The sequence below is a fragment of the Ictidomys tridecemlineatus genome, chromosome 9 (genome assembly GCF_052094955.1).
Source record: "Ictidomys tridecemlineatus isolate mIctTri1 chromosome 9, mIctTri1.hap1, whole genome shotgun sequence".
In the NCBI taxonomy this organism is placed as follows: Eukaryota; Metazoa; Chordata; class Mammalia; order Rodentia; family Sciuridae; genus Ictidomys; species Ictidomys tridecemlineatus.
The window spans coordinates 99,931,337-100,070,648 of NC_135485.1; the positions used below are offsets into that span (position 1 = coordinate 99,931,337).

The window sequence follows — 139,312 nt, forward strand, 5'->3', positions numbered from 1 at the left end:
TTTCTCTAACAGTCCAATTGATTTATCTTGAACATGTAATTCTGTTATCTCTAGTTCAAGTGGATAGTTTTTATTTTTCATTTTGTGAAGCAATTAATTACGGACACGTTTTATACACAAAGTGTATTATATCTGTGCTTTCTCACTACTAGTAAACGTGGCATGTTTTATAAATAGTCTCTCCTAACACCTTTCTCACACATCAGTCCTCCTCTGAACCCAATCTATGTTGTCACTGTGTTACTTATTCCTTCCCTCTTTGAAGCAACATGTGTTAAGAAATAATAGGTGAGGAACATGATGGCAGGTATTGAAGAAAGGTTAGAGACTTACCAATTTCTTGTAACTCCACCTCAGGCTTAAGCTCTCTTTTCATTTTCAAAGTGCCTAAAGAAGTGGTGTTTTTTTTTGTATTTGTTTGAAATTGTCCTACCACTTCACCCAGTGGCCCCTCAAACCCTGCCCACAGGAAATACTGGTATAGACTGTGATACCCTTATTGAAACAAGCTACAAAAACTCCTTCACATGACCAGAGTGTAAATTAGGTCACATTTCTTCTGTTTTACAACTCGACTTAGAACCCAATCATGCCCACCTCTCTGTATGACTCTCTGAGCTGGGGAGTCTCTCTCAGTCCCCAATTCAAATGCAACTATCCTTTCAGGTACCAACTGCCTATCTGTGCTGCACTAGAAGTAGTTCAGGTATGTGTCCTGAGAATGCCCAGAGCACTTTCTATCCCCAAGCTCTCAATCCTAGGAGTCACGCAATTTCTCTTTTTTAGACTTTCTAGATAATAGTTTTCTGCCTGATACCTTTCCCTCTAAAAAAGCTAGCCTCCATGATTTCAGAGAAGATTTGCTTTTACAGCGCACACTTCTCAAATACTTCCAAGTATCATTTTAAGATGCTATAATTTAGGTTATGGTGGAAAAGTCCAAGAGGAAACCACCAGAACTGCCTCTAAGAAAATAGCAAATTGGCAGCAATACTGCATTCCTGGAGGAATTGTATAGATAAATGCCATTATACAGAATTTTAAAGATGAAAGGTAGTGAGTTCCTCTCTTATGTGACCTATGTAGAACACAGATGGATCTTACAGAATTACAAATTATAAGATTAATCAGGTAGTAACTCCAATTGTAGCTGCTGTGCCAGATGTGGTTTCAATGCTTGAGAAAACTAATGAATATGTGCCCTGTGATCCGGTATATGGCTACTGATCTGCAAAGACATTTTTCTTGACACCTACTAGTAAGCATCACCAGAAGCAGTTTGCTTTCACAAATGCAATGTCCTATCTCAGGGATATACAAATTCTCCAGCCTTGTATGATAATTCAGTTCACTGGGATCTTGATTACCTTCATTTTCCACAGGACATCACACTGGTCCATTACTTTTCATGACATTATGCTGATTGGACTTGATGGGCAAGAAGTAGCAACTACTCCAGACTAAGAGGTAAGACATTTACACATCAAAGGATGGGAAATAAATCTGACTAAAATTCATGGAACTTGAACCTTGGTGAAATTTCTAGTAGTTCCAGTGTTATGGGACATATTGAAATAGCCCTTTCTAAAGTGAAGGACAAGCTATTGCATCTAGCAATTCCTACCAGCAAAAAAGAGACAGAATGCCTGTGGGCCCCTTTGCATTTTGGAAGCAAATTTTTGGCAGCAGAGATCACATGTGAGACCCTAATAAGGCACCATTCCACCAGCTACTGGTAGCAGATTGACTACCCTAATTTACATTAGACCACTTCCATCATCAAAGGACAATGTGTTGCTTTTATTAGAATTGACAATCTAAATATGGGTTTGCCTTCCGTACTTACAATGTTTCTGCCAAAACTACCATTCACTAACTTACAGAATGTCTTATCCACCATCATGATATTCTACAGAACATTGCTTCTGATCAAGGAACTCACTTCCCAGCAGAAGAAGTTGGGCAATAAGCCTAAGCTCATAAAATTCATCGATCTTTTTATGCTCCACCACTATCCTAAAGCAGCTTGTATGACAGTATGGTGGGACATTTTTTCAAAGCTTAAGTTACAGTGCCAGCTAGGTGGCAATAATTGTCAGGCCTGCGGCAAGATCCTCCAAAACATATTCTGAATTAATATTAAACAGATGGCACTGTTTATTCCATAGCCAGAACTCACAGGTCCAAGAACCAAGAGATGGCAAGGGAAGTGGCACCATTATCACTCCTGGTAGCCCACCAGAAACATGTTTGCTTTCAGCTCTATTTTCATATGCTCTGCTGGCCTAGAGCTCCTAGTCCCAAAGGGAAAAATTCTTCCATCAGGAGACACAAAAATGATTCCACTGGTTTTCAAGTTAAGAGTACCACCTGGCAACCTGCACTCCTCATACCTTTCAATCAACAGGCAAAGAATGAAGATGCTATCTTGGCTGGGATGGATTGATGCTGAAGGTTAAGGAAAAAAACTGGACTCCTCCATAGTGGAAGTAATGAAGAATATGTCTGGAATACAGGATATCTCTTAGGGTATCTTTTAGTATTGCCATGCCCTGTGATTGAGATCAATGGAAAAACCATAACAACTCATGACTACTAATGATATAAACACTTCAAGAAAGAAAGTTTGGGTCATGGTAGTGGGGATACAATCCTGACTGGTTGAGGAAAAGGGGAGAATGGGTAGTGGTAAAAAAAAATAGTTACATATACCAGATACAACCATATGACCAGTTGCAGAAATAAAAACTCTTAACTGAGGACTGGAGTTGTAGCTCAGTGGTAGAGAGCTTGCTTTGCATGTGTTGAGGCACTGGGTTTGATCCTCAGCACCACATAAATATAAATAAACAAAACAACGGTATTAGGTCCACCTACAACTAAAAGAAATATTTTTTTAAAACTCTTCACTGTCACGAATATCGTTATGAATGTGTGTGAGAGGGGGCGTGTGGGTATGGGTGTTAGCCAGGTCTTTATTGCCATGACCAAAATATCTGACAAGAACAATTTAGAGGAGTGTCACCCACGACCTGCATGGGCAATGGAATTTGGGGTTCCTCTGTATGAAGCGGGCTGGCTGTGAAATAAAGCTAAGAATAGAAAGTGGTGGAAAAAGAAAAACACATGAAATAGAAAGTAATTTTAGAAAGTAAGGGCTGGCGTCTCTTCAACCTTAGGGGTAGACTTCCACACTGGAAAAAAGAGCAAGAGAGCCCTCATTTGCTTTATTATATATAGGGGAAAGTTCAAAGGTGTTCCATAGAATGTTCTTCTGTCCAATAAGGTAGGAGGTGGGCTGTCCAGGCCCAATGGGTCACGCCCAATTCCAGAGCTATGGCAGCCTTCCTAGCTGAGTGAAGACTGAAGTCACATGCATTGTGTAATCCTCTCAATGGATTGTGGGAGGGGTGACAAAATAATGTTCAATGCCTTGGCTCAAGGCCAAGTGAAGAGGCTAAATAGCTCAGGAGTGATTTCCCACAGAGGAGGAAAAGTTTATTTTGGGCTCTTAGGTTCAGAAGTCTCAATCCATCATTGGCCAACTCCCTTGTTCTGTGCCTGAGGTGAGACAGAACATCCTGGTGAAAGGATGCGGCAGAGGAAAGCTGTTTAGCATTGAAAGGAAAGTGAGAAAGCAAGAGACGGGCGAGCAAGAAATGAAAGACACAGACCAGGTAGAGATCCACACGAAAGTTTATTTATCTAAGTTGACAAATAAAGGCCATCTCTCTATAGAGAGGAGAGAGGCACTGAAATGTGCAGGTGTTAAGCTTTTATGGGATAGGGGTTTGGAGTTGTAGCTGTGGCATTGTGGGATAGCCTGGGGGTGCTTGGGTCAGAGCTAGGCGGGTGGGAATAGCATGGGATTGGCTTAGGTTGATGGCACCATGGGGCTTTCCAGAGTCGAGAGGTCACGTCCTTCTGGGATTGGCTTAGGGTTATGGTACCATGGAGTAGGTAGTTAATGGAGATGGGTGGAGTTCAGGTAAGAGGAAGTACATGAAAGTGAAACTTATAAGATGGCAGTTAACATTTAAGATGGCTGCTCAGATGTTAAATCAATACCCTATACTCATGGCAGCCAGGAAAGGGCAAGGGACTAAATAAATCTTTCTAGTACATGCTCCCAGTAACCTACTTCTTCCAACTAGGTCCCACTTCACAATAGTCCATTCAGTTGTCACAGAAAAACTAGCAGGTTCCCACAAGGGGCAATGAGAGATTAGAAACATAAAGACTCACTTATGCAGATTTTTGAAGATAACAGCTGGGATTGGGTAGAGTGCTGGATGGAGAAGCATGTCTAAAGAATTACACCAGCAATATTGTTGAACCATGACCCAAAGAAAAATACCACCAACTCCAACTTAAACCAAATTAAAGCAAGCTTATATTGTGTACAAAATATGACAACAAGAAAGTCATTCCCAAAGACCATCCAATAGATTTCCCCCACATATCATTTGTCTAAATAAAAGTTTCTCAATCCCAGCACTATGAGCATTTTGGACTTAATACATTTTATCGTCTAGAGCCATTCTGTACACTGGATAATATCTGTAATGAGCAAGCAAGAAATATTAAAAATAGTTATATTAAAATATTAAAGTTATATTAATACTTTAATAAGGTATTCAATAAGATATTAAAATAAATTAATACTACAATTACTCTTAACAGTGTTTTCATAGCAATATTGAAGCAGGTAGAGAGAACATAAAGTTTATAAATGTAGAATGTTATTATATTTGCAAATTTCTTGACTAACATATACCATAAGCCAGATATAATATTGAAAATTTAAAATATTTCATAGAAACCAGAATCTGTATTTGGGCAAACTACTTGGTATATTGCAAATTAAATAGAATTCAGATTGGATACAATATAAATTTCTAAACCAAATAGTTTTTCCATGTAGATAACTGTAACAAGTCATTTTCTATCAGTAATAGAAAAACAAAAATCAAAGACATTCTTATTGTATATAAGATCTTACCTCTGTGAACGATGAACAAAGGTAAACAAGTTTTTTGTCTAGAATGACATTATAACATACCTAAGTATAAAAATAAATATTAAATTTTTAATATTATTTCTGGACTTATGCTTTTATGATTTTATTATTTCTGGTATTATGTTTATAAAACATTTAGTGAATCAATAATAGTAATAATGTGCTAATCTATCATGCTTGCAGCCATAAATAAATTAGATGAGAGATTATGTAGAGTCTCTAAATCTGTCTGATCAGCTATCTTGAAAGTCAATAGTAATATTTATTACAGGTAGCTGAAGAGTTTACAAAAGAAGAATAAGGGGATCCTGAAACCGAGAATGAAAAAACTACAAGTAGCATAATCTCTGTACTAAATTTAAAGTTTAGAGAAATAAAAACAAACCACATGAAAGAAAATGATAGGAATAGATTAACTCTCAACAAAAGGCAAAACTGATAAAATTCCAGAAAAACCAAGTATCTCCATCTAACCAAGCTGCGAACTAGCTGGGTTCACAAAATTTGATTACTTCAATAACTTAGGAAAACGGTGAAGAAAGCACACAAGCACACAAAAACACCTTTTCAAAATCTGGGACGGCTCTGCAACCTTAGGGGTTCGTTTGAAAGAGAGAGAGCATGTCTCAAATCCTAGTTTTATTGGGGGAGACTGTTCAAAAGAACATCCCATCCATATAAGGCAGAGGGGTAATGTTACAATGGGCAGCCCACTCCTATTGGGTAATTCCCACTCCCAAAGCTTTTGTTCCTCTGCTGAGCAGAGATGGGGATCCACCTGCTTCCTGGTCAGGGAAGCCAGTCTCCAAATTTCCATAACTCAAAGCTAGGGGGCGCTCAGCTCCTATGTGGCAGCTCCCAATGCCCAAGTGTTCCTTCTAACTATATAATATGTTCAAGTATTCTTCAATATAAAAGTAAAATTTTCATTGAAAAACTATTTCATGCTTACCTTTTATATATTATGTCATAATGATTACAGTTAAGACCATGTTTCTAGATTCATCTAGAATATGTTCTTTAAGAATCAATTCAAAATTGATGAAGTAGAAACAGAAAACTAGTATTACCATTATATAATTAAAATGCTAGCCCTTGAACAAAAATTTTATTATAAGATAACTTAATAAAAAGAAAGAGCTTAAACTAAGATAAGAAATGATAAGGGTCAAATAATAATATAAATAAACTTTTAGACTTAAAAACTACTTCACACAAGCATAAGTAAATTATTTTAAAATGAGTGAAATGGAAATTTTCTAGTAATTACAACTTAACACAAAAAAAGAAGAAATGTGAGACTCTAAAGAGACCAATTTTTATCAAAGAAATAGAAAAATTAAATAAAAGAACTACTCAATAAAGAACACCAAACCAAAATATCTCTGGGGAGATTTTTTTATTAAATATTTTTGATCATACAACTTCCATTCTATTCAAGTTGTTTCAGAACATACACAAAGGGGGAAAAATAAATATGAATTCAATTTAAAGACGTAGGGGAAATGTTGATACCTAAATTTACAAAGTTTATACTACAAATTAATTTCGTTTATGATTATCAATGTAAACATTCTAATTAATCTACTAGAAAATAGTATCCAGTTGCACATGAAAAGGAAAACACAGGATGACCAATTAAGTTTTATCCCAGGAATGTAAAAATACATCCTTCAATATTACAAAGTCTATTAATAGCTTGAGGGAGAGGGAAAAAAATCATATGATTTTCTCCAGAGGTGCAGAAAAAGCATTCAGAAGTTCTGCATTTAAAAAAAAAAAGAGAAAAAGAGTTCATAAAAAAAGACTCAATGGATGCTTCCTTAATATGATCTTATCCTAAATGGGGGAACATTAAATGAATTGTTGTACATTAAACGTAAGGTCATTTGCCTGTTATTACTATTATTATTTAATGTTTCAAAGAAATTAGATGCATTGGATTAGATATGCATTCCAAAAAAACATCCACCAGCTATAATGAGGAGAACTAATTGCAGGCAGACATAGAATTTTAAAGGCCAAAAGGGGACTTAGAAAACTTGGAATAATCCAGGTATAAAAAGGCAAGTGAGTAAACTATGGTAGCCATATTGGCCTTGAAAATCAAGGTTGGGTCCTCATTCCCCTGGTGTTAAAAGGAGCCAGGGACTCAAAAGGAGTGGAGGTGTCTTGCATTTTTATTGACCCCCATCTCCTTTTTTCTCTGCTGACCTGCCCAAAAGGCAGGAAAGGGTGGCCCCAGGGGTTAAGGGCTTATGTTGGAAAGTGAAATCCTTCCCTTCCCCTGGAGTTATTAGCAACCAGTTGATGGGGAAGTGCCATCTACCCATTTCCCTTTCTTTGATAATCAGCTACCTGTCCTTTGCCCCATCTCAATAATTATATAGAAATGGAGGGTCACAAGTTTTAAATTTTTATGGGATATAACTCAATAAAACTTAATTGTATGAGAAGAGTTATGGAAAATAATAATCCTATAAAATAGCCTCCAAAGGAAAGCATAGAGATGATGCAGCTTGGGAGGAGGGAGGAAAAACTAGCCAAGCATTAACCTTCCAGTAAACCCTTTCCTTATAACAATGGGCCCTGAAGGAAGGAGGTGAATATTGAAACTCTGAGAGACAATCAATTACAGAAAAAAGAAATACCTACCCCTCAAAATCTGGATTCCTATCTCTGCAAAGTAATGATGAGCTTCAACCCTTTACAGCTGCCCTCCTGAGTTAAAAGTTTTAACCTACATAACTAGCCCCTGACTATCGAATGGCCCATCCACAAGTCCCAATGATGAAACCACCCTAATTATACCCTATAAACCAAAATCCCCTCTGTAACTGATGGACATTTTCACATCCAGAAAATGAATCCCCATGCCGCCGGAGTCCGAAAAGAACAATAAACAACTTCCCTGAATCTATTGAGGTCTGTACCTGTCCTTTTGAGCTTACAGTATGTAAAATAAAAGAGACAATCCAAGATTTCTGACTGCAACTATTGGCATATCATAGGGTTAGTTAATAAGATAGAAAAGACAAGAGGATGTTTGTATGAGAAAACGGCTTTAATTTTTGAAAACATGAGTTAGAAGAAATAGTGAAAATCAGAGACAAACTCTACATTACATAGTTGGATTCATGGGTTCCAGACAAATTCTAAAACAAAAAGTCTGGATTTTTTTTTCACCTTTCTGTTTAGCCCTCATGACAATGTCATGAGATCAGTATTATCGTCCTAAATTAATCGACCAAAAAACTATAAGCCAGGGCTGGGGATATATCTCGGTTGGTAGAGTGCTTGCTCCACATGCATAAGGCCCTGGATTCAATTCTCAGCACCAAAAAAAAAAAAAAAATTATAAACCAATCAGTAAATTATGAACAAAGTGAAAATTAAGGCTTGTAAAGCTATCTCAGGTTCTCAGGGAGAAGTTTGACCAACTTCACAGATGTAAACTCCTTCACAGATGGAAACAACCGGAGAAAGAAAATATAATTAAAAAAATCATCATAGATTCAAGGGCTGATATGTCAATAGCAATATCACCCAAACAGTCCCATGTATACAAAACCTGTTTTCCAAGTACTTTTGCATGTATCATTTCATTTAATATTAACAAAAACTTCAGGAATTTTCATTTTCCACCTCACAGCATTAAAGAAGTTTAATTGCATAGTAATAAATTACTGCTTTAGTCAGCTTTCTTATTGCTGTGATCAAAAGACCTGAGCAGAACCATTTTAGAGGAGGAAAAAATTATTTGGGGTTTACAGTTCCAGAAGTCTCAGTACATAGATGGCTGACTCCCTACCTCAAGGCTCAAGGCGAGGCAGAACATTCATGGCAGAATGGTGTGGCAGAAGAAAGCAACTGGGGGTATGGCTTCAGGAAGCAGACAAAAAGCTCTGCTCAACAAAGACAAAACACATACCCCAAAAGGGTACTCCCAGGGACCCATATCCCCCAGTTACACCTTACCTTCCTACAGTTACCATCCAGTTAGTCCTCTCTGAGGATTCATGCGCTGATTAGGTTGAGATTTTCATTTCGCCTCTAAACTTTTTTGCATTGTCTTACACAGGAGCTTTTGGGGGACACCTCACATCAAATCATAAGTCATACAGCTGATCAATTTTAGAACTGCAATGCCAGCATTTTGCTTTTCAATACTGGGAATTGAATTCAGGAGTATTTTACCATTGAGCTACATCCCCAGCCCTTTTTATTTATTTGTTTTTGTTATTTTTTTTTTAATTTTGAGACAGGGTCTTACTGGATTTCTCAGGCTGGACTTGAACTTGAGATATTCCTGCCTTAGCCTCCTAAGTAGCCCAGATTACAGGTATGTGATACTTTGCTCAGTTTCCAGCACTGATTTTTGAAATCCATTTTGGTGTTCATTTCAATCTAAAATATGTTCCCACTCCACAACAGTATTTGGGGTAAGCATTGTTAAAATATTTTAAAATCAACTCAAATTTTGACACAAGGAACTGAATGATTCCTATTAGTTCTATCACAGAGATACTACAGAACAATAATTATTTTCAAGACTCTGATAAAGAAGACATAGTTCTGAAGTGGATTGGGCAAAATATACAATCCATACTGAGTGCTAACTTGTTTCTGCTGATTTCACTGTAGTAAACATAGTCAACATAGTCACAATGTAGTAGAATTTAACTTGAACAACCTTGAAACCTTACTTTGGAAATTTAAAGGGTTTGGGGGCACAGGTGGTGCTTCTCCTTCTGCCTCTATTGAAGATCATGATTTCTGGAAATGAAAACTCAGTAGCGGCTGCATAGATTCATTAAAAAAAATGTGATTTACTGATTCATAAGCACTACTATGCCAGTCTAGTGGAGAGCAGTTATAGAGAGAAAAAAAGGGAAATAATGATGCCATTACAGAGTCCCACATACTAGACAGGAATGACACTTCCCTAATCCAGGGGACAAATTCAGCACAAAGGCAAGAGGTAGACGTGATGGAGAGTATCAATTATCAAAGTTCTAACAGAAGTCAAATCCTGCTTTTCAAAATATCAACTCTGCTTCATATAAATTATAGTCTCTGTTCCTTTTGTATTTTTATTGGTTGGTTGGATATTTTGTCACATTTTCCCTTTCCACTAATACCTTCATGAACAAAATTGAAGAAATATGTTTAACTAGTATTTTAACATGCTATTGTGGGCTAGTCTACAAGGTAGGCATGATAAATTTTTAGACAGAAAATGACTTCATTTTGAAATAAATTGGTCAAACTACAGATTTAAGGTGTATTGAGAAGGAAAAGGAAATAAATATATTATGATTTTAAAATTTTAAACACAAACTTCACAGAAGTGACATTAAAATAGCTCTAGAAAGCCTTATGCCCAGAATTTGTTGAAATTATGGAAAAATCAACAAATAATTGGGAGATTTTATCTAACTTCAGGGAAGCAATAAATAAGGAGTATCCACTTATTTCCCTGCTAGAGATAGATAATGGAATGTTAATGGATTGCAAGGGAAAAGCAGAATGATTCATTAAGCAATTTTATTTTCATTTTCACCAAAAAGTACAATCTTTATGAATGTTACCCCTAAAGCGTGCCTGAAATGCTCGATAACAACTTCAAATTCCAAACAATTCTGGAAGACATATATTGCACTTGTATGACGGGTTGCTCCGGTCACTTTTAATTTATACATTCCCTCTCCCTTTTTTTTCCCCTTGCAATTTTTTCAACAAACAAAATGGCTATTTCTATGCAGTTTTCCCACACATTCTGGATTTTGCTGATTATATGCCTGTGGTGTTAGTATATTATTCTTTCCCCTCTAGGTCTGTAAATGGGTAGTTAGATATAGAGGCTTCACTAGATCCATATTTTTGCAATACTTTTTTTGTTTTATACACCTACTCACTTATGCTGGTTGGTTTTGTGTATTTCTATTTGGAAATATATAATGTCTGATTATGTCTTTCTCAGGGAATTTAGATGTTGTTGGTCTAATCCTTCCATTGAAATGTTTTTAGCAGCTAGCTATATTCTTGTATTAGGAATTTAAATTGATAATTATTAATTCTATGATTCCTTATTTATTAGCTAGAATAATCAAATAATGAAAAGTATCTCCTTATCATCTATATAACTACCCTAAGGGACTTCTCAAATACTTAATACTTTCTCTTTATTTACCAAGATTCAGACTAAAGTGAACTGGTTCTGTAACATTCTCCAAAGATAATCAATGAGTTTTTTTAAGATTAAGTATCATTATGATGACATAAAGAAGTTTAACATACTTGGTCCAGTTTAGTTCTTTTTCTTTTTTGAAAAATGTTTCTTAATATATTAATATATATATATATATATATATATATATATATACACACACACACATATATTGTAGTTGGACATAATATCTTTATTTTATTTATTTGCTTTTATGTGGTGCTGAAGATCAAACCCAGCTCCTCTCATGTGCCAGGCAAGTGCTCTACTTCTGAGCCACAGCCCCTCAGTTATTTTTCTTTGTCTGGTGGAGGCTCTTTAATTTCGAATTTGTGTCCAGAACCCATAGTAGTATAAGAGAAGTCCTCTTCATGCTCTGAATATAGACTTTGCTGCTCTGCCACTGCAGCTTAATTTTAAAACTGACTTTGTTGTTGTTGTTCCTTTCTCTTTTCCCTCTCACTCTCTTTAATCATGGAAAAAGCAAAATTAACCCTCTTTCCATCCTAGGGCCAGATATCTGTCCTTGAGCGCATGCACCACAGGAATGAAGGACCCAGGCTTCAGGACTGGCCACAAGACTTAAGAAATGGCTCTCTCAAGACTACAAGTGAATATGACGACCCCTGACAGGGCACAGCTGGAATATAGCTTTTGAATCATCTCTTTTTGAAAGCCTTCTGTTCCCCCTAATAGAATCATAGCCTCTGAGACAGGACTCCCCTGTGTTTCTCCTTTACTAGCAAAGAAATAAAACTTCTTTTTTCCTTTTTCTCAAAATCTTGTCTTCATTATTGGATGGGCATCTGGGATAAGGATAGAGATTTCTATAGCAGTAGCACCTGGTATCTTTCTCTCTCTCTCTCTCTCTCTCTCTCTCTCTCTCTCTCTCTCTCTCTCTCTCTCTCTCTCTCTTCCTAGTATGAAAAGATCTTGCAAGTTCTTTTATGCATTTTGTGCCCCAGACCTGGAAACACTTATTTATGCAAAGAAGCTGTAATTTCTTTTCATGGGAAAAAAAATTAGAGGCCATAGGTTGAGCATTATCTCAGGGCTTTTTCAGCAGAAAGAGCTAGGAATATTATGAGTTATTAATATTTCCAACCCAAATTTAGAATGAGTTGTTTTCACTTAATTTTTTGTTGTTGTTTTATACATCTACTTACTTATGTTAGAAATATTGGTTCCTAACAGCATTAACGTAATTACTTACTTGCTTTTGTTTCTGAACAACAATATCAATGTTATTACTAAAAACACCAATTCCTTTTAAAAGATTAATATTTCTTAGCAATTCTTTTCTCCTTAGGCAATATTCAGTAGGATTGTATAACCAAATCATTATTAAAGTAAATTGAAATACTATTCTCTATGTGGCTAACCCAACTTAATTAGTTTCATTTTGTTTGCAATTTTTAGTAACTGTTTTTAAATTGAGGGGATTAATGTATTATGGAATAGGTAAAAACATTTACTTGGTTTCAAGATCAATCTACAAAAAAAAAAAAAGAAAGAAAAGAAAAATACACGTCAAGAAGTCCAGCTTTTCCATTTCTTCCCCTCAACTCTGAAACCCTATCACTCTCTACATAGTTTTCAAATGAGGACAACAGTGCCCCCTTGGGACTATTTGGCAATACCTGGAAGTTACCACATGTGCTACTAGCAAGTGAAGGTAAAGGCCAGGGATGCTGCTCACTATACTACAATGCACAAGACAAATCTACAACAAAAAAGTATCCAATCCAAATATCAATTGTGCAACTGCTGAAAAAGTTTTGCTCTATAAACAACCCTTTTCCATTTGGTTTTAGGTCAACCTTTCATTTTTCTAATGCAAATTTTAAAAATTACTTCCTTAGATAAAAAGTAAGCATAATATACATAATTTTCTCCTTGACTTTTTTACTTAATAATCTAATCTGGAGCACATTTAAAAGCACTCTAAAGATATATTGATTAATTCTCTTCACTGCAGCACAGTACCTCATTCTGTAAATGTATATTTACAGAATGTATATTTAAAGAAATGTTTATTCAACTATTTCTTATATTGACTTTGGGGAGTCTTTTCCTACAGAAAATAGTTCTACAATAAAAAGCTTTGTGTATACATCCTTTAGTACTTTTACAATGAGTATATAAGTCCCTCTATAGAGCTCAGAACTTTCTGCATTCCCACCCATCAACAGGGTGTATTGTCAATCTGTTTAATTGCTGCCACTCTGATGGTAGGGAAAATGGATGTATGCATAATTTTAATTTGTATTTCTCTTATCTGTGAGATCAAACAACTTTTTGTTTTATTAGGAGCAGTTAGCATTTCATTGTTATTTTGACCAGTTAACTTCTGGCTACTTTACTGTAAATGTAATAACTGGCATTTTTCTACTGTGTTTTTTAGATCTCTGTGTAAGGGTCCGGCGAAGCGTTGGAGGAAGAGACCACACAAGAGACTGGCTTCATGCAATTGGCAAAGGGGATTTATTGATTCAGCATGCTGAGGTTCCAGGCTCACTCAGGAAGATAAAGCAGCCCAGAGCCCAGAGCAGAGGTTGAGCAGAGCTTAAGTACACTTTTTGGAGAGGGTGGGGGGCTTTGCATACATCAGAACAAATCATCATGAGGCGTGGGAAAATTGAACAACAACTCTGAGACATGATTAGTACATTCATTGGCAGGAACAGTCTGGGCAGGGGTGATTGGTCACTCCTAAGCGGGGTACACATTCGAACTGATTGGTTTTGGGGCCTGGATGCCTACGTGCCGAGCTACTCAGAGCCCTTAGCTATTAAACAACCAGGGAATCAGTGGAAATATTTACTGGGCAGTTCCAGTATTGTCCTAACAGCTACAGGGATTACAGGTTCTGGGGGTAGCAGAGGAATTTTAACAATACCTAGTCTTTTACTTTTTAACTCAGGCCCTGCAGCTTGGAAACTTTACAATGCTCGGTCTTTTACACTTTAACTCAAGCTTTGCAGTTTAGAATCAGCTTAGAAATTTTACCTTTACATTTGTACCTTAGAGATATTAATCTTTTGTGCTACAGTTTCAATACTTTTCCCAGTTTATATTTTTATTTTAATTTTTGAATGGTTTTTATTAAAAATTATCTTGTGAAAATTTATCATTTTTTTATTTCTTCTAGATCTTTAAATCTTTGCCAGGAAATGACTCTGACAAATTGAGAATTATGACATCATCTTTTAACCTTGAAATCTCTGTTCCACTTGGAATAATATCTATGAGGACTGGCACCCCAATTGTTTCTCTTTTTTAAGGGTTTTCCTAGCTATTCTTGCTTGGTGTTCTTCCAAATTAAAATATTAACCATCTGCAATAGCTCAAGGAAAAAAATGAGCATGTTATTTGGATAACTTTAAACCTATAATTAACTTAGGGAAGGTTATCATCTTTATGGTATTCAGTCTTGCTAGCTAAGAATATGGTACAACTTTCGATTTGTTCAAGTGTAATTTTGTGTACCTTGAGGTGACTCAGTTTTTGTGGCATAGGTTTTGAACATTTCCTATCAAGTTAATCCCTACTGTTCTATTTCAATTCATTTTTTTCTAAAATAAATTGAATTTTATGTCTTTTAATAGGTATTGTGTGTAAATGTGAATTCTAATGATTTGGCCTTGATTATATAATTTATCATCTTACTAAATTTCTGATGAATTTGAGATTGACTGGTAATTCACTTATAATGACTGAAAAAAATTCAGAGAAACACCACTTTATTCGGTTTGGGAGTTTCTGTTCGGGGCTTAGGTTGATGTGGCCTAAAGAAACACACAGATTATCATGAATCAGAAGAACGAAACAATTGTCATTAAGAAGGAATTAAATCCCAACCGGAAAAGGAGATAGCAAAATATCACCTGAGGGAGGCAATTTTCTGCTGTGATGGAAACTCTGTCTTGATAGATTTAAGTCAATGACATGTATTCCTTAAGATTCATGAAGTTATGCACTTAACATTTTGAATGTCATTGCATATAAATTTTACCTCAATAACCAGTAAAGAAAAAAAGAGTGCTAGGCAATTTTCTTTCTTGTATTTTATTCTGAATAAATAAGCATGCCATATTATTTATTTTAAGTAAATTTCCACTGAAATCCATCAAATCAACAGATATATATATATATATATAGGCAGTTAAAATTTTGCACCCTCTCCTCAAGCCTAATCTTCAGAGGCCCCCATTTAACTCCGGTGCCAAAATTCCTGTTTATATGATAGCATTCTCTCTCTCCCCGTGTCCCCCTTCTCTCTCAGACAAAAATCTACACAGTACAGAGATTCTTAGAGGAACAACATCCAATGATCATAGCTAATATCAAGTTCTTTTTTTTTTCTCCAACACAATAAATGGGAACAGAGTTTACAAAGAATTTCTTAAAATTCTTTCTTCTCCATTAATTTCCAATACAAATGAAGGAGCTTTTAGTCAACTTCTGGGAAAGATTTTCAAAAAATCTCTTTCTCCTAATCCTGAATTACATTACCTTTCTCTTTTACCAAATTTCTTTTCCCACTTCTGTAATCCCTGTTGGAGTATTAGAGAAAAGAAAACCTGTGAGAGAGTTAGAAGCCACCAAAGGGTACAGAGAAAGCTAAGAGCAACATTATTTTTAGTGGCAGGCCTGAGGGATAATAAATACCCTACAAAGAGTCTAAGACTATTTTTACATATCCCAATAGTGGCCATGTTGAGAAACACTGATTTACATCATTATTATGTTCATAGCTTACTTTGAATACTGGATTTTTTCTGTACATTCAAAGAAATGCAACTGTAGCCACATGTTACCACAGAATTCCCTTGGATGACCTTCAGCACTATTTTGCTATTTGAGTAGAAGTGTTTACTGCCTTGACTTCTGTCCAATAAATTCACCAGGCCAAATTCTTACCTCTTCCAGTAAATTTAAATATTTCCTTGGTACCAACTTGGTGATATATGCCACTGTTTCAACCAACTTTAAATAGCTGTGACCAAAAGGCCCAACAAAAACAACATAGAGGAAGAAAGGTTTATTTTGGCTCACAATTTTATATTTTCAGTCCACAGCTGGCCAACTCCATAGCTCTGGGCTCAAGATAAGGCAGAACATCATGGCGGAAGCATTGTAGAGGAAAATAGCTCACAACATGGCAACCAAGAAGCAGAGAGAGAGAGTACTCTGCTCAAAATATAAACAAAATTTAAACCCCAATGGTACACTCTCAGTCACCCCTTACCTGCATACAGTTACCACTCAGTTAATCCATATCAGTGGGTTAATCCACTGAATAGGTTATAACTCTCATAATCAAATCACTTCACTAATGAATGTTCTTGCATTCTCTCTCACACATGAGCTTTGGGCAACACCTCATATCTAAACCATAACCACCAATTCTCATATGTTCCTTGCAGCAAGTTGTACCCAACTCTTCATCATATTTTTTTTCCAGCTTTACTGAAGTATAATTGACTTCACAACATAATATCATGGCTCTGAGTTCAGTCTGCCAGACATTGCTAAAATACTTTCCCTTATCTTTTGTAGCCAAAACTCAATGAGCCAAATCTGATTCCAGGTTAGTGAGAATTTATAACATGAATGCCCCAGGAAACCAACTAAGAATCAATGACATACAGATGATCTAATTTTGGTTTGCAAACCTATAAGTAATCCTCTCAGCTCTTTCTTTTTACATATGAAGCCTTTCTTTTAAATATTTTTACCAAAATATACTTAAAAGTTCTTCATCAGGATAATTTAACTGGAGTCTTTAAATCACTACCTCTTTTGTTACTTGTATCACTTTCCAAATTCATTTGGAAACATTTTGATGTTCTCCCATCAGTAGTGATTCCTATCATTGTTTAGCTCTGCTTTCTATTTCCTCATTAATTTACTGTAACCATAACTAAAATGGTTTGTCTTAAGGTGTTAATCAAACACTTTTGCAGTAACAAATGGTTCAACAACTGTTTTCATATGATGAATCTATTTGCTTTTATCCTAAAATATTTTGCTTATTCTCATTACATGCAAAGGGAAGATATAAGAAAATACAAACAAAACCAATTGACAAAATTGTTTTTCAATGAACTTTCTAATTTAACCTGTGATCCATGAAATTAGTGGTGAGCTTGTAATGCTCAAATTCTGGACCCCCAAAAGACCACCAGAGACCAAGATCAATGTAAACAGCAAAGAGGTGTTTATTGCGAGCTAGCTTGGTCCTCCGCACGCGCGCACACACAGCAACTGGTGACGCTGAGAGGCCCCAGCCCAGGGTTTGCAGCAGTTTTATACATTCTTTGGAGAAGACAGGGACCTCACATACATCATAGCATCTCTTAGCAAATCATCACACACCGTGGGAAAATCAAATAACAACTCTAAAACATGATTAGCACATTCACTGGCGGGAACAAGTTGGGGAGGGGTGATTGGTTACTACAAAAGGGGTATTCATTTGAACTGATTGGTTTAAGCCAAGAGGGGTGTACGTGCTGAACTACATGGTTTCCCAACACATTATCAACCACCTTAAACTACTGGGAGGGTCATCTGGCATCCCAGGTATTTCCCTGTCTCATGCTGATTGGTGGCTGCTAGGGTGTTGCTATGGGTCCCCACCTAGCCTGACTGAGTCAGGGACACCTGGTGCAGCAGATCTCTCCTGTTATTTGTAGATAAACAACTTAGCAGAGTGGGAATGTGCCTAGGAGTGCTCTGTGGGTCTTTCCAAGGACAAAGGCCATGTCCCTTCCGTGGACAGGCTTTTCTCTGAGGTAGAGACTGGTTTTTCAAGCTAATAAACTGAAAATTTATAATTCAATTTAATGAGTTTTATTGAAGCTGGAGATATAGCTCAGTGGTAGAGCTCTAGCCTAGCATGAGTGAGGTCCTAAGTTCAGTCACCAGCACCAAGAGAAAAAAATTGAAAAAAAAAAAAGCTTCAAAATATGAAAAAGTGAAGTATGGTGGATAAGGGACTGCTTATAGGGAAATATGTAAATTATTGATATAAATTGTAACTAACATCAACACTGCAAATAGATCTCCTAAAATGGGTTGGCAAACTAGGTCTGTAGGCTAAATACAGCCTACTACCTATTTTTGTCTAGCCCAGGGTCTAAGAATGGTTTTCATATTATTAAATGGTTGAAAAGAAAACAAAATAATATTTCATGGTATGCTATCATTATTAATGGTTTAGCTATCACATTATGTTTTCTTCTTAGTTAAGAGTTATATATTTATTCTACCACTTGCATTAGTAAGTGCAGAAATCCCAGACCACTGAGAGAAGTTGGGTAAATCAAACATGTTTTACTAATCTAAAGGATATAAAAGAAAGCAAACAATACTCTCCTGCCGCAGTCTGGCTGGGCACAAAATCACGAGCCACTCACAGCCTTGTAGATTCAAACAGCAATTCTTTATTCCTGAACTCACGCCAGCACTCTACACACTTTCTGGGGCAAAATCCACGTTCTGGGCCAAATTCACCTTCTGAATCCCAAATACTCTCTGAATCCCACGAGAACTCAAGGGGAACTCAAGGAGCGGGCACGCCTGAGGCAGCAGGATACGCCCTATTCCCAGCAGGGTACACCTTAAACCTGGAACCGCCCTAAACCCAAGAGGTGGGATACTCCCTATTCCCAGCAGGATACACCCTAAATCTGGATTTGCCCTAATCCAGTAGGATCCTCCCTAAACCCGGATCCACCCTCGTCCTTGAGCAGGGTCACCTTTCTCAAATATACATGCATTGTCACTGCAAATGTCCAAGGCAAGTCCATTTCCATGAGTCCTTCCTCTAAGCAGCATGGGGTACGCTGGCAAGGAAATTGTCATACCTATTTGGCTAATGGCTCTCAGCACTCTCCCAAGCCAAACAAATAATATGCTTCAAATTTCTTTGAATACTGTTCCTATCATATTTTTGTGTTTGCTTTTTGTAAAGCTTTATTGTCTTTTTTAATAAGCACACCCTAAAAGCCAAGTGACTTTTTATAATCATTTTTAAAAATTAGTTAAATTTATTAATGTACCGTGTTACTTTCTTCAACCATCACTTTCTCCCATTTCACTTCTTCCCTTTCAAATACATGCATAAATTGGGTTTGATTACTTCCATATCTGTGAATGTCTATATATATATATATATAGTGATACAAAATTTAGGTAAAAGTTATTTTATCCAGCACTTTGAAGATAATTCCTATATTATTCTCTGTCATAAATTGTTACTGATGAGAAGTCTGCTTTCAATCTAATGGTCACCCTCTTTGGTAAATTTTTTATTTCCAGACCCCTTTCTGGAATATTTCTTTTTAATAGTATGTATTAAACCCAGGGACATTCAATGCTGACTAAATCTTCATCCTTTTTTAGTTTAGTTTAGAGACAGAATCCCACTAAGTTGTCCAGGATACCCTGGAATTTGTGATCATCCTGGGTTGGCCTCCCAAGTAGCTAGGATTCTGCACAAGTATGTGCCACTGCATCTATATCTTTTTTGGAAGATTTTAAGATTTTTCTCTTTATTCCTGATATTTTCCAGTTTAAAAATGTGCTTCTAGGTGTGGAATTACCTTTATTTAATGACCCTACAAGTTTTTTAAGTATGCTTTCAATTAAAAAAAAAATCACATCTTTCTCACATTTAAACAATTCCTCAGCAATTACTTCTTGCATATTGCTTATTTACCCTATTTGCTTCTTCTGGAACTCCTATCAGATTTAAATAATTATGTTGCAGATTCTCTAGCAATCCTCCATTTCTTGTCATTAATCCATAATATTCTTTTTTATGTCAATTTTTATTCATATATGACAGCAGAATGCATTATAATTCTTATTACATATATAGAGCACAATTTTTCATATCTCTAGTTGTATACAAAGTATATTCACACCAATTTACATCTTCATTCATGTACTTTGGATAGTAATGATCATCACATTCCACCATCATTCTTTATCACCTTGTCAATCCAGGATGAATTCTGAGAAAATTCCTAAGTATTATCTTCCAATCCATTAATTCCTTTTTGACTTGTCTAAAGATTATCCCAATTTGATAAGATTTGTTATTTTCTTTTGCTTTTTTTATATACCTAACTTTCTATATAAAGGATCATAATATTACTTTAGGACATTCTCTCAGGAGCCTTGAACCAACCCAGTTCTCCTTTCTTTCTCACTTGTAATTCTCAAGAATAATAGAATGTGCTAGGGATGCAATATCCTAAAATAAGGAGAAACTAACCAAAATGTTCCAGGCTTTGTCTTGGCCACCTCTGGAAATATCATGTCCTTCAACACTTTAGCCCAGTGTGTCTTTTGGCCCTAGGGTATAAAACCAAGAAGAGGCTGATTTCCGGGTTCTTTCAGCTACAGTACAAGGGGTGCATACTTAGACAAGTCTCCATCATCTGGGGCAATGTTCCTGAGCCTGGGAGGACAAGTTCATCATGACTCTTAGGTTACTTGTTGTACCTTGCTGCATATCTAAAAGTAATAAATTCACCTCATGCAACTTGTCAGGTTTGTGAATGTTCTATTTCACCAAACATGGGTCTATAGGAAATGTAAATGTAGTTGGAATTTTAAATTTCCTGGTCCAAGCTATTAATAAATGTGGTAAAACAAGAATACAAAATAATTTTATCTGTTTTATGCCAAAGTCTGGCTGGGCACAAATCACGAGCCACTCAAGCAGGAACAAACTGAGAACTCCAAAGTAGCCAGCGCCTGAGAGGACAGCAGGGGTCTAATATACAATTGAATACACAGCTTAACATAACCATATAAAGGATCCATATAAAGGATCATAATATTACTTTAGGACATTCTCAATGGCTTGCTGGCATCACCTCTCAACCACTCCATTCTGGCAAAAATGCCATCCGTCATTCCAACTCAGCTATGGCTCTCAGCAGTTTTATTCAAAGATGCATATCAAGTACTTAGTTCCTAACATAAAGAGATTCTTGATAGCTTGTTCAATCAGGATTATATGGTTGTCAATCTTGATTTTGTCTATACAATTGAAAAGGCTCCTATTTTATGAAGAATGATTAAAGAAATAAATCTGGGAGCAGGTATAATTAGTTAAACTAATCATTAGTTCATGCCTTTCTCAATGTTTGTTCATTAATGGACTAAAGTAAATGGAACTAAAACTATAATCATACTTCTAGATAATAACATTCTTGGAAAGATGAGAAAAATATCATCCATAGCCACTGCTTGGAAAAGCTGATAATGATCCATCTAGAGGCATCTGCTCTAACAGGAGGTTCTTAGCTCCATGAATTGACCTCAGTCTTAGCAGCCCCCTGCCTATATAGTCCAAGGAAACCTTTCAGAGTTCTATTTCCCTTTTCCCTTTTATTCTATCTGAAGCCCTTCTCTGGGTTTTCTGGAAAACCAGATGGACATCACTGATGAGAATCCAGAGCTCCATGCTCCTCCACAGGCAATGATCTCATAGCATGTCATACCACAGGACAGGCAGAGAGGGAGGGGTCTTTTCCTTCTCCTCACCTTTGCAAGCTCTCACCATGAACCATGAAGACATTCTGGCCAACATCAAACAATCTAGGTCAAACAACAAAGTCTGGCCAAGGTACAGAGATTGGTAAGAATGATGATGTAACTCAGCTATAGATATTTTTACTTTTCTTTTTTTTTTATTAGTTGCTCAAGACAATACAGTGATCTTGACATATCATACATTTGATTCAAATAGGGTATGAATTCTCATTTTTCCACATGTACATATTGCAGGATCACATTGGTTATACATCCATGTGTATACATACAGCAATCCTAGTGTCAGTTGTATTCTGCTGCCCTCCCTATCCCCCCCTCCCCTCCCCTCCCCTCCCATCACTATTCTCTACCCATTCTACTGTGACACTTCTCTCTCTCTCTCTCTCTCTCTCTCTCTCTTTCTCTTTTTCTTCCCTTCCCCCTCACACCATCGTATATATATTTTGTGAATCCATGAGAGTGTCCTTCCATCTTCCGTGCAATTCCCCTTCTCCCTCCCTTTCCCTCCCTCCTCTTTTCCTTGTTTCGTGGTAATCTTCTTCTCATGTTCTTCCTTCCTACTCTGTTTTGAGTCACCTCCCTTATATCAGAGAAGACATTCGGCATTTGTTTTTTAGGGGATATTTTTACTTTTCGTGTTATTTTTTCAGTCAACAAGCAAAGAAGATCAAGGACATTGCTGGTTCTAGTGAATTCTGCTCTCATGTTTCTTAGAGAAAAGACCAGGGTTTGGTGAAAACAATCAACCCATCAAAACCTCCAGAATTGCTGGCTGTTTTAGTCATGACCAAAATATCTGACAAGAGCAAATAAAGGAGGAAAAATTTATTCAGGGGTTTATGGTTTCAGAGGTCTCAGTCCATAAATGGCTTGATCTACTGCTCTGGGCCCAGGGTGAAGCAGAACATCATGGCAGGAGAGTGTGGTAGAGGAAAGACAATCAGAGAACTATCTCTTCATCATTAGCAAAACATAAAACACAAAGGCACACCCTCAGTGGCCCACCTCCTCCAGCCACACCCTCCCTGCCTACAGTTACCATCCAGTTAATCCCTGTTGGTAGATTAACACACTAATTAGGTTAAGACTCTCAGAACCCAATCATTTTACCTCTAAATTGCATTGACTCAAGCTTTTGGGGGACACTTCATATTAAATCATAGCACTTGCCCTCTGATTCCTTTCCCTGATAGGGAACATCCATCTACCGCATGGCTCTGGGAAGCAGCGTAGAGAGGATGGCTTTAGGAAGTATCTGTACTGACACTTGCTCTATGGTTCCCTTAATCCAAGTAATGCTTCCACTTGCTATTTGCTTACATCCCAAGGCCAATTGCTGCCTCAGCCACTGGCCTCCTGTGTTTCAGTTTCTCCTCACTCTAGGAGGATCTTTGGGAGCAGCTCCACTCAAAGAGGATGGATCTAGCTCTCTTTTGGTGGTTCTATATCTATATCTAATGCAAGAACTAATGCACGGTTTGGGAGTTGGTAATTTATTTTTATAAGTGAAGTTTTCTTTTTGTTGAAATACTACATGCACATAGAATATAAATCAAGTAGTGTTAAAAAGCTTAAAATAAAAACAGCCACCCCCACTCCTTATCTCCTATCCACTCCTACACTTCAGAGTTAGCCAAGTCTCTTAGCTCTGTATTGTGGGCAGTTAACTATTGTTAAATAAACAACACATTCATAATTTCCTATGGTATTGAGTTATTATTGTTTTTTTTCTCCTTCATAAAAAAAAGCAAATGCTGGCAGTAAGATAAAGAAATGAGGCTTTTTTGGGGGGGGGATTCCTTGAGATTTGCTTTCACTTTTAGTTTATTCTCCAATAGTTTCTCACACACACACAAAAACAAATCAAATTACACACTTGCTTAGAAGTAACTGGAAAAAAAAAATAGAACAGTTCACCCAAATGAAAGCTTAATGTTTGGTTGTAGGGAATTTTAGTAGGTTTTCAAATAAACCAGTACCATTACTTTACTGTGGACCTAACAAATTTATGCTTTTTTCACAATATTTGCCAAAATATTGACAAAATAATTTTCAAAAACCAAATAACTTACACTTAAAACGTTTAGCAAAACAAAAGTAACAATAAAGTTAAACCAGGGTGTTTTACTGATGAGTAGATCTTACACTTCACCAAATTTAGTTAAATGTTTTGTTATAAAAATTTAGTGTATGTTCTTCTACGTTAAATGTGAAGTAGCTAAAAGCTAAACACATGGAGATGACAAACAAAATAGTCATTCTTACTGTTACCGCTGTTGACCAGTGACTAGTCCTTGCTTCCCCAATGTTGAAGAATAACACCAGAGAAGCACACCGAGGCAAGGTCAGAGTAGAAATTAGAAGTTTATTAAAGGACAGCAGAAAAGACTTCTCCCGGAGGAAGAAGGGGACCCAAGAGGTGGAATCCGTGGAAGTGCAGTTGTTTCCCCTTTTTATAGTTCTTTCAGTGATGGAATGTAGGTGGGAAGGCCTGAGGGGTGGGACACTGGTGGGCCAAAGAAATAATCTGGGAGGAAGGACTTCTGAGTCATCATCTTCAAGTTTGCTGGGGGCTGTTCATTAACACTTCTTTGGGATGGGCTCTGGCCTTAGGCTTTTTCCTGGACTTCATTAACATTCCATGAGTTGTCCTTCATTTCTGGAATTCATTCTCAACATGGCCTCCATTTTAGATTTTACTGGATATTAGACCCGATTTACCTAACTACACTGACTACCTAACTTTAAATCTGGCTTCATTACCCAACCATAAAAAAAAAATGTAAAGTAAATGTCCTAATTGTCAATTTGTTCTGATAATTGCAAATACAAAGCCCTTCATGGATCCTAAAATAAAATTATATGGTTTTCAATAATACTGGCACACATATTTTAGAGACTTCACATTACCCACATGCTTGGGCCTTTAAAAAAATTACATATTAAGATGAGTGAAAGGAAGTTTAATAGAGTAAAGGAAGGAGAAGGGAAGGGCAGAGGGCAGAAGGAGAAAGGGGGAGGGAATGGGGGGATCATAAACTGAATTCAATATCCATTCATGTATGAGATTCTTGGGATGAACCCAACTATCATATATAACCATAAATCTCTAGAAAATGAGAATAAATAGATGAGAAAATTTTTAAATCATATATTAGAGTCCCTTCTGATTATAGTAAATGACCATTTTGAAGAAGGCAGTTACTTGATGGGCATTTTCATCTACTTTTCCAGTATAGAAAAACTTCATTGGGGAACAATAATCAAGAAAAAAACAAGAGTCACTTATTTACAAGTATTCCATTTGTTATATTTCTTGTTATGTCTTCAAGATGTTGAAGGCAGGAGAGTGTCATTAACTGATGTTTCAGAAGTATATACATCAAATATTTTGATAATTTAACAAAATAAGATATAAGGAAAATTGGAGTGCTACATTATGGCAACTGCATAATCCTGATTGAACGAGTTATCCAGAATCTCTTTGAGCCAGGAACTAAGTATTTGAGATGTACCTTTGAACAAAACAAATAAAAAATATTTTTTCAAAGATCTCATTGCTTATAAAAAAAAACATGCACTGCTCAGAGTCATAAGTATACTACTACATGTGGTACCTCAGAAACTCAGAGGAAAAAAAACCAGAGGCTTCTTGGAAAATGTGAACAGATTCTGGGGAAAAGATAGGAGCTATTACAAAAAATGAGGAAGCAATATATACATATATATACATACACGCACATATGTATATATGTGCGTGTATGTATATGCGTGCATGGATATATGTGTGTGTGTGTGAAGAAAACCTTAAATAGCCAGTTGTTGATTGTTTATTTGTAGGTTTTGAGCAAGAACAGAAGTTAAAAATAACTTCCAATTTTTTTTAATCTTAGGTAGCTGTATTGTTGAACCATAATTGAAAATTAGATCTAGAACTGATATAACAAAATTTTAAAATGAAAACTGAAGGCATTCCCTCTAAAATCTGGAACAAGACAGGGATGCCCTCTATCACCACTTCTATTCAATTTAGTTCTTGAAACACTAGCCAGAGCAATTAGACAGACAAAAGAAATTAAAGGCATAAAAATAGGAAAAGAAGAACTTAAATTATCACTATTTGCGGATGACATGATAATATACTTAACAGACCCAAAAGGGTCTACAAAGAAACTGCTAGAGTTAATAAATGAATTCAGCAAAGTGGCAGGATATAAAATCAACACGCATAAATCAAAGGCATTCCTGTATATCAGCAACAAAACTTCTGAAATGGAAATGAGGAAAACCACTCCATTCACAATATCCTCAAAGAAAATAAAATACTTGGGAATCAACTTAACAAAAGAGGTGAAAGATTTATACAATGAAAACTACAGAACCCTAAAGAGAGAGATAGAAGAAGATCTTAGAACATGGAAAAATGTACCCTGTTCATGGATAGGCAGAACTAACATCATCAAAATGGCGATACTACCCAAAGTTCTCTACAGGTTTAATGCGATGCCAATTAAAATCCCAACGGCATTTCTTGTAGAAATAGAAAAAGCAATCATGAAATTCATATGGAAAAACAAAAGACCCAGAATAGCAAAAGCAATTCTAAGCAGGAAGTGTGAATCTGGAGGTATAGCGATACCAGAGTTCAAACTGTACTGCAAAGCAATAGTAACAAAAACAGCATGGTACTGGTACCAAAACAGGCAGGTGGACCAATGGTACAGAATAGAGGACACAGAAACCAATCCACAAAACGACAACTTTCTTATATTTGATAAAGGGGCTAAAAGCATGCAATGGAGGAAGGATAGCATCTTCAACAAATGGTGCTGGGAAAATTGGAAATCCATATGCAACAAAATGAAACTGAATCCCTTTCTCTCACCATGCACAAAAGTTAACTCAAAATGAATCAAGGAGCTAGATATCAAATCAGAGACACTGCGTCTGATAGAAGAAAAAGTTGGCTCTGATCTACATGCTGTGGGGTCGGGCTCCAAATTCCTTAATAGGATGCCCATAGCCCAAGAGTTAATAACAAGAATCAACAAATGGGACTTACTTAAACTAAAAAGTTTTTTCTCAGCAAGAGAAACAATAAGAGAGGTGAATAGAGAGCCTATATCCTGAGAACAAATTTTTACCCCTCACACTTCAGATAGAACCCTAATATCCAGAATATACAAAGAACTCAAAAAATTAAACAATAAGATAACAAATAACCCAATCAACAAATGGACCAAGGACCTGAACAGACACTTCTCAGAGGAGGACATACAATCAATCAACAAGTACATGAAAAAATGCTCACCATCTCTAGCAGTCAGAGAAATGCAAGTCAAAACCACCCTAAGATACCATCTCACTCCAGTAAGATTGGCAGCCATTATGAAGTCAAACAACAATAAGTGTTGGTGAGGATGTGGGGAAAAGGGTACATTTGTACACTGCTGGTGGGCCTGCAAATTGGTAAGGCCAATTTGGAAAGCAGTATGGAGATACCTGGGAAAGCTAGGAATGGATCCACCATTTGACCCAGCTATTGCCCTCCTCAGACTATTCCCTGAGGATCTTAAAAGAGTGTACTATAGGGATACTGCCACATCAATGATCATAGCGGCACAATTCACAATAGCTAGACTGTGAAACCAACCTAGATGCCCTTCAATATACGAATGGATAAAAAAAATGTGGCATCTATATACAATGGAGTACTACACAGCAATAAAAAATGACAAAATCATAGAATTTGCAGGGAAATGGATGGCATTAGAGCAGATTATGCTAAGCGAAGCTAGCCAATCCTTAAAAAACAAATGCCAAATGTCTTCTTTGATATAAAGAGAGCAACTAAGAACAGACCAGGGAGGAAGAGCATGAGGAAAAGATTAACATTAAACAAAGACTAGTGGGGGGAGAGAAAGGGAGAGAGAAGGGAAAGCATATGGAAATGGTAGGAGACCCTCAATGTTACACAAAATTACATAGAAGAGGATGTGAGAGGAAAGGGGGGGAAACAAGGGAGAGAATTGAACAACAGCAGATGAGCTAGAGAGGGATGATGGGTGGGGAGGGGAGGGGGGATAGTAGGGGATAGGAAAGGCAGCAGAATACAACAGTCACTAATATGGCATTATGTAAAAATGTGAATGTGTAACTGATGTGATTCTGCAATTTGTATTTGGGGTAAAAATGGGAGTTCATAACCCAATTGAGTCAAATGTATGAAAGATGATATGTCATGAGCTTTGTAATGTTTTGAACAACCAATAAAAAACATTTTAAAAAATTTAAAATGAGACAAGTTTTAATTTTTTGAGAATACTGGGATGTTTTCATAATGGCCAGTAAAAAATTAGACATATGTGCCTAAAATTTAGTGACATTTTGGATTAGAGATACAGATTTGGGAATTATCAACCTGAAAATGTTAACTAAAATTGCAAGGGAAAAGGGGGACAAAGAATAAAGAACAGAAGATTTTGAATGAAGTCATCAGGAACATTTATGTGAAAGGTAAGGCTGACGTGAAGAACTTACCAAGGAGACTAAAGAAGTAGAACATAAAGGAACAGGGAAGACGTGCAACTAGAATGTAAGGAAGCAGAACTCACTGCCCAATACAGTATCTACTAGTCCCATGTGATGACTACTGAGGTAAGGAGTAATTATAAGTTATTGGGACAACTTGGGTAAAAGAAACTACTATTTTAGTGCTAAACTTTATCAATGTAAATATAAGGAAATAGCAAATTGTACAAAATCTAAAAAAAATAAAGAGTTTGGGGAAATTATAGAATTGTTCTGTATGTTGCTTATGATGTAGTTCCATGCATTTGTCAAGCCTCATAAAAACTTTATGCCCAAAAAGTTTGATTTTATTAAGGGGCCTACTGGACTAACTTGGTTGTTGAATCCACGAAGCACTGGCCAGGTCAGCTCACTAGGCTGCACTCAGAGGCAGCAGAGCTAGACTGGAAGGTCCAAGAGACTTCACTTATGCATTGGCACGTTGATGCTTCTCCACATGGCCTTTCCCTGTGATCATGCCAGACTTGTGACTTTAGCCCAATAGAATGCAGTGGGAATGACTCCAAGCCATCTCTGGGCCTAAACTTAAAAAAATCTGGAAGCTTTCATTGCAATGTGGGGAGACAGACATCATGTACAAGTCCATCCTCAGACTCCTGGCTGTGAGGAAGAACACCAGATTAAAGGGGTGAGAAATAGAATGCATCTTTCTAGGGGAGGAGTGATGGATATACATCAGGGAGGGAAGGACATCAAGGCCTAACACTCAAACAAAGCCAGGAGAAAATGCCCAAAGTAATGAAAAAAAATATCTATTTTTCCCCACAATTTACTCATGGTGGCCCCCATAATGAAAATTTAATCAATATGGTAGGGTTCTAAGTCAAGCAATAAATATCTGAAGCTTGATTCGAAAATAAAGAAGTGAAGAAGGTAACTAGATACTGCTTTGTTGACCAAGAAGGAAATGGGATACATGGAGGGTGACAAAAGAGCAAGGAAAATTATGGAAGAGACCTGAGATATTTATAATATGAAAGGAGAGAGCCATTAAAGAGAGTTTTTAAAAATCATTGTAAATTTCCAAGGAATTTCCATACTGTTTCCAAATTGGCTGCACCAATTTGCAGTTCCACCAGCAATGTATGAGTGTACCTTTTTAAATGTAAGAAATAAAATTTTTAAAAAGTTTTTTAAAACCTCAAAGTAGAGAAAGATTTTCTAAATGGAAGAAAGTACAGAAACCAAAAAGAAATTACACATGTAAAAAATTTAAACTATAAATTTTTGACCAGATGTAAATATTTGCTAAATAATAACCCATAATACTTGAAGAATTCCAACACATCAGTAGGGAAAGATAAAAAATTCAGATGAAATAAATGAGTGAAGGATCAATCCAAATAGACAATTCAAAAGTAAGATATAGTGCTAAAAACATGCAATGGAGAAAGAATAGCATCTTCAACAAAGGGTGCTGGGAGAACTGGAAATCCATATGCAACAAAATGAAATTGAGTCCCTTTCTCTCACCATGCACAAAAGTCAACTCAAAATGAATCAAGGAGCTAGGAATCAGACCAGAGATTCTGCATCTGATAGAAGATAAAGTTGGCCCTAATCTTCATCACGTGGGGGCAGGCCCCAAATTTCTTAAATAAGGCACCTATAGCACAAGAGTTAAAACCAAGAATCAACAAATGGGACGAATTCAAACTAAAAAGTTTTTTCTCAGCAAGAGAAATAATATGTGAGGTGAATAGGGAGCCGACATCCTGGGAACAAATTTTTACTCCTCAAACATCAGATAGAGCTCTAATCTCTAGAGTACACAAAGAACTCAAAAAGTTAAACAACAAAAAAGAAAATAACCCAATCAACAAATGGGCCAAGGACTTGAACAGAAAATTCTCAGAAGAGGATATACATCAATCAACAAATACATGAAAAAATGCTCACCATCTCTAGCAATCAGAGAAATGCAAATTAAAACTACTCTAAGATATATATCATCTCACTCCAATAAGAATGGCAGCCATTATGAAGTCAAACAACAATAAGTGGTGGTGAGGATGGGGAGGGGGAGGGTACACTCATACATTGCTGGTGGGACTGCAAATTGGTGCAGCCAATTTGGAAAGCAGTATGGAGATTCCTTGGAAAGCTGGGAATGGAACCACCATTTGACCCAGCTATTCCCCTTCTCAGACTATACCCAAAAGAACTAAAAAGAACATACTACAGGGACACAGCCACATCAATGTTTTTAGCAGCACAATTCCCAATAGCTAGAATGTGGAACCAACCTAGACGCCCTTCAATAGATGAATGGATTAAAAAAATGTGGCATTTATACACAATGGAATATTACTCAGCACTTATTATGGAATAATAAAAGACCCAGAATAGCAAAAACAATGCTAAGCAGGAAGTGTAAATTAGGTGGGATAGCGATACCAGACTTCAAACTATACTACAGAGCAATAGTAACAAAAACAGCATGGTACTGGTACCAAAACAGGCAGGTGGACCAATGGTACAGAATAGAGGACACAGAAACCAATCCACAAAACTACAACTTTCTTATATTTGATAAAGGGGCTAAAAGCATGCAATGGAGGAAGGATAGCATCTTCAACAAATGGTGCTGGGAAAACTGGAAATCCATTTGCATCAAAATGAAACTGAATCTCTTTCTCTCGCCATGCACAAAAGTTAACTCAAAATGGATCAAGGAGCTTGATATCAAAACAGACGCACGGCGTCTGATAGAAGAGAAAGTTGGCTATGATCTACATACCGGGGGGTCGGGCTCCAAATTCCTCAATAGGATACCCATAGTGCAAGAGTTAACAACTAGAATTAACAAATGGGACTTACTCAAACTAAAAAGTTTTTTCTCAGCAAAAGAAACAATAAGAGAGGTAAATAGGGAGCTTACATCCTGGGAACAAATCTTTACTCCTCACACTTCAGATAGAGCCCTAATATCCAGAGTATACAAGGAACTCAAAAAATTAGACAAAAAGACAACAAATAACCCAATCAACAAATGGGCCAAGGACCTGAACAGACACTTCTCAGAGGAGGACATACAATCAATCAATAAGTACATGAAAAAATGCTCAACATCGCTAGCAGTCAGAGAAATGCAAATCAAAACCACCCTAAGATACCATCTCACTCCAGTAAGAATGGCAGCCATTATGAAGTCAAATAACAAGTGTTGGCAAGGATGTGGGGAAAAGGGTACACTGGTTCATTGTTGGTGGGACTGCAAATTGGTGCAGCCAATTTGGAAAGCAGTATGGAGATTTCTTGGAAAGCTGGGAATGGAACCACCATTTGACCCAGCTATTCCCCTTCTCAGTCTATTCCCCAAAGACCTAATAAGAGCATGCTACAGGGACACTGCTACATCCATGTTCATAGCAGCACAATTCACGATAGCAAGATTGTGGAACCAACCTAGATGCCCTTCAATAGATGAATGGATAAAAAAAATGTGGCATTTATACACAATGGAGTATTACTCTGCATTAAGAAATGACAAAATCATAGAATTCGAAGGGAAATGGATGGCATTAGAGCAGATTATGCTAAGTGAAGCTAGCCAATCATTAAAAAACAAATGCCAAATGACTTCTTTGATATAAGGGGAGTAACTAAGGACAGAGTAGGGACGAAGAGCAGGAGAAGAAGATCAACATTAATAGGGATGAGAGGGGGGAGGGAAAGGGAGAGAGAAGGGAAATTGCATGGAAAGGGATGGTGATCCTCAGGGTTATACAAAATTACATACAAGAGGAAGTGAGGGGTAAGGAAAGAATAATACAAGTGGAAGAAGTGTTTTACAGTAGAGGGGGTTGAGAGAGAAGAGGGGAGGGGAGGGGAGGGGAGGGGGGATAGTAGAGAATAGGATAGAGAGCAGAATTCATCAGACACTAGAATGGCAATATGTAAATCAATGGAAATGTAATTGATGTAACTGATGTGATTCAGCAATCTGTATACGGGGTAAAAATGGGAGTTCATAACCCTTTTGAATCAAACTGTGAAATATATCAAATTAGATGTAATGTTTTGAACAACCAACAATAAAAAAAAATTGGAAACAATCCAAACACCCCAAAAAGAATGATTAAACTACAGGAATAATTGAATATTATGCAGTCAATAAAAAAGGCAGATCTACATACTTATGCAGTCAATAAAAAAAGGCAGATCTACATACTTATTCCTAGTATAAAAAGCAAATTTTTTCAGGGCTGGGGTTGTGGCTCAGCGGCAGAGCACTTGCCTAGACGTGCGAAGCACTGGTTCAATCCTCAGCACTACATAAAAACAAATGAATAAATAAAATAAAGGTATTGTGTCCAACTACAACTAAAAAAATAAATATTTTTTAAAAATAAAATGCAAATTTTAGATCAACAAATCCAAAATGATTCTCTTGTTAACAATATAAAATTAAGCGGTAATCATACAGATTACTTACATTTATTAAAGAGTCAGAAAAATGTAACATTAAACACTTCAGGAAAGATATCATTTGTTGAAGAAACATACATAGGCAATTTTAGATTTTTTTTAATAGGCTGGGGATGTAGTCAGAGCATAGTGCTTGTCTAGTGTTATGGTCTGGATAAGTGGTATTCTCTCAAAAATTCCTGTGTTAATACAGTTCAGATGAGAAATAATTGGATAGTGAGAGCTATAACTTAACTAGTCCACCCTAATTTGAAAGAACTAACTGGGTGGTAACTGTAGGTGGATGAGTTACTTGGGGGCATGCCCTGGAAGGGTGCACTCCTCCACACACACCTGCTTCCTGGCTGTCAAGAACTGAGTAGCTTCCCTCTGCCACAATGTTCTGCCTCACCTCTGGCCTAGAGTGACAAACTCAGCCATGGACTAAACCTCTGAAACCATGAGCCAAAAAGAAACTTTTCCTCCCCTAAGTTATTCTTGTCAGGAATTTTGGTCACAGCAACAAAAGCTAACACGCCAGCATGCCAAGGCTCTGGGTTCAATCCCCAACACCAGCAATATATACACCAAAAAAAGTGTCACCTAGATAATTCTTTCAGAATACTAAAATTATATAATTGCTATTTTTGCTGTTTTCTAGGGTTTTTTTTTGGGGGGGGTGGAGGGGTGCAGGGAATTGAACTCAGAGATACTTAACCACTGAGCCGCATCCTCAGCCCTTTTTTTAATATTTTATTTACAGAAAGGGTCTCCCTGAGTTGCTTAGGATCTCACTAAGTTACTGAGGCTGGCTTTGAACTCACAATCCTCCTGCCTCAGCTTCCCAAGCCACTGGGATTACAGGCATGCACCACCACACTCAGCTCTAGCTTGATCCTTTTTTATTTATTAATTTTTTATTTATATATGACAGCAGAATGCATTACAATTCTTAATTACACATATAGAGCACAATTTTTTTATATCTCTGGTTGTATACAAGGTATATTCACACCAATTTGTATCTTTATACATGTACTCTGGATAATGATGTCCATCACATTCCACCATCACTTCTAACCTCACACCACCTCCTTTTCCCTCCCATCCCTCTGCCCTATCTAGAGTTCATGGGTGGAATAGATGAACTCTAGCTTGTTCTTAAATTGAGTGAACAACTAGTGGAACAAGGTATTGGAGGAGAATGGAGAGAAAGGAAGCAAAGATAAAAAAAAATGGAAGGACTCACCTCAGACATGACAGACACCTCCCTCTCTAGGAATACAGGAAAAGCAAGAGGGGTCGGTGTGGAGATAGATCAGCTGGAGTGCAAGAGGTAGGGTGGGAAAACAGGGATTTGAGACATCCTGCCTGAAGGCCTTGGTTTCTCAATAAAGGTAGATATGGCCTGAGATTGAGAAGAGCGCTCAAGATGTGGAATAGCAAATGCAGGAAAGAAGGAAGGCTCATCAAGGATCCAGGAGGAAAAGGATACCTGTGCAGTTTTTATTGTGCAGGCTTTCAAATGACATCCTCACTGCAAGACAAGATGACAAGGTAGTTTTGATTTCTAGCCAGAAACAGAAGAATGGATTTTGGTAGACTGCTATCAGTCTCTGCCATCTTACGACTGAAATTTTCTCTGTAACATGGATCAACTTTCCCATTCCCTCACACATCCATACTCAATTTCATACTCATCCATGTTCAATTTGAACATGCTTCCTTTTAATTATTTAATTATTTTAATTGAATATATGTGTGTGTGCTTATGTGTGTGTGTGTGTGTGTGTGTGTGTGTGTGTATGTATATGCATTGAGGAATGAGTAAAACAAGTTAATTAGCATACATATTACTTCACATACTTTTTGTAGTAAAAATGCTTTAAAAATCTACTGTCAATTCAAGTTGCTTTTTTCTAATGAAGAATTCATAGATTTATTGAAACTGAAATGAACCTTAGAAACTCTATCATCCAATTCCTTCATTTTAAGGATGACAAAACAGTGACTCACAGAGATAAAAGATTTTCCGGTATCGCATAGCTTATAAATGGTGGAGTTGGACTGACCCAGGTCAGAGCAGCTTTCATGATGCCACACAAATCCTCTTTAACCATTATTAAGAGGGAAGAGCTCCTATGCCTGTGATCATTATCTTCAAATTAAAAATAAGAATTATACTTTGGATATTGAGCATTGTATCTATTAAACAAAACTCATTCCTATCAAAGGTGATCACATTATATATATATAGCAATTAATTTTATATATTATATATAAAATAGGCAAGGATAGATAAGTAATGGATATATATATTTTTAACATAAGGGCTTCTCCGGATTCAAAATTTGCACCACATTGAGATCTTCAAAGCACTATCCATGATTATGCCTTTCATTTTTGGAAGGATTACAGTGCCCTCTGCAGTTCCAGCATAAATAACAGGAGAAATAATTAAAACATCAATTAACATGCCTCAGAAATTCACTTTCCCCTCTTGAACTGATGAATTTTTAGGTAAAGATCACACTTTAAGCCATGTGAACCACAAAATCCATAGCAGGTACTTGTTTATGTAAAAATCATAGAAAAAAATATATGTGCATATATCTACAGATTAGTTTGATGAGAACACATTAGGAGATAGCATAGTAACTTATAGGAAGGCAAACTGGTACCTTATGAGTCAAATGTGGCAAGATTTTTCACTGTGAATCTTCCTGTACTATTTGAATTTTTTGCCATATGCATATATTAATTTTTTAGATACAAAAATGTTAATCAAAATTTTAAATTACTTATTAAAGAAATTATAGGCTTCTAAATTTTAAGTCTTTCTTTCTAGAAGTTCCATAACTTAAGACAAGTACAATTATAAACTTATAATTCAAATTAAATTAAAACATAACTTCTATTATTACATGCAGCCCAGCATTTTCCCACTTTAGTCGTGAAAAAGGAGTAGTTCATACAAGCTCAAGCTGGACAACAAAAACAAATCCTGAATAAATATATTCTATTTTATGTACTTTTTAAATCTATTAACTCAAGTTTTTAACTTGAGAGAAACTAATCTTCATGTCTAGATATTAATAATAATGAAAAATATACAATGTAAGGTAAATCTATTTCCCAACTCAGTCCATCTCCACAAAAATATTCCATATATTTTTCCAAAAATTACATTATAAGTATTTATAGAGTGACTGAATAAGCAATTTTTTTTTAAATTGAGCATTTATAGCAAGCATCTTTCTGGGTGCAGGGGATAAGGAGTAAATAAAAACTACTTCAGTAACTTTGTGGAGTCGAAATTGTAGTGGGAGGAGACAGGTGTTATAAACACAAATTACTTTTCACATATTATTTCTGATAGTTATAAACAATATTTGAAAAGGGAGTTGCTATTTTACAGAAAGAGAGCAAGCTCTGAAAAAGATGACAGCTACCAGATCACAGGGAAGGAGGAAAACATGGATATCTGGGGTAAGAGTCTGCAGCCAAAAGAACGCCAGCACAAAGGACAAGAAAGCAACCTGTCCAGGAGTCAAGAAGCTGCCAGGGGCCAGTGTAGCTAGAATGGAGAGAGCAAAGGGGAGGGTGGTAGGACATAAAACCGGGGGCGGGGGGAAACCAGGGACAAGATTGGGGACTAAGGGTGTAGCTCAATGGTAGACAGGATGTTTAACATACAGGAGGCCCTGTGCATCTTCCTATAAGAGTGTTTTCTCCCTCCCTCTCCTCTTCCTGTCAGTATGCCTGTATATTTCTTCTCAGTATTCATCCCCACATGATATAGGTATGTGTGTGTGTGTGTGTGTGTGTGTGTGTGTGTGTATGCACACATATATATGTGTGTAGGGTGTGTGTGTTTGTGTGTGTGTGTGTGTGTGTGTGTGTATGTGTGGAGACACAGAGATAGGGAAGGAAAGAGAGAGAATGATAGATGGATATTTTTGTGCATTATTCATTTCCTCTAAAAGAATAGCTGCTCCATGACAACAGGTGCTTTATCTATTCTATTCACTCTTATGCCTCCTATTTGCCACACAGTAGTAGCTCAATGAACATTTCTTTTTAAAATTTTTATTTTTTAATATATTTTCATTTGTTCTAATTAGTTATACATGACAGTGGAATGCATTTTGACACATCATACATAAATGGAGTATAACTTCTCATTCATCTGGTTGTACATGACATAGAGTTACACAGGTTGTGTAATCATGTATGCACATAGGGTAATAATGCCTGGTTCATTCTACTATTATTCTTCTCCGTGTATCCCGTCCCCTCTTTTCATTCCCCTCCTTTCACTCCCCTCTACCTAGTCCAAAATACCTCTATTTCTCCCTCCCTTATTGTGAATTAGCATCCGCATATCAGAGAAAATATTTAGCTTTTGGTTCTTTGGGATTGGCTTATTTCACTTCAAATAATAGTTCCATCCATTTACTGGCAAATGCCATAATTCCATTCTTCTTCAAGATTGAGATATATTCCATTGTGTATACATACCACATTTTCTTTATCCTCAATGAATATTTCTTGATGAACAAAATTGATAGGTCAAACGAAATGGAGATGTAAAACATATATAAGCCTGGCATATAGTAAATGTCCAATAAATGTTGCCTGCTATGATGATGACCACAAAGACAGCCATGGAAACAGTCACAAGCACAGCTGAGAAAGGCTAATGCTTCCTCTCTGCTTGTGAATCAATCCCTTTTATCCCATCAGAGACTTTTATTAACTACATATTCCTTCTTCCTCTTCATAGACTCCTTCCCTTCCACAATACATGTGCTGCTGATTGAGCAGGTTGTGAGGGGAATATTATAGGTATTTGCCCATAATTTAAAAAAAAAAAACTTAAAACATATTTTCTTTAACTTTGTGTTATCTGTTAGTCAACTTTCCATTACTGTAACAAATATCTGAGATAAATCAACTTACAAAGAGGAAAGGCTTATTTTGGCTCACAGTTTTGGAGGTCTCAGTTCATAATAAGTTGGCCCATTGCTTTGGACCAGTGGCAGTACATGATGGCGGGAGTGAGTGGCAAAGGAAGCTCTCACTTCATAGTGGTGGGGAAGCAAAAGAGGTGGCGTGGAGGAGATGGGGGTGAGGGGATGAGGTCCCAAAGAAGGCATGCTTCCAGAGCATGCCCCCAGCCACCTAACTTTCTCCCAATAGGACCCACATCTTAAACCCATATCTACCACCTCCCAATGGTACCAAACTGGTGACCTTTAATACACAGGCCTTTGGGGGACATTTATCCCAATTCTAGGGTTTTGATTTTTGGCAGTACTGGGGATTCAAGCCAGGGTACTTTATCACTGAACAACATCCCCAGCATTTTCAATGTTGAAATTAATAGGCTTTTGTATGTATATATCTAGATATAAATTCTTAATATAATTGCTGTCATAGAGTATTTGAATCTTCAGTTTTTATTAATATTGCCAAATGACTTCCCAAAATACTTCTATTGAAGTAGAGTTTTCAACTCTCTAATGAACAATTATTAGTAATTGTAGGTCATGTTTTTAGTGAGGGAAAGTGTGGATAATTCTTGATGTTCCCTAAATCAATCAAGAAAAAGACTGAAACTTCTTCTAAAAAAAACCATGTTGGTACTTTTCTGTAACATATATTTAAAACAAAGGAAAATCAAGCACTTTGGGGGCAGGGCAGGTAATTAAAGCACTTTCTCTCTTCAGTTAATTGAAGTTTCAGCACCTATGACTGGGGTTGTGGCTCAGTGGTAGAGTGCTTGCCTTGCACATGTGAGGCACTGGGTTTGATCCTCAGCATCACATAAAAATAAATAAAGATATTGTGTCTATGTGTAGCTAAAATAATATTTTTTTAAAAAAAAAGAAGTTTCAACACATTACTAAATAAGTTCTTCCAGTCTTCAGTCATTCTTCTCCCTAAGCTCAGCAATTCACAGCCAATGAAAACGGAAATTACATAAAGAAAAAGAAAAAAAAATCTAAAAGCAGAAATTCTACGGAGCACAAATGATTACTTCTGAACGGAACAGTGAATTTCAACCCTTGTCCTCTGAGGTATCTTTTAAAAGTGTGGTGGGAGGGCTGTTTTTTATTCTCGTTTTTTAAGATCGTGAATTCTCTTCTGTTAGGGAAAAACTACGTATCTTTGCCTAGTTTCTTCTACAGACTGCAAACTCTTTTTAAGAGAGGTATTTGTACCCCAAATACCTCTTTTAGAAAATAACAGCCTTTTCACCTATTTGCAAGCAACAGCTTCCCAGACCCCGCCTCCAAGGTCCGCTCCTCTCTGCAACCAGACCTTTAAAGTCCCCCTCCACTCGAGCGCGGTGGGCGCGCCTCTCTCCTCCCCCCTGGCGCCGCGCTGCAAATGGAACAGTCCACGACGTCATGAGGCCGCCGCTCAATCAGATGCGGCGTTTGGGAATTTTTAAACTTAAAGGCGGGGCGGCCCGAGAGTCCAGGGTGTCGGCGGTGCGGTTCCCAGTTTCCTCACCGTTTTCCTGGGACCTAGGCTGGCAGGATGGCAGAGGAAGGGGCTGTGGCAGTATGCGTGCGAGTCCGGCCGCTCAGCAGCAGGTAGGTGGACGCGACAGTGGTCGGGTCGCCAGTGCGGCCTGGGTCGCGGCCCGGGTCGCGGCCCTGGTCGGAGGGTGGAGACCTTCCTTGGCTTTTCCTGGAGTTGCTACCTTCTGGCCCCGCTGCTTAGTAACTCCGCGGTTTGCCCGCTTTGTGCCGCTGTTCCCCCGTCTGTAAAGTGACCGGGAAGGATCAGAGAGCTAGAAGATACTTCCTGGCTGCGGGATTCGCTTAAATCTTAATCGGACTTGCTGACAGTAAAGACCTTCACCCGTGCCCCGCACTTCCTTTCTGGCATCGGTGCCTCCCTGATCTCCTCACCCTGGAGAAGTCCTGTCATAGTTACTTGTTTTACACTTCACTAGCTGTCTGAACTCTCTGAGAGCAAGGACTTGCATTGCATTTAGTAGATGCTCAAGACCTTATCCATCCATTCATTCAACAAATTTTACTAATGATTTTTTTATTCACAAGTTCAAACACATAATAGCATCCTTGTCCTGTGGATCTTTCCTCCTAGTGTGAGGAAACAATACAGTAAACAATGTTAAGTGGTGATATAGGAGTAGTAAATGCTATCAAAAGGAAAATCAAAAAGAGAAATTAAGTTTGGTTTTTCTAGCCTCTGGCCTTCAACTCAAAATGCTATGCTAACACTTTTTCTATTTGAAAAATTGTTATTAAGCACTACAGTCTGTTTAACAAATGAGATTGTCAAGATTTTAAATTTTCTATTTTTAAGAAGCTCATTCTCTAACTGGGTGTAAAATAACTACATAAAGAAGCCATTACAATACATTATGATTGCCCAGTGGAGAATGTTTGCCAGAGGAGTCATTAGCCTATCAGAGATGACAGTTTGGGTGAGGCAGGCTGGTGGCTGTAAAGTCCTGACACTTCATGAATGGAAGAATATGTAAGTAACTTAATGGAAGGGAAGGACAATGGTAATCCAGGTATGGAGAGGTTAAGCTAACATCATTTTAGGAACAGCTTCAGATTAGTTGATTTGTTTGACACTTAAGGTGTATGCAGGAATTTAGAGGAAAATGAGGTTGAAGAGAGAAGTGACATGGTCCATGTGTCCTGTGCCATGCTAAGTATTTCATAAGTTTCTAGAAGGTTTTTAAGGTTTGAATCAATAGGACATAATCAGAGTTGTATTATTTTCTTCCAAATTTGAATGTCTTTACTTTTATATGTCTACTCACTGGATAGAGACAGTTTGGGTAGTATGCACACCTTTATCTAATTGGCAATTAAAATAACAACAAGACACACCTGACTCCAATGGAATTTATTGTTTTATGTTTATATGTCAGCCCTAATTATACTTAAGTCTTTCTGTTTGGGAAATATTAATTTCAAATTCAAAAAATCATACTGCTATGAAAAAAAACTGATCTTGGAGATCAGTTAATACAATTCTCTAATTTTACAGATAAGAAATTGAGGTTCATAGAAGATAAATGGCTTTTTGAAAACCACCCCAGTACCAGCTAAGACTTGAACTCTCATTTCCAAAGTCTCCTGCTTTTTCTCCTGACCAATCATACCTATATGTTTGGGTTCTAGTACCATGCTGTTTTTGTTACTATAGCTCTGTAGTATAATTTGAAGTCAAGTATTATGATGCCTCCTGCTTCACTTCTCTCACCACGAATTGCTTTAGCTATTTCAGGCCTCTTATTTTTCCAAATGAATTTCATGACTCCTTTTTCTGTTTCTATGAAGAAGGTCATTGAATCTGTTTAGCACTTTTAGTAGTATGGCCATTTTGACTATTTCTGCCTACCCAAGAACATGGGAGGTCTTTCCATCTTTTAAGGTTTTCTTCAATCAATTTCTTTCTTTAGTGTTCGATAGTTTTCATCGTAGAGGTCCTTCACCTATTTTGTTAGGTTGATTTCCAAGTATTCTTTTTTTTGAGGCTATTGTGAATAGGATAGTTTTCCTAATTTCTTTTCTTTCTTTCTTTTTTTTTTAAGGAAGGATGACAAGCAGAGCTATATTTTGAATCTATCCTTTCAGCTGCCAGTACTGGGTGGGAAGTTGGAAGTGAAGGGCTTCACAAGGAAACTCCTATAAGAGAACTGGTGTGGGAGGCCATCCTCGAAAGTGATTTGAGTTACCTCCCTGGCTCGGTAAAAAGGCTCTAACACAGTTATGTCTAAGCACCTCTCACCCAGCCAAGGAGGTAACTCAAATCACTTTCGAGGATGGCCTCCCACAGACTGGAGATCACTAAACCCCTATTTAGAGAGTTGAACTCTGAAACTTCCAACATGGACTTTTCATCTTTTCCTTATATATGTGATAAAAGTTATAACCATCTTTTGTTGTTGTTTTTGGTTCTGGGAATTGAACCCAGGGACACTACCATTTTTTTATTTTGAGACAGGGTTTTGCTAAGTTGCTAAGGTTGGCCTGAAGCTTGTGATCCTCCTACCTTAGCCTCCTGAGTCTTTGGTGTTATAGGCATACAGTATCACACTTGGCTAGTTACCATCTTTTAAAATGTTCTTTAGAACATGAAATCTTTTAAGTTATCCTTCCTATAACATGACTTCTATGATCAGTTATATTATACTAAAATGTAGTGTTTTTATTCTTTTAGAGAAGAAGAACTTGGAGAAGCTACACAAGTTTACTGGAAAACTGACAATAATGCTATTTATCAAGTTGATGGGAGTAAATCCTTCAATTTCGGTAAGCTTATAACAGCATCAAAAGTTAGCCTGGGCTGGGGTTGTGGCTCAGTGGCAGAGCTCTTGCCTCGCACATGTGAGGCACTCAGCATCACATAAAAATACATAAACAAAATGAAGATATTGTGTCCATCTATAACTTAAAAAAAAAGTTAGCCTGTTAAGCCTGTTATCCTTTTACTATTAAGAGTACTAAACGCATATCAGTAACACTAGATTTGTCATTAAAGATTTGTAAACTGCTTCACTGGAACCAAAAAAATTATTTGTCCATCATGGATGAAAAGAAAGATAATAAATTGATGTTGAAAGCAGTTATAATTTTAGTACCTTATAGCTGAAACTAATGTTTTTCTCCTTTTGTTTATTTATTTATAGCATAAAACTCCATAAAACCAAAGTATATTGTACAGTATCAAGTCATCATTAAGATCTTTCAATTTAGTATACTCTTTTTGCAATTATTTTCAAACTCTTAATGAAGAAGATGTTTCTTCTTTATCTGCTAAAATATATCAGGGACTCATCTCTGCTTTTGTGGACCTTATCTAAAGGCATTAAATTCATGATGAGATAAGCTTTGTGGGAATTTTTAGTGGAGGATCTAATTTAGTCCAATAATCCAAAAAAGGTTCTGCTACAATGAAACACGAAGGCTAGCTATGCCAAAAGGACTTTGAGGCCTTAAAGATAACTAAATTGATTTCTTCATTGACTGAACATATATAATGTCCCAGCCATTGTTCTGAGCAGTTCATGTTAATATACTTGTTTAATCTTCCTGACAAATCTATGCAGTAGGTACTGTTGCTTTCCCATTTTAATGAAGGACCAAAATAGAGGGCTAGAGTAACACAATCAGCAAGTGGAAGAATTGGTCTCCAATCTGTTCTATTCATGCTAACAGAACTGCTTCCAAATCTGGACAGAAACAGGTCTGCTCAATAATCTTAAGAATGAATAAAAGTGTTGGTGTTAAACCACAAAACCAATAAGTAATGTTTTACAGCAGAGAAGTATAGAAGATGAAATGATTGTTGGTATTAGCATAATTTTTAAAAAAAATTTTGTAGTTATAGATAGACAACATGCCTTTATTATATTTGTTTATTTTTATGTAGTGCTGAGGATTGAACCCAGTGCCTCACACATGCTAGGCAAGTACTCTGCCTTGAGATAGGAAAGTTCCATGAGATAGGAAAAAAAGCATAGCACAGGGTTCACTTTTATCCCTGGGTTACTACAATTTTACTACTGCTTTCTTTCAAATATCCACAACCACAGCCCCTTAACATAACTTTTTTAGAAGGTAAAAACAGTCTGTGCCAGGCATTGTAAATCCAAATTAAGGGATACCCAAGCATTCAGACTCCTGTACTATAGGGTTTTAGTGGCTACGTATGATCATCAAAGATTTGGACTCCTCCATCTGCCTGAGGCATTAAAATTTGAGTCATCTACCAGTTCTCTTCATTCTGAAATCATGTCACCTGAGCAGCCTTCAGTTGGCACTTGGATTTCTCATATACTTCTGCCTGCAGGGCAGATATGTGGTCATGATAGAGCAGCATGATCACTGAATTTCTCACGGCAAATCAGTATGTTTCCCTCCCAATTTACACATCTATTTCCTGTGAGCCACCATTAAAACAAAGATCCATTTGTGTGTGTGTCCTAGCAAAAGCAAAGAAATCAAACCTTAGGAGGGCAAACTCATCAGTGCAAAAGCTACCCTTAATTCTAAGCACAGTAATGGTTCATATCTCCTAGGTATTAACCATATACTTACAATAATTCAATAATGATGATAATATGTGCCTATTTTACACATTGGGGCACAGAGACAGTAACTCCCTTGGTCAGTGTCACACAGCTTTGATTCCAGAGCTCTATATGCACCACTATGCCTTACTGCCATTTGAAAACACAAAGGTTAGGTGACTTTTGTTTTTTCTGTATGGGTCCAAACACATTATCTTTGTGAATTTTCAGAAGACAAAAAGGTTGAAGAAAATACTTTCTTAAATATCTTGTCATCCTAGTCCCTGACAATTTTATTTCTTTGAGTGATTACTAATTCAGAGTGAGAACACAGTTGATTTGTTTGACATCTGTGTTTTTCTTGTTTTCTTAGATCGAGTCTTTCATAGTAGTGAAACTACTAAGAATGTCTATGAGGAAATAGCAGTACCTATCATTGATTCTGCTATACAAGGCTACAATGGTTTGTATTCCTTTGATGCTATAGAAACATTTTAGTCTTCAGCATCTACTCAACAAGCATTGACAGTTTCACTCACTGTAGATTTATTTTTAATCCTTGCATGTGTGTATTTTGTTTTATAGGCACTATATTTGCCTATGGGCAGACTGCTTCAGGAAAAACACATACTATGATGGGTTCAGAAGATTGTTTGGGAGTTATACCCAGGGCAATTCATGACATTTTCCAAAAAATTAAGAAGGTAATAACTTAGCTAACTTCCTAGTAAAAATAGTAATAATTGGATAGCAGTCTTAGAGTTTTCTTTTATAATTATAAAAGGAGGCAAATTTACATTTATCTCTTGAGTTCCATGAGATAGGAAAAAAGGCATAGCACAGTTCACTTTTATCCCCATAGGTTACTACAATAAAGAGTAGATGTTGGTTTGGAAAAAAAAAAAAAAGAGAGAAGCAGAAGGTCAGAATACACAACTAGTTACAAGTTGGGTTTGAGTTATTGTTTTCATTAAAATAAGAGCATCTCTTGTTAGGGTTTTACTTTGAGTATGGAGAGTTGGATTGGGTGGTCTCCTCTTATTCATGATGGCACACTTTTCATTATTTCTAAAACAATGCTTTTGTATTTTTATGTTTGTTATGAACACAGAACCAGGGGTTTTATTTGTTTTACAAAGATTATTACCCTCCTTACCTCTTTAATAATAATGGTAAGCGTTCGGTATTAGATTTTCATAAATGGATGCTTTCTGATGCTTTCACACATTTTTTTTCCTCCTATTGCTTTCTGATGCTTTCACACATTTTTTTTCCTCCTAGTTTCCTGAGAGAGAATTTCTCTTACGGGTGTCTTACATGGAGATATACAATGAAATCATCACAGATTTACTCTGTAACACTCAAAAAATGAAACCTTTAATAATTCGGGAAGACATCAACGTGAGTATTCGAGTTAGCTGGCTTTAAAACATATTCACTTATTGGAATTGCTCTGCATATTTTTTAAAAGTATTTCCTTTTTTTTTTTTTTGGTTTTCTTTCTATGGTTTTTTGTTTGTTGTTTTCAAGTGTTTATAGAGAGATCCATTTTTTCAGCAATCTGTGTAGTTTTAAAGTACTGATAGATTAAGTGCCTAAAAATAGCAAGATGGTAGGCTTTGATGTACACAGTGACTTGTGATTATTCCTAGAGTTGTTTGCTATTTTTTTTTACAGAATAATCAATCCATTTTTTAACTTTCTCAAGTTCTGAAATAGTTTATACCATCTTTTTGAAAAGCAAACTTATAAATGACTTTTTTCTAATCTTTCCATAATTACTGGTTTCAGAGGAATGTGTATGTTGCTGATCTCACAGAAGAAGTGGTTTATACCTCAGAAATGGCTTTGCAGTGGATCACAAAGGGGGAAAGTAAGACTGCTGTATTTCTTTAAAATGCTTACAAAAACTTCAATAATCCCATTTTTAATTGTTAAGCTAAAATAAAATAGGTTTCAAATCGCACTTAGGCTAAAATAAAATCAGTGTTTTTCTTGAACTTTAACATGTATGTAGCTGAAATATAACTCATTTTTACAGAGAACAGACATTATGGAATAACCAAAATGAATCAAAGAAGTAGTCGTTCTCACACTATTTTCAGGATGGTATGTAATTATTTCCCCAATATTTTATCTTTCAAAGTAAGAATACACTAATTTTCTACAAGTTGCCTTTTCTGTCTAGATTTTGGAAAGCAGAGAGAAAGGTGAACCTTCTAATTGTGAAGGATCTATCAAGGTGTCCCATTTGGTGAGTACTAATGAATCATAATAATGTACCGTAGGAGCCAAAACAAATTGTCATTAGCTGTTGGATGTTTGGTTTTATGAGAACTGTTAACTAAATAGGAAAATATATATATATATAAATTGGGCAGTTTAACTAGTCTTGTCACAAATATCAGATTACTAGCAGAAATATTGTAGGAAGAATTTAGAGAATATTTCTTTCTATTATATCATGGCTCCCATCTCCTAAAATTTAAATGTAAGGCTTACAGGAGTTGAAGTTTTTTCTAACCACCAAAGAAGTAAGATTGTTTTTTTATGCATATCTAAGAATTTAAGTAATCTTGGAATTTGGAGATTTTTTTTCTTTAATTAAAACTCAGACTTGTGTGATCAACAACAATAACAAAAACTAACTAGAATGGATAAAACAAATTACATTATTCAGGTCTTTATTTTTTTAGAAACAATAAAAATATATGTTTTATATTATAAATGGTGGTTTGTGTTTGTTTGTTTTGGGGTTTTTTGCTGGGTGCTGCAGATCCAACCCAGGACATTGTGTGTGCTAGGCAAATGCTCTACCACTGAGCTTCACACCCAGGCCATAAACAAGGTTGTAGACTATAAATCCCTTGAAGAGAAGAGTGATGTCATGTTCATCTTTGTAGCCCCAACATATTGCATATTTATTGCAATAAATATTTACTGAACTTTAGCATTATGCAAACTTTCCCTTTTCTCCACATAAGTACATCATTACCTTCTTGCTACACTATACCATAGCTGTCTCTTGCTCCTTCCCTATCCTTTTTCATTATTGATCTGTTCTCCATCAAATTCTTTTTTCTTTTTTCCTGTGTGTGTGTGTGTGTGTGTGTGTGTGTGTGTGTGTGTAATCAGTTGTTTTTAGTTATACATGACAGTGGGATTCATTTTAACAATTATAAAAGCATGGAATATAATTTGTTCTAATTTAGTCTCCGGTGTTTCCCCTTTTTCTTCCCTCCTCCCTCTGCCTGTTTCCTTCCCTCTACTCCTTTTGCTATTTACTCATCGTTTTGTTGTTGTTGTTTAATTAGTATCTTACAGATGTACGTGATGGTAAGATTTACTGTGATATATTCACTTATGTACATAGGAAAGTTATGTAATATTCATTCTACTGTCTTTCCCCAGCCCATCTCTCCTCCCTTCCCTCTTTCCCCTTTGTCTACTCCACTGATCTTCCTTCTATTCTTTTTTTTTTTTTTTTAATCTCCTCCTTTGTTTTGGATTAGCTACCACATATCAAAGAAAGCATTCTACCTTTGGCTTTTGGGGACTTACTTATTTCACTTGGCATGATAGTCTCCAGTTCAATCCATTTGCTGGCAAATGCCATAGTCATTCTTTTTTCTTTTCTTTTTTTTTTTGGCTGAGTAATACTCTGTTGTTTATATAATACTACATTTTCTTTATCCATTCATCTGTTGAAGGACATGTTGGTTGGCTCCATAGCTTGCCTATTGTGAATTGTGCTGCTATAAACATTGAGGTGGCTACATCACTGTAGTATGCCGATTTTAAATCCTTTGAATATATACTGAGGAGTGGGATAGCTTAGTTATATGGTTCCATTCCTAGTTTTTGGGGGGAATGTCCACACTGCTTTCCAGAGTGCTTGCAGTAATTTGCAATCCCACCAACATATATGAGTATACCTTTTTCCCACATCCTCACCAGCATTTACTATTATTTGTATAATAGTATGATTGCAAATAGTATGATTGTATAATAGTATTGATGATTGCAATTCTGACTACAGTAAGAGAAAATCTCAGTATAGCTTTAATTTTCATTTCTAATTGCTAGAGATATTGAACATTTTTTCATATATTTGTTAACCATTTGTACTTCGAGAAGTATCTGTTTCGTTTCTTTTCCCATTTATTGATTGGGTTATTAGGGGAGTGTCTTTGTTTTTTGGTTTGGTTTTGTTGTTGGTGGTGGTGGTGATATTTTTGGTGTTAAGTTTTTTGTGTTCTTTGTGTAGATATCAATGCCCTAACCTAGGTATAAGTGACAAAGATTTTTTTTCCCATTCTGTAGGCTCTCTTTACACTCTTAATTGTTTCCTTTTCTGTGAAGAAGCTTTTTAATTTGATGCCATCCCACTTACTTATTTTTAATTTTACTTCTTCTTGGGCTTTTAGAGTCTTATTAAGGAAGTCAGTTCCTCAGCCAACATGATGAAATGTTGGACCTACATTTTCTTCTTTTTTTTTTTTCCTACATTTTCTTCTAACAGTTGCAGGGGTTCTGGTCTAACTCCTAGGTCTTTGATCCACTTTGAATGAAGTTTTGTGTGGGATGAGAGATAGAGGTTAAGTTTCATTCTACTACATATGGATTTCCAGTTTTCCCAGCACAGTTTGTTAAAAAGGCTATCTTTGGTTTTGACACCTTTGTCTTCTATAACTGTGTTTATTGGGTATATCTTTGTGTCTTCTATTCCGTTGGTCTGCATGCCTGTTTTGGTGCCAATACCATGGTATTTTTGTTACTGTAACTCTGTAGTATAATTTGTGATGTGGTATTGTGATACCTCCAGCTTCACTTTTCTAAGGATTGCTTGCAAGGCCTAAATTCTTCAGCTTGATATGGGATGTGATTTAAGATTACCTTATTTAGTTAGAACAATGAATACTAACATACTTGTTTGGGCTGTTTTTAGTTTATTTTAAACAAAATTACTAGACTATAAGACTCAAGAACTTGTTACATGTTATTATTTGGTGTTCTGATAATAATTTAAAAGTAAAGACTTTGCCATATTAAAAAAAAAGACTACCTTATTCGATTTGAAAACTATAGAGAAAAAATTAATCAACAGTATATTTATTTTCAGATTTCATGAAAGCAAATTCTTACTATTCCATTCTAACTTTATTTTAGTGTAAAAAGTGTATCTCTTATTTTAGTAGACTTTAATGTTGTTTTAATGTAACAACAAAAACAAACTAACCTCTTCCAACACCAGTGATTTTTTTTTTCTTTTAAATACGCTTGATGTATTCAGTGCTCTATTTGGTGATTATCCTCACCTTCCTCAATGCTCAATCTGTGGTCCTTGGACATTATCTGGGACATCCCTTTGGCCTACCCACTTCCTGTAAGAATCTTCTTGAAGAATCATCTTCTGACTCTTTCCTAATTGTTTCCTGGCCTTGTGGGGATGATAATATTTAGGTTCTCTCAGCTCTACTCCTCCATTCCCTTCTGTGTCTTCTTTTCTCCTGCCCTTCTAAAAAAACTCAGGAGTGTTCTGTGGCTTTTCTTACTTCAGATTCTTACACTCAGATATTCTTTCACCATTTCTGTATTGAAGATTGCTAAATATTTATTTTTATCTACAGTCTCTGAGATTGCTGGAATTATGCATGCTACTGTTATCTCAAACTGCAGTATATATAAAATTAATTTCTTACAGCAGTAGTGACTATTCTGCTTTTTCCAGGAAAGCTTTGTCAATTTTGACTCTTTAATTCAATTAATCTTTGTTGGTATTTCTCTTTGTCCTGTTGTCTCATTTCTTATTTTGGTAAATTCCTGTGGTATATTCATTTAGATCGTCGTTTCTCTTGAATTACTACATTGATCTCCTGAAACCTGGCCTTCATGACTCTGGTCTTCCTTTCTCCAGTCTATTATACAAATTTGAAATTTATCTAAGCACTGCTTTTGTTATGTCACTTCTTGGACAAGAAATGTACTTCCTCTGCTCCACATGAGTTCCTCTCCTAGATGGGGCCTCTTGGAAGCTTTGGATAGGTGTCTTTGGTTAGGAGTACTTGTTCCCACTGTCATGACTTCACTCATGCTGCTTCACTCCTTAACCACTTTGCCTTTGATTATGAATCTGGATCATCTGTAGTGGACACTATGTAAGGACCATTAGACTTCTGATTATTTTAGAGAAGAAAGTATCTGAGATATAACTACAAAACTATAATTACTTGCCTACACCCTGAAAATCTCCACAGAGAAATAACTTAAAGCTCTTTCTTTTAATGTATTCTGAATATATAGAGAGAGTTTCTCATGCTCTGGGCACAATGCTGGGTTCTGAGATTAAAAGAATAAATGATACGTTCCTCTGTTACTTAATACACAGATAATTTCTACTGGTGCCTCTCCAGACCAAGCTGCCATCATCTCACCTGGATTCTGCACTAGTCTCCTACCTTGGCTGCCTGCTACCGCTCCTGTCCCTCTCTAATCCATTCTCCACTCAAGGGCACAGTTGATGCTTTAGAAAGTTGAATCTGATTGTATTAGTACTCCCCCGTATAAAACCCTCCAGTGGTTTCCCGTTGCATTTAGGAAACCTGGAATTCTTAGTCTTGCTTAAAAAACCCTGCATAATGTGATCATTCCTTCTCTTACCCTGTCTTTTTCCTGCTTAAGTTCACCACTCTGCCCTTTCTACATTTTTTAACACACCAAGGGCACTCTGATTTGTGACCTGGTATGCTGGCTTACCTTCTGTCTAGACTGCCATTTCCCTTAATCTTTTCATAACTGCCTTTCTTAGCCTGATGACTGGCCTTCCCCTACCACCCCATCCAGAAGATGTGTTCTGCTCCTCCCTCTGCTCTCTTCCAGCTCTATTTGAATTATCCACTACATTTATCACAATATATTTCTCACATGTCTTTTTCTCTCTTAACAACCTCCTCTTCTGTAGAATACAAGCTCTGTGAGAGCAGAGACCTCATTTGTCTGGTTCTCTGCTATTTCTCCAGCAACTAATGCACTGCCTAGAACATGATAGATATTCACTTTTTTTTCCCCCACTATTATTTGTAAAATGAAAGAGGTCCATGCTTTTGAAGATGCTACAGGGTAGTCAAGGACTCAAATGACTAGTTCTACAGGAGTTAAACTATAAGAGTAAGTCATATCTAATAAAGTGTTCTGGATACATAGTGGAAGTAACGTTTCAAAAAAAATTCAAAGTGTGAGGTAGGAAGAGTAAAGTTGGCACAGCTACACTAAGGAGGTAACATTTATCCTGGTTCTTGAATAAAGGCACATTAGAATGTTAGAACCTACTGCTGCCACAAGTGCTGGGTTGCAAAGAATCATGTTCACCTTGATAAAGTTTTGGACTATATAGGAAACAACCTACTGTGATCTGCAGCATGAGTATATGTCATAAAGAAAGAAAAACGACACATAGAGACTACTTTGACTCAAGATGATATATTATCTCAAGAAGAAACATAAGAATTTAGATGGGACATTCAGATATGCCATGTATTAAAATGTTCTTTCAATAGTTTGGACTTTATTATTTCTAATTATCCCTCCTGAAGGTTTATTTTCATTTGTCCTACAGAATTTGGTCGATCTTGCAGGCAGTGAAAGAGCTGCTCAAACAGGAGCTGAAGGTAATGAGAACTAGTAAAGTAAATTACTCTTAGTGCCTTCTTTTATGGGATAAAAATGCTTCTAAGCATTTTTTAAAACTGATAATAGTAATTTTCTGCTAAAAGTCCCTAACACAAAAATCGGCATCTATATATGACTAATTATTTTCTTTGAACTATTGTAGCATCTATTAAAAAGCTAAAGTTATGTAATTAATAGATTAGTATATCTGGGAAGCCCATGAGAATTCCACAAAAACTATTTAAATTTCTACAGTTAGTAAGGATATTAAGAAAGATAGCTGAGCCTAGTGGCACATGCCCATAATCCCAGTAGCTCAGGAGACTGAAGCAGGAGGCTTAAAAGTTCAAAGCCAACCTCAGCAACTTAGCAAGGCTCTAAACTTAGCAAGACTCTGTCTCAAAAAAAAAAAAAAAAAGTACTGGGAGCTTAGCTTGGCAAAAAGGACTCCTGGGTTCAATCTCTAGTACAGAAAAGAAAAAAAGGAAGGTAGTAGGAAGTATCTTTCCAGTACTAATATTCTGATTCTAGGATACATGGTAAGTATATACAGATTCTTTCATTACACCTTTGCCCTTTCAAAATTTATGTAGACTAATCTCCATTAGAAAATGAGACGTGACCATGGTTAGCATTGAAAAGAAAAGGATGCTTTTCTACTATGTGAAAAATGATACTGCATATCATCCCTATGTATCTATCCTGGGAGAATCTTAACATTACAGCTAAATTTTAACTCTATAGGATCTAGTCTTTCGTGGCAAAACTGGCTATTTTTTCCAGTTCTCCTTATATGTGTAATAAAACAAATGAAAATCCAAAGAAAGGTAGTGTGGTACAAATTTAATATATAGAAATTAATAACTCTTACAGACAAAACCAATTAGAATTTTATGTGGACAAAGGTTATTTACATTAATAATGTAAAAGATGTGGTACATCTTTTACATAGTAAAACTTGATATCTCAACTAGGAAACTCAATAGATTGCACAAAATCAATGTAAAGAAATCTTTAAATCAGACCTGAATTATGGAGAACTTTGTGAAAACGAAAAAGCATAATTAGATGAGAAGATTTGAAATCACAAAGATGCCAAGTTTCTCTGTATTAATTTCTGGATTTAACACAATCCTAATAATAACATCAAGAATGCATTTTTGTGTTGTTTAAATTAGGTATGGTTATTTTAAAGTGTGTATGGAATTTGTGACCTCCTGACTCATCCTCCCAAAGTAGTCCCTCTGATTCTTAGTAATGTTTTTCCTACTGCTGATACCTATTCTGAATCACTTAATTGGTGGAAGGAATAGGAAGAGAATGCCTACCAAAATTATAATACGGTGGGCTCAGGTCCAAACCAAAACGCACATCTTAGCAACTGATTCTTTGATGTCTAATTTCTCTTGTCATTTACTAATAAATAACTTAGTTACCTAGGTTGGGGGGGCAGTTTTGATTTGTTTTTGTTTTTGTTTTTTTTTAATCATAAATTTAGGTGTACGACTCAAGGAAGGCTGTAATATAAATCGAAGCTTATTTATTTTGGGACAAGTAATCAAGAAACTTAGTGATGGACAAATTGGGTAAGTTTATCCCATTACACACCTACACTTACTCAGGCTTCTCATTAGGTTGAAAATTATAACACTTCAGTAACACTGGAGTTTATTTACTTCCACATATTCAAAAGCAAGTATTTTTTATACAACTGCAGCACAGCTTTTCATTTCTCTGGTTATACGTGATGTGGCTATTGTCACACCATATGTGCAGTCAATACATGTACCTAGGGTAATAATGTCCATCTCATTTCACTATCTTTCCTGCCCCCCCATTCTCCTTCTCTCCCCTCCCTTCCCTTTGCCCAATTAAAGTTCCTCTGTTTTGCCCATGCCCCCTCCCTCATTATAGATCAGTATCCACTTATCAGAGAGAACATTCTGCCTTTGGTTTTTGGGGATTGGCTCGCTTTGCTTAGCATGATATTCTCCGGCTCCATTTATTCACCTGCAAATGCCATAATTTTATTCTCTTTTAATGCTGAGTAATATTCCATTGTATGTATATATACCACAGTTTCTTTATCCATTCATCTATTGAAGGGCATCTATGTTGGGTCCACAGTTTAGCTTTTGTGAATTGAGCTGCTACAAACATTGATATGGCTGTGTTGCTGCATTTCTGTAGTATACTGATTTTAATAAAGAATTAATTTTTAAAACTAAAAGTTCTGTATTAAAAGACAACCACTTTTATAATAAAAAATTTCTCAATCTTTTTCTTCCCAAACTCATTTCTTGTTAAGTGGTTTCATAAATTATCGAGATAGCAAATTAACACGAATTCTTCAGAATTCTTTGGGAGGAAATGCAAAAACACGTATTATCTGCACAATTACTCCAGTATCTTTTGATGAAACTCTTTCTACTCTTCAGGTGAGTTTGATTTTTTTTATCTTAATATGGGGAAAGGTGAACTTTAAGAAGAAAGATTTACCTACTAAAATTTGGTATACTTTTTAAAATTGACGTAACACACTTGTTATGATAAAATTAATGTGTTATCCACTAAATACCATTTCTTAGTTTAACTTTCAAAACTTCAATCTTTTATATTCCACTTCCATAATTTTAGCCATATCTAATGTTATTTTGACTGAAATTGACTTGATATTTTATTCAAATAACTTACTTTTTGTACTTAATTTGTGATAAAAGCAAATTTTATCAATCCTATGAATGGAAAACTAAGATTACTCACCACAAGTAGAAAGTAACCAAAACTATACACACACACACACGTATATATACACACACGCGCGCATATATATATATGTATTTGCGTATGTGTATGTGTGTATAGGACAATATAAGTCTTGAATTCTATCAGTTGACCACCTTGGTTTTGTGCTAAAGGCCAACATTTTCTGTTAAAAATGAAGGAAAGGAAAATGAAAAACATCAATGGAATAGCTTTCTCAATGAAGAATTCAGTATTATTTACTGGTCACCTTCATGTTCCCACTTAAAGTTACTTTTAGTACTCATACTCAAGCCATTGCTTTAAATAGCTATTGAGCACTGGATTAAGGTCCTGCCAGTAGAACAAAGAGAAAACATTCCTGACTTTACAGGATTTATGAGCAGATTAAGATTTGTCTTCTGACATGATTGCCTTGGATTAGTATAGAGTTTAAAGAAAGGGGGGATAGTTTGGGCTGGAAGAGGAGCTTCAAAGTATAGGAAGCATTTGGGAGGGGTGGATGGTTTTGTAGGTTCTCTATTGCATCTGTCTTCAAGATGTTTTTCTAACTCTTCTGAAACTATTGGCCAGAGTAAGTCACAGAGCATGGTTAAAAGAACAATATAGAATGCTCCCTGTATTCAAAAATATTAAGCCAACTGGGAAAACTTTGCTTTGGTTTGTCTTCCAAGAAACTTGATCATAGGAAACCTAAATGTTGTTATGACTTCTTTTAGTATTAAAACATATTTTACTTCATTTTTTCCCAGTTTGCCAGCACTGCTAAATACATGAAGAATACTCCTTATGTTAATGAGGTATCAAGTGATGAAGCTCTCCTAAAGAGATATAGAAAGGAAATAGTGGATCTTAAAAAACAGTTAGAGGAGGTATGTATAAATCATTTATTTCAGTATATAGGGACCAATTTAGAATAATGGAGATCTGCCCCTCAAAATTCTAAATTCATGAATATCTGAGCTGCTACAGCTTAATTTTAGAATAAATAGTTTTAACTAAGAAGATATCAACTCATAAAAATTTAACTTTGTTTACTATAAATTGAAAGATTTGGTTTCTTGAAATTATTTTGAATTTTGTTTTTCATTTCCAAAGTTCAAGACTTAAGACTTTTTTTCAAATAAGCCAAGTAGAAATACTTTCTTAAAATGTTTTACAAGTACGTATTAATTCAGGTTAACAAGAAAGACCATGTATAGTTACTTAAAACTATCTTTTGTATTTTCACATTCTTCTCAATTCCTCTTCTAACCCTTAAGTAGTAGCCTAATAATATAGTATAATCAACCTATCATTGTAACTGGTTTATTTTAATCTTGGTCTCATAATTTGTAAGTCTTTAATTTTGGTGATCTCTGAAAAAATTGCCTAAGATATCAAATAATAGTCTTATAAGATGAAAGAGGAAATGTCTGTGTTTGCTATTGGTATACAGATTTCAGCTTCTTTGACTTTTCTGCCTGTTGTTTAGATATTCGTAGCAATTAATAGAACTGTTTTAACAGTATTCTTATCTTTTACATAGTATATAGAATAGAGACCTGAGAAGAAATGTGTAATTTGCTATATTACAAGTTTGAGAAATTATTGATTATAGTAACTGCACATTAGAGTTCTGCACTTAGGATATATTTTATTTCAATACAATTAAATTCTCTGAGATCATATGCATATTTCATATTCTTTTTTTAAGCTACTTTCAAATTTTTAAGATCTAGCTACATCTATTATTAACATAACCCATTATTACATTCTGTAGGTCAGTATAAAGACTCGGGCCCAGGAAATGGAAAAAGACCAATTGGCCCAACTTTTGGATGAAAAAGATTTACTTCAAAAAGTACAGGATGAAAAAATTCAAAACTTAACACGAATGCTGGTGACTTCTTCTTCTCTTACAATGCAACAGGAATTAAAGGTAATAAAATAAAAGATAACAGCTTAAATATTATGGTAGAAAATAGGCACTTTTATATATTTATGATACAGTTAGGCACTTCTTATTCTTTTATACAGTATATTCAAGAAACCCAGACATTTTGTGTGTTTGCTTATACATCAACACTGCCTAAGAAGTTCATTAAAAATACCCTATCCCTAATTTCCACATGTAGCGCTTCTTATTCAAGAAGTCTAACATATAATTAAAGAATCTATTTGTAATATGCAGATGATTAGAAACCACTGGTCACTAGGGGGATGTTTTTGTTTAAAGAAATAGAATTATTAATCTTAGAAACATTGATCTAGAATATAAATCAATGTGGTGATCAAGATTCTAGCTCGTTTGTGTTTTTTGTTGACATTTTAGGGTATAATATTATGAATAGAAGGAAGGACCCTGAATCTGGACTGGCTGAATTTGAATCCCAGATCCATCAATTCCTAACTCTTAGACATTGGGCAATTTCTTGAATCCCCTTCACTGTAATTTTTTTATTTGTGAAATAGCTTGATACATACCTCATGGGGTGTTGTGAGAATTAAGTAAGATAATACATAGAATGTGCCTAATACAATCCTTTCTACACAGCAAATTTAGTAATTATAAGCTATTAATAAATTATTATTAATAGGCACTATGTACAAGTCACCATACTAAATATAGAGGGGACATTCAAGAACTATTGGTTGACTGAGTGTGAATAGAAAGTGGCACAACGGCACAGGGAAGAGACCTATATATGCAAAAGCCTGAGGCTATGAAAATACATGATGCATTCTTTGGACTTAAAATGTTCTAGTGGTCAGTCCATGTTAAACCATCATGTGATATTTGAATGTGACTTTATGTTAAGGAGATAATAAGAGACTGTGTGTGATGTCAGAATTGCAGAAAAAGCATGACTGCTATGCATATCGGAATAGTTGGGCCTCTATAAGAAATGTGGCTCTGGAGAGGGAGCAAATTGGATAAATTGGAGAGTTGTTTATGGGGTAAACTTAGTGATTGATTGGATGTCAGGAACAGAGAAACGGAAAAAGAGGTATCCAGAGTGATGTGAAAGTCTTGCTTAGCCTCCTGGGAAGCTAGTAGCAGAATTTGTTAAGTAACAATGAAAAACAGTAGAAGTGCTTGGAATATCTTTTGAGATGTCAGGCAGGTGAAAATGCAAATATATGGAAACAGTGCGGAAGATGGGCAATGTAATCAGTTTGGGCACATGCTACTACAGATCTAAATTAAAATTATGGGAAGAGATGAGTTTGTTCTTTAAGCAAGTTGAGAATGAAAAGCTTAGAATGACAAGGAAAAAACCCCAAGAAACATTTTAGGTAAAGGTAGAAAAAGAAGACTCCATAAAGGGGCCCAGGTTCAGCTCTAGGGTGAAGAAGGATGAATATGGTAGCTGGGAAGAGAATATTTCAAGGAAGTTGTGGTCAGTGGTGTCATGTTTTGCCAAGGAGTTAAGTAAGGTTAAAATAGACAAAAACTATTTGCATTGAGGAACAAGGAGCACATTTGCAAAAACAAATTTAGTTATATGGTGAGGATGAAAGCTGCCTAACAGTGAGTTGAGATAGACCAAAGGGATGGACTCTTGAATATAATAGAAGGAGCTAGCCCTGAATAGGAGACCAATTTATTAGATTTCAACAAACACAAGGGAAAGGATAGATATCAGTGCAAGTTGTACTTTTGTAAGTTTAGTTTTATATTTTCTTTGTGAAACAGATTCAGTTTTTCTGGTGTGATGGCAGTTGTAGATAGAGTCACAAGTTTACAGATATACCAAGCATTCAAAATAATCTGGCCCTTATTGAGAATGGAAAAGAAACCTGACAAGGGAGAGAAAAGTCCTGCCAGGCAGCATAAAGGATCTGATTCATGTCTGTCTGTGTGACTCAGCGCTGCTCAAGAGGCTAATACAGGCTCAGAAGGCAGTATAATTCATCTGAACATACGTTGTGTGGAGTAGGTGTGAAGGACAGAGATTTCTGAGGATATTAACCTCCAATGTCAAACATAATTGAAGTGATGACCTATGGACTCAAAGATGATGATATGAGAATCAAAGAGGGAGCTGTCAGGAAGACAGTGGTATAACAAGGACAAGGAAAAAGTCCCTATTAAGCTAACCAGTCAAAATGGGATTGAATAAATGAGGTAGAAGTATTGCAACTATGGCGGGAGTGGCAGATCTAGGTTTATGAGTTCAGATAATGACAAGATTCAAGTGTGGCTTAGTGAGCCAATGGAATTAAGCTGAGGGTCATTGGAAATGAGGCTTTATATATGACTCGGCTTTTGCAATGTGGGCTATGGAAAAAGTTACCCATTTTAAGAAGAAGGGGTAGTATACAGTGAGACAGAAGTAAGCAGTGTATCCTGGGGAAGAGAGTTACTCTTCAGAGGCTATATAGTGCAGTGGTTACCTAGATAGGCTCTAAAGTTACAGATATGGGCTCAGCTACCAATTGATTTTACAGCCTTACAACTTCCCCAAATTTGGGGGTGACTATAAAAAGGATGCAATAAAAGATCCACTCATAGGATCATTGAGAGAATTGAATTATACCTAGGAAGAGACAGGGAAGAACGTTGGCTGTGAAACCTGGAAAACATACGAGGCAGGCAGAGCAAAAGATCTAAAATCAGCACACTACAGCAGCACAGCCACCTCGATGTTTTTAGCAGCACAATTCACAGTAGCCAAGTTATAGAATCAACCCAGATGCCCATCAATAAATGAATGGATTAAGAAATATATGCAAACATACACACACATATATGCTCACAGTGGAGTTCTACTTAGCCATAAAAAAAATGAAATTATGGCATTTGCCAGTAAATGGATAGAAATGGAGAATATCATGCTAAGTGAAGTAAATCAAACTCAGAAACTCTAAGGTTAAATGTTTTCTCTTACATGCAAAAGCTAGAGTAAAATAAAGGAAAGGGTGGAGGGAAGCATAGGATAACATAAAGATAAAGGGAAGATCGGTAATAAAAAAGGAGATCAAGAGGCAGAGTGGAAGGATGGGTAAGGAAAGGCAGTACAGAATGAAATTCTTTAAAAATCATATTATGTGCATATATAAATATACAACAGGGAACTTCACCTTTATGCCTAGGTAGAAAGAACCAATCAAATATAAATAAATACATGAGCAAAAGGAAATCTAGTAGGGGAAGGAGAATAGGAGAGGGGAGGGAGGATCTGGGGGAAAGTCATGACATGAAATTGAGTTCCATGAATGTATGAGTTTGTCAGGATGAAAACAACTACTATGTTTAACTATAAAAAGAGGCAGGCAGAGGGAGAGAATGCAGAAAACAGTGGTAAGGACTACAGGGTGGGTAGCATAAGAAACCAGAGATGGAGGTCCCTGAAGGATTGAGAAAGAGGACAAAGTAAGAGCAAAGACAAAAGGTTAGCTAGAGGTAAGTAACCAGTCAAGAGGTTTAAAAAAAAAAAAAACAGTAAAACCAAACAGGCTTGAGTATTTGTGAAGTTGAGAGCAGAAAGCCAGTGGAAATGACAAATGCCCAGATAACAGAAGGAGTATAATCCCAAAGAAAAAGAATGTAAAGTCAGCAGTAGTTTTATTCACTTTGTAATGGATTGAAACACTGAGTTGAAAATTTTGAGTATATTTTCTTACTTTAGAATGTCCTCAGACAAGTAAAATATTAAACTAAACCTAAAAATTCTACCAAATCAATAATTTTTAAAAATAAGAGCTAGTTTCCTTGTTTTATGATGTCTGAACATAGATCTGTGTAAAGTAATTTTGATTTTTTTCCTTTAGGCTAAAAGAAAACGAAGAGTTACTTGGTGCTTTGGCAAAATTAACAAAATGAAGGACTCAAACTATGTAAATGAATTTAATATGCCAGCAAATGTAACAACGAGAAGACACAAGACTGATAGCGCTGTGTTAGGAGAAATTGATGAATGTGAGTGCCTGTTTTGCCAACATTTATAACTCTGTGTGATAAACACATTGAAGTAAAAATGTATGTATTTTAGATATGAATGCAATGGAAATTATTATAAGAATTTGTGATTTTGAAAAAGTAAACACGAAACTCTTCTAAAATTCTTAAGAATTTTGTAGTTGAATCATGAGTCAGGTTGTTTTGTTTTTTCCTTCTAATTGCTCAATTAAATTTGTACAGTATTCATAACATCTGCCTTAAACTTGCCAATTTTCAAAGGGCAGCACTTACATAGGAATCTTTCAAAATTGTATCTCTGGTAATATAATCTATTTTTTAGGGGCATTTATAAATCTACTTACAGTGATCAGATCTCATATTTAGAATCTGTCTTTTTTACCTGTATTGTATTAAGGATCCTACATTTTGTCACCAATTCTAACGAGCTATTTTAATTCACAAAACAATATAAATATCACATCTGTTTTTAATGTTATCTTGGCATTCATACTAAGGACATATTAGCTAATATGAGCTTATTACCTTTGGTCAGTGTTTTTGTTGTTGTTGTTTTTGTTTGTAATCTTTAATTTGACTATTAGGGTATGTTATGTATAAGTTCATAGAAAAATTTTTCCTCTTCCCCAAATTTTAGCTCTCTATTTAGAGTCTGATGTCTTCAGTAATACTCTTGATTCATTAACTGAGATAGAATGGAATTCAGCAACAAAGCTACTAAGCCAGGTAACCTAATATATTTTACAGAATATGATCTTTTTACTCTTTTTAAATTTGTTTGCTATTGGACTTTGTTGTTGTAGCACATTATCAGTTCTGACTTAATACCAGAGATAGTTTATGCTCTAACAAAGATTTCCCTCACTTTTATATTTTGGTTGATAATGATGAGACATCTAGGGGAAGTCTAAAAATTTTATAAAGCTGGTACATGCTCAGAGGTAGACATTGCTTCTAGTTCTTTACCAGCAAATCTTAGTATCTATAATGTTTTTAGAATTTCTGTTTTGATTTGGAAAACTGCATGGGGGTAAAAGACTAACTAGAAGTTAAGTGGCTTAGGCAAAGGGAAATGAAGGAAAGGGAGGAGGGACAGGAATAGGAAAGACAGTGGAATAAATCAGAAATAACTTTCCTAAGAACATATACAAATATGACACAGGGAATCTCCACATCATGTACAACCACAAGACTGGGATCTTAATTAGAATAAGATATATTTCATGTTTGTCTAAATATGTCAAAATATACTGATATGAATAAATAAAAAGAATAAATTTTTTAAAAATTTGAAGTGTCAAAATTCTCAGACATTCAATAAAACAATACAACAGAGTAGGATAGTTTTGCTAGATAATACAGAAAAATAAAAGTACAAGTTTTTCCTCCTTATCCGTTGGATGGGTTCTAGTACCTCCACTGATACCAAAGCCCATAGATGCTGAAATCTGTTAGAGGAAAAGGCCTTAATAATTTCATATAACCTATGCCTATCTTCCCATATAGTTTAAAATCATCTCTATATTACTTGTAATAGCTAATACAATATAAATGCTGTGTAAGTAGTTGTTATGCTGTATTTAGGGAATAATGATAAGGAAAGAAGTCTACATTTTAAGTATTGAGACAACCATTGTAGACCTAACTACATTTTCAGTCTGAGGCTAATTGAATCTTTGAATGAGGAATTCATAGTTACAGAAGGCCAATACTGTATAGTTTTATTAAAACTAAGCAGTAAAGAATACTGTAGTGAATAAGTCAATAAGTTTAGATTCCAAGCTACTTTCTACATTGTCCATGTTCAAAGACATATAGTTGTATAATGTATTTATTAAAATTTCATTTTAATTTTGGAATACAATTATGGTGCCAATAATTATTGTTATCATTAGTTTATGTCTATAAAGTATTATAGGCAAAGTGCCTTTGTGTCCTTGAGACTTAACCTAGGAGTTAGTTTTTAAAGGAAAGAAAAAAAAATGCCTTAGTTTTTTGTTGTTGTTTTAAACTCATACTTTTATCTCTTTCTCATAATAGTATGGAAAGGAAAAATATGCTTCTTTAAGTATGGTAAAACATAGCCACCATTAGAGATTTAGAAGTCATTAGTAAGATCTCTATTTCTGTTTCCTGAATTCAGAGTCATCTGAGAAATAGAAGTCAGACCAATTAGTAGTTAAATAATGAGCTTTATTGTGGTGAAATGGGTTTCCTAACAATTACTCTGCCTTTGCAGTTGGACTTTCCTTATCAGGCATAGGCAGACTTATATTTATTTACATGATTTTTGTTTATTCCTTTTTAAATAGAGTAAGTTACTCTGAATTAGATAGTTTACCAAAATATAGGCCATCATAAAGACATGAAGAAGAGAATTGCCTAAACCATCAAATGACTCAAAGTCAAATTATATTCAGCTAATCCAAATTTTAATTGAGGAAGTAAAGAATATGTGATCTGAACTCCATCTGAGTAGAATTGTTTGTTTTTGTTTGTTTGTTTACATTAGGAAAACTTAGAAAGTGAATTGAACTCACTCCGTGCTAAGTATGATAATTTGGTATTAGACTGTGAACAACTGAGAAGAGAAAATGAAGAAATGGGATTAAAATTAAAAGAGAAAAATGATTTGGATGAATTTGAGGCTCTAGAAAGAAAAGCTGAGAAAGATCAAGAGGTAAGATAGAGAAATATGAGACTTTAAAAGAACTATCATTTCCTTAAGGATATTTCTTTCTAATACTGAGATATTATGGATCAGCTGTTTTACACACACACACACTCACAATTTAGAGAACTTAAGAAATGTTTAGGGGCTGGGGATATAGTTCAGTTGGTAGAGTTCTTGCCTTGCATGCACAAGGCCCTGGGTTAAATCTCCAGCACCACAAAAAAAAAGAAAAAGAAATATTTCATTTACAATGTTATAAAAATATTATATTATATTTAGTTCCATCCATATTATTCCAGGCAGGGGAATCTATCTCTTATGGAAATAAATATCATATAATTATTTTTAAATAATAGAATGAGATTTTAAAAACATCAGAGGGAACCTTTCATGGATCTATCTATTGATGGATTTGTCTTGAGGAAATAGTTTTCTTATAGTTGCTATATTACACACATACACACACACACACACACACACACACACACACATATATATATATATATATATTAGTGTGCTATAAGTTTTATCTATAGCAGATAGCATAGCTATTTCCTGAGACCAATAGTAATATTAAGATCTAGTTGACTGTCTTATATATGCATACTAAGTACTAATGAATTTTTCTTTAAAATGTATATTCCTAAATAGTTGGAACATTATTAGAATGTTCCATTAGTTCCATTAGTTGAAGAAGCTGATTAATGGAATTTTTGGAAACAAAACAAACACTTAAATTTTCTAAGCATATGATATTATGCTATGTGTAAAGAGAACCTAGTCCAGAAATCATCAGACTCAAGGCACTTAAAAATTGTTCTAATGCTACCAAAGGTCTTATTATCAGTTCTTGTGTCTTCATAAGAGAAAATTTAAAGTAAGACATGAGGTGTCGTAAAAGTATAGCAGAGTTGTTTGTAACAGAAGGAAGAAATGGAGGGCAACACCCTCTGGGGGGAGAGTATGTCCTCTCAGAAATGAGAGAACTCTCTTCCTTGCGTCCCAGTTTTATTGGGGTTAAGGGACAGTTTATGGAGAATCCCGCCCAAGCCCCACTCCTAGCTGTTTATTGACAGTTGGATTATATCATGTTTCTAGATCTCTGCTGCATATATCTTACTTCTGAATATATAAATGAAACCCACAGGAGTGAAAATTTATAATTCCAGTGAGATTAAATAGTGTGCCAAGGACCTAAAGGCAACTTTTAGTCATCTTGGCCCACACCACACAATTTTATCTGGAACTTGATTTTATAGACCTTGAGACTATTGAGCTCACCAGCCTCCAGGCGAGGAATCTGTCTTTTATCAAAGGATCAATCTCAGAAATATATTTCTCAGCACTGAGAATAATATGCTATTTGTTTGGGGACTATTATCTTACATCAGATCAGGGCCAGGATAACTTTGTATAAGTTGCTTCTCTAAAACATATTGAGTGGGACTGGGGATGTGACTCAAGCAGTAGCGCGCTCCCTGGCATGCGTGCGGCCCAGGTTCAATCCTCGGCACCACATACAATTGTGTTTGCTGAAAACTAAATATTAAAATTCTCTCTCTCTCTCTCTCTCTCTCTCTTTAAAAAAAAAAAAAAAAAAACATATTGAGTACTGGGAATGTGGCTCAATGGTAGAATGTTTGCCTAGCATGTGTAAGACCCTGGGTTCAAACCCCAGCACCACCACAAAAAGCAAAAACAAAAAAACATAGAGACAGGGGAGGGGGACTGTTATCACGTTACCACATAGGCTCAGGCTATAGAATTAGCCCCTCATTTTTCATGTTCCCACCACTCACATCTACAGCCTATCACTAAGATTTCAGGGACTCCTTAGTGCAGATTGTCTTTAAACTAGAGTGTACAAACAGAATTTTTGAGTCCATCATTTTTCTGAAACAAAAATACCTGTTATCAGACTTCAAAAGCAACCTGTGAGCCTCCCAAAAATTAGAGCCACTACTTTGAAATTCTTGAAATATGAATTAGGTTGCAGCTGATTTCGGATTTCTATATGAGTAGCCTGAAGGAACATCATCTTTAATATCATCATTTAGTTTTTACCCTCTTTCTTTGTAAAGAAAAAAAGAATTCTGTGCCAAAGCTATCATTTCCATTTTATCAAGAAATTAAAGTTGTTCCTACATTTTGTAGGTATTTAGAAAAATAAAGTTTATATTAAAATTTTTCACAGGGTTTCATTCAATTTGCTTTAAAATATACATATTAACAAAGTGTAAAATGTCATGAAAAGAAGAGTGGACTTTAGTCAGTGAGATGGGGTTTATTACAGGGGATGATATAGGGGAATAGTTAAGAGGATGGTGTCTAGAGCTCCAATTTTGAAGACTAAAATGTATATTTTGAATAACATTTTGAACAAAGTCAAATTATGGCTCAGAACAGGTGATCATTTCTCTGGTTTTCTTAAGGATTTTGTCAAAAAATCATGAAAGTCATGGATAATTTTCAGGTGGAAATGTAGTGATTATGGTTGCTTACATATTAAACATTAGAGAGATGAATTGAAAACGTCAAATATCATCAGTCTCATGGGACAAAAGAAAATGTGTCCATCTACCTATTTTAACTTGATTTATTTAATAATTTTTACAACTCAGAAATTTTTAAGAGGATTAATATTTTACCTGTTCAATTACAGGTAAAATTTTCAATTTTTTTTATATCATAATGGATTAACTATTGATCGTGTCCTGTGTTTTGAACATGTTTGCTCTTTACACACTTTCTCTGTATGCTCTGCATCTTAATATCTCATTTGGAGATTACACTTTTATCTTTACAAAATTAATCTTTTTACTTATGAGAAGCAAAACATAAGCTGAAATGTAATTTTTCTAAATGGTTATTTCCTAAATGTTTTCTAAAGATTGATTATTTGCTTCTCCCTTGTTGGTAAATGTGAGAAAGAACCAAATAAAAGTTAGAAATAGGCAGGCAAGAAAAGATAAAAGATGGAGCTATTGTTTAAAGCAAAACCAATACAAATATCTAAGGCTGTATTGTACAGTAGGATAGCTATATGTGACAATCGAGCATTTAAAATTGGGCCAGTATGGGGCTGGGTTGTGTCTCAGGTGGAGCGCTTGCCTACCATGTGTGAGACACTGAGTTCGATCCTCAGCACTACATAAAAATAAAGATATTGTGTCCAACTATAACTAAAAAGTAAATAAATAAATGAATGAATTAATAAAAATTGGGTCAGTCTGAATTCACTTTAAAAAAAAGAATAAGAAATAGAAGGTAAAATATTTCAATATTTTTATATTCATTACATGGAGAAATAATTTTTGACATGTTAAGTGAAATATTAAAGTTAATTATACCTATTTCTTTTTGTGTTTTTTTTTAATGTACCTATTAAAAAGTTTTAAATTACATGTGTGGCTCCATTATGTTTCTGTTAGCTCACATTGTTTCACTGACCTAAGAAATGTCTACTCTGCTACATTCCAAAACCTAAAACTACTCAAGACTGAATTAAGCATCCAGAAAATATCACTTAAACAAGATGCATTTTCTTAAATTCCATCAGAATTTTATTGTATTCTTCAAGAGCTTATTCAATTATAAAGATTAAGTAATTTCAAGAGAAAATGTTTCTTCAGTTACTTGCCATTTGCTTGATTTGTATACAAAACTTTCTGGTACTCAAATATTTCTGCTACAGATATTTTGATACAAAGGAAAATTTGATAAAAAATACTTTTACTTTTATACTTTATATGATCAATATAAAGTAATAGCATCTTCTTTCCACTGTTTCCTATAAAACAAAACAAAATGATGTACTTCATAATCTCAAACTTCTATATTGAACAGTAATAATATTGTAAAGTCATTACATGAAATGACCCTAATCTAAACCTAATTCCAAATCACAACTCATTGAAAAGTATGTCAGTGTGGAACCACAAGGATAATTTATGGTAAGTAAAAAAAATTGAATGAATAGATTTGTGTGCATGTCTTATACAAAGCAAAAATCAATTAAAAGTGTATTTAGTAAAATTTTGATTACCACTTTACTGCTTACTAATTTGCTAATGACATTATTTTAGCTTTATTAACAGAAAATATAATTATTATTGAAGTCATGCTGAGATTTTTTTCTTGTTTTATTTGGGTGGTATTCTTATATTTTTAAATAATGAGGTGCTCTTGCAAGTAGCTTAAACAATTGATCTCTCAATCTCTTCTAACTGTTGGGTGATGTCAATTCTGAAGCAGTGAATCAATGCTATCTTTTTTTTTTTGCTTTATTAACTATTGGTTTGCTCTGTTGCCTGTTCACATACTCTTACAGATGCAACTAATTCATGAAATTTCCAACTTAAAGAATTTAGTTAAACATGCAGAAGTATATAATCAAGATCTTGAGGTGAGCATTCATGTGGGTATTTCTATTAATAAATAACTAGAACTATAAAATATATATCATATAAATTGGACATGATTACAGAAAATACAGGAATTATATTTAAGTAGAGGAATTGTATTTTTAAATATTAATAACTGAATTTTTTGTTGATTGAAATTATACGTTCTTTTTAATACTTTCAAAATCAAATTGTTAACTTCTGTTTCATTCTTATTTGATTCTTTTAGAATGAACTAAATTCAAAAGTAAAGCTGCTTGAAGAAAAAGAAGACCAGATTAAGAATCTACAAAAATACATAGACACTCGGAAGTCAGAAAATATAAAAATGGATTTGTCATACTCATTGGTAAAAATAAGGTTTATTTTGTTGTGTGACTATCTAGACATTTCTAGTGTACCATCATCATCTCCACAGTAAATGCTCATACTGGGCTAGCTACTGGGCATGGTTTTAATCAACTTAATTTCTCTATAACTTTGAGAAATGGACATTTTACAGATAAAGAAGCATTCATACAAAGTCCAACATATCAGTCGTTCAATGAATGTAAATTAGGGACAGTCTTCCATAAAAAGTCAATGATTCAAAAATTTTGAATTTTTTCGGTTGTTTAATAGAAATTCTGAAGAACTATAAAATCATGATCATAAGATAAGCACTTAAGTTGGAATTGATAAGTAACTAAAATATAGTTGAGCATGACTTCATAAACTTTATTTCAAATAGCTATCTATGTATTCTCATTAGAATTTAAGTAACTATTTTAATAGTTTGTTAAACTTTTTATTAAACAGTAGCCAATTTGTTAAATTATCGTACTTAAAGTATTTTTCTTATCTACCAAAATTAGATCTCACTGAATGCTTTTTATAATTTGTCTAGGAAAACACTGAAGATCTAAAACAAATGCAACAGACTCTGTTTGATGCTGAAACTGTAGCTCTTGATGCCAAAAAACAATCAGCCTTTCTTAGAAGTGAAAATCTGGAGCTGAAAGAGAAAATGGTAAATAATTTGTGAAACATGTAGAAATGTAAAAAAAAACAGTTCTAATGGTCAGTACATTTTTGTGAATTTTCAATGTTTTTCCTCAATAGAAAGAACTTGAAAGCACTTGCAAGCAAATGGAAAATGACATTCAGTTATATCAAAGCCAATTGGAAGCAAAAAAGAAGATGCAAGTTGACCTGGACAAAGAATTACAATCTGCTTTTAATGAAATAACAACACTTAACTCCCTTATAGATGGCAAAGTTCCAAAAGGTATTTTATAATTTCTGGCTTCTCCTTACAAATCTGACTTCCTCTAGAAATGTCCTTAATTCATTTGACAACTATATTTCGATGATTAAAAATCCACCAGACTGATTTTTTTTTTTTAGTAACTTCACATTCATTTTTAATACTCTTTGTTAAGAATTTACAAAGTTTCCATTTTCAATGGGAAATTTTCCATTTTCAAATCACAAGGGTTTAAAAATTACTTTTCAAATATACTGGATCTGACCTTGAAAAAGGTTGGTTAAAGAACTTTGAAAATTAGATTACCTATTTGACAACATTGGCCCTCTAATTCACCAAAAACTTCCTAGATTTGCTCTGTAATTTGGAATTGGAAAGAAGGATTACTGAACTACAGAAAGAACTGAATAGAGAATCTAAAGAGAATGAAGCTCTTCGAAAAGAAGTTGATTTACTCTCAGAGTTGAATTCTTTACCCCATGAAATGGAAATGCTGAGGAAAGAGGTAAACAGATTTTGACGAATTATTCCTTGTTTTGAAATAAGAACCTTTACAAAGAGTGCCTGAAATATTTTTATCTAGTTTATTTTTGAGTAGCAGGCAAGAGACATTCAACTTGTTAGCAATGGTACTGAATATATTCCATCTTCTAATTCTTATGCTACTAGATAGAAAAAAAAATTTACTTTTGAAATATATTTAACAGCATACTTGTTAACATAATCCATGTCACAGCCATTTTTATAATCATCAAATGTCACATTTAGAAAATTTCATCTCCTATCCTTAGTCTTCACCTTTTTGGAGGGTTTTGTTTCATTTTATTGAGTAAAAGAAAGCAATACCTTCCTGTGCTCATATATGAATACACAACCAGTATAACTCCACATCATTTACAACCACAAGAATGGGAATTTATATTTCATGTATGCATAATATGTCAAAATACACTCTATTTTCATATATATCTAAAAAGAACAAAATTAAATTTTTAAAAATAAATAAATAGATTTGCATATCTATTTAAACAGAAAAGCAACGAGGTAAAGGTGCACCACTAATAAAGCTTTATGAATCAGTATAAATCTTTTAGACTAGGAAATGATTCTTAAGTCCAGAGCCCACCAACTTTTCCCTTTCTACTTTTCTAAAACATAATAATAATAACAAGAGGTGGGATTATGACTCAAGCCTTGCATGCGTGAGGCACTGGGTTCAATCCTTAGCACCACAAATAAATAAGTAAACTAAAGGTTCACTGACAACTAAAACACAATTTAAAATAACAAGAATTTGAGTGGTTACTTTATGGCAAGCTTCATAATAAAGAACCTTAGAAACATTTTCTTTAATTATTCTATAAGCTTTCAATAAGTAGTCACTACCACTTCTCAACCTTTTGGTGAAGAAGTACAAAAGAGGGTGTTACTTTTCATCCAAAAAAAAATAGTTCTCAAAATAATAGTTGAGTGACAGAAATCTGCCATGAATGTAGCCACCATGCTATATAACCTTCTTTCCTTTGTTTCTCCTTTAGTCTCCTTCCACCTTCTCATCTCCTTCCTAGCTTATTTTCACAATTATTAAACTATTCATGAACTGGATGTGGGTTACTTAATTATTTTAATAATGCTTTTTAGATAATTCTAATAATAAAACATCATTTAAATTATAAATAAATTGAATTTTTAGAAATCTGAGCTGCATTCAAAACCTTTTTTTTAAAAGAGGTCAAATTCTGAGAAAAAACATAAAATGCCTGCTGCCACATAATACTTTAGAATGACAGCTAAGGACATAAAGACACACCCTACTTGTTTCTACCAGTTGACCTTCTCCATGCAATCCTTACTAGAACCCAAAGACATTGGAGAACAAAACATTAAAGGTAAAGTTAAACAGGCCAGGGTAGAGAAATAACAGTAAGAATATTGCCTTTCCCCAGTCAAATTTTTGCTTGATTTAAATGATCCCCTCCCCCAGAGGAAAACTTGTTTTCCTGAAAATTGATTCAGCAGATCATACATTGCTAACATCCCTAAATTTTTTCCATAGATCCATGAAAAATCTGAAGAGCTCTCTATAATAACATCAGAAAAAGACAAATTGTTTTCTGAAGTAGCTCATAAGGAGAGTAGAATTCAAGGTTTACTGGAAGAAATTGAAAAAACTAAAGATGACCTAACAACTACCCAGTTGAATTATAAAAGCACTGAGCAAGAATTTCAAGATTTTAAAACCCTTCATATAGAATGTGAGCAAAAATATAAAATGGTCCTTGAAAAGAATGAAAGAATGAATCAGGAAATAGGAAATCTTTCTAAAGAAGCAGAGAATCTTGGTTTAAGTTTGGATGCTTTGAAGACTGAGGTTAGTACAAAATGATATCCAAAGACATGATCTTCAGTCTTCTTGAGTTTGATTTCTATCTTCTACAGCAAACTCTGCTTTTACTATGTCATATTTACTTTTTCTTATTTTAAAGCTTTCTCACAAAACTCAAGAGCTTCAGCAGAAAACAACTGAGGGTCAAGAAAGGTTAAATGAAGTGGAACAACTGAAGGAACAATTAGAAAGCAGAGATTCTAGGCTGCAAGCTGTAGAAAAGGAGACAACACTGATCACTGAGAAACTTCAGAAAGCCTTAGAAGAAGTGAAAACCTTAACCCGAGAAAAAGATGACCTAAAACAACTCCAGGAGAGCCTGCAGATTGAGAGAGACCAACTCAAAAGTGATATTCAAGACACTATAAATCTGGTAAGGCTTTGAATGATTAAACTTTACAAATATTGGAGCCTCTTCAAACATGGTACAGGAGCCATCATTGATAAGACTGCTTATCTATGATTAAACGGTCACTATAAAATGGAAATTGTTTTCTGTTTCTTCAACAAGAACATAGATTCACAAGAACAGTTACGAAGTGCTCTCGAGTCTTTGAAACAACACCAAGAAACAATTAATACACTAAAAATGAAAAATTCTGAGGAAACTTCTGGGAACTCACTTTTAGAAGAAAATCTAGGAAAAACTAAAGATGAATTTCAGCAAAAGGTACAGGTTATTTAATTTCAGATTTTTCTCTTTGACATCCCAACACCAAATATGTAATGGTAATTTCAATTTTATTTGTTATTCACAATGGTAATAACTCACAGTTTTATAAGACTCTACTCTCTCTTTGAAATAACTTCCCTTACAATTTGAAGAGCAAAGGGCAAAAAAAGTATTGGTTCAAACTTTGAAGAGCTGATGTTTTCTGAGATTTGATGTATTTTAAATATCTTTAAAAGAACTTCTGAATACTAAGAAGGAGGATTGAGTATTATAACTGAAATAGTTTGCCTCAGAATTCTCTATACTAAACTTGTGTAGAGTTCAGTTTAATCTGTTACCAAAAGGATTACCTATAATTTTATACAAGGGTTTGATTTACTTTAGATTTCTACTTTCCTCATAATACCTTTAAGATATATATTATCAACAGAAATTTTTAATAATCTTTCATTATTATATTTCATTCTTTTATTTTTTAAATTTGTTCTAGTTAGTTATGAATGATACTAGATTGCACTTTGACACATCATACATAAATGGATTTCTCATTCTCTGGTTGAACATAATATAGAATCACACCAGTCATGTAAAAATCATATATGTACATAGTATAATACTGTCTGATTCATTGTATTATCCTTCCTACTCCCATACCTACTCCCCTCTACCTAATCTAAAGTAACTCTGTACCCCTGCTTATTGAGAATTAGTATCTACATATCAGAGAAAACATTTAGCCTTTGGTTTGGGGGGACTGGCTTATTCTACTTAGCAACCAAAATATTAACTACTGCAGTCTTCAAGTGTTCTTTGTAAAAGTTCTTATTTCTACAGAAAGAACTGAATAGAGAATCTAAAGAGAGTGAAGCTCTACGAAAAGAAGTTGATTTACTCTCAGAATTCAAATCTTTATCCCCTGAAATGGAAATGCTGAGGAAAGAGGTAAACAGATTTTGACGAATTATTCCTTGTTTTGAAATAAGAACCTTTACAAAGAGTGCCTGAAATATTTTTATCTAGTTTATTTTTGAGTAGCAGGCAAGAGACATTCAACTTGTTAGCAATGGTACTGAATATATTCCATCCTCTAATTTATTCTTATGCTACTAGATAGAAAAAAATTTACTTTTGAAATATATTTAACAGCATACTTGTTAACATAATCCATGTCACAGCCATTTTTATAATCATCAAATGTCACATTTAGAAAATTTCATCTCCTATCCTTAGTCTTCACCTTTTTGGAGGGTTTTGTTTCATTTTATTGAGTAAAAGAAAGCAATACCTTCCTGTGCTCATATATGAATACACAACCAGTATAACTCCACATCATTTACAACCACAAGAATGGGAATTTATACTTCATGTATGCATAATATGTCAAAACACACTCTATTTTCATATATATCTAAAAAGAACAAAATTAAATTTTAAAAAATAAATAAATAAATTGATTTGCATATCTAAAAGCAATGAGATAAAGGCGCACCACTAATAAAGCTTTATGAATCAGTATAAATCTTTTAGACTAGGAAATGATTCTTAAGTCCAGAGCCCACCAACTTTTCCCTTTCTACTTTTCTAAAAAAAAATAATAATAATAACAAGTGCTGGGATTCTGGCTCAGTGGTAGACCGATTGCCTTGCATGCGTGAGGCACTGGGTTCAATCCTTAACACCACAAATAGATAAGTAAAGTAAAGGTTCATTGACAACTAAAAAAAAATTTAAAATAACAAGAATTTGAGTGGTTACTTTATGGCAAACTTCACACTAAGAACCTTAGGAACATTTTCTTTTTTTCTTTTTTTTTTTTTTAATTAATTAATTTATTTTTTCAAAACCAAAAATAAATAACTTTATTTGAAAATCTAATACTCTAATTAACATTGAGATTGTTTGGTTTCTTGACCCCAAAAAGTGTTGAGAATTGCCCCCAAGGACAGATTTTTTTTTAATGAAATTTTTTTTATTCATTTTTTTTTAGTCATACATGACAGTAGAATGCGTTTTGATATATAATACGTACATGGAATGTACATGCCTCAATCATATTGTCTATTCTGCTGCCCTTCCTATCCTCCCTACTCCTTCCCTCCTCTCCCATCCTTTCTCTCTATCCAATCTAATGTGACACACTTTTTTTTCTTTTTCTCATTACAATATCATATATGTTTTCTGTATAACAATGAGGTTCTCCTTACATCTTCCATGCAATTCCCCTTCTCCCTCTTTTTCCTTCCCACCTGTCTTCTCTAATATTTAGTGGTAATCATCTTCTCATGCTCTTCCTCCCTATTCCATTTTGAGTCACCCCCCTTATATCAGAGTAGACATTTGGCATTTGTTTTTTAGGGATTGGCTAACTTCACTTAGCATAATCTGATCTAATGCCATCCATTTGCCTGCAAATGCCATGATTTTATTATTTTTTAGTGCTGAGTATTATTCCATTGTGTATAAATGCCACATTTTTTTTTAATACATTCATCTATTGAAGGGCATCTAGGTTGGTTCCACATTCTAGCTATTGGGAATTGTGCTGCTAAAAACATTGATGTGGCTCTGTCCCTGTAGGTCTTTTGGGTATAGTCCGAGAAGGGGAATAGCTGGGTCAAATGGTGGTTCCATTCCCAGCTTTCCAAGGAATCTCCATACTGCTTTCCAAATTGGCTGCACCAATTTGCAGTCCCACCAGCAATGTATGAGTGTACCTTTTTCCCCGCATCCTCGACAGCACTTATTGTTGTTTGACTTCATAATGGCTGCCAATCTTATTGGAGTGAGATTGCATCTTAGAGTACTCTGTTTTAATTTGCATTTCTCTGATTGCTAGAGATGGTGAGCATTTTTTCATGTATTTGTTGATTGATGTATATCCTCTTCTGAGAATTTTCTGTTCAAGTCCTTGGCCCATTTGTTGATTGGGTTATTTTCTTTTTTGTTGTTTAACTTTTTGAGTTCTTTGTATATTCTAGAGATTAGAGCTGTATCTGGTGTTTGAGGGGTAAAAATTTGTTCCCAGGATGTAGGCTCCCTATTCACCTCACATATTATTTCTCTTGCTGAGAAAAAACTTTTTAGTTTGAATTCGTCCCATTTGTTGATTCTTGGTTTTAACTCTTGTGCTATAGGTGCCTTATTAAGAAATTTGGGGCCTGCCCCCACGTGATGAAGATTAGGGCCAACTTTATCTTCTATTAGATGCAGAATCTCTGGTCTGATTCCTAGCTCCTTGATCCATTTTGAGTTGACTTTTGTGCATGGTGAGAGAAAGGGATTCAATTTCCTTTTGTTGCGTATGGATTTCCAGTTCTCCCAGCACCATTTGTTGAAGATGCTATCCTTTCTCCATTGCATGGTTTTAGCACCTTTGTCTAATATAGGGTAGTTGTAATTTTGTGGATTGGTCTCTGTGTCCTCTATTTTGTACCATTAGTCTACCAGCCTGTTTTGGTGCCAGTACTGTGCTGTTTTTGTTACTATTGCTCTATAGTATGGTTTAAAATCTGGAATCGCGATACCACCAGTTTCACTCTTCCTGCTTAGAATTACTTTAGTTATTTTGGGTTTCTTTTTTTCCAGATGAAATTCATGATTGCTTTTTCTTTTTCTGCAAGGAATGTCATTGGGATTTTGATGGGAATTGCATCGAATGTGTAAAGTGCTTTTGGTAGTATGGCCATCTTAATAATATTAATTCTACCAATCCATGAGCAAGGTATATCCTTCCATCTTCTAAGGTCTTCTTCTATTTCTTTCTTCAGGGTTCTGTAGGTTTTTTTGTATAGCTCTTTCATCTCTTTTGTTAAGTTGATTCCCAGGTATATTATTTTTTTTGAGGATATTGTGAATGGAGTAGTTGTCCTCATTTCCATTTCAGAGAATTTGTCACTGATATACAGGAATGCTTTTGATTTATTGGTATTGATTTTATATCCTGCCACTTTGCTGAATTCATTTACTAGTTCTAGAAGTTTCTTGGTTGAATTTTTTGGGTCTGCTAGGTATAGGATCATGTCATCGGCAAATAGTGCTAATGTAAGTTCTTCTTTTACTATATTTATGCCTTTAATCTCTTTTGTCTAATTGCTCTGGCTAGTGTTTCAATAGCTATGTTGAATAGAAGTGGTGAGAGACGGCATCCCTGTCTTGTTCCAGATTTTAAAGGGAATGCCTTCAATTTTTCTCCATTTAGAATGATGCTGGCCTGAGGCTTAGCATATACAGCTTTTACCATGTTGAGGTAATTTCCTGTTATCCCTAATTTTTCTAGAGTTTTGAACATAAAGCGATGCTATATTTTGTCGAATGCTTTTTCAGCATCTATCAAGATGATCATATGGTTCTTATCTTTAAGTCTATTGATGTAGTGAATAACATTTATTGATTTCTGTATATTGAACCAGCCTTGCATCCCAGGGATGAATCCCACTTGGTCATGGTGCACGATCTTTTTGGTATATTTTTGTATCCAATTTGCCAAAATTTTTTTGAGGATTTTGGCATCTAAATTCATCAGGGATATTGGTCTATAGTTTTCTTTCTTTGAGGTGTCTTTATCTGGTTTGGGAATCGGTGTGATATGGCCTCATAGAATGAATTTGGAAGTACTCCTTCTTTTTCTGTCTCCTGAAATAGATTGTACAGTATTGGTATTAGTTCTTCTTTAAAGCTCTTGTAAAACTCTGCTGTATATCTGTCTGGACCATTTGCTTTACATGCGTGAGGCACTGGGTTCAATCCTTATTAGCACCATAAATAAGTAAACTAAAGGTTCATTGACAACTAAAAAAACAATTTAAAATAACAGGAATTTGAGTGGTTACTTTATGGCAAACTTCATATTAAAGAACTTTAGGAACATTTTCTTTTGTTATTCTATAAGCTTTCAAAAAGAAGTCACTACCACTTCTCAAGTTTTTGGCGAAGAAGAACAAAAGAGGATGCTACTTTTCATCCAAAAAAAATAGTTCTCAAACTAATAGTTGAGTGACAGAAATCTGCCATGAATGTAGCCACCATGCTATATTACCTTCTTTCCTTTGTTTCTCCTTTAGTCTCCTTCCACCTTCTCACCTCATTCCTAGCTTATTTTCACAATTATTAAACTATCCATGAACTGGATGTGGGTTAGTTAATTACTTTAATAATGCTTTTTAGATAATTCTAATAATAAAACATCATTTAAATTATAAATAAATTGAATTTTTAGAAATCTGAGCTGCATTCAAAACCTTTTTTTTAAAAGAGGTCAAATTCTGAGAAAAAACATAAAATGCCTGCTGCCACATAATACTTTAGAATGACAGCTAACATAGACACACCCTACTTGTTTCTACTAGTTGACCTTCTCCATGCAATCCTTACTAGAACCCAAAGACATTGGAGAACAAAACATTAAAGGTAAAGTTAAACAGGCCAGGGTAGAGAAATAACAGTAAGAATATTGCCTTTCCCCAGTCAAATTTTTGCTTGATTTAAATGATCCCCTCCCCCAGAGGAAAACTTGTTTTCCTGAAAATTGATTCAGCAGATCATACATTGCTAACATCCCTAAATTTTTTCCATAGATCCATGAAAAATCTGAAGAGCTCTCTATAATAACATCAGAAAAAGACAAATTGTTTTCTGAAGTAGCTCATAAGGAGAGTAGAATTCAAGGTTTACTGGAAGAAATTGAAAAAACTAAAGATGACCTAACAACTACCCAGTTGAATTATAAAAGCACTGAGCAAGAATTTCAAGATTTTAAAACCCTTCATATAGAATGTGAGCAAAAATATAAAATGGTCCTTAAAGAGAATGAAAGAATGAATCAGGAAATAGGAAATCTTTCTAAAGAAGCAGAGAATCTTGGTTTAAGTTTGGATGCTTTGAAGACTGAGGTTAGTACAAAATGATATCCAAAGACATGATCTTCAGTCTTCTTGAGTTTGATTTCTATCTTCTACAGCAAACTCTGCTTTTACTATGTCATATTTACTTTTTCTTATTTTAAAGCTTTCTCACAAAACTCAAGAGCTTCAGCAGAAAACAACTGAGGGTCAAGAAAGGTTAAATGAAGTGGAACAACTGAAGGAACAATTAGAAAGCAGAGATTCTAGGCTGCAAGCTGTAGAAAAGGAGACAACACTGATCACTGAGAAACTTCAGAAAGCCTTAGAAGAAGTGAAAACCTTAACCCGAGAAAAAGATGACCTAAAACAACTCCAGGAGAGCCTGCAGATTGAGAGAGACCAACTCAAAAGTGATATTCAAGACACTATAAATCTGGTAAGGCTTTGAATGATTAAACTTTACAAATATTGGAGCCTCTTCAAACATGGTACAGGAGCCATCATTGATAAGACTGCTTATCTATGATTAAACGGTCACTATAAAATGGAAATTGTTTTCTGTTTCTTCAACAAGAACATAGATTCACAAGAACAGTTACGAAGTGCTCTCGAGTCTTTGAAACAACACCAAGAAACAATTAATACACTAAAAATGAAAAATTCTGAGGAAACTTCTGGGAACTCACTTTTAGAAGAAAATCTAGGAAAAACTAAAGATGAATTTCAGCAAAAGGTACAGGTTATTTAATTTCAGATTTTTCTCTTTGACATCCCAACACCAAATATGTAATGGTAATTTCAATTTTATTTGTTATTCACAATGGTAATAACTCACAGTTTTATAAGACTCTACTCTCTCTTTGAAATAACTTCCCTTACAATTTGAAAAGCAAAGGGCAAAAAAAGTATTGGTTCAAACTTTGAAGAGCTGATGTTTTCTGAGATTTGATGTATTTTAAATATCTTTAAAAGAACTTCTGAATACTAAGAAGGAGGATTGAGTATTATAACTGAAATAGTTTGCCTCAGAATTCTCTATACTAAACTTGTGTAGAGTTCAGTTTAATCTGTTACCAAAAGGATTACCTATAATTTTATACAAGGGTTTGATTTACTTTAGATTTCTACTTTCCTCATAATACCTTTAAGATATATATTATCAACAGAAATTTTTAATAATCTTTCATTATTATATTTTATTCTTTTATTTTTCAAATTTGTTCTAATTATGAATGACACTAGAGTGCACTTTGACACATCATACATAAATGGATTTCTCATTCTCTGATTGAACATGATGTAGGATCACACCAGTCATGTAATCATATATGTACATAGTATAATACTGTCTGATTAATTCTATTATCCTTCCTACTCCTAATCTAAAGTAACTCTGTACCCCTGCTTATTGAGAATTAGTATCTGCATATCAGAGAAAACATTTAGCCTTTGGTTTGGGGGGACTGGCTTATTGTACTTAGCAACCAAAATATTAACTACTGCAGTCTTCAAGTGTTCTTTGTAAAAGTTCTTATTTCTACAGAAAGAACTGAATAGAGAATCTAAAGAGAATGAAGCTCTACGAAAAGAAGTTGATTTACTCTCAGAATTCAAATCTTTATCCCCTGAAATGGAAATGCTGAAGAAAGCGGTAAACGGATTTTTGACTAATTATTCCTTGTTTTGAAATAAGAACCTTTACAAAGAGTGCCTGAAATATTTTTATCTAGTTTATTTTTGAGTAGCAGGCAAGAGACATTCAACTTGTTAGCAATGGTACTGAATATATTCCATCTTCTAATTTATTCTTATGCTACTAGATAGAAAAAAATTTACTTTTGAAATATATTTAACAGCATACTTGTTAACATAATCCATGTCACAGCCATTTTTATAATCATCAAATGTCATATTTAGAAAATTTCATCTCCTATCCTTAGTCTTCACCTTTTTGGAGGGTTTTGTTTCATTTTATTGAGTAAAAGAAAGCAATACCTTCCTGTGCTCATGTATGAATACACAACTGCCGCAGTCTGGCTGGGCACAAGATCAGGAGCCACTCACACCTAGTAGATTCAAACAGCAATTCTTTATTTCCAAATTCACACCAGCCCTCTACAAACATGTTCTGGGGAAATCCAAGTTCTGCCGCACAATTCACGTACTCCACCAGGCTTTTAATCCCAAAAACCTTCTGAATTCCATGAGAACACAAGGGGAACTCAGGCAGCAGGATACTCCCTATTCCCAGCAGGAATAACCTTAAACCTGGAACTGCCCTAAACCCAGATTGTCCTACATCGGGAAGGCCCTAAACCCAAGGAGCGGGATACTTCCTAAAACCTGCAGGATACACCCTAAACCTGGATCTACCCTGGTCCTTGAGCAAGATCACCTTTCTCAAACATACATGCAATGTCACAGCGAATGTCCAAGGCAAGTCCTTTTCCATGAGTCCTTCCTCTAAGCAACATGGGGTACGCTGGTAAGGAAATTTCGATGCGTCATTCCTACTTAGCAGTGACCCTCAGCACACAACCAGTATAACTCCACATCATTTACAACCACAAGAATGGGAATGTATACTTCATGTATGCATAATATGTCAAAATACACTCTATTTTCATATATATCTAAAAAGAACAAAATTAAATTTTAAAAAATAAATAAATAGATTTGCATATCTATTTAAAAAGAAAAGCAACGAGATAAAGGCACACCACTAATAAAGCTTTATGAATCAGTATAAATCTTTTAGACTAGGAAATGATCCCTAAGTCCAGAGCCTACCAACTTTTCCCTTTCTACTTTTCTAAAAAAAATTATAATAATAATGATAACAATGGCTGGGATTGAGGCTCAATGGTAGACCATTTGCTTTACATGCGTGAGGCACTGGGTTCAATCCTTATTAGCACCACAAATAAAATAAGTAAGTAAACTAAAGGTTCATTGACAACTAAAAAAACAATTTAAAATAACAGGAATTTGAGTGGTTACTTTATGGCAAACTTCATACTAAAGAACTTTAGGAACATTTTCTTTTGTTATTCTATAAGCTTTCAAAAAGAAGTCACTACCACTTCTCAAGTTTTTGGCGAAGAAGAACAAAAGAGGATGCTACTTTTCATCCAAAAAAAATAGTTCTCAAACTAATAGTTGAGTGACAGAAATCTGCCATGAATGTAGCCACCATGCTATATTACCTTCTTTCCTTTGTTTCTCCTTTAGTCTCCTTCCACCTTCTCACCTCATTCCTAGCTTATTTTCACAATTATTAAACTGTCCATGAACTAGATGTGGGTTACTTAATTACTTTAATAATGCTTTTTAGATAATTCTAATAATAAAACATCATTTAAATTATAAATAGATCGAATTTTTAGAAATCTGAGCTGCATTCAAAACCTTTTTTTTAAAAGAGGTCAAATTCTGAGAAAAAACATAAAATGCCTGCTGCCACATAATACTTTAGAATGACAGCTAAGGACATAATGACACACCCTACTTGTTTCTACTAGTTGACCTTCTCCATGCAATCCTTACTAGAACCCAAAGACATTGGAGAACAAAACATTAAAGGTAAAGTTAAACAGGCCAGGGTAGAGAAATAACAGTAAGAATATTGCCTTTCCCCAGTCAAATTTTTGCTTGATTTAAATGATCCCCTCCCCCAGAGGAAAACTTGTTTTCCTGAAAATTGATTCAGCAGATCATACATTGCTAACATCCCTAAATTTTTTCCATAGATCCATGAAAAATCTGAAGAGCTCTCTATAATAACATCAGAAAAAGACAAATTGTTTTCTGAAGTAGCTCATAAGGAGAGTAGAATTCAAGGTTTACTGGAAGAAATTGAAAAAACTAAAGATGACCTAACAACTACCCAGTTGAATTATAAAAGCACTGAGCAAGAATTTCAAGATTTTAAAACCCTTCATATAGAATGTGAGCAAAAATATAAAATGGTCCTTAAAGAGAATGAAAGAATGAATCAGGAAATAGGAAATCTTTCTAAAGAAGCAGAGAATCTTGGTTTAAGTTTGGATGCTTTGAAGACTGAGGTTAGTACAAAATGATATCCAAAGACATGATCTTCAGTCTTCTTGAGTTTGATTTCTATCTTCTACAGCAAACTCTGCTTTTACTATGTCATATTTACTTTTTCTTATTTTAAAGCTTTCTCACAAAACTCAAGAGCTTCAGCAGAAAACAACTGAGGGTCAAGAAAGGTTAAATGAAGTGGAACAACTGAAGGAACAATTAGAAAGCAGAGATTCTAGGCTGCAAGCTGTAGAAAAGGAGACAACACTGATCACTGAGAAACTTCAGAAAGCCTTAGAAGAAGTGAAAACCTTAACCCGAGAAAAAGATGACCTAAAACAACTCCAGGAGAGCCTGCAGATTGAGAGAGACCAACTCAAAAGTGATATTCAAGACACTATAAATCTGGTAAGGCTTTGAATGATTAAACTTTACAAATATTGGAGCCTCTTCAAACATGGTACAGGAGCCATCATTGATAAGACTGCTTATCTATGATTAAACGGTCACTATAAAATGGAAATTGTTTTCTGTTTCTTCAACAAGAACATAGATTCACAAGAACAGTTACGAAGTGCTCTCGAGTCTTTGAAACAACACCAAGAAACAATTAATACACTAAAAATGAAAAATTCTGAGGAAACTTCTGGGAACTCACTTTTAGAAGAAAATCTAGGAAAAACTAAAGATGAATTTCAGCAAAAGGTACAGGTTATTTAATTTCAGATTTTTCTCTTTGACATCCCAACACCAAATATGTAATGGTAATTTCAATTTTATTTGTTATTCACAATGGTAATAACTCACAATTTTATAAGACTCTACTCTCTCTTTGAAATAACTTCCCTTACAATTTGAAGAGCAAAGGGCAAAAAAAGTATTGGTTCAAACTTTGAAGAGCTGATATTTTCTGAGATTTGATGTATTTTAAATATCTTTAAAAGAACTTCTGAATACTAAGAAGGAGGATTGAGTATTATAACTGAAATAGTTTACCTCAGAATTCTCTATACTAAACTTGTGTAGAGTTCAGTTTAATCTATTACCAAAAGGATTGCCTATAATTTTATACAAGGGTTTGATTTACTTTAGATTTCTACTTTCCTCATAATACCTTTAAGATATATATTATCAACAAAAATTTTTAATAATCTTTCATTATTATATTTTATTTTATTTTTTAAATTTGTTCTAATTAGTTATGAATGATACTAGAGTGCACTGTGACACATCATACATAAATGGATTTCTCATTCTCTGGTTGAACATGATGTAGGATCACACCAGTCATGTAATCATGTATGTACATAGTATAATACTGTCTGATTCATTCTATTATCCTTCCTATTCCCATACCTACTCCCCTCTACCTAATCTAAAGTAACTCTGTTCCCTTGCTTATTGAGAATTAGTATCTGCATATCCTGAAAAACACTTCATCTTTGGTTTTTTGGAACTGGCTTATTCCATTTAGCAACCAAAATATTTTTTTTCCAGAGGGAAGACAAGAAATAAATTTTATTAATTAACAGCATATACTCTATCAATGTAGAAGATTGGACTTAAGAGAGCTGACAATAAAATTACAGATGTAGGGCTCACATAGGGCAGTATAAAATGATCAAGAGCAAAATCAGCAGCCATTAGAAGGTAAAGGGGAACAAAGTCTGAGATAATTTCCAAAATCAAATATTTTTTTTTCCAATAAAATAATATTTTATTTTTTTATTTTTTATTGGTTGTTGAAAACATTATAATACTCTTAACATATCATATTTTATACATTTGATTCAAGTGGGTTATGAATTCCCATTTTTACCATGTGTACAGATTGCTGGATCACATTGGTTACACATCCACGTTTATACATACTGCCATTCTAGTGTCTGTTTGTATTTTACTGCCTTTCCTATCCCCTTCCTATCCTCCCTCTTGTCCCCTCCCTTCCCATCTTCTCTCTCTACCCCATCTATTGTAATTCATTTCTCTCCTTTCCCTTCTCAGACTATTCCCCAAAGACCTAAAAAGAGCATACTATAGGGGTACAGCTACATGGATGTTCATAGCAGCATAATTGACAATAGCTAGACTGTGGAACCAACCTAGATGCCCTTCAGTAGATGAATAGATATTTAAAAATATGGCATTTATACACAATGTAATATTACTCAGCACTAAAAAAATAACAAAATCATGGCATTTGCAGGAAAATGGATAGCATTAGAGCAGATTAAACAGGGACGAGAGGTAGGAGGGAAAGGGAGAGAGAAGGGGGAATTACATGGAAATGGAAGGATACCCTGATTGTTATACAAAATTACATATAAGAGGTGAGGGGAAAGGGGGGGGAAAAAGCAAGCAAAATATTAACTACTGTAGTCTTCAAGTGTTCTTTGTAAAAGTTCTTATTTCAACCAGTATTCTATTCTCAAGTAGATTTTTAATTTTGATGTACTCAAATTTATCTATATTTACTTTTGCTTCCTGTGCTTTATGGTATCATGTTCATGTTGGAATTAACAATATAATAATGAGTAGGTCTGGGGATTCCCAGGGGCACTCTGTTTACCTGGGAACCAGAAGGCTGCTGTGATAGGTCTATCATAAATCCACTTAAAGGAGTCATTTTCAATTCTGTTTGTGTCTCTTTCTGGAAATCTAGCTTTCTTTAGTTGATCTCAATAGAAATTTTAAATTTTGCAATTAGTGAACTTCATCTCATATAAATGACATTTTTTTAAATAATTAGGTCTATTAGATTGTACTTACAACCAACCATAGTAGCTGAAATACTTTCTAGAGTGAGTTCAGATTTGAAATGTACTTTGAGTATCATTACAAAGACTATTTCAGTCTGCTTTGTATTCTTTTACAGACCATATGAATTAAACGTAATAGCTATGTGATTAGAGATATTATAGAAACTTGTAGAGTGTGGTCAATATGAAGCTGAATGGTTCCCTAATTTCATACAAACAATTGTAGTGTCAGTCTTTGTTTTCCTTTACCAAAAAGTTCATTAGGTTACATTTGGTTATGACTTATTTATGCATTAATAAATTATTATAACATGCAGAATGTAAAAACACATTGAGAAAAGATGTATTACACTTTTACAAAAAGAGATGAGCTTCTATCAAAATTTTATTCTCTGCTTATAATAAAACTTATGATTTTTGTAAGTAAACAGTTCTGAAAAAAATGAAGCTTTACTAGAAGTAGGAGCTATAGATGACTCAGATGGGGAAAATAAAGGGATTAAGTTTAAAGTTGCTTCTTCCTTCTTTAGAAGAAAAAATACTTCTAGTGTGAAAGTTATGCAATATTTATGGAAGATATATAGAAAGGAAAGGGATTTGTCTTTTAATTTTATAATTGGTTTGAAGTAAATGAATATACATAAATCAGGTTAAAATATCATACGTGAAAATAATTGTAATATTTATAGTTGTCCAGATAGTTCTCATCAGTGAACAGGTCAAAATTCACAAGCTCTGGAGCCAGACCTTTGAGTCTGGCTATTCCTCTCTCTGTATCACCTTGAGTAAGTGACTTTACCCCTCTATAATCCAACTTTCTCATCAGTCAAATGCAGAAATTAATAATATCTACCTCAAAGTTGTAGTAAAAGTTAAATGTGTTAAAATATGAGAGCAATGCCTGGTACATAATAATACATGATAGGTGTTTGTTTAATGTTAAAGTGATTGTTATTGACTACTTAAGAAATTCTTCTTTAAAACTGTGGTATATAGGGGCTGGGTTTGTGGCTCAGTGTTAGAGCACTCGCCTACCATGTGCAAGTCTCTGGGTTCAATCCTCAGCACAACGTAAAAATAAATAAATAAAATAAAGGTTTAAAAAACCTGTGGTATATATACACAATGTAATATTTATTATTCAACCTTAAAGAAAAATGAAATTATGGCATTTGCTGCTAAATGGATGGAACTGGAGAATATTATGCTAAGCCAAATAAGTCAATCCAAAGAACCAAGAGCCAAATGTTTTCTCTGATATGTGGATGCTAATTCACAATGGGGAGAGGAGGGGGATAGAGATATTTTGGACCAGAAAGAGGGGAGTGAAGGGAGGGGAAGAGGCATGGGGGTAAAAATGATAATAGAATGAATAGGGCATTAGTACCGTAAGTGCATATATGATTACACGACCTGTATAACTACATCATGTACAACCAGACAAATGAGAAGTTATGCTCCATTTATGTATGATTTGTCAAAATACATTCTACTGGGCTGAGGATGTGGCTCAAGTGGTAGCCCGCTCGCCTGGCATGCGTGCGGCCCGGTTTTGATCCTCAGCACCACATACAAAGATGTTGTGTCCGCCAAAAACTAAACAATAAATATTAAAATTTTCTCTCTCTCTCCTAAAAAAAAAAAAAATACATTCTACTGTCATGTATAACTAATAAGAACAAATTTAAAAAATCTTTAATGTATTTCTATTTTAGGTAGGAGACATAAATAAGAAACAGAATTTGGAAGCTAAAACAAGCCAGGCATTAATTGGAGACCTTAAGGATAGTGATGTGACTGAGCAACAGAAAATGATCTGTTCTTTAATACAGGAAAAAAATGAACTCCAACAAATGTTGGAAAGTATTACAGCAGAAAAGGAACAACTAAAGACTGACCTAAAGGAAAATATTGAAATGGTAAGATTTAGCACTATAAACTTGGTGATAACATTTTTGTCTTTGTTTTAGATTTTTATCAATTTAATTGAGATATATTCTACAAGCGCTATATGTATCTCATGGAAGTATACAGTTCGGTGACTTTTGACAAATGTTTCTGCCTGTGTACTCACTAAATGGAGTTTCTGGGACATAGGGAAATGTATATTAGCTTGATTAGAATTTGCTAGACTGATTTCCAGATGAGTTTTACCATTTTACGTTCATATCAGCAAATTGACAAAATTCTGATGGCTCCACATCCTTCCTCACCAACACTTCATATTTACTGGTGCTTTTAATTTTATCCACTCTAATGAATATATGTCGTGTTGTTTTGATTTGCTTTTCCCTAATGACTAAAGATGCTGAACACTTTTTCATATACTAACTGGCTTTTAGATATCTTCTATAATTTATCTATCTCTTAATACAGTGTTACAGGTTTTTAGTCTACAATCCTTTTACTTATTTCATTAAATTTGATCCTAAGTATTTCTCTTACTGTTGTAATTTTTTACCTTTATTTTTAATTGTTGGCATTTGCCAGTATCTTCACACCTAGTTTAGTTTTTGTGTCTTTGTTTGGAGGAAGTATAATCTGTACAGGTTGAATTGATAATTGGAGAAATTCTCTATAGATCGCAGTAGGGATCTGTGTTTTCTAATTTTTCATGTTTCTTGGAAAAGTCTGCTCTGTCAAAATTGCTAAATATAAATAAGCATAAATTAAATAAACAAAAATTACATTCTAACTCTGGCATGTTGTTTTGTGGTCTTGATACATGAGAATGCCACTGTGCAAGCTTAATGACAAGTCAGCCTTCATAGTGCTACAAAGGGCAGCTACCATTTTGAGTTTGCTGATGATAGTGCTCAAAACCAAAGCTAATGCTTCATGTGAAAAACTCAGTCAGTGAACACTTAGCAGTCTTTTTGAGTTTAGGCACAGAAAATGAGATAAACTTTCTTGATTGAATGGTAAATCCAATTCTAATTCTCATAGGAATATAAACTGAGCAATAATAATTGAATATAAAAAAGCAGATTCTCTATGATTAAAGATTTACATGATTAAAGATTCGCTTTCTTTTAAATTCATTTTTACTATATAGTTTTACTATATAGTTTCTTCATTTATAGTCTGAGGTAAATGCCGATTTTTACCTGGTTTCATAAATGTAAGCTAATATTATTTGTTTTAATCCCAACTTCTTGTTTTATTCTAGACCATTAAAAACCAGGAAGAATTAAGAATTCTTGAAGATGAACTTAAAAAGCAACAAGAGATAGTTGCACAAGAAAAGAACCACGTCATGAAGAAAGACAAAGAGCTTTCTAAGACCTGTGAGAGACTGGCAGAAGTTGAAGAAAAGCTAAAGGAAAAGGTAAATTTTTTTTAAGTTATCTTCCTAGCCATTTTTTTTTGATTAAACATTTTTGATAATAGTTTTTGATTCCCATAGCCTAAATGCAAGAATAGCACATTATATTTGCAAAAGAACAGATCTTTATTCTGGTATTTTGAAGTTTCAATTCACAGAATCTTAACTAACATTTCTTGTCAGGTTACATTATTCCAGAGTCTTTAGGTGAGAAGGGACCTTGATCTTTTAAACTAATCATCTGATGTAGTCATCAGTCAAATACTTGTTGAACACTATATGGGCCAGGCATCATCCTGGGCACTTAAGAGACATTAGTCAACAAAACAAAGATCCTCCCCATATGAAGATATATTTGTTGTTCTTTAAAATGAAAGGCTTAATACTATCACCATCACTAAGATGTTTGTAGTTTCCCAAATCACTCCTTTCCTGGAGGTAGGATGGTGCAATGCATGTATAAAACCCAAGGCTCCTGTAACAACCATACTGTCCAAGTGATTCTGAAATACAACCACAGAGGTCTATTTAAGCTAAGAGCAGTGCCACTTGCATTATAGATAATATGCTGTGGTTTCTGTTGTTCTATTGTGTAGTATTTTTTTCCTAATCTATATTTTCTTTTAAGCCAAATCCCTTTCCCTTTCCCTATCTCGTCTGATTGAATTTGTTAAAAAACCTTATGTCTAATTTACTCCTCCTAAGGAAGTGAAGTCAACAGCCTTGGAAGTTAATGCCTCTGAATTTGTTTTAGGCCACTCCTTCTTACTTAAAATTGAAAATAAGGTGCTGAGGTTGTGATTCAGTGGCTTGCCTAGCATGTGTAAGGTACTGGGTTTGATTCTCAGCACCACATATAAATAAATAAATAAAATAAAAGTCCATTGACAGCTAAAAATTTAAATGAAAATAAATTTTAAAAGTTTTTTAAGATAAAGGAGAATTATTTATTTGGTGCCTATATTTAAATGCTTAGTATCTGTGCCTTTCAACTTTATTTTTACATTTTTACTTTATCGTCTTGATCAGCCTATATCAGTTTCCTAGGGATGGCATATGAAATTACCATAACCTTGGTGGCTTACAGCAACAGAAATTTATTCTATTGTAGAATATATCCAGAGCAAGTGTTGACATTCTGAAGTAGCTTAAAGGGTGAAGACTGGGAAGCCTTATAAAGGTTAAGGAGGACTTTTACTTCTTACCTTCTATCTTACTATAGCATTTTAATTGTGTTACTCTTGATATTTTTTCTTCCTCTAATAATAAAGGACTTAGAGAAACAAGAGGAACTAAGAATCGCTCACATGGATCTGAAAGAGCACCAAGAAACTATTGATAAACTCCAAAGAACTGTTTCTGAAAAAAATGATGAAATATTAAATATGCAAATGAACTTAGAAAATGCAAAGACTGCCATAAAAGCACAGGTATTTTCTTTTAAGTTGTTATTTGAGTAACTAGGAGTTCAAATCAGGTCTTTTGTATAATGAAACAGGACATGAATTAGCCTAAAATTGAAGACAAGATTTATCTACTCAACTTTGAAGCTATTATTTGGGTTTTTATTTATATCTTCAATATCCTAACTTATTGCCTGATTATCTCAAGATCCAAGAACTTCGAGAGAAAGAACATCAACTTCTTAAAGTAAAAAATGACCTGAAGGAAAATGTGTATGAAACAGAGCAACTGAAGAAACAACTGGAAGCTCAGAACTCAGCTCTGGAGAGTTTAGAATTAGAGAAGTTAATGTTGACTCAGAAAATAAATGAGAGCCTTGAAAAACTGAAACTTTTTACTGAGGAAAATGATGGCCTAAGAATTGTGGAGGAAACTCTCAAAGTGGAACGAGACAAGCTGAGGGAAAACCTTAGAGAAACAGAAGCAAAAGTAAGTTACACTCATTCTTCTTGCTAGCAAATAAATGTTTTCTTAGAGCAATGAACCTTCTTTGAAACAAGTGGTATTGTTGGCAAGAGCGACATGATAATCTTTTAAGCAGGTAATTTTGTATTCTTTTTCTTAAAAACTTTAAGTTATATAACCAGCATTTTCTTCATAGATTTTATCCTACATGTATACTGACTCAATTACTTAAATAAATATATACACACAAACATACGTACACATATGTACACCACAACACCACAAGGTTGTTCATTGTAGTAGTTTGTAATAAAAGTGGGAAACAATTTAAATGTTCCTCCTAAGGAAACTGGGTAAATATGAGCCATATATCAAAATCCTGTTCAGCCCTACAAAAAGTGAAACGGATTTTAACATCCTATTTGGAAGTCCAAGATAAACCTGAAGTGGAGGAATCCAGCTGTTAAGTAGTATGTGTAATGTGTTTACTTCTAAAAGAGGAGTAGAGTGTGGAGGGATAAGGACAGTAAGAGAAAGTCTTTAACTTTTGTAACAACAATGATGTAAATTAAGAAGTAAATGCATTATTATTTTTACTAAGAAAATATATCACTTCACTAAAAAAAAAAAAAAAAGTAGTTAACAATAAGATATGACCTTGTTCTTAAAAGGATCTGAAAAAGCAAGAAGAACTAAGAATTGCTCACATGGATCTAAACGAGCACCAAGAAACTATTAATAAACTCAGAGGAATTGTTTCTGAGAAGACAGATGAAATGGCAAATATGAAAATAGATTTAGAAAATTCAAATGCCAGATTATAAGAAAAGATATTTTGTGGGGGGTTTTGATTGAATGTCTGATTTGTTGTGTTTGAAATCTTCAGAATATGAGATGGATGGGCCATATTCAGAAACAGCTTGTCAGTATTTACTAAATGCCATAAGACCCATATTAGGTTATCTACCTAATAGAAAAGACTAAATAACATCTCTAAAAAGATATTTACAAGAATGTCTGTAGCAGCTTTATCCAAAATGGTGGGGAACTTGAAAACAAATACCTATTATCAGGAGAATACACTCTTAGGAAGGTTCAAAAGTAGGTAAAACTGATCAAGTATGATAAAGATCCCAATAGCAGTTACCTTTAAGGAAGGGGTTCACAGGCTCTTTAGGGAATGCCAGAAATATTCTCTGACTTGATATGGATTGTAGTTTTATAGGTGTATGCATGTATCAAGAATAAATGGAACTATAAACATGATTATAGGGTGCTTTTTGTATATTGTACCTCAAAAGAAAATTAATTTTGTGTGGGTTTATGCAGGGTGTTAATGATTATAAAAAGGGGGGCTATCGTCTTAATTAACTTAGAGACTATTCCTTGTCCTTCCCTAAAAATCTGTAACCTAACATTATATTATGATTATCTTAAGATTCAAAAGCTTAAGGGAAATGAACAGAAACTTTTTAAATTAAAAGAAGATGTCAGTGAGATACAGAAACAACTCAAGGATCAAGGTTTAACTCTGGGTAATTTGGCTCAGAATCTTCAAGATAACTTCGAAGAAATGAAATCTGTAATGAAAGAGAGAGATAATATAAGACGATCAGAGGAGATGCTCAAGCTGGAGAGAGACCAACTCAAGGAAAACCTGCAGGATACCATTGCTAAAGTGAGTTGTGCACATTCTTCCTGTCCAGTAAGCATATCCGTAAGGCAGAACCTCCCTTCTTTGAAGATAGATGATACTGTTGGTGAAATTTTATCATTATAAACATTGATATAGCAATTCCACTTATATAGATTTATCATATCAACATATTCACACATTGGAATAAAAATATAACAGCATTCACTGCAGCATGGTTTGGGGTGATCAAAATCTAAAGGCAATTCAAGTGTTCACCCATAAGGCACTGGCCGAGGGGTTCGTCTTATAATGAAATACTAAGCCTAGGAAAGAGCACCTTTTGTGTGATACTGATTAGAAAGTATGTTATACTGTTTGGATAATAGGAAAGGAGAAAAGCAAGTGGTACAGGTCAGCAAGGAACAGGACTAAGGTGAGGGAGGTTAGAGACAGGAATTTGTACCTTAAATCTTTCTGTGTACTTCGAATTTGGGGGATGGCAGATTGGTTGTTTTTAACTAAATATGCATTTTTTTCAAATTTCGTTTAATGATTAAGAAAAGATAATGTTTCTTTATGTCATCACATTTCTCTTTTTTCTAATAAAGGATCTGGAGACACAACAGGAACTAAAACTTATTCATATGTATTTGAAAGAACAACAACAAACTATTGAGAAATTCAGAGAGAAAGTTTCAGGAAAGACAACTCAAATTATAAATATTCAAAAAGATTTAGATAAATCAAAAGATGAATTACAGAAAAAGGTATGTTTTTTGTGGGGTTTTTTAGGAAGTAACTGTATCCAAAATTACTTGAGAAATGAGAAAATATAGATATATTGAGCATCCCTAATCCAAAAATCTGAAATCCAGAATGCTCTGAAATCTATACTTTGAGCACTGATGTAAGCCTCAAAGTTTTCAGATTTTGAATTTTCAAATTAGGGATTCTCAACTGGTAGCAACTATGCAAATATTTCAAAATCAGAAACACTTCAGATGAGGGATACATAACTTGTATAAATGTACAAATGTAACAAGTAGATACTATTTTCCTTCTATGAAGGAATTCTGTTTGCATTCTAATTTATTTTGTAATTATCTCAAGATCCAAGAACTTCAGGAAAAAGAGCTTCAACTTCTTAAAATGAATAAAGATGTCAATAAAAGTGATAAAAAAATGAATGAAATGGAACATTTGAAGAGGCAAATTGAGGCCCAAAATGTATCTGTGAAAACTGTGGATATGGATAACTTGTGCTCTACTAAGAAACTTCATGAAAATCTTGAAGAAATAAGAACTGTAGCTAAAGAAAGCAATGAGCTAAGGAGGAAAAAGGAGTGTCTCAAAATGGAAAGAGACCAGTTCAGAGAAATCATAAGAAAAATGATAGCTAGAGTGAGTTCTAGTAACTGTAAGAATCAAGCTTTATAAAGGGGTGCCAATATGGGTGTTTTTTCCTTAGAATTTTCTTATTTTTGATACTGGGGATTGAACTTAGAGGCACTAGACCACTGAGCCACATCTCCAGCCCTATTTTGTATTTTGAGACAGAGTCTCACGGAGTTGTTCAGTGCCTCACTGAGGTGCTGAGGCTGGCTTTGAATTCATAATCCTCTTGCCTCAGCCTTCCCAGCTGCTGAGATTATAGAAGTGTGCCACCGTGCCTGGCTTTTTCTTAGAATTTTCAATGAATACTAAAGATAGTGGGAAAACTTACTATAATTTTCATATCAGTAGGAAACACATTTTTAAAAGGGGCCAAATTTTTTTTCAGGAAAACATCACTTTTCATTTTTAAGAAAAAGTTTACAGCAAAATATTCTTAGTAATATAATTTCTAAAGTTTTGTTTAATAAAAAATAGTATTATTCTAAATAGAGAAATATCTGAAGGGATAGATTTATAAAAGATTAAATATTCCACTTCTGTACCTCTTAATAGGAATCTTGAAATGGTCCATAACTGCTGGTTAGAAGGAAAAAAGAGAAGATGAACATTACAAAGTTTTTCTAGTATGATTATTTGTAGATATATATAATATAATTTTAAAAGCCAACTGAATGCTCTACAAAATAAAGTAGAAAAAATATCATTTGCAATCTTAGCAGAAATATCAGATGCTTAGGAATCATCTATATATGAGCCATAACTAAATTTATAGAATTTTAATCCGTTAGACAAATACTTATTCAACAGGTAGTCATGCTTCTGGGTACTGTAATGATAACAATAAACAAGTAGGCAAAAAATAATTTTTTGTTTTGTACTTTTTAATGAGAAATGTGGAATATAAATAAGATCTGAATTTTCAGTTCCCAGTTACGAGAAAGAATATGTGAATAGTGTTTGCGACACTTTGGATAGTGGCTTTGCTAGTATGTTTAGTTGGCAGCAATAATTTTAAATACAGAGATTCAGTTTAAGGAACCAAAAGAAATTCTAAAACCTCATTTTCAACTATGAATAACAAATCCCATCTCCAAATAATAAGTATATGATTATACATTATATGTGAATAGTTATGTCTGATTGTTTCTCTGTACCAGGATCATCAGAACCACAAAGAGATCATAAAATATGAAAGAAGTTCACTGTGTGATGGAGAAGAGCACAATACAGAAAGCCTGAGAGAAAAGTGCTTCAGGATAAAAGTAAGTGTTCCCTACAAATGCATGTCGGTACTCTTCCAAAGGCTTCCTGAAGCCTAAGATGGAATTTAGATACTTGTGTAGGATGAGTAGGTAATGCCTGGTACTTTTCTAAACATTATAACCTAGTATAGGTATGCATATGTACACCCACCTATGTACATATATAAACAAAACAATCGGAGTTTGTGGTTTTTTTAAGGCCTCGAGTGTATACATGAAAGAGGCCAAGGATTAAATTGTGCAGGTATTTGAGACAAGCACGAAGTAGATGGAGGGAATAATGAACAAAGCTCCTGAGGCAGCCAGCCTGTCTGGTGGGTTCGAGTAACACCAAGAATGAGAAAAGCTAGTGAGAAGTAAGGTCAGAATTGATGGGGTTTGAGTTCACTCAAATTTCTCTTCAGACTTTCCCAGTACTCGTTCAAATCATGAATATTCAAAAGACTAAATGAGAATGCATCAAAATTAAAACAATGGTTATTTCCGGGTTTGTTATATTGGCCAACTTGTAAAAAATTTTCATTATAATCATATATTATTTCTATAATCCCAAATCAATAATGTTTCCATTTGTTTAAATGTCTTGATTGATTTCTTTCTTGTAGAAAGTGTTAAAATATAAGTGTTCTTACAGTTTTACTAGTGGGGCTATTTATTGTTAAATCAAATGAATTTTAATTTCAGGAGCTGCTTCAGAGATACTCAGAGATGGATAATCATTACGAGTACTTGAATAAATTGTCTTTTGACTTAGAGAAGGAAATTGAAACCCAAAAAGATCTTTCAATTAGAGTAAAAGCAAACCTCTTACTTCCATACCCACAAACAAAGCAGATCCAAAAACTTTTTGCTGCAAACCAGAGATGTTCCATGGAATTCCATAGAGTCATAAAGAAACTAAAGGTACCAGTATCTTATTAATACTGCTCTAAATTTCAGTTATAAATTTTAATGTACTTAAGTACTGTTTTAGGAGTTGGCATATTTGCTATTTAGTATACTTATTAAATTTAAATATTGTATAGGTCTGAGAACAGTAAGTTTAGGATTTTTAGTGTTTCTAGTATCTACTCATTCAATAAAAACTGAGCTTTGCCTTTGTGCCTATATACTGTCCAGGTACTCAGAAGACAGATGAGTCATATCAAAGATCTCTTAATCTGGTAAGGCAGACATATAAAAAGGTAATGAGTGCAGTGATAGAGGTATATACAGGTTGTATGACATGTCACATGTAAGAATTTACAGAAGATTAGACTATGGTGGAAGCCAAATTCAAGCAATAAATTTTGGAGTTTGTTTTGTAGAAGACAGACAGCCAAAAGATAGTTAAAGTAGCAGTAGTAACAGATGAGATTAACATTTAGGTACTTCATTGCAGGAAAAAAAGCATGAATTTGAGGGAGATAAGCTTAGAAGAAGAGAGAAATAAGGGGCAATTACAATGGTCCAGATGAGATAATATGTGTTATTATACTAGGGAAAGTTAAATAGGGACTGAGAAGAGATTGAAGAAGCATTTAGCAGCTTGAAATGGTATGTCCAGGTGATTTATAATGGAAATAGGGAGAGAAGTTTGAATGGAGTTCCAAGATTTGTGATTATCCATGTGTGTAAGATAGGATTAACTGAGAAAAGGAAGAGAATCAGGTATGTGATGCTGGAGAGATCAGGTGTTTAGTTTAGATGTTTCAAGGTTAGAATACCTATGAGACATCTAAGAAGAGAAACCATGTAGGCATTTAACTGTGAGTCTGAGGTTTGGCAGGATAAAAGTCAGGAGATTTGGGACTCATCAGCATATAGGTGACAAGAAGTACATAAAGGTCATCTAGAGACCATTAAAAAATCACCTAGACATAACCATTTCAAGCTGCTAAATGCTTCTTCAATCTCTTCTCAGAAGAATAAAAGCTTTGGAAGAAGACAAGAACCCAGAAAAAGATAAATGTCCAAAAGAGACAGTAATAGAAGGGTGTAACATGTATGTTCAGGTATGAAAAAATCAAAAATTCAGGAAAGAAGCAAACAAAAGTGCTGTCCCTCAAGTCAGTGGAGTGGAGCTCCTCAAAGTGGCCAAGAGTGGCAGATATTTATGAAACAAAGGTGTCCCCTCAATTCAATGATAATAGATTTCTTGGTGACCATTGCCAGAGTAATTTTAGTCAAGCGGTTAGGGAAGACACCAGATTATGAGAGGTTAAGGAATTAACAAGTAGGTATCTTTCCTGCCTAGTTAGATGTCTGCCCCTTTAGGTTCTGAAAATCCTTCCACAAATCTTGACAAACAGATATCTAGAACTTATTTGTATGACCCATGAATATATGATATTGAAGCTTAAATGTCTAATGATTCTCAACAAGGAAATCTTGAGGCTTAAAAGACCTTTTTATTGGTTATCCAAGCAAGGTGGGCAGAAGAGGATTTACTTAGATGTTAACTGGGAATCCTTGGTGATTGGCAATTTAACTAACCAAAAAAGGGGCAACAGAAAAAGCAGGATATATACATAAAGAGACCATGTAACATTCTAAATATTTAATTTAAGGTATTTATAAGACACCCTTAGTAGGAGGTCAAAAATATGGAAGTAGAGGTCTGGAAGTTACTCTCCCATGATTCTAAAAAGAGAAATTTGGAGATAGAAGATGGCTCCTCCCTTATTATCAGAGAATATAAATAAACAAGGTACACCTTCTCACCTCAGTCTCAAAGGTTTGAAACTTACTCTAAACATGAAAAAAATTAATTTTCTGATTTATTTCATTTTTTTCTACAAGTATGTGTTAAGCTATATTACAAAGATGAAAGAAGAACAACATGAATCCATCAATAAATTTGAAATAGCTTTTATTGATGAAGTGGAAAAGCAAAGTGAACTCCAAATTAAAATACAACACCTTCAACAGGATTATGACATACCATCCAAAGAATTAAGGCACTCCAAACTGAACCAGAGTTTGGATCTACATATTGAGGTATAATTTATTTTAAATAGAATTAATTAGCCTTGTTATCATGTAGAAAAGTACTTTTGCATGTGCTTAAAACTATTTGTTTTTATTTACCAGAAATTAAAAATAGGTTGAAGAATAATAACTAGCCAAACATAAAAACTGCCAAATAATGGACTAGCCTCCTTTCAGACCTCCATAGGCACAGAAAAACAGATTTAACTTTAGTAAATAGGAATCCATGGAATCCTAGAATAGAATAAAGTTTTTGGTTAGAATTATATTTTTTAGATTATTTTTTTGTTGTTGTTGTTCTTTTCTTTCTTTTTCTTTTGGTACCTGGGATGGAGCCCAGAGGCACTTAACCACTCAGCCACATTCCCAGCTCTCTTTAGTTTTTTATTTTGAGATAGGATCTCACTAAGTTGCTGAGGATCTAGCTAAGTTGCTGAAGCTGGCTTTGAGCCTCCCAAGTTGCTGGGACTGCAGGTGTGCACCACAACACCCAGCCTTAGATTACTTTAAAATATTAAGAAGAATCCATGTTTTCCCCTTTTATAATATTCTTATATTTCATATGATATTTGGATAAAATTTTCCTAATGTTCAGGTGCTAAAGTGCATGTTTCTTACACAGGAAATTCTCAAAGATTTCTCAGAAAATGACTTCCCCAGCATAAAGACTGAATTACAAGTATTTAGTAACAGGAAAAAAATGACTCAGGTTTTGGAAGAGTGGTTAAGTACTCCTTTTAATATAGAAGAACTTAAAAATAGCATCCAGAAAGAAAATGATAGCATTTGTCAAGTGAATTACTTCTACCATAATAAAATAACTGTAAGTATTAATTTTTATTATGCTACCTCATTCTGTTTGCTTTTTCTAACTCATTTCTCAGAGGGCTTAGAGTAAATTAATTTTAAGTATGTTTTCTTTAATTTATTTGCATACATTATGAAAAAAGTTGATTTTGTAAAATGTGTTCTTCCTCTAACATATTATGCTTCTTAAGATAATTAAATGTCAATTTATACTTATAAAGGTGACCCAACCTTGTGTATAGTATTCAGTTTTCACTCCTGAAATTTGAACTCCACAGCTTTTCTACTCTTCTCTCCCCTTCTCTTTCTCACTTTCAGTAGGAATTGAACTTTCTCCAAGTAGCTTCAGCCGAGGTGAGGCCTGAGTCAGTTTCAGGGCTGCAGGCAGCTGTTGTGGTAAAGCCATAGACTAGTTGGCTGGCTGCTTCAGCAGGGCCTCGGGACTTCATGAACTTTACTCCTGCTTGTCTCAGAATTATACATGCTGATTCTGAACTTTGAGGATCAAAAATGTGTCTATTTTTTGTATTAATAAACTTTATTTTTTTAGGCTGGTTTTAATTTTATAACAAAATGAAGCAGAAATTCCTGGGAGTTTTTAATGTTAAAGAGTTAGCTTGTTAGTTATTTCTTTCAGAGATCATGACTTTGAAGTTGTTTCTAAAAGGTTATCACCAAGCTCAAGGTTATCAAGGTTTCTCCCATGTTATCTTCTGGGATTTTAAAGTTTCATACTTTATATTTAATTCTGTGTTCCATTGTGAGTTACTTTTTATAAAGCTTGTAAGGTCTGTGTCTAGATTCACTTTCTTGCTTGTGGATGTCCCTTTGCTCCAGCACCATTTATTGAAAAGACCATATTTGCTCTATTTATGGCTTTTGCTCTTTTGTCAAAAATGAGTTGACTATAGGTCTATTTCTGTGACCTAACTGCATTGATAGATCTAGTCAGAGTTTTGATTTTTCAGTTCTGCTTTCTGTTGTTATGATGGACTGGTAACTTCTGAATTCTTGACGAGCTGGACCAGAATCTGCAAAATCGAGATTTTTATGTTTATTCCCTTCATGATCAGTCCCAATGTACTGATTCATAAGAACCAACAACAGGTTGTTAATTTGTTTTACTTTTCAGTAATTATTATATTCATAGTGCTCATTGGTATAATCTCTTCCTTACATAATTGGTAAGATATATAGTATCAAAAGCACTTCTTGTATGTGTGAAATTAGAGCAAAAAGAATAGATTAATATGGTAGCTTCCAAGATTGGTTTTGTGTTTCATATGTTTGAATAGTTCTTTTTTGATACTTTAATTTCATCTGGAGACTATATTTAAATCACATTGAAAGAAGGGATGAAAAAATGTTTTCCACCGGTAGTTCCTCCTATTTGTAGAATAACCAGAACGAACAAAACAGTAATAGGCTATTTCAAACATACTTGATCACAATCAATGGAGAAAGGCACAAAACAAAATAATATCTCTATAATTCAAAGCTTTTCTTATAATATTGAGGTATCAGCTGTAAGTAGCTTAGAAAGTAGGGATTGCTGCTGTGTCAGCATGAATATGGCTTCTTCTAGCACCCTGAGGGTAGGAGTCAATAACTTTGTACGATGCAAAGTCAGTAAACCAGAGCCAAAGAGTCCAGGATATCAGAAAGAACACAACTAACTTAAGATCCCGTCCTAGCAGAATGACCATAAAACCACAAAGAAGTTATAGAGGAGACCAATAAGACATTCTTGATAAGAGCAAAAAGTATATCCCATAGGAATTAGGAAGTGTTTATTATATGATTAATTTTAGAATTAGCCTTCATTGTAAAAAAGAGTATTGATGACATGTTATTCTCTGCACAGAAATGAAAGATATCCATATTAATTACCAACGGCCAGTTATTTTCCCTAAAAATACTGAAGTTTAAAATGAAGCAGGAAAATAGATAACTGTTAAGTTTATTAGGAGTGTTCTGCTGTTAGATGGCACTTAATAGCTCATCATCAACCATAACATCTATAATGATTTTAATCTGCATAATTGGTAAGATATATAGTATCAAAAGACTTCTTGTATGTGTGAAATTAGAGCAAAAAAAAACTAGATTAATATTGTAGCTTCTCTTCATGTGCTAGTACAGATCCAATAAAGCTGGGATTATCTTACTCTCATAATCAACATCCAATGTCTATAATTTCAAAAAATTTGTGCAAATCACAAAGAATGTTCATTCTTTAAAAGCATTGTTCTAGGGTGTTGGGCCTTCTAAATAATGAATTTCAGCATATGCATTGTACTAGAATTCTAGTGCTTGAATATATAAATCATTTTAGAGCTGTAATGTTTTACTGTTCAATAGGGTATAATAAATGAATCAACAGAGTTTGAGGAAAGAAGTGTAACCCGATCAAAAGAATGGGAACATGACCTGAAATCAATAATAGAGAAAAATAAAAAACTGTTTGAAGACTACCAAACTTTGACAGTCTCCCCAATATCTGGTGCCCAGGCTAATCCTATTGTACAAGACAATAAAAATCCTCATGTTACATCAAGAGCTGTACAACTAACAGAGGTATGCAATTTCTTATAAGTTATTCTTTAATTTTTAGCTTCATTCTGGAGTCTAGAGCAAAATCATAGTATTGACTACATTTATTAAGGAATATGAACACAATATTTTGTGTGTGTGATGAGCTAGATATTTATATATAGTTCTGGATATCACTCAGCTAAATAATTTTAAGTCTAGAAATTATAAAGATTTACCCTTTGTATCATAAAACAGAGGTAAATCAAAGCTTAATTTGAATACTAAATTCTTATACTATAATTTAAGTGATTACCCATTTAAATTTTTATTACTATATATTATAAACTTCCTAAATCATTTGACTTTATACTAAACTATAATCTGTCTATATGCAAAACCAATATAAGCTTAGAGAAAAATAACAATTTAGCTTTTTTCTAATTATCATTTCTTTTAATATTGGTTAATATTTCAGTCACAATAAAAAGGGAAGAGGCTAAAATTATAACAGAATAATTATACATATCAACTTGTGTCTAAGAGTCAGTAGATTATTTGAATAATCTGTTACATTATTACTTAACCTTAGGAGTTGTTAAACATTAGAAAACATGCTACCTTATTTTATTAACACACAAATGATTTAGTGGGGATTCTATGAGTAAATTACAATTTATCATTTTTACTTGTAATGAAATGTCAGCCACTACTTTAATAATTAATTACCAGTGGAAACTAGAAGATCACTAGTTTGCAGTTTTTTGATTTGGTGATCTTAAGAGAACTATCATCTGATAGACATAGAATAGAGCAAAGATAAAACCCATTTACCAAAGCAATAATTTAAAGAAGCAGAAAGAAATTCTGTCTTTGGTGACCCAAGAAAACACTCTAATGGATAAGAAACCATATGCTATTATAATTAGACTACTTTGACAATTATGCAGGAGTATACAAGTATAGCGGTGGAACAGAACTGAGTTCAGAAGCCCATTCCATTAAGCCTTAAGAATTTTATATATATATACACACACACACACACACACACACACACACACACACACACACGCGCACACAATTATGGTAATGTTCAACTCTACAGGGAAAAATTGTTTACTTATAATTTGAAACAACGAACTAGTCATCTGGAAAAGAAATAAGACTCACTAAACAAAAAATAAATTCTAGGTGGACCATAAAGCAACAGACATTTCAGAGACAGAAAAAAATGTGTGTACATGTGAATAATCTGATAAACATGAAAAAAAATTCAGGTATTTAAGTTTATCCTAAGATAATTTATACTTGTGAAAAACTGGAAATAACCTCAATCTTCATTTGTGGTGACTGAATAAATAACTTATGATATTTCCATGAAATCGGATGCTATGTATCCATAAAAACAAAAATGGAAGACATTTATATATATTGATAATAGAAAGATCAAAAAAATACTGGTTTAAAAACAGAACTTTATGTTTAGTATATAGTGTATGAGTAACTATTTTTATAAACTATATTCACATGTGCTTAGATGCTTAGAGAAAATTCCTGGGAAAGTACACTTGAAAAGTTTAGCAGTCATTGCCTCAGAATCAACTGGGATCTGAGGTGGAAACTACCTTTTCATCATGTACCTTTGAATTTTCCCCGTGTTTACCTTTTTCAATTTCAAAACTAATTAACAAAAGTAAAGGAAAAGGTATTATGTACATTACTTAGAAAATCAGTTAACAAATATATTTTTGATAGTGTTAATTTAAAATGAGTGCTTCTTTAATGTGCTTAGCACTCAACTAACCAGTAAATAACATCAACACTGTGCTGTTTTCACATTTATGGTTTAAGAATTTGTTGACAGATTATATGATTTAAATTTTTGTCATTTTTAAATCCAAAAATCAGTTACTTCCAAATGAAAGCAATACATGTCTATAGATTGAGTGATATTTGGCCTCTCTTCTTTCCTTTATGAATGCAGTTCATGAAAAATTATCAATACATAAATATAATCTTTTGTCTCAAATTTACATTCTGCATCTCTGTCTTTAAAATAAACCTTATGAGTCAGGCACAGTGGCGAACACCTGTAATCCCAGCAGTTTAGGAGGCTAAGGCAGTAGGACCGCAAATTCAAAGCCAGCCTCAGCAATTTAGCAAAGCCCTAAACAACTCAGCAAGACCCTGTCTCAACAAAAAGGACTGGGGATGTGGCTCTGTGGTTAAGCACCCCTGGGTTCAATCCCTGGTACCAAAAAAAAAAAAAACTAATGAATATATGCTTTCTCTAACAGAGGATTCAGGAACTGGAAAATTCCTTACGTGAAGCTAAAGAAAGTGCTGTACATAAGGAAAGCAAGATAATAAAGATGCAGAAAGAACTTGAAATGACCAATAACATTATAGCAAAACTTCAAGCCAAAATTAATGAATCAAATAAATGTCTTGACAAAACAAAAGAAAAGATGCAAGCACTTCAGGTAACTTAACCTCATTTTATTAGTAAATGCTATCATTTTACTTTAACTGTTAAATTTGACAAATAATTTGATGCTCTGTTCTCCCAGTCTCACCACAACTTCCTATGACATATATATGTCTGAAGCTCATTATTCAATCTTTAAAAGAAGGAACAACTTAGAAATGAAATGCAAGAGTATCTTTTTATTGTTGTTCTTTTTAGATATACATGACAGTAGAGTGTATTTTGACATATTATACATACATGGAGTATAATTTATTCTAATTAGGATCCCGTTCTTGTGGTTGCACATGGTGTGGAGTTACACTGGCCATTTATTCCTATATGAACATAGGAAACTTATGTCTAATTCATTCCACTGTCTTTCCTATTCCCATCTCCACTCCTTTCCCTTCATTTCCCTTTGTCTGATCCAACAAACTTCTATTCTTTCCTCCTCTGCTTATTGTGTTAGCATCTGCATATCTTTTTTTTTTTAAAGAGAGAGAAATTTTTAATATTTATTTTTTAGTTTTTGGCGGACACAACATCTTTGTATGTGGTGCTGAGGATCGAACCCGGGCCACACGCATGCCAGGCGAGCGCACTACCACTTTAGCCACATCCCCAGCCCAGCATCTGCATATCTGAGAGAACAATTGGCCTTTAGTTTTTCGGGATTGGCTTATTTCACTTAACATGACAGTCTCCAGTTCCATCCATTTGCCAGCAAATGTCAGAATAATTTCATTCTTCCTTATGACTGAGTAATATTCCATTGTGTGTATATGCCACATTTTCTTTATCTATTCGTCTGTTGAAGGGCACCTAAGTTGGTACCACAGTTTAGTTATTGTGAATTGAGCTTCTGTAAACATTGATTTGGCCACATCATTGTAATACACTTTTTTAATCCCTTGGGTATACAATGGTTCCATTCCAAGTGTTTTTAGGAATAGGAGTATATTTTCGTGTAAAATATTGGTTAATTTTGTCATGCTAGAAAAGCAATTTTTTAAGATATGTCAACATTGTTTATACTTGAAAATGTACATTTTTATTTTTCAAAAATAGTGTGCTTCTTATCTAAATATATAACACCATAATAAATGTATAAACACCAGTAGATTAAGTATGTTTTTATTTTTTTCTACTTGCTGTTCTTATTACTGAGACCCACTTGGTGTCCTGTGGGCTAAATCAGGCCAATTTTCTTTGGAAAGAATGGTGGTTTAAATGTTTTTGAACTTCAGTATCCTTGAAGTCATACCTCTATTCATCATTTCCTTATCACTCCCTTTTGTTTTGCTCCAACCACTTTTCATAATTCTTTTCCTCAAGTCTGAAACTGATAGTATAGAAGTGTGTTTCTGCTTCAGTGTCTCTTCAGCCCCACTAAAATTAAGAACAAGTCAAAAATGCCTTCTCTTTTCATGGTTAGCATTCTTCTAAAAAGTCTGATCCATTCATTGAGACATGAGCAGATAAACTAGAGAAAAAAGTTTGAGAGTAAATTTTTAATATTACAAATTAAACAATCACATTTTATTTATTCAATAAGTATTTGCTGAGCACCAACTATGTGGCAACAGAGGAGTCCAGAATATAAGTCAAAGAACTTGCTTTCTTGTATGGGGAGACAGAAAATTAATTGATTTTAAAATGTAAATATATGATATAAAAATGGACTGATGTGGCTTAGTGGTTAAGCACCCATGGGTTCAATCCCTGGTACCACAAAATAAAAGGGAACAACTTGAATGTTTGCCAACAGAGAAAACGTTAGATTATAATATACTCTCATACTAGGATACATTAGGTAGGTGGAGGGAAACAGTAAGTTAGACTGTTGGGCTGAGAAGTAGGTAAAGCCCACCACTGCATGCAGAGAGCAGTCTGATGAGTAAAAGGTAACAAGTAGGAAAAAGGTCTGTGAACTGTTTGTTGGTGTTGTGTACCCAAAGACAGAAGCCTATATGCTTTTCTCACAGTGGACAGGAGGGAGAAAAAAAAATTTAAATCCCTGGATTGTTTGTTACAACAAATACATTTTGCTCTTATAAAGGGGAAAAAATATATAAATATATGATAAAAAGTATAATAGAAAAAGAAATGAGTCAGACAAGGAGTATGTGGGTTCTGGGTAAAGGTGGGCATGTGCAAGCAAAGAGATGATTTTTATAGAGAGAGAGTTAAGAAAAGTCAACAATAAGATGATCTAAAGGAAGTGCTGGGGCAAACTGTGACTAGAGAAGAGTCTTCCAGGCAAAGGAAATAGCAATTGCACAGACCCAGAATCAAATATTCTAGACAGGTTTGAGAAACAAGAAAGTCACTATATTCAGAGTAGAGTGAAGACAGGGGTGGAAAATAAGGCAAGAAGCTGCAGTGAAACAGATCATAAAGGGTCTTGAGGGCCATTGGAGAATTTTGTCAAAAACAGTGTTACGTTCTGACTTAATTTCTTTAAATACTTCTCTTTGAAAAATAGACTTTAGGGAATGGTGATTTTAATTAATTAGGTACCACTACACTCTTTTTAGAACGGCCAAAATCCAAAACATTGACAAACACCAAATCCCGGCAAGGATGCAGAGCACAGGAGCTCTCACTCGTTGTGGGAATGTGAAGTGATCTAGCCACTTTGAAATACAGTTTGGCAGTTTCTTAGTAATTAAATGTTTTCTTACAATATTGATATCAGTGTTGAGAATCAGGTTCTAGTCCTGTTCCCCCAGTTTTGAAGATTAAACATCTGAGAAACTCCAAGACAAGAGCAAAAAGCTTTATTTAAAGGATAGAACAGGCTAGGGATGTGGCTCAAGCGGTAGCGCGCTTGCCTGGCGTGCGTGCGGCCCGGGTTCGATCCTCAACACCACATACAAACAAAGATGTTGTGTCTGCCGAGAACTAAAAAATAAATATTAAAAATTCTCTCTCTTTCTCTCTCTCCTCTCTCACTCTCTCTTTAAAAAAATAAAAAATAAAAAAAATAAAGGATAGAAGAGAGAAAGAGACAGGGGCTCCTCCGCAAAAGAGGAGACCCAAGTTGGTGCCTAAGGGAGTAGGGGTATCCTTGTCCCTTTTATAGATTTTAGATTTCCTTTGTTCTCATGCCCCCTCCTGCTCTCATCCTGCCTGTGGCCAATGACCAAAAACCAGGAAGGAGTTGCCCAGAAAGGCAGGAAGAGAGTCACCCAAGGGCTACTAATTAACACCTCCTTGCAGGTTACCCCTAGAAGCAGGTAACCTGGGCAACAGGATGGAGGAGGGGAAGTGTCCTGAAGATATTAACATTTTATTTCCTCTTGAATCAGCCCCCATCTTCCTGTCCCAGTCTTTCATTATCTACATTGGCTGTCCTTTTGCCCCCCAGCCTCAATATGATCAAGCAGTTGTCCTCCTTGATATTTACTCATTGCACAAAAAGCTATGCATGTGCATTTATAGCAGCTGTATCATCATTGCCCAAACTTAGAAACAATCAAGACCTCTTTTAAGAGGTGAATGGATAAATACATCATAATTATGTTGATACAAAGGAATGTCATTTATCAGATAAAAGAAATGAGCTATGAAGCTATGCAGTCATGAAAAGACATGGGCGACATGCATATTGCTAAGTGAAAGTATCCAATCTGAAAAGGCTGCCTAGTATACAATTTCAAATATGTGACGTTAGAGTTGGTGGGGAGGCATACCAGAATGAACAGGTAGAGCATAGGAAATCTAAGAAATTCTAAAGTAAATACAGACTTTAATTAATTAATAACATATTGGTATCAGTTCATTGGTTGTAACAAATGTACCATACTAATAATGCATGAATGTAATAATAGGAAAGAAGGTATGGGACACTATATACATGGGAACTCTCCATGTTTTCCATTCAATTTTTCTGTATAAAATAGTCTGTTCAATTTTTTTTAAAGATTTACTAATGCACATGAGTATGTATATGTTCTCTGAATGGAAAGCAGATATATTTGTATCACTGATTGAGCTATCTTTCTGTATAAAAATATTCCCAATAATGTTTTGTTGCTTGAATTTGAGTTCCACTTAATGTTTACATTTCTGCTCTAGCATCTTTTGTTTCCTTTTCCTGCTTCATCTTTGTCCGCCCATTTCATTATTTTCAATCTATCTGTTTCATTTTGTACATAGATCACTTTTTTCATTGCAAAATAGTACTTGTTTTAAGACATAAAAATCATATATCTATATATATTAGCTTCAAATATACCTTACATCAAATGTTTAGTTACTATTCAACTAGAATTAATGCCTTTCTTGTTTTTCTTATACTTGAAGTGGTTTGCTATTTTAAAATATGTCTACTAGAATAAAGGCAGCTAACTTTTCTTTAAAACCAGAGATATAGGACTACTGTAATCATTATTTTACTTTTCTTTTTTCCGTAACTATTAGGACCAAGTTGCTTTAGGAGCCAAACCCTATAAAGAAGAAATTGAAGATCTCAAAACAAAGCTGGTGAAAATAGACTTAGAGAAGATGAAAACTGCCAAGGAATTTGAGAAGGAGTATGTTATAGCTTTAATTGAACATGGCTTTAATAGCTTTTCTTTCTAAACTACATAAATATCTTTGTATTAGTTAACTTTTTAAAAAGAAACTTATGAAAATGTTAGTGCTTTAAAAAAAATACAAACCCACAAATTTTTAAATTTACTAAACTGTCATATAAAGTTTTTTATGTTAATGACAGTTCTGATCAATTAACATACTTTTTTGAATGCTTCCTTCTCAATTGGGTATAAACAACTTAAAATGGCCTTTTCATGCTTAGAAGTGAACATTAAGAACTTATACATGTCTCTGTGTGAGTCTCTGTGTGTGCATATATAAGAGTGTATTTTCTTTTCATTTATAGGTACCTAGGACCCCAGAGCATATTCTTTTTATTAATACACACACACACACACACATACACATACACACACACACACACTTATAAGAGCATGCTTCTATCTATAATAATGAAAAGAACACTAAACAGAGAGTCAGGGAAACTGAATTAGAAGTGCTCACTTATTAATGCATTACCTTAAACAAGCTCTTTAGCCTGTCAGATCCTTGCATTCACAATCAATAAAAGGAGAGGGTTATTATAGGATGTCTTAAGAGGTCTTCTAGATCCTAGCATTCTTCATTCTTCCTAATCTTGAATAAATATCTAATAATCTCTAATTCTGCTCAAAATGTAGCACTCTGTAAGTCTCTGTGCTGCCTAGCTGCCTTCCACTATTAGGTCCTTAATTATTTTTTAAGAAAAAAGCTTTTACTTATAGAATCAAAATACTTTTATAGTTTTTGAGAAAGACAGAAAGTCTTAAAATTTATTATTGCCTATTAATATCTAAACCAACAATTCATAAAATGTCTTTCTACTGGGAAACAATGATCAGAATTTGACCTTTGACTCTTTCACCTTAGACCAGACCTGCAATCAGGCTTTGCTTTCCTGACAGTGTAGAAATGAAACTGCTTTTCTCTTTCTTGCTCTGGTAATTGTACCTTCAAGACCATTCTGTGACTCCATGATAGCATCCCAACTGTTTGTTTTATAGCATCTCCAAATATAACTTGGCTTAATAGCCAATTAATAGCTATCGAGCTTTCAGAAATTTTAGAACTGGTTTCTCAATATTAAGAAAATTGGAGTGTTCCTATAACAAAATACTTGGAATTTGCTGGCATTATAGCCATAAAGGGCATCATATAAAGAGAGATTATGCAGGATGATCTACCACTACTTATGGGTACTATGCTAATATAATGCATCATATTACAAAATTCTTGACAAAGATTCTGTTCATTCTTCCATAGAAAATTAGTTGCTATATTTTTATTATTGTTCTTGTTAGAATTCATTCTACAAAAGCCACTATAGACTATCAAAAAGAAGTGATAAGAGTATTAAGAGAAAATCTGAGAAGAAGTCAACAGGCCCAAGATGCTTCAAGTAAGTAGAAACTACACATATTTTCAGATCTTTCCAATATTATTTCTCAACACACAGACTTTGAAAATGCCTATTATCCATATGACATTCAATAACCTAAGTTAATCAATAATCTCTTTTTAAAATAAATATATATCTTGTAGTATCTCTTTAGATTACTATAGTCAACTGTTTATCCATTATAGATTCTATATGAATTTTACTTTTGCATTATTAGATCTTTACCTATACTGAAGATACCTTTGCTGTTATAAAAGAATGACTTTTATGGTCAAGGTAGAACCACCCTTCCCAATAAAAGCCAAATACATTCCTTAGTACATTTTAAACTGTATGCAACTAATAAATGACGATTGGTACACAGTAAAAATAAGTAAATATTAACCTATTTGCTCTTAAAAGTAAAAAATATCAAAGTGATATTTACTTGAAAAGCTTTTTAAAATATATCTCAGCTACATTTTAAGATTTAATGGTTAAATTTCTACATATGCACTTCCTAAACAATCTTTTTTTCACATTTTTGTCTAATGTTTTACTTGAGAAGAGAGAATTCTGGCTAGTACTTAGGCAGCTTTATGTAATAGAAAATGCACTGAGCTAAAAATCGGGGGAAGTTCTCTAGACTGACTGCCCTCACTAATGGCCACATGATATCACAGGTCCAGCACCTGACCTTTCTCACCTTATATGCACTTGTTAAGAAGAGCAAACCAAAAGTTGTATGTGAAAGCACATGGAAAATTCTAAATGCCAAGCAAGATATAATATTTTATCATAAAATATAATAATAATAAATGTTGTTATCCACTCAGTGTGTGTTGAAGACATACCTAATGTAGATTAAACTTCCTGAGTGTCTATTGCAATATGCTCTTAGCAACTGTCTAGAAAACTTGACAAGATGAAAATAAAAGTGAAGATTCTTTGTTACAGAAAGGTCAGGATCGTTCCTCCTGATGTGTAGGTGGCTTTCAGGTATGTACAAGTAGAGTGATTCTTACCCTAAGTGCTTAGACCCAGAAACTTTGGGGGTTTGGATTTTTTCAGATTTTGAGATATTTGCATAATATACATAATGATGTAACATGGGGATAGGGCCCAAGTCTAAACATAAATTGATTTATGTTTTCATACACATCTTTAGTACACAGCCTGAAGGTAACTTTTTATGATATTTTTAATGATTTTGTGCAGAAAGCAAAGGCTTTCCCTGCCACCCACATGGATAATATGAATACTAAATAAGCATCTCACAATTTTATGCAATTGAACACAGTTTTACATATATAGTGTGAAATACTGACTAACATGCTTTAATAACATTCTAAGGTATATTTAGTAACAGTTTACGTTGAGTACTTACAATGCCCTGAATGACTGAGGCAGTCCTCATACTTTCTCTGTATTGACAAGCCCTCCAGCTGAGCACTAATTTTGAGCAGCTCTAACTGGAGAGGGTAGCCATTGCTGCAGTTAGGATGAAAGATCTTAGCCATATTTGGTAGAGGTTGATGTCAATTCTAAAGACATTTAGAACTGATGATCAGCCAAGTGTGGTTGGTGCTCACCTGTAATCCCAGCTATTTGAGAAACTAAGACGGGGATCTCAAGTTCAAAGCAGTCTGAGCAACTTAGTAAAATACTATCTTAAAATAAATAAATTAAAAGGCCTAGAGATATCTCTCAGTGATAGAGCCTTGCCTATAGCATGCACAAGGCCCAGTTCAATCCCCAGTATTGCCTTCCTGAAAAAAAAATTAATTTAATTTAAAAATAGAACTGGTGGGGCTGGGGATATGGCTCAAGCGGTAGCGCGCTCACCTGGCATGCGTGCGGCCCGGGTTCGATCCTCAGCACCACATACCAACAAAGATGTTGTGTCCGCCGAGAACTAAAATAAATAAGTAAATAAATAAATTCTCTCTCTCTCTCTCTCTCTCTCATTCTCTCTCTCTCTCTCTCTCTCTCTCTCTCTTCCCCCCCCTCCTCTCTCTTTAAAAGAAAAAAATAGAACTGGTGATCAAACAGGCTGGGTAGGTAGGTGAGGTACAAGGACAAGTCTACAATGACTTCCACGGTAATGGTGGAAATGTTTGAATTTTTATAGTTTTTCTTATTTATTTTAAATCTTGAAGATAATCAAAATTACACTATATTAAAAAAATACCACCTATTTATGTTTTTGCTTTCCACAGTGATATCAGAACATACTGATTCTCAGCCTTCAAATAAGCCCATAACCTGTGGTGGTGGCAGTGGCATCATACAAAGCACAAAAGCACTTATTTTGAAAAGTGAATACATAAGGCTAGAAAAGGAAATTTCTAAGTTAAAGCAGCAAAATGAGCAGCTAATAAAGCAAAAGAATGACCTGCTGAGGTAAGATTTGATTGTGTGATAGTTAATGTGCTTATGGCTGTTACATCAGTTGGGTGGGGGGATTGTATTTTGTATAGTTGACAGCCCTTCATATGTTATGAGGAAAGTAAATTTTAGAGTTTATATAGTAAATGCCTTTAAAAAAAGAATATACTACCACCAACCCAGATGTTTTCATCAACTAACCTGTTTTTAACTAAGTCAAGAAAGTAAACAAAGACTTTTGAGGGGACAGCAGAGATATACCACAAGTCAATGAAGCTATACTCAACAGAGAACCCTTTAAGTCTGTTACCATAGCCTATTTACTTTTACTTTATAAACAAAGCTAACAAGTGTAAAAGGTCATTATGAAAGAGCAAATCTAGGTGTTGGAGAGAGAATGTGGTGATAAAAAACTTAAACTCTAAGAATAGATCTAAAAAATGAACAGAAATTAGGTCAGATGAAACAAATGTAATTTTAAAAAAATTTTTTATTCTAATTTGTTACATGACAGTAGAATGCATTGTAATTCATATTGCACATATAAATCATAATTTTTCATATCTCTGGTTGTATATAAAGTATATTCACACCATTAATGTCTTCATACATGTTCTTAGGGTAATTATATCCATCTCATGACACCCTCATTTCTACCCCCATGCCTTCTCCTTTCCCCTCCGACCCCTTTGCCCTATCTAGAGTTCTTCTAATCTTCCCATGCTCCCCCTCCCAACCCTACTATTAATCAGCCTCCTTATATCAGAGAAAACATCTGATATTTGGTTTTGGGGGATTGGCTAACTTCACTTAGTATTATATTCTCCAACTGCATTAATTTACCTGCAAATGCCATGACTATATTCTCTTTTATTGCTGAGTAATATTCTATTGTGTATATATACCACATTTTATTTATCCATTCATCTACTGAAGGGAATCTAGGTTGGTTCCACAGTTTAGCTATTGTGAATTGTGCTGCTATAAACATTTATGTGGCTATGTCTCTGTAGTATGCTGTTTTTAAGTCCTTTGAGTATAGACCAAGGAGTAGGGTAGCTGGGTCAAATGGTGGTTTCATTCACAGTTTTCCAAGGAACCTCCAAACTGCTTTCCATAATGGCTGCACCAATTTGCAGTCCCACAAAATGTATGAGTGTGCTTTTTTGTTGTTGTTGTTTGTATTTTTAATAGCTGCCATTCTGACTGGAGTGAGATGAAATCTTAAGAGTAGTTTTGATTTGCATTTCTCCAATTGTTAGAAATGATGAACATTTTTCATATATTTGTTTATTGTATATCATCTTCTGAGAAGTGTCTGTTCAGGTCCTTGGCCCATTTATTGATTGTGTTATTTAGTTTTCTGGTGTTTAGTTTTTTGTGTTCTTTTTATATCCTGGAGATTACTGCTGTTTCTGATGTGTAAGGGGTAAAAATTTGTTCCCAAGATGTAGGCTATTTACCTCACTGATTGTTTCTTCTGCTGAGAAAAATTTTTTTAGTCTGAAATCATCCCATTTATTGATGCTTGATTTTAATTCTTCCGCTATAGGAGTCTTATTAAGTCTTCCTTTAGTCGAGACCTAATCCCACATGATGAAGATTAGGGCCTATTTTTTCTTCTATTAGAACAGGGTTTCTGGTTTAATTCCTAGGTCCTTGATCCACTTTAAATTGGGTTTTATGCATGGTGAAAAGGTAGGGGTTTGATTTCATTTTGTTGCATATGGATATCCAGTTTTCCCAGCATCATTTGTTGAAGAAGCTATCTTTTCTCTGATGCATGTTTTTGGCACATTTGTCTAATATAAGATAATTCTAATTTTCTGGGTTAGTCTCTGGATCCTCTATTCTGTACCATTGGTCTACTAGTCTGTTTTGGTGCCAATACCCACCGTTTTGGTTACTATCACTCAATAGTATGATTTAAGTTCTGGTATAGTGATGCCACCTGCTTCACTCTTCCTGCTAAGGATTGCTTCAGCTATTCTGGGTCTCTTTATTTTTCCAGATGAATTTTATGACTGCTTTTTCTATTTCTATGAGGAATGCCATTGTGATTTTTAGTGGAATTGCATTAAATCTGTATAGTGCTTTTGGTAGTATAGTCATTTTGATAATATTAATTCTGCCTATCCAAGAGCAGCGTAGATCTTTCCATCTTCTAAGGTCTTCTTTGATTTCTTTTTTTAGGGTTCTGTAGTTTTCATTGTATAGGTCTTTCACCTCTTTTGTTAAATTGATTCCCAAGTATTTTATTTTATTTTAGGCTATTGTAAATGGGGTAGTTTTCCTCACTTCCCTTTCAGAAGATTTGTCACTAATATACAGAAATGCCTTTGATTTATGGGTGTTGATTTTATATCCTGCTACTTTGCTGAATTCATTTACTAGTTCTAAAAGTATTCTTGTGGAACTTTTAGGGTCTTCTGGGTATTGAATCATATCATCAGCAAATAGTGCTAATTTGAGTTCTTCTTTTCCTATTTGTATCCCTCTAATTTCTTTCATCTGTGTAATTGCTCTGGCCAGTGTTTCAAGAACTATGTTTAATAGAAGTGGTGAGAGAGGGCATCCCTGTCTTGTTCTACTTTTTAGAAGGTCTTTTTTCTCCACTTGGAATGATGTTGACCTGGGGCTTAGCATAGATAGCCTTTATGATGTTGAGAAATGTCCTTGGTATCCCTCATTTTTCTAGCGTTTTGAACATAAAGGGGTGCTGATTTTGTCAAATGCCTTTTCTGCATCTATTGAGATGGACATATGATTCTTTAAGTCTATTTATGTGATGAATTGCATTTATTGATTTCAGTATGTTGAACCAAGCTTTCATCCCTGGGATGAATCTCATTTGATCATGGTGCACAATCTTTTTGATATGTTTTGTGCTTGATTTGCCAGAATTTTATTGAGAATTTTTGCATCTATGTTCGTTAGAGAGATTGGTCTGAAGTTTTCCTTTTTTGATGTGTCTTTGCCTAGTTTTGGAATCAGGATGAGATTGTCCTCATAGAATGAGTTTGGAAGTACTCCCTCTTTTTCTATTTTGTGAAATAAATTGAAGAGTATTGGTTTTAGTTCTTCTTGTAGAACTCAGCTGTGTATCCATCCTGTCTTGGGCTTTTCTTAGTTACTAGGCTTCTGATGGTTTCTTCTATTTCATCGCTTGATATTGGTCTATTTAAATTGTGGATATAATCCTGATTCAATTTGGGCAAATCATATGACTTAAGAAATTTGTCCATGCCTTTGGTATTTTCTATTTTATTGGAGTACAAGTTTTCAAAATAATTTCTAATTATCTTCTGTATTTCTGTAGTGTCTATTGTGATACTACCTTTTCATCACGTATATTAGTAGTTTGAGTTTTCTCTCTCCTTCTCTTCATTAGCATAGCTAAAGGTCTATCAATTTTATTTATTTTTTCAAAGAACCAGCTTTTTGTTTTGTCAATTTTTTCACTTGTTTCTTTTGTTTCATTTTCATTGATTTCAGCTCTGATTTTAGTTATTTCTTGCCTTCTACTGCTTTTGGTGTTGATTTGTTCTTCTGTTTTTAGGGTTTTGAGATGTAATGTTAGGTCATTTATTTGTTGGCTTTTTTTTCTTTTAAGAAATGAGCTTCATGCAATGAACTTTCCTCTTAGTACTGCCTTCATAGTGTCCCAGAGATTTCGATATATTGTATCTGTGTTCTCATTTACCTCTAAGAATTTTTAATCTCCTCCTTGATGTCTTCTCCAACCCATTGTTTATTCAGTAGCATATTATTTAGTCGCCAGGTATTGGAATAATTTTTATTTTTTATTGGTCATTGATTTCTAATTTGATTTTATTAAGATCTGATAAAATGCAGGGTAGTATCTCTACTTTTTTATATTTGCTAAGAGTTGCTTTGTGTCATAGTATAGTATATGGTCCATTTTACAGAAGGATCCATGTGCTGCTGAGAAAAAAGAGTATTCACTTGTTAAAGGGTGAAATGATCTATATATGTCTGTTAAGTCTAAGTTATTGATTGTATTATTGAGTTATATAGTTTCTTTGTTCAGCTTTTGTTTGGAAGATCTATCCAGTGGTGAGAGAGATGTGTGTTAAAGTCACCCAAGATTATTGTGTTGTGGTCAGTTTGACTCTTGAACTTGAGAAGAATTTGATGATCAAAGATGCTACATTGTTTTGATTGTTATGGCTTGGTGTATGGTTACCTTGAGCAGTATGAAATGTCCTTCTTTATTCCTTTTGATTAACTTTAGCTTGAAGTCTCCTTTATTTGATATGAGGATGGAAACCCCTGCTTGTTTCTGCAGTCCATGTGGGTGGTATGATTTTCCCAACCTTTCACCTTCAGTCTGTATATGTCTTTTCCTATCAGATGAGTCTCCTGGAGGCAGCATATTGTTGGGTCTTTTTTTTAAAAAAAATCCATTTTTTGATGGGTGAGTTTAGGCCATTAACATTCAGAGTTATTATTGAGACATTATTTGTATTCCTAGCCACTTTTGCTTATTTTTGGTATTTGACTTCACTTGGTTTCTCCTCTGATTAGTTTTTCCTTTAGGATACTACCTCCCTCTGATGATTTTCATTGTTTTTCGTTTCCTCTTCATGGAATATTTTACCAAGGATGTTCTGTAGGGCTGGTTTTCTAACTGTAAATTTTTTTAACTTTTGTTCATCATGGAAGGTTTTTATTTCATCATCAAATCTAAAGCTTAATTTTGCTAAATACAAAATTCTTGGTTGCATCTATTATCTCAGAGCTTGAGATACATTGTTCCAGGATATTCTAGCTTTCAGAGTCTGGGTTGAAAAATCTGCAGTTACCCTAATTGGTTTTCCCCTATATGTAATCTGATTCCTTTCTCTCATGGCTTTTAATATTCTCTCCTTATTCTGTAGTTGGGCATTTTCATTATAATGTGCCTTGGTATGGATCTGTTGTGATTTGGTGTCCTGTAAGCTTCTTGAATTTGGTTTTCCAATTCATTCTTCAGTTTTCTGATTTTATTTCATTGAATAGATTGTTCATTCCTTGGTTTGAAATTCTATGCTTTCCTCTATCCCAACCACTCTTAAATTTGGTCTTTTTATGATATCCCATATTTCTTGAATGTTCTGCTCATGGTTTCTTACCATTTTCACTGTGTGGTCTACATTTTTTCAAGATTATATATTTTGTCTTTATTGTCTGAGGTCCTGTCTACCAAGTGGTCTACTCTGTTGGTGATGCTTTCTGTTGAACTTTTAATTTGGTTTATTGTTTCTTTCATTTCAAGGATTTGTTTTTGTTTTCGTTTTTTTAGAACCTCTATCTCCCTGTTGAAGTAATCTTTTGCTTCCTGTATCTGTTTATGTAGCTCTTTGTGGAAATGATCTTTTGCTGTCCATATTTGCTCTCTTATACCATCCTTTAATTCACAGACCATTGTAACCATGTACATCCTAAACTCCTTCTCTGTCATTTCTTCTGCTGTGGCTGCTAATGATTCTAGTAATGTGATATCTTGATTTGTTTGGGGCACTTTTCTCCCTTTTGCTTGTGTATCTTTCTTTTCAGCTCTGTGGGTCCAGGGTGTTATTGTTTTTACCCTATAAGCTTATGGTGTTCCAATATATCTCCTTTGTGGGGAAGGACAGTGTTAACAGATCCCAATATAAACAATATACCACCTATAAACAATTCATTGCTATTAAGACCTATACAGTTTGGTCACAATGTACAGAAATGTTGAATTTGATTATTATCTATAATGTAATCAGTAGGTTTGTAAAAGGGTTTACAGTTTCTGACAGTGTACAATGAACTGGGAATGAAGTGTAGGATGATATGCTGAGGAGGCAGGATGTGAGAATATAGAGTTAGTATATCTTAGGAAGTGTGAAAGAGAAATAATGAAGAGTGTTAGTAGCAGGAGAATAGATAGGAAGTAGTTTGGGATAGATAAGTATGTGGGAAGACAGTAGAGTACATAAAACAAATACATATGTATTATGAAAAATAAAGGATATTAAAATAGTAAAAATTGGAGGAAAAAAAGGCATATTCAACACCAGTATAATATACTATTCAGACGTTCCAGTCCTCAAAATCCTAGTTGATACAAAGTACTTGTTTTCACATATGTTGAGGATGGGAGGGTAGGAGGATAGAGGAGGAGAAGAAAAAGAGAAAAAAAGTTTAAAAAAATAAATAATATGAAAAATTTTTTTTTAAATCTCAAAGAAAGAAACTAGGATTGTTAATTGTTTTGGTTGGAGATGAGTCTCTTTCCTGCTTCCCGTTCCATTCAGTAGGTGGGTTTGTTGTTAGATGGTATCTCCACCCTCATGATAGTGAAGGTAACCAGGGTGGGAATTCTGGTTCTGGGACAGGGTTACCTGGATGTGAGGTGTGGCACCCGCCAGTCCCTGTAGGGAGACTGCACTTCAAAGGTCTCTTTTTGGTTCCGCTCCTATGACTTGAGCACCTGGTCCTATCTCCCTATCTTGCTTGAAGGTTTCCCAGTTCCTGGTCTCTCTGTTAGCCTCCACACTGTCTTACCTTCTCCTTCTAGGGACCTCTCCCACTGGGGCTCTCTTGGGCGGTGCCCTGGTCGCACTGCACACCCATCCCACTGAGAGCTGTTTTATGTTTGGTAGTTACTGTTCTGGGTTAATGGCCACTGGGAAGAGGCAGGAGTTGGAAACTGGGTACCTGGTCAGCGGAAGTTCCGATCTGGGAGCTGCCCCCACCAAACATAGTGATGAAGGTATCCCAAGTTGGAGGCAGGCCTAGTCGGGTGGAGGAAGCCTGGCAATAGTGTGTGATATGTTCAGAGATGAGCTCTGTGGCGTGCAGCCTTGGGGCTTTTGGCTGTCTTCAGAGCCCGTGAGATGTCCCTGGATGCAGGTAGATTACCGCATAGGGGAATATGGCAGTAGCTTCAGAGTCAGTCACAAGATGGAGACGACTTGGGGAGTCTCACATTGGTAGATGGGGTCTACAGGGGAGTGGCGGCAGAGTTCCTATGGGTGGGTAGTGACTGATTGTACTGTGTTGGTGTGGAGCAGCATCTGGAAGTTCTGTACCTGTGCTGATGCAGTGATCCTGCTAATACACTCGGGAGCTCTGTGTGGGCTAATGCTTCGGGGCTAGTATTTGGGTGGGGGGAGACAGGAGCCTGGAGTCCTGCTCCAACACTGAGCCCCAGAGCCCTGCGCAGGCACAGCACTGGTGATTTCTGTGCAAGAGCAGCTGTTTAGGGGTTCCCTATCACTCTCAGAGAGGCAGTATTCCCACTCGGTGAGACCTGGGTCACAGAGCAACCCAGAATGCTGCCTCCCTCTGGCTCGCCATCTTGGATTCCCCCAAGAAATGTAATTTTTTAAATAAAGCTTCATCAAACAAGATTTGTCTGTCCAGAAAGACTAATTTATCACATCAAAGACTAAATTATTACATCAAAATATCAATAGACAAACCAATCCAGATGATATCAGTTAATTTGAAAACCTAGTATTATACTTGAAATTTTTAAACTCTATGATGACAAAGTTTTACTGAAATTATTCAATTTATATAGACCCATTTCACTTTTTGAACTGTGGAAATAGTCCAAACAAAAAGCATTAGATTGAAATTAAAATATTAATGTGGTAAAATGGTAAATTTTATGTTAAGTATATTTCACCACAGTTTTTTATCGATTTTTTTTTATGTGGATATGTTTTAAGAACTGAACAGTCTAGCAAACTTCCTTTTTATTTATTTATGTATTTTTCTTACCTACACTTAAGCAATAATCAGCATCTTTCCAATGAGGTCAAAACTTGGAAGGAAAGAACCCTTAAAAGAGAGGTTTGCAAAGAAGTAACTTGTGAGAATTCTCCAAAATCTCCCAAAGTGACTGAAACAGATTCTAAAAAGATACAAAATATACCATCTCAATACAAGGAACAAAATGTACAAAATCCAGTACCAAAGGAATCGCCAAAATCTTGGTTTTTTGATAACCGATCCAAGTCTTTACCAGCACCTCGTCCAGTTCGTTATTTTGATAACTCAAGTCTCGGCCTTTGCCCAGGTAAGTAAATATAAAGGTTAATTGGAAGCCAGGGGATAACATTTGGAACTTGTCTTTTAATATTTGGCCCCAAATGTCAAGTTTAGATAAGAAATTTGGTTAAGCAAGCTACAGTGCACAGACTTTGTCTGCTGACCCTCTGTAAGAAAGTCAGTTTTTCTCCAAAGCACAGTGACATGTAGTCACTCTTACACCAACTGAAGTCTTTATTCTGCCTCTACAGTTTTCTCCAAAGACAGACAAGCAACAAATCAAGGACATAAAGAAACTACCCTATAAACAAAACTGCTACTAAAAAGGCTTTCAAGTCAATTCAGTGGGCCTGTCATTTCATTGACATGTTCATTTTACACAAGCCACATGATGGATTACGATATATACTTATTCATTTAATGAGAAAAATCTTTTGAACCCCCACTCTAGTGATACATTGATAAATAAACCAGACAATAAGCAAGTACAGATGTTTCCCTAATATATTACTACAGTATGTATCATAGTATGGGTAGTACAGTATTTCCCTACTATGTTAACCACAGGATCTTTTGACTTTGCAGTGGTGTGAAAGCATACCCATGTAAGTATTATGATTTTCAGTTTTGGACAGTATTCCAAAAAATTACACAGGGTATTCAGTATTCACCAGTAGGCTTTGTGTTATATTGTTTTGTCTAGCTGTAGGCTAATGTCATTGGTCTGAGCATATTTAAGGTAGGTTAGATAAGTAAGCTATGACATTCTATAGATGAAGGTATTAAATGCATTTTTTATTTCAGATATCTCTACTTAAAATGCGCTTATTAGGATGTAACTCAATCATAAATCAGGGGAAAATTATATTTTTTAAGTAAAGTTTTAGAAATATAAAAGTCTATGAGACATATAATAGGTACTTTTGTTGTTATTGTTGTTTAGGAATATTGAGGAAGTCTTCCTCCAGGAAGGGAACTGAGATATAAAAGACTAATGTGAATTAGCTTAACAAAGTGGGGGAGGGAAAGAAATTTCAGGCAGATGAAACAGTGACAGCCTCAGTGTAGGAGAGACCAGGACCAGGGGTAGAGAAATGTGGTGTCACCACTGAACAGGCTAGCAATCATGTGGATAAAGCCAGGCCAAAGAGAGAAAGAGGTAAGTCAGATGTGCAGGACTTCCATAAATTACATAAAGGAATTTTTAGTTACCCTGAGAGTAGGTGGAAGTAGTCTTTGAAATATTTTAAGCAATTGAGGGCCATTGTTAAGTAAAATAAGGGTTACTTGAACACAGACACTGCAATACTGCTACAGTCCATCTGGTAACTGAGATGGCTGCCAGGTGACTGGAGTGTGGTAGAACATGCATACAGCATGGATACACCAGGGTGGGATGGAGTGGAACAATGAATTTCATCACCACTCAATGTGGCATGCTATTTAAAAGTTCTGAATTTTTTATTTTTAGAATTTTCTATTTAGTATTTTTGTACCATGATAGATCACAGATAACTGATATCTCTTTAACAGGATTAATTTTGGCTTTTATTTTCTTTGTCAGAGGAACAAACCATAGGAGCAGAATGTGTGGATCCTAAGCCAGGTCCTTGGTACACCTCCGGAAAAGATGCACCCGAGTGCAAAACTCAGTAGGCTCCCCTCTGTCACTTTTCTGGAGGCCTTGCATTCCATGTTTGGAAATGATGCTCTTACTATGTGTGTCTATTCATGGCAGTGATGTCACAATCCAACTTAACTTCAATTTATTTTTCACTTTGCCACTAGAATTAGAAAATAAAGGAACAACAAATTAATTTATTCCAATAATTTAGAATAATGACAGCTATACCTTCTTCTTGCATGTGGTAACACTTTTTTAAAAAGTTTAATTGTATTATTTATTTATATATATTGCAAAGAATAAAATTATTGAAGGAAATTTCTTCTCATAAATTGTATGTTTTTATTAATGTAAACTTATTCACTTTTGACTTTATTAAAAATTATTTACTTTTGTTAAAAATTATAAATTATTTACATTTATTAAAAATTATAAACTTTTTTATCTAATACCTTGAACATTCATTAAATGTTTAATTAGTATTTCTGAATCACAACTCCGTGTACTATTAAAGATTTCTTAGTGAGATTCTCTCTTCGTGCTGTCTTTCAGGATTTTGCTATGAAATTATACACATATTTTCTTAAATTCTTAAAGGATAGCAGAAGCTCTTTCCTCTTAACTTGTGGTCATAATCTTCCTTATGCTTTAATAACTACAAAACTTCTTTCTGACTTTTCTGTTAACCAACTCATCCCATTCCCCATGCAAGTATTCCAAATAGGTTAGAATATTATTAGATTTTGTTCTTCATTGCACTTCAGTGGAAGAACTTCATAGATCATTTATCCTACCTCTTCAATTTAGGCATGAGGAAACAGTACTCAAGTTGTGTGAACCTGAGGTTCCCACAGATATATTAGGCATATATGGATGGGTTTTAAACAAGCTGTAAAACTTCTGAAATTTTAGGCAAACGTTTGTATGTGGATTTATTTTTCTAGGGTCCATACTTTATGTTTTTAAAGAATATCCAATATTTTATATCATGATTTTGAAAAACCACTTAAAATAGCAACTTCCTAGGGTTATAGGACAGAGTTAATGTGATTTTCCCTTAACATAGAGGAGCTCAGTGGCAGAATACTTGCCTAGCATGTGTGAGGCACTGGGTTTGATCCTTAGCACCACATAAAAAAATAAATAAAATGAAGGCATGATGTCCATCTACAACTACAAAAAAAATTTTTTTTAATATATTGTCATAGGAATTTATTAGGGTTAAGGGGAAATTGTCCCTTTTTATAACCTTTTCTCCTCAGACGTTACCCATATAAAACAGAGCAGCAGGTTTGATTCTCCTCCTACCCTTCCCACCCCTACCCAGTATTGGAGATTGAATTCAGGGCCTCACACATACTAGGAAAGCACTCTACCACTGAGCTTTATCCCCAGCCCTTTTTATTTTTTGAGACAGGGTCTCACTGAGTTGTCCTTGAACTCTTGATTTTCCTGCCTCCACCTCCTGAGTCATTGGGATTATAAATGTATTCCACTGCACCCAGGTTAAATATTTTTCATGCTTATTTCTTCACTGAACAAAAATAACTTTAAGTAGTGGATAAATTTAAATCCTTTAAAAATATAGTCAGCTATCCAGTTTAGGAGACTGTTGTTTAACTCCTGAATTTGGGGGGTTTGATCATACTTTCCTCAAATAAGCTCTCTTATTTCTTCTTCTTTTGGAGAAGATGTGTGTCTGTGTATTGGACCTCTTTATGATGTTCCACAGTCCCTTAGGATTATCTTCAAGCTTTCTGAATCTTCTACTTGCTCAAGTTTGGTGTTGAACTCCCCTAGTGAATTGTTCAATTTAGTGATATATTCTTCAGTTTCAGGGTTGCTTTTTTATAGTTTCTTTTTGTTGATAATCTTGTTTTTTTCATGCACTGTTTTCCTAATTTAATTGTACATTTTCCCTTATAGATCACTGAATGTCTTTAAGGTGATTGTTTTGAATTCTTTGTTAGGTAATTCATAGATGCCATTTCTTTGGGGATTTATGTTTGCCCTTTGGGCCATGTTTCTGTTTCTTCATGTACCTTTTTTTTTTTCCTTCCCTCTGAGATTTGTGCATTAAAAACCATGAACCAGGTGAGGTGGCACATGCTATAGTCCTAGGAAACTGGATTAAGGCAGGAGTATTACTCAAGTCCAGGAATTTGAGGCAAGCCCAAACAACATTAAGACCCCATCTCAAACTAAACAAAATGAAATATTTTAAATTTTAAAAAAAAGAGAAAGAAAGAAAAACCAGCCACCTCTCTGTCTTTGTGAATTGATTTTGACAGGAAATCTTAACTAATCAGTGTAAATAGGAGTTCTGGGGGCCTTGTTGTATCAACTTCTATGGGTTTATGCTTGTAATTTCTCATATAGAAAGGTTTGAAATTTTATTTTTCAGGAGTTTAAAACTCTGGTCCTCCCTGATGTCTCTGTTCAGTACTGCAGGTTCTCTTGCTGTAGTAGCTAGTCACCGACTCTCCTTTGTTCTCCCTTGAGAACAAAGGGGGAACCAGAGTTTCCAGGGGTCCAAACTATGACATTCCCCATAAGAACTCCACATTATACAAGACAGATACAAATCCCTCAACAAGCAGCTTTCTGGAGATCTACATAGATACATACTCCACTTTTATCCCTCCATTCCCAAAATGAAGCTTCAAGTTAGGCAGTTTCTCCTAATTGTTATTGTGCTGAGCTGTGCAGACTTCTGCAGCTCTCAGGTCCTCTGGTGCCACAGAAAGCCACCCCCTCTTTCTTGCTTTCTGTCAGCCACCAGATTTCGAACCTATGTTACTGTCAGCACTCCAAGTCAGGAGCCAGAAACCAGCCCCTGAGTAACCAGAATATTAGACACATTCCACTCTCCCTGCCCAGGGTGAAGTTGCAGGTAGGTGCTGAGTTATGATGACTTGGGAGGAGCAATCACAGGTAAAGTGGAACCATTCTTACCCATTTCATTGCAGACCTTCTCTGTTTTGCACTCAACCTGGGGTACTACAGCTTCTTAACTGGTTTCCCAAGTTCTCATAAGGGGATTTTAGTCTGTATATTGTTAACTCTGGGGAACAAGGGCTGGGGCTTCCTACTCCACAATCTTGCTGATGTCTCCTTCAGAATATTGTTTGATTCTTTCAGTATAAGTTTCAATATCCTGATGAGTGATTGTGAATCAACAATGATGAAAAACAGAATTGGAAAACTTTAAGAGTGTTAAAAAAGCAGTCATGTAGTCAGATGACATTAAAATGGTCTGAAAAGTAAAGTCAGACCAGAGAAGAAAAAAAATATATTATACAAAAGAAACATTGTATTAGAGTGCTCCAAGGAGAAAGAGGGGAGAAGATTTACTAGAAATGCTAGCTCACATAATAATGGAGGCTGAGAAGTCCTACAATAAGCCATCTAAAAAGCTGGTAGGGTGGCTCAGTCCAGGTTTAAAAGCCAGAGCAGGGAAATCAGTGGTGTAGCCCTCTGTCTGAGGCCAAAGGCCAGAAAACCAGTGTGAAGTCCAAAGGCTGGAGGATCTGGAGTTCTGCTACCCAAAGGCAGGAGAAGATGATGTCACAACTCCAGCAGAGAGAGAACTCCTCTTTTCCCTGCTTGCTTTCTCCAGATAGGTCATAATTTAAAGTCTATATTGTAAAATTAACAACACTTAAATACTGATGTAAACTCAATACATCTTATGTCACATGATAAAGGAGTTAGAGGGGAAAAAAGATTTGCTTAATAGATGCGTATATACATGTAAGCATGCTCTACAAAATAGAGATGAAAGAGCAGTTAAAGCCATTTTTCTATATCTAGTCAGCTAGCTAGTATTTATAATTACCCTCTACTACACATTATATATATATTCTTTACCTTCAGCAAGCCCCATGAATCTTTACCTAACAGGGTGATCCAAACCATTTTTTAGTCTGGGCCTTTCATAATCATGCCTGGATTGGGTTGTTGTTTACCATCTTAATCACAGGGTATGGTAACACTAAGACACATCCTAAAAGAGCTGCACTTGAGGAATAGTCGCTCTTAACTTCATCGTAGTAGAGCAGTTCGATTCCCTATGGAAGTCTGGATCAATTATCCCAACCCACATCTCAACTCCCTTCTTAGCCTATTGAGTTAAAGACATGAGTATCCTAAAATGGCTGGGTTGCAGTCTTAACTTCCAGCTCAATGGAATTTTTATGTCACCTGGTGGAACCATTCCTCAGGAATGAGCCCTCTAGAACAGCCGAGCACCAAGTCTTGGCAACAGGAAGCAAAAATTTTTTCTAGTAAGTCATTAAGGGTAATGATGGTACTACTCCATTTCCACTTTTTGATTCTTGAATTTGTGAATCCTTACTATTAGAGAAACTATACTATGTATTGGATGCCGATTTAGAGCATTCACAGCTTTCAGGAGAACTTTGCCTCAGCCCATCGAGGTATTGTCACCTAGTTGGTGCTAAAACGAATTTTCGGAAGGCTTTTACATCAAGCCAAGTGTTTTAGCTTAGTAGGAAATATGGTAAGAAGAGTTAAGTACATGAGCATGAGCCTCCTGCCAGACTTTATAAAGTAAGTTCCTTGGTCAGAAACCATGCTGTGTGGAATGCCAGTGGATAAGACATGCTATAAGTCCATGGGTGGTAGTTTTGCAGAAGCATTACATGCAGGGAGGATAAGTCCTTATCCAGAGTAAATGTCTATTCCAATAAAGACAAAATGCTGCCTATTCTATGATGGAAGTGGTCCTCTGTAATCAATCTGCAACCAGATAGCTAACTGATCAGCCCAGGAAATAGTTACATAGTGGAGGCTCCGTGTTGATCTCTGCTGCTGGCATTCTGGGCACTTAGCAGTGGCTGTAGCCTTGGTGAGTGGAATCCAGGCTACTGAGTTCATGCGTAACTTCCATCCCTTCCAAACTGGCCACTTTGTTCATAGGCCTATTAGTTGATGATAGGGGTGATTGGAGAAAGAGGCTGATTAGTAACTGTGTGGTTATTGAAGTCCTCCTCTGCTGAGTTCACCTTTCAATAAACCCTCACACAGGACACGAACACATGTTCTAAGATCTATTGTGGGGGCAGGTGAGGAACCAAAGCACTCTTCCTATTCTGTATTCTCAATACAACACACAACACTTTTGTCACCTCTGGTCACTAAAGTATATAAGGATGGTGTTTTCATCCCACCAACAACCAAGCAAGGGGTCACCAACTGGATGTCTCCCATTTCGATTCTGATACTACTTACCTTGAGATACTACCTACCTGCAGTAATAAGTCCTGAAGGTTGAGAGCTCAGTCCCACTGCCTGGTCCTCCACTTCAGAAGCTAATTGCAAACAGAAGTTGTGACCTGCGTTTCTGACCAACTGGTGTAAATTCCCATGACCCCTTCCTTGGATTCAATTAACTCACTAGAGCAGCTCACAGAACTCAAGAAAACATTTACATATAGTTTATCCTAAAGGGTATGGATCAAAGCCACCTATAAGAGACACATAGGGAAGGTATGTGGGAAAGGACTCAGCTTCTGTGCCCTCTCTGGGCAGGCTACCCTCCAGGAACCTCCACATGCTCAGCTATCTACTAGCCCTCCAAACTCAGTCCTCTGGGTCTTTTATGGAGGCATCATTATATAGGCAGGACCAGTTTACATGGTTGGCCATTGGTGATTAACTCAATCTTCAGCCCTTCTCCCCTCCCTGGAGGTCATGGTTGAAGCTGAAAGTTCCAAACTTCTACTTACATCATTGTTTCCCTTTGCAACCAGCGCCTAGCCTGAGGCTAACCAGAGGCCCACCAAGAATCACATCATTAGAACAAAAAAAGAGTCTCCTATCACTGAGGACATACAAAAAACGTTAAGAGCTTCAAATCAGGAGCTGGTGTCAAGTACCAAATCCCTATCACTCAGAGAATTTTAAAGTTTTAAGAGCTCTGTACCACTGAGTGTGAACAGAGAACAATCTATGCATTTCTTCATATTTCACATCTATCCCAAGATTTATTTGTTTGGGGGAGGGCTGGGGTCTACCTAGGATTGAACTCAGGTATATTGTACCACTGAGCCACATCCCCAGCCCTATTTTGTATTTTATTTAGAGACAGGGTCTCACGGAGTTGCTTAGCACCTCTCTTTTGCTGAGGCTGGCTTTGAACTCTTGATCCTCCTGCCTCAGTCTCCAAAGCAGCTGGGATTATAGGCGTGCACCACCGCGCCAGGCTCATCCCAACATTTCTTTGTCATTAACTTTCCAATCATGGTCTGTGTACGTCCCTGACCATCCATCCAAACTATTGGCTACAGCCCATGAGTCAGTAAAAATATATCTGGCCATTCCCCCTCCCAAGCAAAGGGCATAACCCGGTTCACTGCCCTGTGTTCTGCCCACTGGAAGAAATCCCCCTTACCACTGTTCCCCTGGGGTGTTCCCTAAAGACACTGTAGTGCTCCAGTGCTGCAGTTTCTATGTTGCCTCCACATCATGCAAATCCATCTGCAATCCAGGCCCTAGTCTTCTCTTCAACTAATTGTACAACCCAAGAGGCCAGAGGTGCAAGCTGGGAGAGAGAAGGGAGTATAGCAGGAGTAGAAACCCTAGGCCTTTAGGCCACTTCTTCATGTAACTTAGGCCTTCAAGACCTCCTCAGACCCAATCACATATATATCACATATATACCACTTACATCTGATGATGAACAGCAGCCGTGCATGCCCAGTTTATCGCTTGACCCATTTCATGATTGGCAGTTCAGATCATATAGTGACCAATTTGGTGACCCAAGGTCATGTTCAGTTTCTAGTTAAGTCCTAGCAACAGGTGAAGAGCTGTCTCTCTGCAAATGAAGGCAGAGCCTTGCTTACAAGGCGTGTGCTGCAATTCGCTTTATGAGCCTGGCAAGGTTTCCAAAAAGGTACCCTGTCTGCCAGGGACACTTCAAGCATGATTGGATCTGCTGGGCATATCATCCAGTAGCATAGCATCCTGAACAGAGGGCAGAGTCTTCTGTTGTTCTGGGCCTCATTCAGATTAGCAGCTTTTCCAGGTTGCTCAATAAATGGGCTAGACTAACACAACCAAATAAGGAATTTATTGTTGTCAAAATCCCAAGAGGCCTACTGGGGGTAATTTGCCTGTTCTGTAACTGAAGGAGGGGCCAGATGTAATAAATCCACTTAGAAGGGTTATCTTGACAAGTTCCACACTGCTGGATCCCTAGAAATTTCACAGAGGTAGAAGTCCCATGGATTTTAGCTGGATGTATTTCCCACCCTTTGACACACAAATATTTTACCAAGAATATGCTACTTCTTGCTCACTAGTTCTAGTCAGCATAGTGTCATTAATGTAATGGACCAGTGTAATATCTTGTGGAAGAGAAAGGAGATTAAGATTCCTACAAACTAAAGTGTGCCTAGTACTGACCTAGAGAAACGATATATGCTTGAGATGGGATGGAAGGCACATTGCTGCTCTTGCCAGCCAAAAGCAAACTGCTCCCAATGTGTCTTACACACAGATATGGAGGCATTTTCCAGTTCAGTATCTGCCTACATGGTACCAGCAGATGTGTTAATCTACTCAAGAAAGAAAACCACATCTGGTAGATGCGATGCAATTAGAGTCATCCCTTGGTTAAGTTTACAGTAATAATCCATAATCATGCTCCAGGATCCATCTGTCTTCTACACACGTCAAATAGGTACTTTGAATAGAAATATCGGAATCACTAGCCCCGCATCTTTCAAGTCCTTATTGGTGACACTAATCTCTGAAATCCCCCCAATAATGCCATATCGCTTTTGATTTGCCATTTTTCTAGAGCCAGGTCTAGTTGCTTTCACTTGACTTCTCCCACTATAATAACCTTTAATTCACAGGTTGAAGAACCAAGGTAGGCCTTCTGCCCGCTGCTAAGTATGAATAACCTATAGAGAAGAGCAATCATAGAGCTCTTTAAAGATTCTGGGGCTCCCTGGGACTGGGATTGTGGCTCACTAGTAGAGTGTTCGCCTAGTGCAGGTAAGATACTGGGTTTGATCCTCAGCACCACATAAAAATAAATAAATAAAAATAAAGGCATGGTGTCCATCTACAACTAAAACATATTAAAAAAAAAAAAGATTTGGGGGCTCTCTTTTGGACCTCCTGGTGTGGGTGAGTAGGATTTAAGCAACGAATTTATATTATCTAGCATTCAAATCTCCCTAAATATTTGAATCCTTTCCTCGATGTTAAATGGAGGGAGATTGAGCATTGCCAAGTTGCTCTCATAGATCATCTGTTGATCTCTCTTCCAAGTAACCAGCCAAACATCTCGTCAGATAGAGCCCTTTTTAACTCCCCAATCTGAAACATCAAATGCAGACTCTCTACAAAAGCCACCCCATATCAATTCTTTACACAATTATTGTACACCCTTAATATACATTCCCACAATATTCCCATGATTTCTTTTGATAAAAATTTGGAAACTCAAGTAGTTCTTTTGGAGGACAGCATACTTGCTCACACATCACACTTTGTATTTCACCAATATGTTCCTGCTGGAACTTGAGTCTAGAAGCAAAGAGGGGTAGTAAGGGTGAGTCCTGAGGAGAATCAATATTGCCTTGCTTCACAAAATGCCTCAGGAGAGTCCGTGACTCTTTCTGCAGCAGTGAATCCCCTGATACCGGTGGAAAAATTGATACCATCACACGTGGGGAGGCTACTAAAATTGGGGATATGGAGGTGTGTTAGTCAGTTTTTTGTCACCATGATCAAAATGCCTGATAAGAACAACTTAGAAGAGGAAAAGTGTATTCTGTCTCTCAGTTTCAGAGTTTCAGTCCATGGTTGGCAATTCTATTGCTCTGGATCCAAAGTGAGGTAGAAGATCATGGCAGAGGAGAACTGCTCTATTCACGGTGGCCAGGAAGGAGAGAGAGAGGAGACGAGGCTACTGGGAAGATAAACCCTTCCAGGACAAGCCCCAGTGACCATCTCCTACAGCCAACAACACACCTGCCTAGAGTTACCACCCAGTAATCCATTCAAACTAGGATGGACCGATTACGGTACAGCTCTCCGGATATAATCACTTTACCTGTGAATATTCCTGCATTAACACAGGAGCTTTTGGGGAACGCCTTGTATCCAAACCATAACAGGAGGCCACTTCTACTGGAACAAAGACTTATCACAATTTAGGAGCTCAATATCCCAGGTCTCATCAGGACCTTCCCACATGTCCCCACCCAATTTACAGTATACCATTTTTCCCCAATCTATTCAGTTTACCATTAGATAAGAGAGTTCACCTTTAATTGTAATTCTGCCAATCACCTGATAAGTGCCTGTGTTTCAGCAATTTCAGCTCTGCTATAAGTAACCAGAAGCTCTGGTTACTTATGGGTAGCTTGATCTGGAAATGTGAATCCAGAAGACAGAGAGAGAGAAAAAGAGAATATTCACCTTTTCTCTGCCTTTTTGTTCCATCCAGGCCTTCAGCCAATTGGATGGTACTTGCCCACATTGTAGGAGGTGAACTCTATTCTCTACTCATTCATGACAATCACTTCAGAAAACAGCCTCTGATACCCAGAAAGTTTTGCCAGTTATCTGTGTATTCCCTAATGTAATCAAGCTGAAATATAAAATTAACCAGCACAAACATTTTCTTGAAAGCTTGGCAGAAAACTTATTGAAAGCTTACCATTCACTCAGCAAATATTTAATGAACATCTACCTGTACCTTTTTAGTCTTAGGCACAGAAAAGTATTGCCAATGTGGAACACAAATTGAAAAAGCAGCTAACATGCTTTTTCTCTGAGCTTATAGTAATGTAAGGATGTAAATGATATAGTTCTGACCATTGAAGACATTTCAACTATTAGCAATACAAATGAGTAAGGGAGTATTTGCAATAATGTAACCAACAGCAATGGGTTCACATTTGGTGAGCACAAAGCCAAAAAGTACCACCAAGAGATAAGAGTGGAGGTTTATTACCTGCCGCATGTAAAGAGATCACTGGGTAATTTCCAAAGCAAAGTTCTCCCTAAACAAAGGAATCATGAAGATTTTATTAGCAGAGCCTATACATATTCATGTAGGGATGGGCATATTTTTCAGCATACTCAGTTTAAAGTTATAGATCACATGTTTAAAAGGCAAAGATGGTGGGCATGAACTTCACAGCAGACTCTGTTGAGTCTTATAAGCTTGCCTAAAAGAATGAGTCAGAGCAACTCAGAAACCTTGACTGGTTCCTCATGCTTTTTTAATTAAATATTTTTTTTAGATGTAGATGGACATAATATCTTTATTTATTTATTTTTAGGTGGTGCTGAGGATCAAACCCAGTGCTTCACACGTGCGAGGCAGGCACTCTGCCACAGAGCTACAGTCCCAGCCCCTCATACTTTTCCAAAGTTTTAGCTGAAATGAAAAGAACAACTTTGAAGTGGCAACAGCTTCCCTCAACCTCCCTAATGTGGGATTTCATCCCTAAACTGCCTGCTTTGCTTAAGGCCTAACAGTACCGCATGAGTCAGGCTGCTATAAAGTACATTATGGTTGAAGATGACCAGACAAAGGGAGGCTGATGAAAACTGCACTGAGGAAAGAGTGTGGAGTTGACCTTGGTTAGAGAACTCTCTTACTCTTATCAAGCCCCTTCCAAAAGCCTCAGAAATCAAAAGAAGGACATTGCTCTGACAGCAAGGAGCACAGTTGGATGTGATTACAGATCATTAGACCCAGCAATAGAAGCTGCATCCGAACAAGGAAGGACAGTCTTCGCAAATAGTTTGCATGAACATATGACAAAACTAAGTCAGATGCTTTTATGAAAAAGGACAAATTATACTATCCATTAAGATTACATTTCTCTGACAATATCCTCCATAAAAATAATCACTAATATTTATGAAGTATACCTGTGGCCAACACTGTGCTAATGAGGTTGAGATAGGACCTGGGACTATATAGAGAAAAAAAGTATGCTGAGACCTCAAGGAGAAGTGCCCGTGAGCTGTTGGGATGTAGGAAATGCCCAGGAACCATATGCAAAGCTAGCAACCTGCAAGCCACTCAGCCAGCATCTTTGGTCCTTACCCACAGACAGCAGTGTGAGTCAAGGACAATGAGCGACCACAAAGAAAACTGACACAAAACTGCATGATTCCAACATGACCTCATCTTGAGCACAGCCCCCTAGCCACTGTCCCTCTCTAAATACTAGGACCCTAGATCAGAGCGTTGGCTTCTCACTCTCAAGATGGACTGTACCTCTCTTCCCCTTGCTAATCCTTGCTTTTCTAAATGAATCTCTGTGCCTCTATCTGACACATACTTAAATTCTTTTTTACAGTGTTTGTCAAGAGCCCCACCCATCCTGAGTCGAGGTGACCCTCCCTGGGTCCTCCTCCAGGGACAGGTTCACATGTCAAGTCCTCCATGGTGCACCATGATGGTGCTGTCCTATCTTTACTCTATAGATGCAAAAAACAGAGGTATAGAAATTTAAGTGCTTACTCTATTAGGAAAGGAAAGATGTGGGATTTGCCCTAGTCTTTCTGTTGGTGATTTTTATTCTTAACATGGTGACATTTTCACTTAGCTCTGAGTATCAAAACAAAACAACAAAAACAACAAAAATAGTAGTGGTCAGAAGTGTGTTTACCTCATCAAGTCCAGAGGAGATAGTGTGGAGCTGTTGCCCTGAGGCCCTGTTTAAGGAACCACTTTCCTTCCCTAGAGCTGCTCTATCCCTAACCTGTGCCACTGACCTCAGAACCCAACTCACAAAGTGACCACTATGGCCCAAGGCATCATATCCACATTCCAGGCAAAAAGAAAGGGAGGGACAAAAGACAAAGCCTTTCACAAGAGACCTCACCTCAAGAAGGAAGCCCTCCTCAGACTATTCTGCCCACATCTCAGCCAGATCTACCCGAAGTGATCAGCAAAGGAGGTTAGGAGTTTGGGAGTTTTGTTCTCTAGCAAAAAGCGGGAAGAAAATGAGTTGAATAGTGTTGAGTAAACTCACTTGCAAAGTGTGCGTCCCAAATCCTACACACCCGCACTGCTCAGTTACAAGCAGATAAAGTACAAGTTGCCATCCTAGGCTAGAGGGCTCACAAGAACGAGCCCTTTCTTCTTGTATTTCTGTCTCTGTTTTTCTGCCAGTCATGATTTTTTTTTTTTTTTTTTTTTGCTGTTGCCCAACATGTTCTTCCTCTCTGCACCTCCACAGCTCCTTCAAGCTCTGCCTGTTCCACCACCCACCCTGTGCAGTCAAGCTGCGTGCATTGGGCCACTTTCTGTGTATTAGTGTTAGCATAAAGTCCATATGACAGACTTTCAGTCAAAATGCACCTTAAACACCAGGCAATTTTTTTAAGGGCTAGGAAAGGTACAGAACCCCCAACGACCAGGATTCCTTCTATTTTGTTGTTCTGGTATCTTCTACTTGACATTTCTTGTTCGTTCAACCTTGACTAACAACAGTGAATAATAGGAGCCCAAAAAACGGTCAGAGACAGGCTGAGAAGGAAATGACCTCACATCCTAAGTGAGATGTGAAGATGTTTTCCACTCTTCTTCTACTGGGAGATAACAGTTATACCTGTCGTCCACTAGATGGCAGCACACACACACATAAAAGATATGGCTGATGCAACTCCTCCAAAAAAAAAAAAAAAAAAACTTGAACTAGTACTGGGAAGGAATCTGAACTACGAATCCCAGCATGCATTATTGAGCGCTTGACTTGCTTCTGAACAAAGATCTCAAGTCTATTACTCCTTCCTGCCTGGATCTAGAGGAGACGCCAAGTACTCATTCCTCTAAAGTAAGATTTCCTAATACTTATAAAACAAAACTTTGGACTGTGGGAAGGGAAGATTTAATGCTCAGATGTTGCTTTGCTTTGTACATTGCATATTTTGAGATTAATCTCAGCAGTTAGATCAGGATAAAGACAGGTCTTTTTTAACAAGTTTAAAACTTCCCATATTTATAAGTTATTCAAAGTAGCTGAAGAAATGGAGAACTTTTACAGTATCTATCCTAAGTGATTAATTTTCTGTCTGGCTCATGGAAACATTTAGATATCCTTAAAATGCTCTATTTTTGCCTCTGCTGATCAAAATTAACATTGTCCCCCAATGTTTAGAGTAAGAAAACCAATGTGCTCAATGTTCACATTGAATTTACTAGGAGTTGCCTCATTTTGACCATGTCTGGCTATGTTTGCACTCATTTCTCCCAAAGAAATCTGTTTTATTTTGAGAATGAAACTTACCTAATGTGAAAGCTTTGACTCCAAAATCTGGACTCAGAACAACAGGGAGGCCAAGTAGGGGGAGGTTTTCAAAGTGAGTAAAAAAGAATGCTTTGTGCTTCACTCGGTGTCCACTTCTCTGGGTGTCAGAGATTCTTAACTTTGGACGAGTTCCTTTACAGTAACAGGAACCCTGCATTACCTAGAAGGGTATTGTAAAATAACAGCTTCTCAATACACCATGCTTAGGACTGGAGGACCATAAAGACAGCTAGAGTCTGTCTAAAGTACACGTAGAATTTTTCCAACTTCTTCTGTATTTAATGTGAAATTTTATCTCTCTCGTAAGAAGAAAAAACTCATTGTCACAGAGTAGGTCAGGCAGTGTAAAAACCACTTCTATGTTTCCTAACAATTGGGAACTAAGTGGAGCTTAGTTCCACTTAGCAGGGAGCTGTAAGCTGGTCCTTGGAGCTAGTTATGATGGGAACTAGTTATCATGGTGTGGTTGTCTGGATCTGGTCCTTGGAGAGGCCGACTCCTAGACATACTTACCCAGGTGTGGATGGTATTTGGGGAAATGTTCCTGTGCCAGAAAATGCAGAGGGAACTAGGTAAGGCTGAGGAGCCATGAGATCACCAAGGAAGGGAGAAAGAGCAAAGCCAGGTGGGATGGAAACATCCAGAATGCTGTAAAGTCTAGGAGACCTTCAGCAGGGCAGTCTTGAAAGTGGGCCAGGTCAAGCCATGAGAAAGGTGCTATCTCCTGGAAATGGGTCTGCCTTTGTCTCCAAATGGCCTCTGGAAAAGTGGCCTCAGGACAAACTCCTCATGGTTGATCACCTCCTGCCATCTGGGGTGAGTGAGCTGCAGGCTCCTGGAGTCACAGTGGGAGTTTAAAGAGGTCTGCTGGGCTTGCAAGCGTCATGTGTCAGTGCCCTGAGCCACAGGGCCGTCTCTTGGACCTGCAGTCAGAGGCCCCCGTTTGCACTCACCTCTGTACAACAGTAGGCAAATCACAGCATCTCATTGGTGACCAGGCCCCGTGTCTCATCTCTGACATGCTTGTCATCCTCCAGGTCTCTCTCTTCACCAGCACCTCTCAGACCAACTGCAGGACCTCCCACCCACACCGCCCTGCGCCTGCCCAGGCTTGTTCTTTGCTGTGATCTTTCTGAAATACCTCTCTGATCATGTGGTGTCCTTTCCATGCATCCTCAAGCCCTCTGCCTGCAGGAAGAACTGGTGCTTTAGCGTGTGGAGTTGGGCCCAAGGTGTGGAGGCATGAAAGGAAAGGGTGCCTTGGGTACAGGGCAGGGGTGGCAGGCACGGGCCAGGCCTGCAACCTCTACTCTATCAGGCAGGCAAGTGAGCCGAGTGACAGTGAGGACCATCTGTGCAAGTGCGGTCAGGTGGCTCTCTAGGCACCCATCCAACTCACTCTCCCTCTTGCTTTTCACTTTCTCATGGCTGGAAAACAAAATTCTCAAATTGCTCACCTCCTTTGCTGTTAGAGTGGCCAAGTCGTACAGGTTTGAGTCATGAAATGTAGGTGGAAATTTCCAAGAAATTTCCAATTTCTTTTTTTTTTTTAAATTTTTGATTAGTCTGTTATAATTATACATATAGTTGGATGCACTGTGCCATATTCATATGTGCACATAGCATAATTTAGTTAATTTCATTCCTCAGAAAATGAGGCCTCTCTGAAAGGCATTAGTGTTTTGGTACAAAGTATTGAACCCAGGGGCACTTAACCACTGAGCCACAAATCCCAGCCTTTTTATTTATTATCTTGAGACAGGGTACCGTTATGTTGCTGCAGCTGGCCTTAAACTTGCAGTCCTCCTGCTTCAGCCCCCTGATGGGCTGAGATTCCAGGTGTGCATCATTACACCCAGCTGAAAGGCTTTAGTTTTTACTCCTCCCTTTCTCTTTTTCCTAGAATATAAATGTGATGTCTGGGCCACAGCAGTCACTTTGTGAATTGGTATGAAGTCAGAGGTACACTTGAAGGACAGAGCAGAGCAAGAAAAGGAACATGGTTGATCACCACTAGACTCTCCCCGAATCCCAGCTCATCACTGGCTGTTCCTCTCACCCTATGATGTGCAGTCCAAGCTTAGCCAAATATCTCAGGCACATTGAATTTCCCTTATGTCAGAGTTTCTCATTCTTTGCTTTTAGAAATTACTGACTCTATGTGTTCAAGTGTTACTGTTAACATGTTTAATCTGTAAAAGAGGATCCGCAGTGTTGTGTGATGGATTGTTGTCACAGCAAAAGAGCCAGAAATTCAAGTTTGGTTCTGGTTCTGCCACTGACTGGATTTATTAACGGGCAGGTCCAGTTTCCTCCTCTGTAAAATGGGGACATTGGACATGATTTGATTTTTCCAGCCCTTTTGTTCATCTCTGAGGTCAATCAGGAAATCTTTTCAACGGACAAGAAAAAAAATCATAAGTTATCGATATTGCCAACCTCGACAGAAGTTTACAGGAGAGAAATTGAGAAGCAGCCCTGGGTGGTAAGGACACAAACGATGCTATAGCAATGGGTGCAGGGGAAGCAGGGAGGATAGTGAGGACACAGGGTCAGAGGTATTCTCTCCATCCGGAGCCCATCGCCCGTCATCACCTCAGTGTGTTGTCTGAATGATTTTGAGATACGAGGCTAGGTATCTAGAGTAAAGTGCCCAGGACATTCGGATGGTGGGACTGTTGGAACAGGGGTGCTGTCCTCACATTCCTACGCAGCACACAGAGCTGTCATTCCAGACGTCACGGCCTGCCACAAGACCAGGGGCTACAGTGTAAGCCATGGAATGCATTTGTCTTTAGATTAAACCACAGGTTTCCTCATGGGTCGACTTGATGGGAAAGTCATCATCCTTACAGCTGCCGCTCAGGGGATCGGCCGGGCAGCTGCTGTGGTGAGTCACTGTCTTCTTTACTTACCCACTTTTGAAGTGTTGAATTATGTGGCCCAATATAAATGTTGAACGCTGGTCATTTAATTCTGCTCTGCTTTGGGGGGGCAGGCACTGAGTGACCCCAGACTCGTGAGCATGCTGAGCAGGTGCTCTTCCCACTGAGCTACACCCCCAGGCATTTTGCTTTTTAAATTAACTTTATCTTTCTGTTGTCCTAAGTTACCAAAAAAGTCACACTACCTGAAGCAGATAAAGGAATGAATACATCCACAGAGTATGAGATATCACCCATAACCGTGGATGCTGAGAAATGTAGTTCTCTGCCTCAGTTTTTCTGTACCATAATAAACTTACTGCAGGGGTCTCACAGAGATGCATAGCTTTCTGAAATCGTGTCAATTCAGGATTAGGACTCCAGAGTTATAAAAGTGTCAGGCTACCCTTGTCTTGTGCTTTACCTCAACTTCTCCCACATTATACCACCTACCTGAGCTAATAATGTGTCGTAAGGGGCATGATTGAACTTTATGAAAGTGCTAGTATACTCCCAGGAGGAAAATTCAACCCCTTTTTTCTTATAATTTGGAATTTAGTTAGAAATGGAATAACAACATTTTTTAAAGAAGTGCTAAAAACAGAATTTTAGCCAGGCGCAGTGGTGCATGCCTATCATCCCAGCAGCTCGGGAAGCTGAAGCAGGAAGATAGTAAGTTCCAAGCCAGCCTCAGCAACTTAGCAAGGCTTCTAAGCAACTTAGTGAAACCCTGTCTCAAAATAAAAAATAAAAAGGGCTGGAGGTGTGGCTCAGTTGTTAAGTGCCTTTGGGTTTAATCTCCAGTACCAATAAATAAATAAATACTATGTTGTTTGATATTAAAGAGAAAAAGTCAAAAGACATACAGAATATATGTCACATTGTTCTAAAGAATGATGAAAATAAATAAAAATAATCAGAGTGGGGGAAGGGAAGCAAGACTGGGTAGTTTGAAATTCCACGTATTTTATAGGGGAAACAACCATGAAAACAAGAAAAAAAGAAAAAAGATCAGATGTTTTCCATTCCTCCGAGCATTTAATCGAGTAAACGAGGTAGTTATTTGTACTTTGTGTCTGCCAGGCTTTTGCAAATGAAGGTGCCAAAGTCATAGCCACGGACATCAATGAGTCCAAACTTCAGGAACTGGAAAACTACCCAGGTAAGCCACTGAGCAGCTGGACCCTGGGGTTCAGAGTCTGTCAGGCATTACAAAGCAATGACATTTGAAGGTTCTAAGAGATCTCCTTGGCCTGGGGAGGTAGCTCAGTGATAAAGCACTTGCCTAGCATATGCATAGGCCCTGGATTCAATCCCCAGCACCACACACACACTCACACACACACACACACAAAGGAAAAAAAAAGAAAGAAAGAAAGAGAGAGAGAGCTTCCTATATGCCAGGCATTGCTTAATGAGCTCCTTAGCTCAGCAACACTGGTGCCTCTTTAGGTTCTGGCTCATTGTCCTCAAAACACACAAAAAATTTGTGTCCTTAAATGAAATCTGGATAATGGAGGAAGGGGCACTGTGGGTGCAGGGCTCAGATGATGAGCCAGAGCCTGGGGCTGTGCAGGTCCCACTACCAGCTGCCTTTGTCCACCGCCACGTGCCCTTGGGATCAGTTGTGCTTCCACCCTCAGTTTTTAAACACTTTCAAACATGGAGGTTAATCAGCAATTTTGTATTTGGGGGAATCAGTTGATTTCAATCTCTTATTTCACATGATTTTTCTACATTGTTACTATCAAATGCTGGAAAGCGGCTCTTCCCACAGTAGGACAGCAGATCTTGTATTCTTGTTCCTTTTTGGTGAATAATTAATGACTCTGATTCGTTTGTGAGCTTAGTTTTCTGGGTCCATTTCACAGTAATGCTCATCTTCTTGTGGAGCGGAAGGAACCTGAGTGTCCCTATGAACGTCTTTGGCCTTCTCCACATTCAGGCCACTTTTCTGCCCTGTATGCCCCCCCATCCTACCCCACCCTCACACTGGGCATGAACCCAGAGGTGCCCTGCCACTCAGCAGTATTCCCAGCTTTTTTTTTTTCAGACAAGGTCTCCCTAACCTACCCAGGCTGGCCTTGAACTTAGATCTTCAGCCTCAGGTTTCTGAGTGGGTGGGATTAGTGTGCATATCCAGGCACCCAGCTCTTAGACTTTCCTTGTTGTTGGGGTTCTTGATCATTGTATATTGCAGTTAGACCATCCATTTTTTTTTTTCTTGGAAGACATGTTTCCTTGATTAGCTCATAGAGTAAGAATTCTGAGAACACCATCTATTTCCAGGAAAAAAATGAAATCAAATAATAAAAGAAGAATATTCTGGTACTGGGGATTGACTCCAGGGGTGCTGAACCTCTGAGCTGCATCCCCAGACCTTTTTAATTTTTGTTTTTGAGACAGGGTCTACCTAAGTTGCAAGGCTGGCCCGTGGTTTACAATTCTCCTGCCTCAGCCTCCAAGTAGCAGGCTGAGTGACATCCACAGGATTTGAAAGCTACTCTTTTTTTTGTTTTTAAGATGTGGTTG

At 35.7% G+C, this 139,312-nt stretch overlaps 2 protein-coding genes across 5 annotated transcripts in view; both read left to right on the forward strand.

The window, feature by feature from the left end:
- Positions 1–39,308: 39,308 nt before the first annotated feature.
- Positions 39,309–120,864, forward strand: Cenpe (centromere protein E). 3 transcript variants are annotated; one of them, XM_078021857.1, is made up of 49 exons: positions 39,309–39,433; positions 42,051–42,142; positions 44,276–44,365; positions 44,488–44,606; positions 45,184–45,303; positions 45,694–45,775; positions 45,944–46,011; positions 46,091–46,156; positions 51,518–51,569; positions 53,069–53,156; positions 53,879–54,008; positions 55,086–55,205; positions 56,096–56,254; positions 60,091–60,238; positions 60,876–60,964; positions 62,751–62,918; positions 67,243–67,317; positions 67,545–67,664; positions 68,202–68,324; positions 68,417–68,582; positions 68,912–69,066; positions 70,618–70,932; positions 71,048–71,320; positions 71,459–71,617; positions 72,455–72,562; positions 77,194–77,508; positions 77,624–77,896; positions 78,035–78,193; positions 79,004–79,111; positions 81,210–81,524; positions 81,640–81,912; positions 82,051–82,209; positions 85,979–86,182; positions 87,433–87,591; positions 88,860–89,018; positions 89,200–89,481; positions 90,896–91,135; positions 91,702–91,860; positions 93,646–93,750; positions 94,435–94,653; positions 96,532–96,729; positions 97,343–97,543; positions 99,889–100,104; positions 102,357–102,542; positions 106,955–107,067; positions 108,412–108,509; positions 110,708–110,891; positions 118,655–118,941; positions 120,478–120,864. In XM_078021857.1, exons 1-49 carry the CDS (start codon positions 39,378–39,380, stop codon positions 120,567–120,569), a joined length of 7,845 nt encoding a protein of 2,614 aa, XP_077877983.1. In that variant the 5' UTR covers positions 39,309–39,377; the 3' UTR covers positions 120,570–120,864. The 3 variants fall into 3 exon arrangements, with proteins under 3 accessions (XP_077877983.1, XP_077877984.1, XP_077877985.1); XM_078021858.1 differs by having other exon boundaries at positions 91,007–91,135; XM_078021859.1 differs by having other exon boundaries at positions 86,096–86,182.
- Positions 120,865–133,233: 12,369 nt separating this feature from the next.
- Bdh2 (3-hydroxybutyrate dehydrogenase 2) overlaps positions 133,234–139,312 on the forward strand; it is a 26,070-nt gene continuing 19,991 nt past the window's right edge. The window contains exons 1-3 of one of the 2 annotated variants that reach the window (XM_005325739.4): positions 133,234–133,382; positions 136,655–136,746; positions 137,864–137,942. In XM_005325739.4, coding sequence (XP_005325796.1) covers positions 136,675–136,746; positions 137,864–137,942 — 151 coding nt within the window. In that variant the 5' untranslated portion in view covers positions 133,234–133,382; positions 136,655–136,674. Of the gene's footprint in view, positions 133,383–136,570; positions 136,747–137,863; positions 137,943–139,312 lie in introns of both variants that reach the window. The other variant, XM_078021860.1, reaches the window with a different exon arrangement.

Coding starts and splice junctions, on each gene's coding strand:
- Cenpe (XM_078021857.1), top strand. CDS start 39,378: ATGGCAGAGGAAGGGGCTGTGGCAGTATGCGTGCGAGTCCGGCCGCTC. Junction 68,325..68,416: donor TGGAGCTGAAAGAGAAAATG/GTAAATAATTTG, acceptor TTTCCTCAATAG/AAAGAACTTGAAAGCACTTG. Junction 70,933..71,047: donor TGGATGCTTTGAAGACTGAG/GTTAGTACAAAA, acceptor CTTATTTTAAAG/CTTTCTCACAAAACTCAAGA.